Source organism: Capra hircus, chromosome 25 (genome assembly GCF_001704415.2).
Source record: "Capra hircus breed San Clemente chromosome 25, ASM170441v1, whole genome shotgun sequence".
NCBI lineage: Eukaryota > Metazoa > Chordata > Mammalia > Artiodactyla > Bovidae > Capra > Capra hircus.
Window position 1 is genome coordinate 9,884,979 of NC_030832.1, and position 120,401 is coordinate 10,005,379.

Below are 120,401 nucleotides of genomic sequence, written 5' to 3' on the forward strand. Positions count from 1 at the left end.
CAGTTCAGTTCAGTCGCTCAGTCATGTCTGACTCTGAGGCGCCATGAATCGCAGCACACCAGGCCTCGTCCATCACGAACTCCCGGAGTTCACTCAAACTCATGTCCATCGAGTCGGTGATGCCATCCAGCCATCTCATCCTCTGTCGTCTCCTTCTCCTCCTGCCCCCAATCCATCCCAGCATCAGAGTCTTTTCCAATGAGTCAGCTGTTCGCATGAGGTGGCCAAAGTACTGGAGTTTCAGCTTTAGCATCAGTCCCTCCAATGAACACCCAGGACTGATCTTTAGAATGGACTGGTTGGATCTCCTTGCAGTCCAAGGGACTCTCAAGAGTCTTCTCCAACACCACAGTTCAAAAGCATCAATTCTTCAGTGCTCAGCCTTCTTCACAGTCCAACTCTCACATCCAAACATGACTACTGGAAAAACCATAGCCTTGACTAGATGGACCTTTGTTGGCAAAGTAATGTCTCTGCTTTTTAATATGCTGTCTAGGTTGGTCATAACTTTCCTTCCAAGGAGTAAGCGTCTTTTAATTTCATGGCTGCAATCACCATCTGTAGTGATTTTGGAGCCCCCCAAAATAAAGTCTGACACTGTTTCCACGGTTTCCCCATCTATTTGCCATGAAGTGATGGGACTGGATGCCATGATCTTTGTTTTCTGAATGTTGAGCTTTAAGCCAACTTTTTCACTCTCCTCTTTCACTTTCATCAACAGGCCTTTTAGTTCTTTTTACTTTCTGCCATAAGGGTGGTGTCATCTGCATATCTGAGGTTATTGATATTTCTCCCGGCAATCTTGATTCCAGCTTGTGCTTCTTCCAGCCCAGTGTTTCTCATGATGTACTCTGCATATAAGTTAGATAAGCAGCCATGTTTAAATAAGGCAAGTTAAATATACAGCCTTGACGTACTCCTTTTCATATTTGGAACCAGACTGTTGTTCCATGTCCAGTTCTAACTGTTGCTTCCTTACCTGCATATAGGTTTCTCAAGAGGCCGGTCAGGTGGTCTGGTATTCCCATCTCTCTCAGAATTTTCCACAGTTTATTGGGATCCACACAGTCAAAGGCTTTGGCATAGTCAATAAAGCAGAAATACATGTTTTTCTGGAACTCTTGCTTTTTCCATGATCCAGCGGATGTTGGCAATTTGATCTCTGGTTCCTCTGCCTTTTCTAAAACCACCTTGAACATCTAGAAGTTCACGGTTCACGTATTGCTGAAGCCTGGCTTGGAGAATTTTGAGCATTGCTTTACTAGCGTGTGAGATGAGTGCAATTGTGTGGTAGTTTGAGCATTCTTTGGCACTGCCTTTCTTTGGGGTTGGAATGAAAACTGACCTTTTCCAGTCATGTGGCCACTGCTGAGTTTTCCAAATAAATTAACAAACAAGTTAATCTCCCCCAAATACAATGGGTGCAACTCAGAGGGGAGGCAGTCTAGCTCTGGGCCTGATCCCAGGGACCAGAGATGTGATATGCAAGAAAGATACAGAATAAAGAAGGAACAATGAGGCTCTAGCACCTGGAAGTAAAATACTAAGCTTCGCCTCCACAAGAAGGGAAGAGGAAAAGGAGTTGCCTCAAACAGGGAGTGCCCTGCCTTGCCCTGGGGTCTTTAGGGCCGACTCTCTCAGAGAGCCGCCCAGCCTGGGCCTCAGCACGGCAGCCTCAGGAGACTGTCTGAAATGGCTGGTGATCAGCCCCAAGGGGCTGCTTTTAACTTCGTTTCCACCCACATCATCATTGTTCATTTATTTACTCAATCGAAGTATAGTTGATTTACATATTGTGTTAATTCCTGCTATCCAGCAAGGTGACTCAGTTATACACAAATACAATCAGGTTTTATCATAGGATATTGAATCTAGTTCCGCGTATACAGTGGGGCCTGGCTGTTGATCCATTCGGCATCTAATAGTTTCCATCTGCTTACCCCCAACTCCCAATCCGTTTGTCCCCAACTCTCCTCTTGGCAACCGCAAGTCTGTTCTCAATGTCTATCGATCTTTTTCGGAGACAGGTTCATATTTTAGATTCCGCATGTAAGTGATGTCATCTGGTATTTTTCTCTCTTTCTGACTTCCTTCACTTAGCATGATCGTCTCTAGGTTTATCCATGTTACTGAAAATGGCATTATTTCATTCCTTTTTATGGCTGAGTAATATGCATATAGATGACTTCCCTGGTGGCTCAGACGGTAAAGCGTCTGCCTACAATGCGGGAGACCTGGGTTCAATCCCTGGGTCGGGAAGATCTCCTGGAGAAGGAAATGGCAACCCACTCAAGTATTCTTGCCTGGAGAATCCCATGGACAGAGGAGCCTGGTAGGCTACAGTCCATGGGGTCGCAAAGAGTTAGACAGAACTGAGTGACTTCACAATATATATACATATATATATGTACATATGATACCTTTTCCCATTCAACTATCAATGGACATTTAAGTTGATTCCATGTCTTGGCTGTTGTAAATATTGCTGCTGTGACTATCGGTCTACCCACATCTTTCATTTGAATCCGCGTGGCCAGGGCTCGGGAAAATAGCTTTAGAAAGTTCTCCAAGTGAGTCTTGTAACCAACCAGGTGCAGCAGCTGCAGATCTCCAGCTTCCGGGCCTGGAGGTACCTGGCGGAAGTCAGAGCTTCCCCGGCACTCGTTGACCCCTGGGCCCTTTGTCTCCTTGGATGGATATCCTGACATCCAGAGGAAGGCCGAGTGAAGAACTCTGAAGCTCACAGGACCAGAGCCAAGGGGGCCACTCACCCTCCTGCTTCCCTGAGGAGGAGGAGAAACAGGATGGAGAAAGCAACAGGGAGGAACCGGGCCGGCCACCTCCCGGTGTTCTTGGAAGTCCTGGGCTGCCACCAACGGAATCTTAGGGTACTGATATCCGGTTTCCTTTTTAAAAAAAAATTTTTTTTTTTTTTTTAATTTTTGGCTGTGCTGGGTCTTCACTGTGGCACAATGCAGGCTCTTCTCTCGTTGCAGCGAGTGGGGGCTTCCCATTGCAGTGGCTTCTCTTGTTGCGGAGCACGGGCTCTAGCATGTAGCTCAGTAGTTGCCACAAGCGAGCTCTGGAGCATGCATCTTTTTTTTAAAGTGAGCTTAATTAAAGGAAAATGTTAAGCGAACGATAGTGGGGGTGGTATGTGAACAGCCTGTGTTTGGACGGCCTGGGTGCTTTGACTCGATGCTCTCTGCTGTGGCAGCCACTAGCCTCCGGTAGCTGTGGAGCACCTGACATGTGCCGGGTGCCACGGATAGGGCTGCCACATTTAATACACGAAAGTGCAGGATGCCTCCCACTCCTCAAGCATGGGCGGTGTGTGGTGACGCCATGGCAAGGGGGAGGGTATAGGAGGTGGAGAAACCTGACAAGCACACCCCGACCCCGGGGGCAAGCTCCGCATCAGCTGTGGTAAGTCACGTTGAAAGCACGCGCTCTTTGGGACTTCCCTGGCGGTCCAGTGGTTAGGATTCCGTGCTTCCATTGCAAGGGGCGTGGGTTCGATCCCTGGTTGGGGAACTAAGATCCCCACACACTGCAAGATGCAGCAAACCCCCCTCCCAAAAGAAAAAACCTCAAGCACGTGCCCTTGCTCTGTGTTGAACTCTGCCCTCAACCTCTGTGACCTTCCTCCCCCAAACCTATAACCCCCAGTATAACTCATGAGAAAAACATCAGACAAATCCCAGTTGAGGGATATTCTGCAAAGCATTTTTCAAAACTGTCCAGGTCATCAAAAAAAAAAGAAAGAAAAAACAAGAGAAGCTTGAGAAATCGTCATGGCCAGGGCAAGCAACACCACGTGTTGCTACTTAAATCTGGGGGGAACCTAAGGAGGCCTGATGACTCAGCGTAACAGGGGGTCATGGGATTGCGGCACAGTGAAAAAAGACGCTTGGAAAAAGCTAAGGTGGTCTGAATAGACTATGCGCTTTAGTTACTAAAAACATTAACAGTGGCGCACTCATTGCAATAAATGTGGCATGTAAATGTAAGAAGTGATAAGGGAGGGAACTGCCTGTGAAGTATGTGGGAGCTCTGCTGCTGTTGTGATTTTTCTGTAGATCTGAAACTTCTGACATAATTAGTTTGAAAAAAAGAAAAGACTGCCAAGTTAAATTTGAATGAGAAACAAAACCTTCTTTTAGTGTAAGTATATCCCATGCACTATTTGGGGCTCAGTTATACTAAAAAATGATCTATTTGTCTGACAATTCAAATTTTACTGGGCAGCCTGTATTTTTATCCAGCAAGCCAACTCACCCAACTGAATTTTTAATTCTACTCAATTTTCATGCATTTGAATTTAAACAGCCGTCTGCCGCTAGTGGCTACAGTTGGTCTTGGGCGGCACAGATGTAGGCTGTCTGTCTTACGCTGAGGTCAGCAGTTAAAGCAGATGAGGCACCCGAGAGGCTCAAGACTTGCACAGCATCTTCTAGTTTCAAGGGCAGTCCTCTTCTCACCCCACTTACCTGGTTCTGGCCAAGAAGAACGGTGCTCTAAGGGCCTGTGGAAGCTGGAAGGGGCAGCTCAGAGGCCCGGAGAGGCACTGAGGATGTGGGGTCTTTGGCGGCTGTGGCAGCTGGGACTGTTATTCAGACCACGTGCAAGGACCACAGTGGCTCCTAAGAGACTCAGCAGCTTGTCTGACTTGGCACGGTTGGTTTTCTGCCCAGGCTGAAGTCAGGGTGTTGGCTGGCTGAGGTCCTTTTTTTTTTTTTTTTTCAATATTTATTTATTTGGCTGTGCTGAGTCTTAGTTGCAGCATGTGGGATCTTGTTGGGCTTCCCAGGTGGCTGAGTGGGTAAAGAATCCTACAATGCAGGAGATGTAAGAGACACAGGTTCAGTCCCTGGGTCGTGAAGGTCCCCTAGAGGAGGGCATGGCAACCCACTCCAGTATTCTTGCCTGGAGAGTCCCCATGGACAGAGGAGCCTGCCGGGCTACAGTCTATAGGGTTGCAAAGAGTCAGGCACCACTGAGGGACTTAGCACAGGATCTGTTTCTCTGACCAGGAATCAAACCAGGGCCCCCTGTGTTGGGAGCACGGAGTCTTTGCCACCAGATCACCTGGCTGAGGTCTTTTCAGAAGGCTGTGGGAAGAAGCCATTTCCAAGCTCACTCAGGTTCTTGGCAGAACCCAGTTCCTTGTGTTTGCAGGATGAGATCCCCATCTCCTTCCTGGCTGTGAGTCAGGGCCTGCTCTTAGCTCCTGAGCCATCCTCATCCGTTGCCGTGCACCCCCCTCCATTCTCCAAGCCCCAAACAGTGTCAGATTCTTCTCATGCATCCAGTCTGATCTCATTTGTCCTCATGGCTCCACTTTAAAGGGTTCGTACAATAAGGTCAGGCCCATCCGTCTCAAGGTCAACTAATTTGAGACTTTCATTACCTCTCCAGATTCCCTTCACAGCCACACCTAGATTAGCATTGGATTGGATGACTGGGAGAAGATATGTGCACACTGAGGGTGGGATTCTTGGGACTGGGCATCTTTAGAATTCTGTCCGTCACAAGGACCCTCCAAATGCAACAGCTTACAAGCTAAATCAGGTTCTAAAGACAGACAACATGGTTTTATGGCAGGAAGGGGGATCCCCTTCCAGGGCCTGAGAGTGGACTCTTGTCTAACACTTGGGAATGAATAGTCCAAGGACACACGTGCGCTGGCAAAGCAAGAGAATTTATTGGGAAGGGGCGCCCCGGGCGGAGAGCAGGAGGGTCAGGGAACCCAGGAGAACTGCTCTGCCACGTGGCTCACAGTCTCGAGCTGTATGGTAATTGGGTTAGTTCCCAGGCTGTCTCTGGCCAATGACTCTGGCTCAGGGTCCTTCCTGGTGGCACGTGCTTCACTCAGCTGAGAAGGATTCCGGGAGGCTGGCAGGACATGGACTTGCATCTGCTCTCTCCTTGTGACCTTCTTTGAATTCTTCTGGTTGGTGGTAGCTTGTTAGTTCTGCATTCCTTACCAGGACCCCCTGTCTAAGATAACTCACGCCCATGGTCAATAGGGGGCCTGGCCAGGGCAGGCAGTTTCAGTCAGTGGTTCCCCCGTATGGTTTCAGAGCCCAGCCCCACCACCACTCAAGGTGTGTGTGGCTGGGACCCTCAACCTCTTCTAGCCTCTGTTTCCTCATCTGCAAAACGGAAGTCAGACTGACCTTGTTAGCTCATATCTGATGGACATGCCCATATCTGACAATGACACTCTGGCCATGATCACACACATTTCCTGCTGTTCTCACTTCTGCTATCAGAGCTGCCCTGCCCATTGCGAGACCCACTTTGTAGGCATGAGAATGGCATTTCCCCTGCTCTCCCCACATTCCCTGCCTTTCCAACAAGGCCCTTTAAGGAGAATGACCTCATGGCTTGGGATCTTGGTCTCCTCTCCTTGGCAGGCTAGACCAGACTTGGCAGGGGGTGAGAAATGTCAGCCAGGGAAATCTTCAAAAACATATGTGTGTAGTAAAATGTATATCCAAATCTAAAACAAAGGTAATTGCACGCACTGAAGGGTGTTACTCGCCCGAGGTGGGGAATGCTTGTAGGTAGAGGTTGATTTCCATCTCTTCCCTCCTTACCCGGCTCAAGGAGGATGAGACTTTGGACCTTGGTATTCTGGTGTAGGCATTTTGCCACGAGCATCCTGTCTATTTCATGGTTATGGGCCTTGAGCACCAAGTCAGCTTAAAAACCTTGTGAACATACTAATGAGAAAGAAAGAAGGATGTATCTTGGATAATGTGGAAGCGAGCAGCCAGGTTTGCAAATGTTCCAACATGGGTGGTTTATAACTAATTGGAAAAACATGCCTCTTCTCTGTTGCCTAAATCCTTTCTGCAGTGCTCAGGCTGTAAGTGTTCCCAGAAGGTTTAAGCAGGGAGTAATTGGCTCCCAGGGTGGTTATCACAGCGGGCAAAGTTCTCATGCTAGCATCTGAGGGTCCTGCGGCTATTGCTGGCTCTGTCTGGGGGACAAGAGAGCCAGTGGGTCACCAGCATTCCAGGCAGGCTCCAAGAGACAGGTGTCAGGCATAGCAGAGAGTAGGTGTTCATTCTGGCTTTAAAGTTAGTCTTTGGGTTTCCCCTGTGGCTCAGTCGGTAAAGGGTCTGCCTGCAATGTGGGAGACCCGGGTTCAATCTCTGGGTTGGGAACAGCCCCTGGAGAAGGACATGGCAACCCACTCCAGTCTTCTTGCCTGGAGAATCCCATGGACAGAGGAGCCTGGTAGGCTACAGTCCATGGGGTCACAAAGAGTCAGACAAGACTGAGTGACTAACACTTTGAAAATTCTGGAGGCAGAGTTTGGGACCCAAACGGGAAAAGGAAACTGCCAACTGTTAAGTCATCTCTGAGCTGAGAAGCGCATGAGGCTTTTTGATTGTAAGCGCAGAGCTTGGCTTTTCAGAGATAGAGAAGGTTATGGATGGTCCCACAGTCACTTCCCCATTGGGTTTCTCTGTAAGAGAATGTTCCCAGGGACTGATGATCTGGCTCAGCCCTGGCCCCACTGGTGTCCTTGAGAGGGGAGCCTCTGCCAGCAGAGTGACCCACAACCCAGATGGGCACCACGGCCCCTCTGGTCCGAGCGCGGCAGAAACAAACGACTGACCCCAGGTCAGAGAGACCCCGCGTGTCCCTGTCATGGCTTCGCCGGCCTCTCAGCACCTGGGCCTCATCTTGCAGAGCCGCTACAGTGTTGCTTATAAAATGGGAGAATGACACCCTCCCCTCCCCAGGGGGTGGTTTCAGGATGAAATGTAGCAGGTGCAGCCCCCCACCCCCCATCCTTTGCAACCTCCCGCCCCAACTGCACCGACGTGTCCCCAGGAGAGGGCCATGGACCAAAACTCGACGCTGCTATTAGAGTTATAAGGGTTTGCGGTTTCCTCTCTCTGTCTTCACTTCCTTCCCGAAACCCCAGAAGAGGCTTCGCAGGAAAGGAAGGGCCTTTCAGATCCCGGTGCACAGCAGGGAATGGATGGAGCCCAGGGTGGTGACTGGGCTGGGTTGTGGGGTTGAGCCACCAAGGCCACTGAGGCACAGCTGGCCAGCTGCCGGGTGCTGCTGGTCACCCTGAGGACACCGCCTCTGCACACCCTGGGAGGTGCCCCGTCACTGCGAAAGGTGTTGGTCGGGTCTTGTTCTGCTCAGGACAGACCCCTCTGAGTAACACAGTAAGGGCAGACTGGGTCCTGTGCGCCCAGGAATTTTTAACAAAGAACACGTGCAACAGGTCCTGGTCCTTTGGCACTGGCCCCTCTTGCTATTTTGTTTTTGGATGTACCACGCGGCCTTGCAAAATCTTAATTCCCAGACCAGGGAGGGAACCCATGCCCCCTGCAGTGGGAGCAGAGAGTCATAACCTCTGGACAGCCAGGGAAGTCCCTTGTTTTTCCCCGCCTCTTGTTACTGTTAATGCCGCAGTTATGTGAAACAGATCTGCTCTTGCAGAAGTGGGCTGTCAATCTCAAAATAGTCTTGGAGGGTCAGTTACCCGGCTATTTAAGTCTCCGGTAGGAAGGGGCTCCGAGTCAGTTGAATCTAGAGTCAGGGATGGGTCTCCTTGCTGGGAGGGGCTCCATGGCTGGCCAGCCCCTTGTTTTGTGTTAACTCTGATCTGCACCAGTCACCCGAGCATCCGCATTAAAGGACTCTCTAGCAGGACCTGCTACATAAAGTGGGGGTCCCAGTATACAATGAAAATGCAGGGCCCCTCATTCAAAAATTAAGATTCAAGACGGGGACTCAGAGCACGCAGGAAAGTGTGGAGAGTGGGCGTCTGAGCACAGGGCCCGGGCTGTATGCTTTGCTTGCTCATGAAGCCTGCCCTGGTCTGGAGAGAGAGAGCATGAGGCAGGCAGCTGGTCCACAGCACATGAATGAATTTGGTCACTCTACTTGGCACTAGGGGGCTTCCCAGGTGGTGCTAGTGGTAAAGAACCCACCTACCAGTGCAGGAGACATAAGAGACACAGGTTCGATCCCTGGGTCGGGAAGATCCCCTGGAGGAGGGCATGGCAACCCACTCCAGTCTTCTTGCCTGGAGAGTCCCCCTGGACAGAGGAGACTGGCGGGCTACCATCCATGGGGTCGCAAAGAGTCAGGCACAACTGGAGCGACTTAGCACGCACTTGGCACTAGTGGTAAATCCGCCTGCTGATGCAGGAGATTCGAGACACAGGTTTGATCCCTGGGTTGGGAGGATCCCTTGGAGTAGGAAATGGCAACCAACTCCAGTATTCTTGACTGGGAAATCCCCTGGACAGAGGAGCCTGGTGGGCTACAAAGGAGTCGGACACAACTTAATGACTGAATCAGAAGCACACACACCCTTTGGGTGAGTGAGCACAGCTCTTCTGTTGGTTGGGGAAACCTGGTGAGATGAGCAGAGCTGAGAGGTAGGCTGTGTGCGCCATGCGGGGGTGGGGTGGGGTGGGGGACAGGGCTCCAGGCAGCGTCTTTCTCTAGAAAGGGAGGTCCCTGGTCTGATCATCTTGTCACGGGGTTCAAAGGAAAATCAGGTAACAATGCATTACAGTTGTCACTCCCCAAGTCAACATTTTCCAAAACCGTTTTTCCCTAATTTGTCCTGTCTGTGATTTTGGATTATGCATTTTGTTTTTTTCTTTTTAATTTTTACTGCTATCAGATGCCAAATTGATGAACTTTGAAAGCAAATCATCACTGTTAGAATTCACAATAGCATGGAAAGATAAACTAAAACATTACTTCTTGTTTTCTTGGCCTTCAGCCCTCAGCCCTGGGCATTCCTGCTGATGCTCTGCCCATTTGTGAAAACCTCAACTTTTCTGTTTTAAGTGAGATTTCGAGATAAACTTAGATTCGCTGGAAAAAGGACAGTCCAACTGGAGAGAATTCGTGTCTGAAGAGAATGGGTCAGAGGTTGCTAAGGAAACCATTGTTTGCAAAGTTGGCTTATATAAATTATTGTCGGAAAAAGAAAAGTGCCATTTTATTTTTTCTCCCAGATGATAAACAGGAAGGAAGGCTGTTACTCGGTTAAGTGAGTCATGGACTGTGGGAGGCTCAGATCCCAGGGGGGCTATGGGACTCCTCTCCTTTTACTTGGGGCCCATTTCTGATTTACCTGCCAGGCTCCAAGGCCCCAAATTAGAAGGCAGACACAGGCCTTTTACTGGGTGGAAACAGACACAAAATTCTCTGGGTGGATGGATGAGGAGACGAAGGAAGTGTGCAGAAACTGAAAGAGATTTCCTTTCTTTTCTTTTAATTCCTTGTTTTATTATGAAACCAAAGTATCGTTTTCAGCACTTTCCTTCTGCTACTAGTCTTTCTACAAGAATTGAGATATAATTCACAGAATATGAAGTTTATGTTTAAAGTGTACAGTCCAGTGGCATTTGCTGTATTCACAAGGTTGTACAACCATCACCATTGATTCCGAACACTTTCATCACCCCTGAAAGAAACTCCATACCCATCGCCGCCCACCCATCCCCTGCCTATCCCGCCATCCTTCTCATGCCTGACAACCACGAGTCTCCTTTCTGTCCCTTTCAATTGATCTATCCTGGACATTTCATGTATGCAGAATTACGTAACATGTGGCACTGTGTCTGGCTTCTGTTGCCCTAAAACAATAAAACAGCCAGTTACTTTTACCAGGAAGATAGGTTTATTTGGGAATAGCAAGGAATGGCAAATCAGGACATGCCATCTATGACAAACCACCGGCAAATATATGGAACAGAAGAGAGGTAGGTTCTTTGATAGAGGAGAAAGGAGAGTTGAGAGAAGGTGTTATAAACAGAGAACCCATCGGAGGAAACCGCAAGTTTGAAGTATAGTGGCTTTTCACTGGCTGAATTGTGACAGTCTCTCATTAGCTGGGCAGTTGCTAGGTGAGGAGAAAATCTTCCTTCCTCCTGCTAGGGTAGTAAAGTAGTACCATGGAGACACAGGTTACATCTCTTCCTATCGTGTCTCAAATTGATTTCTAGTCGTGGGATGTAAGAACTCCCCTTCTGGCTTCCTGACTCCATTTTAAATGAGGTTTCTGTTTTAATTTTTACACTTCTTTCACTTAATGTTTTCATAGCCCATCAATGTTGTAGCATGTTTCACTGTTTCATCCCTTTTTATGATTGAATTATATTCCGTTGCATGGAGAGACCATATTTTGTTTATCTATTCTTCAGTCAATGGGCAGTTTGTTGTTTCTAGTTTTGGGGAAAAGGGACTCCTAACTCTTGAAAGTCCCTTGGACTGCAAGGAGATCCAACCAGTCTATTCTGAAGGAGATCAGCCCTGGGATTTCTTTGGAAGGAACGATGCTAAAGCTGAAACTCCAGTACTTTGGCCACCTCATGCGAAGAGCTGACTCACTGGAAAAGACTCTGATGCTGGGAGGGATTGGGGGCAGGAGAAGGGGACGACAGAGGATGAGATGGCTGGATGGCATCACTGACTCAATGGATGTGAATCTGAGTGAACTCCGGGAGCTGGTGACGGACAGGGAGGCCTGGTGTGCTGCGATTCATGGGGTCGCAAAGAGTCGGACACGACTGAGTGACTGAACTGAATTGAACTGAACTGAAAACCTAATGAAACTGCAAGAATCTCAGAGCTGGGCCTGGCTGCTAGGAAATAGAAACATTCCTGGAAGTTGAGGAAAAGATGGTATAGTATTTGGTATTCCTCATTTTTTAAAAAAGGCCTATTTCCTAGTTTTTAATTATTCCATCCAAAAGTACTGAAAGTGTTACTCACTCAGTCGTGCCTGACTCTTTTCGACCCCATGGACTGTATCCCACCAGGCTCCTCTCTGTTCATAGAATTCTCCAGGCAAGAATACTGGAGCGGGTTGCCGTTCCCTTCTCCAGGGATCTTCCCAACCCAGGGATCTAACCGGGGTCTACTGCACTGCAGGCTGAGTCTCTACCATCTGAGCCGCCAGGGAAGTCCCAAAGGTAGGGAAGGGTAACAGAATATGCCACCCCCAAATAATGTTTCTTCGACACAAGATTATTTTGAGAAAATGGCAGATTCATGAGAAGCTTTAAAAACAGAGCAGAAGTTACCCTTTTGTGAAGGGAATTTACATTTTTAAAGGAAATCTCTATTTGTAAAGGTGTCTCCCTCTCTTCCCCTTGTTAATTACGCTGGTAACCTCCCCACAACTGATTTCATCACATCTTTCTTTTGTCTTTAGTTGAGGATAGTATTTAAGCTGGTGATTCAGGCCACTTTGAGTGTTAACTCATTTTCCCCCTCAATATCTCCCGTTTACATGAGGTGGATATGTTAATAAATGTCTATTCATTTTTCTGTTGTTAATCTGTCTTTTTAAAAAATATTTATTTATTTGGCTGTGTTGGAACTTGTGTTGCGACACGTGGCTTAGTTGCCCTGAGGCACATGGGATCTTAGTGCCCCAACCAGGGATCAAACCTTCATCCCCTGCATTGCAAGACAGATTCTTAACCACTGAACCACCAAGGAAATGCCTCTGCCTTTTATTACAGAGGTCTCAGCCAAGAACTCAGAAGGATGGGGGGGAAATTATAGTTTTCTCCCCTTCAGTTCCTGGTGACTCAGATGGGACCCTCTGGGATGCTCTACTTGCCCTGGAGCCTGAAGATGGGATCCTGAGTGAACTGGCAGAAGCCAGTGGAGGATAAAAATTCTTACCAAAGTCCACTCTTCCAGATCTGTCTGTAGTACCCAGTTGAGAGAAGAGGGTAAAAATTTCTCATCCTTTCCTTTCCCAGTTCAGATGAGTGGGAGAAAAACATTTGTAAAAATTAGTTCTTTGGATTGTTTCTCATTCTGTTCTGTAGATTTGGGCTTCCACATAGGATCATTTTTCTTTAGGCATGAACAACTTTTTCTTTTTTTAGATTTTAAAAAATTTATTTATTTGGCTGTACTAGGTCTCAGTTGCAGCATGAGGGATCTTCACTGTGGCATGCGAACTTCTTAGCTGCAGCATGTGTGATCTGGTTCCCTGACCAGGGATCTAACCTGGGCCCCTGCATTGAGAACATGGAGTCTTAGCCACTGGACCATCAGGGAAGTCCCTGAACAAGTTCTTTTAATATCTCTTGCACCAAGGATGTGGTGGTCACAAATTCTCTCATCTTTGCATGAAGTGTTCTTTATTTTGCCTTCATTTTGACAGATGTTGTTGTTGGATATAAAAGATTCAATTGATAGTGTCATTCCACTTTCTTCTGCCTTTTACTGCTTCTAATGAATTCATCTGTCACTATTGCTGTCATTTCCATGAATGTAATTTATTCATCCTTTAGCTGCCTTTGAGATTTTCTCTTTTTTTTAAATTTCCCATTAGTTTCATGTGCTTAGGTGTGGTCTTCTTTGTATTAATCCTGTTTGGGGTTTGCTAAGCTTCTTGAATCTGTTTTGAGATCTTCAGTCAACTTTAATAAATTACTGTCTGTTGTCTCTTACTGTTTGAGCTACTCGAGAAGCACCAAAATGCTGGATTGAGCAGCCATTCCCTTCTCTAGGGGATCTTCCAGACCCAGGGATAGAACCTGGGTCCCCTGCAGTGCAGGCAAATTTTTACCGTCTGAGCCAACAGGGAAGCCTGGTGGGTGGCATCACTGACTCAATGGACATGAGTCTGAGCAAGCCTCGGGAGATGGTGAAAGGCAGGGAAACCTGGGGTGCTGCAGCCCGTCGGGTGGCAAAGGGTCAGACACGGCTGAGCGACTGCACAACACTCTATCTTAAGATATTCTTCTGCCCTATCTTCTCTCTCTCTTCTCTGTTTCGGACTCCAGTTAACATTTCTTAGAATCCATTCTTTCTTCCTTTCTCTTTTCTCTTGTGATTTTTATTTTTAATTCTTGTTTATTTCTGTGCTTCTGTTGGATAATTACTGCTTACCAGTCCTTAGTCACTGATTTTTTTCTTGGGTTGTGTCCAGTCTGCTATTAAATACATTCAGTGGATTCTTCATTTCCAACCATTTTTATATTTCATTTCTAAAACTTCTGTTTGGTTCTTTGAGTTTCCACTTTCTCTTTTTAAATGTTCACCCATTGTCTTGTTTTACCTCTTGATTCTTTAACACATTTAAAAATCCTATCACACCTATATATATCTGCTAATTCCAACATCTGGGTCATACATGGATCTACTTTTATTAGCAGTGTGCTCCTATTTCACAGGGCTAGTAATTTGAATTGTATGCTGAGCTTTGTGGATAACATGTAAAAATTTCAGATATATTATTTCTCTAAAGAATATTGAGTTTTGTTCTTACAGACAGTTAAATCACTAGCTGGCTGATCACCTTTGACCCTATCAAGGCTTGGTTTTCAGCTTTGTTAGAGTGGGTTTTCCATTACACTTCATAGGGTCTCATTGTGTGCCTGCGCAGTTTAGGATTTAGTCAAGGATCTAAGGATCCTGCTTGGAGATTTCTGTGTGGCTCCTTCCCCTCCTGTGCCTTGTCACACAAGTCCAAAATACCCTCGCATCCTTGAACTCTGATCTCCCTTTCCTCCAGTTAGCCAGACTGCTGCTTTCTATGTAAGCTATACATCCTCACTCAGCAATCTGAAAAGTGCTCCTTTTTCCAAAGAAAGCTGTGGTGAGATTTCATCTCAGGAACTTCCCTTCTCTCAAGGATTGCAGCTCTGTGCTGCACTGCCCAATTTGTGCAAGCAATTGTTTTGTATATTCTGCTTAGTTTTAGAGTTGTTTATGAGAGGGGGAGGGCTTCCCAGGAGGCTGAGTGGGTAAAGAATCCTCCTACAATATAGGAGACATAAGAGACATGGGTTCAATCCCTATGTCGGGACGATCCCCTGGAGGAGGGCATGGCAACCCACTCCAGTACTCTTGCATGGATAATCCCAGGGACAGAGGAGCCTGGAGGGCTACAGTCCACGGGGTCACAAAGAGTCAGACATAACTGAGCACACAGAACGTGACAGGGGGAGGATAATCCTTTGGGGCTGGCCCTGCAGACTTTTAAAACTTTTTATTAGTTTGTGTAAAAATGGGATTTCTGGGTTTTGAGTCATGCTTAGAAAGGACCTTCCTAACAAGAGATGGTTTAAAAAATGTCTTCTAATACTTTTACTATTTAACTTTTTGTGTTTAAATCTTCTATTTAGAATTCATTTCGGTGGAAGGAATAACATAGAGGGTCCTAACAATGTTTTCCCCATATGCTACCCAGTTATTCTAATACAAATAACTAGAGAGTGCCCACCCTACCTCTGGCTTTGAAGTCTTTAGTGGTATAATAAATTCTTGAATGTATTATGTGTATTTGGCATTTTCTTCTGTGCCACTGATTTGTTATACATATGTATAAATATACATCCATGTATATCTGTTAGTATGAAATTGTTTTAATTATTGCAGTATAATCTGATTTACTATCTATTAGGGTTAGTTTTTCTTCATTGTTCTTTTCAGAAAATTTCTGGTTGTTGTTTAAAATTTCATCAACTTTAGAATCAGCTTGTCTAGTTTAAAAAATACGCACAAACATATATATATATATATATATATATATATATATAGACATGTACGTATGTCCCTGTCAGATACTTTTATTGAGATCGTGTTAGTCCCTGTTAAATTTATGAAGTTAATTGTTTCACTTCTTTTTAATGGCTTTTTTATTTTTCACATTTATCTGTTTATTTTTGGCTGTGCTGAATCTTTGCTGCTGCGCACAGGCTTTCTCTAGTTGTGGCGAGGGGGGGGGGGCTATTCTTTACGTGCCAGGGCCTCTCACTGCAGTGGCTTCTTGTTGCAGAGCACAGCCTCTAGGCTCTCGGCTGGGTAGCTGCTGCCCCTGGGCTCACTAGTTGCGGCGGGCAGGCTTCGTTGCTCTAAAGCATGTAGAATCTTCCCTGACCAGGGACTGAACCCATGTCCCTTTCATTGGCAGGCAGATTCTTATCCACTGTACCAACCAGGGAAGTCTCAATGGCTTTATTTTTTTATACAATAAAAATCACTCATTTTAAATGTGCATTACAATGACGTCTAGTGAATTTAGAGTTGTGCCGCCATCTTTACGCATTTGAGAAACTTCTCATCACCCAAGAAGATTTCTCTGTGCCCATCTGCAGCCACTTCTGTTCCTCCCCCTCAGGTCCAGGCAGCAACCAACCGGTGTTCTCTTTCTGTCTATAGTTTCCTTTTCTGGACATTGCATGTGAATGGAATCATACGATATGTGGTCTTTTGCATCTGTCTTTCCCTTAGCATAGTGCTTTCGAGATTCATCTCTGTTCCTTTTATGTGCATCGGCTCAGATGGTAAAGAATCCACCTGCAATGCAGGAAACTTGGGTTCTATCCCTGGGTTGGGAAGATCCCTTGGAGAAGGAAATGGCAACCCACTCCAGTATTCTTGCTTGGGGCACCCCTTGACAAAGGAGCTTGGTGGGAGTCCGTGGGGTCGCAAAGAGTTGGACATGACTGAGTGACAAAGCACACCCCGTACCATGGACATACCACAGTTTGTTCGTCCATCGAACAGCTGATGGGGCTGTGTGCACTGTCTTTGTCTAAGTGTATGTTTTCATTTCTCTGGGGTAAGATACCTAGGAGTGGAACTGTTGAGCCATATGGTAAATATATTTTTAACTTTTTAAGAAATTGTTAGTTTCTTAGGGTGGCCACACCATCTTACATTCCCTCCAGCATGTGTGAGGGTTCCAATCCCACCACTCCCTAACACTTGGTATTGCTAGTTCTGTCTCTTTAGTGTTGAACCTTTCTAAATTGGAACATAGGCAGCACAGCCTTCTTTGCATTTGAAGTGTTTCAGCTCCCTCCCAGCTTTTATAGAGTTCTTCACATAGGTTGTGCACATCTTTGTGCACTTATTGCTTGGGAGATTTATTGGGGGGTTATTCTTGTAAGAGAAGCAGAAGATATTAAGAGGTGGCAAGAATATACAGAAGAACTGTACAAAAAAGATCTTCACAACCCAGATAGTCACGATGGTGTGATCACTCACCTAGAGCCAGACATCCTGGAATGTGAAGTCAAGTGGGCCTTAGGAAGCATCACTACGAACAAAGCTAGTGGAGGTGATGGAATTCCAGTTGAGCTGTTTCAAATCCTGAAAGATGATGCTGTGAAAGTGCTACACTCAATATGCCAGCAAATGTGGAAAACTCAGCAGTGGCCACAGGACTGGAAAAGGTCAGTTTTCATTCCAATCCCAAAGAAAGGCAATGCCAGAGAATGCTCAAACTACTGCACAATTGCACTCATCTCACACACTAGTAAAGTAATGCTCAAAATTCTCCAAGCCAGGCTTCAGCAATACATGAACCATGAATTTCCAGATGATCAAGCTGGTTTTAGAAAAGGCAGAGGAACCAGAGATCAAATTGCCAACATTCGCTGGCTCATTGAAAAAGCAAGAGAGTTCCAGAAAAACATGTATTTCTGCTTTATTGACTATGCCAAAGCCTTTAACTGTGTGGATCCCAATAAACTGTGGAAAATTCTGAGAGAGATGGGAATACCAGACCACCTGACTTGCCTCTTGAGAAACCTATATGCAGGTAAGGAAGCAACAGTTAGAACTGGACATGGAACAGACTGGTTTGAAATAGGAAAAGGAGTACATCAAGCCTGTATATTGTCACCCTGCTTATTTAACTTCTATGCAGAGTACCTCATGAGAAACGCTGGGCTGGAAGAAGCACAAGCTGGAATCAAGATTGCCGGGAGAAATATCAATAACCTCAGATATGCAGATGACATCACCCTTATCGCAGAAAGTGAAGAGGAACTAAAAAGCCTCTTGATGAAAGTGAAAGAGGAGAGTGAAAAAGTTGGCTTACAGCTCAATATTCAGAAAACTAAGATCATGGCATCTGGTCCCATCAGTTCATGGGAAATAGATGGGGAAACAGTAGAAACAGTGTCAGACTTTATTTTTTTGGGCTCCAAAATCACTGCAGATGGTGATTGCAGCCATGAAATTAAAAGATGCTTACTCCTTGGAAGGAAAGTTATGACCAACTTAGATAGCATATTCAAAAGCAGAGACATTACTTTGCCAACAAAGGTCCGTCTAGTCAAGGTTATGGTTTTCCCAGTGGTCATGTATGGATGTGAGAGTTGGACTGTGAAGAAGGCTGAGTGCCGAAGAATTGATGCTTTTGAACTGTGGTGTTGGAGAAGACTCTTGAGAGTCCTTTGGACTGCAAGGAGATCCAACCAGTCCGTCCTAAAGGAGATCAGTCCTGGATGTTCTTTGGAAGGAATGATGCTAAAGCTAAAACTCCAGTACTTTGGCCACCTCATGTGAAGAGTTGACTCATTGGAAAAGACTCTGATGCTGGGAGGGGCTGGGGGCAGGAGGAGAAGGGGACGACAGAGGATGAGATGGCTGGATGGCATCACTGACTCGATGGATGTGAGTCTGAGTGAACTCCAGGAGTTGGTGATGGACAGGGAGGCCTGGAGTGCTGCAATTCATGGGGCCTCAAAAGAGTCAGACACGACTGAGCAAGTGAACTGAACTGATTCTTGTAAGTGAAATATTTTCTTCTAACTTTTCCATGTGCTTGCTGTTTATGCATAGGAAGGCTAAGTGTTTTGGTAGGTTACTTCTGTGTCTGACCCCCTAGAGAAATCCCTCACTGCCTGCCACCTTTTCTGGTTGCCTCCCTTGAATTTTTGCAGAGTAAACATAATTATTTGACCTCTTCCTTTCTTCTTAAAGGGCTCCTTTTTTTTTTTTTTCTCTTGCCTACTTTCATCAGCTAGAAATCTCATACAAAGCAGTGGTGCAGGGCATTGTTTTGTGCCAGAGTCTCATGGAACCTTCTGTTTCTTCCAGTCATTACAGATGAGTCTGATTTGGGGGCTCAGTGCATGTGTCTGTGTGTCTGTGTGTATAATTTTATCATGCTAATGATATGTTAATTAGGTACCTCAAATTAGAAGTATTCCTTTTCTAATCTGATAAAAGATTTTGTTAGTAAATGATAAATGCTGTCAAATGCCTTTTAAGATCTATTACAGATCATGATTTTTCTTCTTTAATATATTAATGTAAAGTGAGTTAAAATATGTCCTAATATCAAGACTTTCTTGTTATATATACAAGTCTCACTTATTTCTGGTGACTTTTTCCCTTTCAATGATCCTGTGGATTTTATTTGCTAATATTTTATTTTGGAATTTTGCATTGATTTCTTTTTTTTTACAAAAATGAGGTTGGGCTGTGGTTTTCCTTTGTTGTGCCTATAGTGGTTGGTTTTTGGCCTCCACAGATTCCTGATACAGAATTTGGAAGTATTTCTTCCTGCTCTAGGCACAGGAGCAGTTCACAGAGCGTAGAAGTTAGCGTTTAAGCTGGCTGATCTCACCTGGGAAGCCATCCCTGCCTGAGGCCGGGGTCCCTTCTCCCCACTCCCACCACGGGGGCTTCGGGGATGCTGGTGAAGTTTTTAACAGCTTTCCCAGTTTCTCCTGGTCTAGTTAGATATTTTCTCCCTTGGTGCTTGTTGGCACCTTGGGCTTCCCAGGTGGTGCCAGTGGTAAATAACCCACCTGCCAATGCAGGAGACACAAGAGATGAGGGTTCGACCCCTGGGTCAGGAAGATACCCCAGAGAAGGAAATGGTACCCTGCTCCAGTATTCTTGTCTGGAAAATTCCATAGACAGAGGGGCCTGACAGACTTCTGTCCATGGGGTTGCAAAGAGCTGAACATGACTGAACATGCACACACTCCTTTTTTTTTCCCCTAGATAATATCCATCTCCTCTTGAGTTTTCAGATTTGTTTACACAGTCAGCCTTGACAGTCCCCTTTTCATCTTGATCAACTCAACCCCTCTCCCCACGTCTCCATGGACTGACTTAAGGTTGTCCTTTTTCTGTTAGTTTATCAGTTTGTGAGAACTTTGACATTCGGAGAATGCATACATGCTTCCAGGGAGAAATAAAGTAAGACACACATCACATCCCAGATGCCCTGAGTCAGCGGGAACTCACTGGAAAGCATCCTTTATTGGACAGCCAGGGACCTTGCTCCTCTCTGGGAAGCTGAATTCCAAGTTTACAGGCCAGAGTGCTTCAGCATGACCTCATGTCCACCCACTCCTTCCCCATCTTTAAAATAATTGAGAAGTGAGATTAGGTAAGGAAAGCTGACTCAGTTTTTCCTAAGATGTGGGTTGAGTGGGTCAGCTCTCCTCCTCAGTTTGACAAGGGTCCACCTGAACTGCTTTCTCTCTTCCACTTCTGTTATAAACTCAGACTCACCCTTAAACAATGGCCATCCTTTGATGTGGTCATAACCCCAACAGATGGCAAGAAGGGGACTGAGCGGTGAAGGGGAGCAAATGTGCCCCCCCAAATGTGCCACTTAAGTATAATTGTTGTTTCAAGCTGAAGGCAGTTGTGTTAGTTTCGGTGTGCAGCAAAATGATTCAGTTTTACATGTACGTATATCTATTCTTTTCTTAGATTCTTTTCCCTTCTGGATTATTACAGTGTTGAGTAGAGTTCCCTGTGATACACAGTAGGTCTTGTTGATTACCTATTTTATATATAGTAGTGAATATATGGGCTTCCCAGGTGGCTCAGAGGTAAAGAATCCACCTGTCAATGCAGGAGATGCTGGTTTGATCCCTCAGTCAGGAAGATCCCCTGGAGGAGGAAATGGTAACCTACTCCAGCATTCTTGCCTGGAGAATCACATGGATGGAGGAGCCTTGCAGGTTACAGGGTCGCAAAGGGTCAGATATACCTGAGCACGTGTGTGCGCACACACACATACACACACAGTGCATATATGTTAATTCCAGCCTCCTAATTTATCCCTGCCCCACCAACTTTACCTTTTGGTAACCAAAAGTTTGTTTTCCAAATCTGTGAGTCTGTTTTGTAAATAAGCACATTTGTATCCTTTTTAGATTCCGCATATAAGCGATATCAGATGGTACTTGTGTTTCTCTTTCTGACTCCACTTAGTGTGATCATCTCTAGGTCCATCCATGTTGCTGCAAATGGCATTATTATTTTTTTTATGCCTGAGTAATATTCAGTAACATACCACATCTTTATCCATTCATCTGCTGATGGACATTTAGGTTGCTTCCATATCTTGGCTGTTGTAAATAAGTGCTTCATTGAACATTGGAGTGCACGTATCTTGGTTTTCTCCAGATATATGCCCAGGAGTGGGATTTCAGGATCATATGATAGCTCTGGTTTTAGTTTTTAAGGAACCTCTACACTGTTCTCCATAGTGAGTGCACCAGTTTACATTCCCACCAACAGTGTAGGAGGATTCCCTTTTCTCCATATCCTTTCCAGTGTTTATTTTTGGTAGACTTTTTGATGGTGGTCATCCTGACCAGTCCCTGAGGTGGTACTTCATTGTAGTTTTGATTTGCATTTCTCTAATAATTAGCAGCAGTGTTGAATGTCTTTTCGTGTGCTTTTTGGTATTTCTTGCTATCCGTATGTCTTCTTTGGAGCAATGTCTATTTAGATCTTCTGCCTATGTTTTTGATTGTTTTTTTTTTTTTTAATATATTGAGCTGCATGAGCTGTTTGTATATTTTGGAGATTTAACCCCTTGTTGGTCACTTCATTTGCAAATATTTTCTCCCATTCTGTAAGTTGTCTTTTTGTTTTGTTTATGGTTTCCTTTGCTGTGCTAAAGCTTTTAAGTTTAATCAAGTCCCATTTGTTTATATTTTTTGTTTTTTCTTTACTCTAGGAGGTGGATCAAAAAAGATCTGTGATTTGTGTCAAGGAGTGTTCTGCCTATGTTTTCCTCTAAGAGTTTTATAATGTCCAGCTTTACATGTAGATCTTTAATCCATTTTGAGTTTATCTTTGTGTATGATGCTAAGGAGTGTTCTAATTTCATGTAGCTGTCCAGTTTTCCCAGAACCACTTATTGCAGAAACTGTTTTCTCTCCGTTGTATATTCTTTCCTCCTTTGTTATAGATTAGGTGGCCATAGGAGCGTGGGCTTGCCTCTGGGCTTCTGTCCTGTTCCATTCATCTATATTTCTGTTTTTGTGCCAGTACCATACTGTTTTGATTGCTGTATTTTTGTAGTATAGTCTGAAGTGAGAGAGCCTGATTTTTCTAGCTCTGTTTGTTGTTGTTGTCATTTGTTTTTGGCTGTGACACACAGGACCTTAGTTCCCAAACCAGGGATCAAACCCATGCCCCTGCAGTGCAAGTATGGAGTCTTAACCACTGGGCCGCAGGAAAGTCCCTGTTTTTCTTTCTCAAGATTACTTGGGCTATTCAGGGTCTTTTGTGTTTCCACACAAATTGTAAAAATTTTTTGTTCTAATTCTGTGACAAATTCTGTTGGTAATTTGATAGTGATTGCATTCAATCTGTAGATTGCTTTGGGTAGTGTAATCATTTTCACAATATTGATTATTACAATCCAAGAATATGGTATATCTCTTTGTCTGTCTGTGTTGTCTGTGACTTTTTTCATGAGTATCTTTACTGTGTTACAAGTACAGGTCTTTTGCCTCCTTAGGTAGGTTTATTCCTAAGTATTTTATTCTTTCCATTGCAGTGATAAATGCAATTGTTTCCTGAATTACTGATCTTTCATATTGTAAGTGTATAGAAATGCAAGAGATTTCTGTGTGTTAACTTTATACCTTGCGACTTTATCAAGTTCATTGAGCTCTAGTGGTTTTCTGGTGGCATCTTTAGGATTCTTTGTGTATAGCATCATGTCATCTGCAGACAGTGACAGTTTTACTTCTTTTCCTGTTTGGATAAATGTTGTTTCTTTTTCTTCTCTGATTGCTGTGGCTGGGACTTCCAAAACTATGTTGAATAAAAGTGGTGAGAATGAATATCCTTTGTCTTGTTCCTGATCTTAGAGGAGATGCTTTCAGTTTTTCACTATGATATTATGAGTATGATATTAGCTGTGAGTTTGTCATATATGACCTTTATTATGTTGGGATGGGTTTCCTTTATGCCCACTTTCTGGAGAGTTTGTTTTTTTTTTTTAATAATAAGTGGGTGTTGAATTTTGTCAAAAGCATCTACTGAGACGATCATATGGTTTTTATTTTTCAATTTGTTAATGTGTTGAATCACACTAATTGATTTGCAGATATTGAAAAATCCTTGCGTGTTGATCCCAAATTTCCTAACCATCCCTTCTCTTATCCTTTCTCCTGGTAACCATAAGTTCATTCTCTATGTCTGTGAGTCTGTTTCTGTTTTATAAATAAGTTCATTGGTATGGTTTCTTTGTAGATTCTGCATATAAGGGAACTCTGCTCAATATTATGTGGCAGCCTGAATGGGGGGGAGTTTGGGGGAGAATGGATACATGTATATGTATGGCTGAGTCCCTCTCCTGTCCACTGGAAACTATCACAACAGTATTAATCATCTGTACTCCAGTATAAAATAAAAAAAGAAAAATCCTTGCATCCCTGGATAAATCCCATTTGATCATGGTGTATGATCCTTTTAATGTGTTGTTGGATTCAGTTTGCTATATTTTGTTGAGGATTGTGGCGACTATGTTCATCAGTGATGTTGGCATGTAATTTTCTGTGTGATATCTTTGTTTGGTTTTGGTATCAGGGCCTTGTAGAATGAGTTTGGGGGTGTTCCTTCATCTGCAGTTTTTGGAAATAGTTTCAGAAAGATACGTGTGTCAGAAGAATCTCCTCTCTAAATATTTGCTAGGATTCGCCTGTGAAGCCATCTGGTCCTAGACTTTTGTTTGTTGGGAATTTTTTTAATCACAGTTTCAATTTCAGTGCTTGTGATTGTGTGTTAGTCACTCAGCTGTGTCTGACTCTTTGCGACCCTGTGGACTTTAGCCCGCCAGGCTTCCTTGGTCCATGGAATTCTCCAGGCAAGAATACTGGAGTGGGTTGCCATTCCCTTCTGCAAAGGATCTTCCCAACCCAGGGATCAAACCTAGGTCTCCTGCATTGCAGGCAGATTCTTTACCATCTGAGCCACCAGCAACCCTTTTACTTGTGATTGGTGTGTTCATATTTTCTATTTATTCCTGGTTCATTTTGGAAGATTGTATGCACCTTCCTAAGAATTTGTCCCAAATTCTCTAAGTTGTCCTTTTAATTTTCCTCTCATGATCTTTTGTATTTCTGTGGTGTCTGTTGTAACTTCTCCTTTTTCATTTCTAATTTTATTAATTTGAGCTCTGTCCTTTTTTCTTCTTGATGAGTCTGGCTAAAGGTTTATCGATTTTGTTTATCTTTTCAAAGAACCAGCATTTAGTTTCATTGATCTTTTCTATTGCTTTCTTCATCTCTATTTCATTTATTTCTGCTCTGATCTTTATGATTTCTTTTGTTCTGCTAACTTTGAGTTTTGTTTGTTCTTCTTCGTCTAGTTGCTTTTGGTGTTGTAAGGGTAGGTTGTTTATTTGGGATATTCTAGTTTCCTGAGGTAAGATTATACTGTTATAAACTTCCCTCTTAGAACTGCTTTTGCTATGTCCCACAGATTTTGAATCATCATATATTCATTTGTCTCTAAGTATTTTTTGATCTTCTCTTTGATATCTTTAGTGATCCATTGGTAGTTTCATAGCATATTGTTTAGCCTCCATGTGTTTGTTTTTTGTGTTTTTTTTTTTTTTTTTTTTTTTGTAGTTGGTTTCTAATCTTGTTAAGGAGAGACCACTTTTAAAATCTGTTTATTCATTGATGGACACTTGGGTTGCTTTCTGTCTTCTTTCTTCCTTCCTTTTTAACCTTTAAAAACTCTTAGGGACAAAAAGCATCATAATAATTATAAAGATAATTTTAAAATAAAAATAATCAAATTAACTTAAAAAAAAAAACAGCTATGTGTCATGCCCTTCCTATATGGAGTTTCCATTTTCTTCTATTCCTTACCAGCTTTTGTCCATATGCAGTCATTATTATTACAGATTTTTATGCACTCTTCCGCTTTACTTGGAAGCTAATTCTTTTTTATGTTAAGACATTGCCTGATGCTGAACTTTTTGACAAATGAGTTCAAGATAGTGTTTGCAATACAAGTTAAAAATTTTTTCCCTGTTGGCTGTCTTTAATTTTTATTATCTTGAGTAATAAAATTATTTTGAAATCTTTTGGAATCATTTGTCTCCTTTCACTCCCTCATTTTGGATAAAGGCCCGGGAATGGGCTTATTAGGTCAAAGGAAAGAATGGTTTTAAGACTTTCAAAACCTGCTACTGAGGTTGTTCGTAACTGAAACTGCCCTTTACAGAATTTGAGAGGAGGGGTTTTGCTGACAGCCTCAACAGTTCTGGGTATTATTAATCATGTATCTGTTTTATAGTGTAATAAATTGGGTTATGATTATTGTTCTCATTCACATTTGATTTCTAGTCTTGTTAAATGTTCTGCCTAATGTTTACTCGTCAGCTGTATTTTTCTACTTTTGAATTGCCTTCTCTGACCCTTTACCAGATTATCTCATGGAGAGTCAATTTCAGAGGAATTTACCTGGACCTGCTCTTAGCTGGCTGTAGGTATAAACATTTATAGGTATTAAAAAAATTCTTTTTTTGGCTGTGCTAGGCTTTCGTTGCTGCATGGGTTTTTTGTTTTTCCTCTAGCCGTGGTGCGCAGGCTCCTCATTGCCGTGGCTTCCCTTGCTGTGAGCACAGGCTCTAGTGTGCACGGGCTTCAGTAGTTGTGGCTTCCAGGCTTTAGAGCACAGGCTCCATAGTTGTGGCTCACGGGCTATTTATAGGTAATTTTTAATGGAATCCTTCCCTGTTTTTCTAAATGCCACACATGTGCATGCACACCCACACACACTACAGATCACCAAGTATTGCTGTTGAATCAGCCTGGAGAAGGAGGATCTGTGTTCCGTCCTGGGGGCCCCCGTGCCCCCAGCCCACTGCTAGGTTCCTGGTCAGTGTATGCGGGACAGGGCGGGGAGGCAGGCTGGCAAGTCTTTCTGCAGTTTCCTTTCTGGGCCGGAAATCCCTGAGCCATTGCACAGGTTTAGAAACCTACAGGTGGTTGTAAAGTGTGAGCGTAGCCATCTCCAGCCTCCTTAGGCCCCTGCATTCCAGAGGTTTGCCTTCCATCACCCCCTTCCCTCCTCCTCCAGGGCCAAGTTCCAAGGCCCAACATAGCACCTCAGTGGGTGCATTTCTGCTCAGGCATGAGACGGCTTTTGGGTCATTTTGATGCCTATTTTTTTCCTTGTATTTATAATTTTAAAAAATCTTTTTTATTTGGCTGCACCGGGTCTTAGTTGGGGCACACAGGATCTTCAATCTTCATTGCAGCATGTGAGATCTTTAGCATGCGTGCGGACTCTTAGTTGTGGCACATGGGACCTAGTTCCCTGACCAGGGGGACTGAACCCAGGTCCCTGCATTGGGAGCATGGAGTCTTAGCCACTGGACCACTGGGGAAGTCCCTGTTTTGATGCCTATTAGGAAAAAATGAACAAGCATTCCACATTATGGTTTGGGATACAGCTGAAGTTCATTTAACTCTTTTGTAAAGATTAGACTACAGGCACACCTCGGTGATGTCTGGGTTCAGTTCCAGACCACTGACATAAAGTGAGTCACAGGAACATTTTGGCTTTCCACTGCTTATAATAGTTATGTTTATACTGTAGTCTATTGAGTGTGCAATACCATTGTTTCTAAAAAAAAAAAAAGAAGCAGTGTGCATATCTTAATCATTGCTAAAAAATGCTAGTTGTAGTAGTAACATCACAGATTACCATAACACATACAATAATCATGAAAAAGTCTGAAATATTGTGAGAATTACCAAAATGTGACACAGAGACACCAAATGAGCAATGCTCTGAGGAAAATGGCACTGACAGATTTCCTCAACACGGGGCTGCTGCAAACCTTCCATTCGTAAAATGTAAACAACCCCTCCAAGCCCCCAAAATGCAGTGTCTGCAAAGTGCAAAGAAATGAGGTATGCCTATAGACTGTCCAAGGCCACTGTGAAGTGGAAGGCAGATGGTTGTGGTGGGGCAGACGGGCCCAGATCAGCGCCAGCCTGGCCACCTGCTAGTCGTGTGACCTTGGGCACGTGCCCTGGGCTCTCTGAGCCTGCTGCCGCTGCTGCTTCTGGTACTCAGGGATCGTCCACACCTCACTGGGTTATTATAAAGTCAGAGGGAAGAGCAAATGTGTTTTGAAGAGCAGAGCTTGGACTCTGGAGTCTTCTGGTTGTAATAACCACGGCAACACAGCACTGCCCCCCCCCCCCGCCCCCCCCGAGTGTGGGAATGAGCAGGACCACATCCCCCATTTGCATTCACTGCTGGAAAGTCTAAAACCCTCTCGGGTTCCTCTTTCTAAACTTCACTGAGCACCTGCTGTATGCCAAGGATTACATGTGGGGAGGCCAAGGACAGCTGAGAACTGGCATCTGGCTTTCTGGTAGCCCCGAACCTTATGGCTGACAGCTCACCCACTGCTCTGGACTCTTGATTCGGTGTGGAGGGTGTCTTGGGGGCCCCCTACTGGTGAGCGGGTTTCACAGCCACCCACGCCTCCCCCCTCCACCCCATCCCTCCAGTGGAACAGCCGACTCCACCAATCTAACACATGTGTGCTTGGATTCTGCCAGCTTTAATTTTTCAAGGGCAACGCCTTCCCCCAAAGGAAGTGAACAACTCTGCAGGCTGTACCCTTGGGGGCTGAATGCCCAGAGCACAGGTCCGTGGAAACCGGTCCCCCGGAACATTCAGCCTTAGAAACAGGATCTATGCCAAGAGGGAAGCACCCAGCCAGGCTTTGATTAAGGGATTTGGGACCATCCGTTCCCCTCAAGGAACCTCAGGCCTCAGGGGAAGCCAATCCCAAGCTAGGAAGACCTGGGGCAGCCTGACTCATACAGCAGAGGCTTCAGAAATAGCCAGGCGAGTGAAGAAATATCGCAGGCGAGAACAGTTCCGAAGTGGCATTCCCTCTCCAGAGCGGGAACCAGCGGGCCAGGCTGTCTCCTGGATCACAGGGCAGGTGCTGAGGGAGACGGAGAAGTATCCAGACCAGTGAGGGCTCCATCGCCCCCAGAGGTATTTCAAAATCACTAACAGCCCTTCTTTCCTGGATCCATCTCAGTCCTGATCTTCTCTGACTTACTGGTATTTTGTGCTCATCATTCTACCCCAGACAAGAACCTTGACCTTGCTGGATGAGATGAGATTGTAGCTGGATGAGATGGGATTGTGGCAGGAGAGGAAGTCTCAGATCTTTGGCAAGCCTGGTGCTGGCTCAGGCAGAATCTCAAACTGCAGAGAAAAGAGGAGAGAAGTATAATGCTTTGTAGACCCAGAGGACAGGGAACTCCCTGTTTCCTGGAATCAAGCTGGGGGCTCTTGTTACAGCCCCTGGCACACTACAGGCCCAGCAGGGTCAGGCCTCAAGTGGCCCCCATTAAAAGGGTATCTCCCCCTTTTAATGAGGAGATGGTTCCCAGCCTGGGAGAGGACTGGACCCCAACACCTGATACTTTGGGAGTACAGATGATGTACCCAAAGTTGGTGGGTAAGTGGGTAAAAGAATCTGCCTGCAATGCAGGAGATGCAGGTTTGATCCCTGGGTCACGAAGATCTCCTGGAGAAGGGAACCCACTTCAGTATTCTTGCCTGAAGAATCCCATGGACAGGGGAGCCTGGTGGGCTACAGTTCAGGGGGTCGCAGAGTCAGACATGACTAAGCTATCTAGTCAGTTGGTGAAGGGGGAGTTCAGGAGCTGAATCCTGATGGAGAGAGGGTATCCAGGTCATGAAAGCAGTAGGGATATTCAGATGTTTCTGGAACTCAGTGACCTCTGGATGACTTCTCTGCACTTTTAGAAAGAGCCACAGCCTTACCCCTTGGATCTCCAGTTCACTCTGAAGCAAGGACCTCTTCAATTTAGGGGTCACAGACCCAGGCAGATCTCTGCACCTCTCTGAGCAAGACGCCATCAGCAGGTGAGTTTGTAAATATTTTTAAAAATATTTATTAATTTTGACTGTGCCGGGTCTTAGCTGCAGCACACTGGATCTGTGATCTTGGTTGTGGCACACGGGATCTTTAGTTGCAGCATGCAGGATCTAGCTTCCTGGCCAGGGATTGAGTCCGGGCCCCTCTGCAGTGGGAATGCAGAGTCTTAGCCTCTGGACCACTGGGGAAGTTCTAGCAGGTGAGTTTTAATCTCTGTTTCTTTCTTTTTCTGGTCTCTGTGTGATGGGCTCATCAATATAATATGAAATAAAAGCAGAGACAAGAGTGCCTGTCTCCTTGCCAACCTGCTTCTGATGTTTGTCCATCAGCTATGATGTTAAAGGCTGGGTACCAAATACCTCAAGTTACCAGGTTAAGGAAGGTCCCTCTCAACCCTCATTTGCTAAGAGAATGTTTAAAGGAAAGTGTGAGCATCAGAGAAGCTTACTGAACGCTGTTCTGTCATCTGTCGATATTCTATCTTTGGTTCTTTTTCAGACGTGATATTATCCCTTTAATAGTTTCTAGTTCCCTGCCAGAATGTACAGTGTGTGTTGGAAAAACCCACTTCTGGATTCCTGTTTGTGTCTATTGTCTGGTCTGTACTGGTTCTTGCTCTAAGAATTTTGTCTCCTTAAGTGTATTTATTTTTTCTTAATAATTACAGCGGTTGTAAGTACAGTGTTTAGAGTTGTATCACCATGCCTAGCATATGAAACAGGTGCTCAGTAAAAGTTTCTCATTCAGAAGTTTTTAGTTGTGGCAAAATATGCTTAACAAAAAAGCTGACCATCTTAACAGGTCAGTAGTGGTAAGTTACTTTCACTTTGTTGTGCAAACAACTCCCATCTCAGGAACCCTTTTCATCTTGCAAAATTGAAACCCTGTCCCCATTAAACAACTCCCATTATCCCCTTAGACCAGCTCATGGCAACCACCATCCTCTATGACTCTGACAACTGTAGGTGCCTCGTATAAGGGGACTCAGAGAGCATTGGTCTCTTCGTAACTGGCCTATTTCACTTAGCATCATGGCCTCGAAGTTCAGCCAGGCTGTGCTGTGTCATAATTGCCTTCCTTTTTAAGACTGAATAATATTCCATTGTACACACACACACATATTTTGCTTACCCATTCAGTTGTTGATGGACACTCGGGTTCTTGAAAGTCACGGCTATTGTGAAGAATGATGTTCTGACAGTCGTACAAACATCTCTTTGAGACCCTGCTTTCACTTCTTTTGTGACATCATACCCAGAAGTGGAATGACTGGGTCATATGGTAATTTAATTTTTAATTTTTGGGGGCACTGCCATGCTGGTTTCCATATTGGTTGCACCATTTTACATTGCTGCCAACAGTGCACAATGGTTCCAATTTCTTCACATCCTTGCTGACACTGTTCTCTAAGTTTTGGACAGTAGCCACCCTAATGGGTGTGAATTTGTATCTCATTGTGATTTCGATTCACATTTCCCTAATGATGAGTGATATTGAGCATCTTCTCACGTACTTATTGGTCATTTGTATATCGTGTTTGGAGGAACGTCTAGTCAAGTCCTTTGACCAATGTTTAAACAGGTTTTGTTGTTGAGTTGTAGGTATTCTTTGTCTATTTGGAATATTAACCCCCTATCAGATAATGATTTGCAAGTATTTCCTCCCATTCCACAACTTGCCTTTCTACTCAGTTGATCGTGTCATTTCACACACAGAAGTTTTTAATTTTGGTGATGTCCGGTTGGTCTATTTACTCTCGTTTTAAAGATTCATGTCTACTTTTGGCTGTGTTGGGTCTCCGTTGCTGCACGAGAGCTTTCTCTAGTTGCGCGCACGGACTTCTCACTGCGGGGGCTCCTCTTGCTGCCGAGCAGCGCCGGGCACCCAGGCTTAGCTGCACACACCACGTGGGCTCTTCTCGGAGCAGGGATCGAGCCCGTGTCCCCTGCAGTGGCAGGCAGATTCTCAACCGCTGGACCCCCAGGGGAGACCCCCCTTATGTTTCCTTGTAAGAGTTTTACAGTTTTAGTTCTAATATTTATGTATTTTATCTCTTTTGAGTTAATGCTTTAATATAACACTAGAGATGATCGTGTGTTTTCCCCCCGTCATTCTGTTAATATGGTGCATTGCATTGATTTTCTGTGTTGAACCACCGTTGCATTTCAGGAATAAACCCACCTGGTTATGATGAATAATCCTTTTAATGTGCTCTTGAATTCTGTTCGCCAGTACAGTTGTCCCTCAGTATCCAGTTGGCCTCAGGACCTCCCATGGATACCAAGATCTGTGGATGCTCAATTCCCCTATATAAAATGATGTAATATTTGCATACAGCCCATGTACATCCTCCTTTATCGTTTAAATAATCTCTAGGTTACTTAGAATACTTAAATACAATGTAAATGCTATGTAAATAGTTGCCAGCATGCAACAACTTCAAGATTTGCTTTTTGGAACTTTTCCGGATTTTTTTTTTTATCAAATATTTTCAATCTATAGTTGATTGAATCTGTGGATGTGGAACTCATAGGTATAGAGGGCCAACCGTATTTTTTTTTTTTTTTGAGGATTTTTGCATCAGTATTCATCAGGGATATTGTTCTGTAGTTTTCTTAAAGTATCCTTGTCTGGCTTTGGTAACAAGATAATTCTGGCCTCATAAAATGGATTTAAAGATGTGCCCTCTGCTTCAACTTTTTGTAAGAGCTTGAGAAAGCTTGATTTCAATTCCCTAAATCCTCAGTAGAATTCACTAGAGAGGCCATCTGGTCCTGGGCTTTCCTTTGTTGGGAGGTTTTTGATTACTGATTCAACTTGCTTGCTAGTTATAGATTTCTTGAAGATTCAGTTTTGGCAGGTAATATGTTTCTAGGAATTTATCCATTTCATCTTGATTGTCCAACTCATCATACAAGTGTTCATAGTACTCTCTCATAATCCTTTTTAGTCCTATAAAAATCAATTGTAATGTTCCTGATTTCACTTTGGATTTTTACTTACTTGGGTCTTCTCTCTTTTTAAATTAGTCAGTCTAGCTAAAGATTTGTCAATTTTGTTGATCTTAAAAAAAACACAACTTTTGGTTTCATTGATTTTCATTTTTCTACTTTCTACTTCATTTATCTCTGAACTAATCTTCATGATTTCCTTCTTTCTGCAAGCTTTGATTTCCTCTTTTCAAGAATCCTTAGGAAGTTTGGTTGTTGATTTGAGCTCCTTTTTTAATGTAAGGATTTACAGCTATACATTTCCTTCTTAGCACTGCTGCTGCTGCTGCTGCTGCTAAGTCGCTTCAGTCGTGTCCGACTCTGTGCAGCCCCACAGACGGCAGCCCACCAGGCTCCCCCGTCCCTGGGATTCTCCAGGCGAGAATACTGGAGTGGTGTTTTCCCTCAATTCCATAGTTTTCATTTGTCTCAAGATATTTTCTAATTTAGCCTGTATTTACCATTGGGTGTTTGAGCATGTTAATTTTGTATAATTTATGATTTGTCCAGTTTTTCCTTCTGCTGTTTCTGGTTTCTTTGTGACTGAAAAAGAGTTTGTATGACTTGAAATTTTAGAGGTTTATTAAGACTTGTTCTAACCTGGACACTGAACATTGAAAACAATGCTGAGAATACTTGAGAACAATGCTGCTATTGGGTGAAGTGTTCCATGTATATATATATGTATATGTCAGGTCTGGCTGATCTGCAGTGTTATTCAAATTCTCTGTTTCCTTATTAATCTTCTTTTTGGTGGTTCTATCCATTATTGAAGTGTACCCTCTTTCAGTTACTATTTGTATGCAATACCTTCTTCCCCATCCTTTCCCTTTCAACATGTGTGTGTCCTTAGATCTAAAGTGAGTCTCTTGAAGACAGCTCAAATTATTCAATTTTTCAGCTCTTGAACTTGTTTATTATTATAATTTCTACTTCTTTGTTGAGAGTCTCATTTTTCTCATACATTATTTTCCTAATTTCACTTAGTTGGCTCCCATCTTTCTTCTCCTTCAGCTTGTTGAGCATATTTGAGAAGTTGTTTTGAAACCTATCAGTAAGTAACAGGCCTTTGTTTCTTGAGAGTTTCTGGAGATCTACTGTTTCTCTGAACGGGCCCAGTCTCCCTGCTTCTTTGCATGTCTTGCCATCTTTTGTTGGAACAGGGCATTTGAAAAAACACCCACCTCTCCCATTCTTTGCAGACTGCCCCTGTTCAGGGGAAGGCCTTCACTAATCAGCCTGGTATGAAAGTTCAGGGTTCTTTCAAATACTTTCTAGAGGGTTTATCTTCCCTGGGCCGGTCTGTGTATGCTTTAACTCCAGATTCCCAGCAGACTAGCTGTCTCACCCCCACTTCTCAGGGATTTAGATACAGTGTTGTATCCGTCTGTCCATAATCTTGCCCCCAGTCACCTGCAGGCCTGCAGACTCTTGGCAGCTGTCTCTGGCAGCAGCACCTACCCCTGCTTTCAGCAACCACCCACATGATATCCAAACCACGCCAGCCTTCTCATCACCACTGAGGCAGAGACAGGAACCTGTGCCCTGGCAGATCCCAGACAAGTCAGCACATTGCAAGCCAGTTCCATTCGTTTCCTTCTACCCCAAAGCAGGAGCCAGGAACCAACTGCCTTCTCTGAGAGTGTACGGGGAAGGCAAGCAAAAAAACATGCCATGAAATTTCCTACTGTTTGGAGTGAGACGTTTTCTCAGTCAGGCACTCACTTGGTTGTTGCTGCTGCTTAACTGGTTTCTAGGGTTCTCACAAAGCTACTCTGGTCCGTTTATTGTTCCATAGTCAGTGTTTCCACAGAGGAATAAGGATTTGTAGATTTCTAGCCCGCCGCCTTGCTGATGTCACTCTCTGATCTTCCCCCTGGATTTTGATCAAGATATTTCCAAAGCACCATTTTTTGCTGTCTTGTCCAACATTATTAGATATCCTACCAGAAGGATTGTCCTGAATAGTCTAAACTGCCTACTTTAGTACACTGTTCTTAAATACCATCCTTGAGTTCCAGAGATTACTTCCAGTTGGTCATGATGTTCTCTTAGCTTATGTCTCAACACATTTTTGAATTTCACTCACTAACATATTACTAACATCTACATTCAAGTTTGCAGTTGGGCTTCTAACTTTCCTCTCTTGCCCTTGAGTTGTCGTCTTCCATCAGATAATACTAATTTCATTAAAATGAGTTGGGAAGAGGAGGGTTTCATTTTTATATTCTGGAACAGTTGTGGTACATTATTACAACTTGCCTATAAAACTATCTGGGCCTGCTGTTTTATATTTAATTTTAAAATCTATTTTAAAATAATTATAGATTGGGAGGAAGTTCAAAGATAGTATTGGCTTTCCGGGTGGCGCTAGTGGTAAAGAACTTACCTGCCAATGCTGGAGGTGCAGATTTGATCCCTGGGTTGGAAAGATTCCCCTGGAGAAGGGCATGGCAGCCCTCTCCAATATTCTTGCCTGGAGAATCCCATGGACAGAGGAGCCTGGCAGGCTGTAGTCCATAGGGTTGCAAAGAGTTGGACAGGACTGAAGCGACTTAGCACACACCACAAAGATAGTAGAGATGTCCTGTGTATCTTTTATCCCACTCACCCCAGTGTTTAAATCTTCCACAATTATAGTACAATAACGAAACCCAGACACTGACATTGTGTATAGTTCTGTGACATTTTGCCACAGTTGTGGATTCATGTAACCACCACCATCAAACTACAGAACTGTTACATCACCACAAACATCTCCCTTTTTCTACCCTATTGGAGTCACGCCCACTCCTCCTCCCAGTGGCTACTAATTTGTTCATTTTTATAATTTGTAGTTTTGAGAATGTTACAGAATCATACAGCGCATGATCCTTGAATTTGTCTTTTTCCATTCATGCTTTGGAGATCCGTCCAAGTTGTTATCTGTATCAATAGTTTGTTCCCTTCTATTGCTGAGTGGTATTCCAGAGTATGGATGTACCAGAATTTGTTTAACTACGTACTGACCGTAGGCTATTTTGGTGGTTACAAGTTACAAGTTGCTCAAGATTCTCCAAACCAGGCTTCAATAGTACATGAACCATGAACTTCCTACCAAGTTGGATTTCGAAAAGACAGAAGGACCAGAGATCAAATTGCCAACATTCATTGGATCATTGAAAAAGTGAGAGAATACCAGAAAAACATCTACTTCTGCCTCATTATGCCAAAGCCTTTGACTGTGTTCAGTTCAGTCGTGTCTGACTCTTTGCAACCCCATGGACTGCAGCATGCCAGGCCTCCCTGTCCATCACCAACTCCCGGAGTCTACTCAAACCTATGTCCATTGAGTCGGTGATGCCATCCAACCATCTGATCCTCTGTCATCCCCTTCTCCTGCCCTCAATCTTTCCCAGCATCAGGGTCTTTTCAAATGAGTCAGCTCTTTGCATCAGGTGGCCAAAGTATTGGAGTTTCAGCTTCAACATCAGTCCTTCCAATGAACACCCAGGACTGATCTCCTTTAGGATGGACTGGTTGGATCTCCTTGCAGTCCAAGGGCCTCTCAAGAGTCTTTTCCAACACCACAGTTCTAAAGCATCAATTCTTCGGTGCTCAGGTTTCTTTATAGTCCAACTCTCACATCCACACATGACCACTGGAAAAACCATAGCCTTGACTATATGGACCTTTGTTGGCAAAGTAATGTCTCTGCTTTTTAATATACTGTCTAGATTGGTCATAACTTTCCTTCCAAGGAGTAAGTGTCTTTTAATTTCATGGCTGCAATCACCATCTGCAGTGATTTTGGAGCCCCAAAAAATATAGCCACTATTTCCTCATCTATTTGCCATGGAATGATGGGACCGGATGCCATGATCTTTGTTTTCTGAGTGTTGAGCTTTAAGCCAGCTTTTTCACTCTCCTCTTTCACTTTCATCTAGAGGCTCCTTTAGTTCCTTTTCATTTTCTGCCATAAGGGTGGTGTCATCTGCATATCTGAGGTTATTGATATTTCTCCTGGCAATCTTGATTCTAGCTTGTACTTCCTCCAGCCCAGCATTTTTCATGATGTACTCTGCATATAAGGTAAATAAGCAGGGTGACAATATACAGCCTTGATGTACTCCTTTTCCTATTTGGAACCAGTCTCTTGTTCCATGTCCAGTTCTAACTGTTGCTTCCTTACCTGCATATAGGTTTCTCAAGAGGCAGGTCAGGTGGTCTGGTATGCCAATCTCTTTCAGAATTTTCCAGTTTATTGTGATCCACACAGTCAAAGGCTTTGGCATAGTCAATAAAGCAGAAATAGATGTTTTTCTGGAACTCTCTTCCTTTTTCAATAATCCATTGGATGTTGGCAATTTGCTCTCTGGTTCCTCTGCCTTTTCTAAAACCAGCTTGATCATCTGGAAGTTCACAGTTCACGTATTGCTGAAGCCTGGCTTGCAGAATTTTAAGCATCACTTTACTAGCGTGTGAGTTGAGTGCAATTGTGCGGTAGTTTGAGCATTCTTTGGCATTGCCTTTCTTTGGGATTGGAATGAAAACTGACCTTTTCCAGTCCTGTGGCCACTGCTGAGTTTTCCACATTTGCTGGCATATTGAGTGTAGCACTTTCACAGCATCATCTTTCAGGATTTGAAACAGCTCCACTGGAATGCCATCACCTCCACTAGCTTTGTTCATAGTGATGCTTCCTAAGGCCCACTTGACTTCACATTCCAGGATGTCTGGCTCTAGGTGAGTGATCACACCATCGTGACTATCTGGGTTGTGAAGATCTTTTTTGTACAGTTCTTCTGTGTATTCTTGCCACCTCTTCTTAATGTCTTCTGCTTCTGTTAGGTCCATACCATTTCTGTCCTTTATTGTGCCCATCTGTGCATGAAATGTTCCCTTGGTATCTCTAATTTTCTTGAAGAGATCTCTAGTCTTTCCCATTCTATTGTTTTCCTCTTTTCTTTGCATTGATCGCTGAAGAAGGCTTTCTTATCTCTCCTTGCTATTCTTTGGAACTCTGCATTCAAATGGGTATAACTTTCCTTTTCTCCTTTGCTTTTCACTTCCCTTGTTTTCACAGCTATTTGTAAGGCCTCCTCAGACAGCCATTTTGCTTTTTTGCATTTCTTTTTCTTGGGGATGGTCTTGATCCCTGTCTCCTGTACAATGTCACGAACCGCCATCCATAGTTCATCAGGCACTCTATCAGACCTAGTCCCTTAAATCTATTTCTCACTTCCACTGTATGGTCATAAGGGATTTGATTTAGGTCATACCTGAATGGTCTAGTGGTTTTCTCCACTTTCTTCAGTTTCAGTCTGAATTTGGCAATAAAGAGTTCATGATCTGAGCCACAGTCAGCTCCCGGTCTTGTTTTTGCTGACTGTATAGAGCTTCTCCATCTTTGGCTGTGTAGATCACAACAAACTGTGGAAAATTCTTCAAGAGATAGGAATACCAGACCACCTTACCTGCCTCTTGGGAAATCTGTATGCAGGTCAAGAAGCAACAGTTAGAACTGGACATGGAACAACAGACTGGTTCCAAATTGGGAAAGGAGTACGTCAAGCCTTTATATTGTCACCCTGCTTATTTAACTTATATGCAGAGTACATCATGTGAAATGCCAGGCTTGATGAAGCACAAGCTGGAATCAAGATTGCTGGGAGAAATATCAATAACCTCAGATATGCAGATGACACCACCCTTATGGCAGAAGGGAAAGAAGAACTAAAGAGCCTCTTGATGAAAGTGAAAGAGGAGAGTGAGAAAGCTGGCTTGAAACTCAGTATTCAAAAAATGAAGATCATGGCATCTGGTCCATGATTATGGCATCACTCCGTGGCAAATAGATGGGGAAGCAATGGAAAGTGACACACTTTATCTCCTCGGGTTCCCACATCACTGCAGATGGTGACTGCAGCCATGAAATTAAGACACTTGCTCCTTGGAAGACAAGCTGTGACCAACCTAGACAGCATATTGAAAAGCAGAGCCATTATTTTGCCAACAAAGGTCCATCTAGTCAAAGCTATGGTTTTTCTAGTAGTCATGTATGGATGTGAGAGTGGGCTATAAAAAAAGCTGAGCACCAAAGAATTGATGCTTTAGAACTGTGGTGTTGGAAAAGACTCTTGAGAATCCTTCCTTGCAAGGAAATCAAACCAGTCCATCCTAATGGAGATCAGTCCTGAATATTCATTGGAAGGACTGATGGCTGAAGCTGAAACTCCAATACTTTGGCCACCTGATGTGAAGAACTGACTCACTGGAAAAGACCCTGATGCTGGGAAAGATTGAAGGTGGGAGGAGAAGGTGACGACAGAGAATGAGATGGTTGGATGACATCACTGACTTGATGGACATGAGTTTGAGCAAGCTCCAGGAGTTGGTGATGGACAGGGAGGCCTGGCGTGCTGCAGTTCTTGGGGTTGCAAAGAGACACAACTGAGCGACTGAACTGAACTGAATAATAGTGCTATGAATCATACACAGGTTTCTTTGTGAACACTTGTTTTCATTTCTCTGGGATAATATCCACGAATGCATTTGCTGGATCACATAGTAAGTGTATGCTTAGCTTTCTTCCCAGTGACTGTAGCATTTTACCTGCCCACAGCAATATGTGAGAACAAGTTTCTCCACACTCTTGCCCGCATTTGGTACTGCCCCTGTTTTTCATTTTAACTGTTGTAATAAGTGTATAAAGTGTTATCTCATTCTCCTACTGGCTGGTACTGCTGAATATCTTTTCAGGTGCTTATTTGCCATCGTGGGTGAAATGTTTCCACGTGTCTTGTCCATTTTCTATGTAGATTTTTTTTTAACTTAAATTTATTTTTAGTTTTTTTTTTTTTTTAAGAAAAGAAACATGGTTATCAAAGGGGAAAGTGATAAATTAGAGGAGTTTGGGATTAGTATATCCACACTACTATATGTAAATATAACGGATAACAAGGGCCTGCTGTATAGCACAGGGAACTAAATTCAATATCGTGTCATAAACTATAATGGAAAAGAACCTAAAAAGTGATATATAAATATACACACACATATAAACTGAACCACTTTGCTGTACACCTGAAACCAACACAACATTGTAAATCAACTATATTTCAATAGAAACTTTTCAATGGGAGGATAATTGCTTTACAGTGCTGGGTGGGTTTCTGCCATACAGCGTAAATCGGCCGTGAGCACACACATGTCGCCTCCCTCTTGAGCCCCCTCCACGCGCCCATCCCTCCCCACCTCCAGGCCGTGGCAGAGCTCTGAGCTGAGCGCCCTGTGCTTGCAGCAGCTCCCCGCCATGTCCCCTCCCTCTTGAGCCCCCTCCACGCGCCCATCCCTCCCCACCCCCAGGCCGTGGCAGAGCTCTGAGCTGAGCGCCCTGTGCTGTGCAGCAGCCGCTCCTAGCCAGCCATTTACATATGGTGGTGCATACCTATCGGCGCCACACTCAACTGGCCCTTCTCTGCTGCGCCCACAAGTCTGCTCTCTGTGTCTCTGTTCCTGCCCTACAAATAGGTTCATCAGTACCTTTCTCCCAGCCCTCATATGTATGCATTAAAATCTGAAATTGTTTTTCTCTTTCTGACTTACTTCACTCTGCATAACAGGCTCTAGGTTCATCCACAGTTAAATTTTGAGACTTGTTCCTGTATTCTAGATATGGGTCCTTTGTCAGGTATCTGGTTTGCAAGTATCTTCTCCCAGGATTTTGTTCTCCCATTCTTCTGACAGGCAACAGCAGACAATTTTGAAGTCCGATTTACTGATTATTTTTTTCTCTTTTGTGAATCAGGCTTTGGGTGTCATGTCTAACAACTCTTCACTAAACCGTACCTCTTGTCTTTCAGAGGTGCATTTCAGCCTACAGATGCAGTGAATTTAACAGCTATGAGATGCTTTCAGATTTTTAATATTCCTACTCCAATCAGTTTGGGCAGATTGTATTTTTCTGGGCAATACTTTGTTTTGAAAGATATCAGCAAAGTTGAGCCCCCTTCTGAAGCCTGTCGTTTTGGCTCCTTGTTCCTAGCACTATTTCTTTGTGCGTCTCTTTTTTTCCTCTCTTGAACCATCCTATTGTTCATTTCTTCCTAATTCATTAATTTCCTTCTGCTTTCCTTGGTCTACACCAGGGATCAGCCAACGTTTTCTGTCAAGAGCCAGATAGTAAATATTTTAGGCTTGGTGGCTGGAGAGTCTTGGTCACAAATACTCCGCATCACAGCACAAAAGCAGCCACAAACAGCAAGTGAGTGACTGTGCACGGCCGTGTCCCTCAGCACTAATGGACAACTCACCAGTGACATTTTCAGGCAGTTCAGTGCTGGAAGTGTCCCATCTTAAATATCACCTGAACTGGGCATAGAATATAAGTTGACAATTATTTTCTCTTAATGCTATAAAGACTTATTCCACCATCTTCTGTCATTGCTGGTAAGAGAATGGTTCCTTGAAAAATCACCTCTTTTCCATTCGTTTTGGTGGCTTTGAGGACCTCTGCTTGGGTTTTCCGCAGTTCCATGCGTCATGGCAGAGGTTTATTTACAGTGTTTGGGAAACACTGTGCTTTTTTGTAGGGGCTGGGCGTGCCACACAGCATGTGGGATCTTAGTCCCCTGACCAGGGATCAAATCCACGTGCCCTGCATTGGAAGCTCGGTGTCTTAACCACTGGACTGCCCGGGGAGTCTCACTGTGCTTCCTGGATCTGAGAACTTTCTCATTCTAAAATTCTCACTTCATCTTCCTCTTCTCATATTTTCCAGTTAATTTTCTCTTTTGCTATTAGCAATTTACTGACCAGAGACGAATTAATATGCTTTTGTTACCTAAATGTTATAAAATGTTATAGAATATTGACACCTATCAATATTTACTTACATAACAAATTGCCAGCCCCAGGCATTGGTTTCTGGAAAAATCGCCTGGTTCAATAATGTGTTGTCTTAAATTTCTGTGAATATTTTTTCATTTCTAGAAATCAGTTCTGGAATTGTGCTTATCTTTGATAATCTTTTATTCTAGCATCCAAAAGTCTTGGAGAAAGACTTTCTCCTTGACCAGACTCTACTCAGGCTCCTTTAGAACTCTTCTCAACTAGGTCCTGACTTTTGGGCTTCATGTCTTCGTTGTCCAGTTTCAGCAGGTCAGTCCCTTTATCAGGATCTTCCAGAGCTGATCACCTTAACCTCTGCAACTGGGTGATGTCTGATCTCCCTAGCCTGCCTTCAGCAACATTTCTGTTAGGTCAGTTTAGCCAGAATCTCCCCGACCCCTGATCTTTCCTTTTAGTAATCTTCCATCCACTGACCCCCTCTCCCCCCTGCTCCTGGACTCTAAATGCCCACTTCTCCTTGTTAAGAGATGAGCCCAGTCTTTCTGCCCCTACTGCAGTGGTCCCTGCATCTCCAGGCCCCCAGTAAAGCCTGCCTAACTGTCCTCTTACAGGCGTCACGAACACTTGCTCCAGTATCAGGGACCCACGGCCACTGTTGCTGCAGCCTGGGTAGTGGGACACGAGCCATGGGAATTGCACACGACTTGGTTGCAGGTGTGCGCGAGGGTTTCCAGACCTTGTAGGGTGTGTACATTCACATCTAAGGGAAGGCCTGTGGCTGTGATTTTCAGCAACTGCCTTTGCAGCTGCCTGACCTCCCCAAGCTCTCATCTCCTGCACCAGAGGTCACCAGGCTCACTAGACCGAGTTTGGGGCCTCTTTTTGTCTTTCTTAGTAACTTTCTTAATAACTCCTGGGACTTCCCTGGTTAGGGAGCTGGAGCCCATGTGCCACAACGAAGACCTGGCCCAGCCAAATAAAAGTTAAATTTTTTTTAAAAAGTGCTCCTTTGCACATAACTTTGCTTTGCCTCTTAGCTCACTGTACAACAACTGAGTGTGTGTCCTCGGGGCAGAAGCAAAGAGAGAGGAATAGGTTTTCCCCCTGGGATGGAAGCAGGGGATCAGAGTGCTTGCTGGCACGGCCACTCACCACATTGTGGAGGCAGGTCCATGGGCACGAAGCCCCTGGCACACAGGTGGATGTAGGCGGCGGCCAGGGTGCAAGCAGGCTGGTGCTCCTGGGTGCCACAGGTGTCCCGGGCGCACAGGCTGAGGAAGGGTGTTGGGTCCACCTGAAATCCGGCACCCAGAGTCAGTGTCCCTGCCCACCACACCCCGGAGAGTAGCACAGAGGAGGGGCATAGGCTATATCGGGGCGAGGGTCTCCTCCGCCCTGCGGTCCACCTGCTGCATGGCCTCCGCGGCCGCACACTCACCACTCCGAAGCAGCTCGCCAGGCTGGAGTGGGGGTCGTGGAAGAAGGCCTGGCAGGTGGGGCTCTGTTCCAGGCACGCCAGCTGAGTCTTCTCCACGGCTCTGCAGTCACCAGCCACCTAGGGGCGTGAACCCAAGACTCAGGCCTCCTGCCTGGACCTCTGTCTCCTGGGCGCCTCCACTGAGTGCCCCAGCCGCAGGAGGGGACCACCACCCCCTTGGACTAGGATGGAGAACCTCTGAATCCCCGGAGATGAGGTCCCCACGCTGCTCAGGTGCACGGCCAATCCACATGGATGGTTCCCTCTCCACCCCCAGTATCCTAGTGATGATGCCCAGGCCTGCAGAAGGGCGGGCTGGCCAGCAGCTCACCTGCCAGGCCAGGGTGAACTCCTCCAGGCTGCTGGCCACCGTGCCGTCCGGCAGCATCAGCTCGTTGCCAGCCTCGTTGTCATTGGTGCCCAGGAGGCCGGCAGACAGGCCTGTGGGGCAGGGGAGGCAGGACGGGCTGTGAGAGCCTGCTGGCCAGGGTCATGGGCATGGCCAGACCCTGCGTCCTCCAAGGCTGACTTCCCTAAACACCAGCCCTGGCTCTGAACCTTCTCTCCAGAGGGAGAGGAGAATAAGGATGGTGAGGGAAGCGTCTGTTCCCCTCCCGGGCCCTTCCCTGTCCACTGGCCCTCTCCCGAGTGGCTGGGATGCAAGCTCTTCAGTGTTTCTGGGATGGCCCAACCAGGTCAAGGGGAGAGGGCAGAACGTAGGGTCAGAGCCCTGGGCTCAAAACCTGGCACCATTGCTTGAGGCTGGGGGCATGGGGGTGAGCAGAGTGACATGGGTCACCTGTCCCAGGGGACAACAGTGGGGGCATCAGAGGAGAAGGAGCTGACCATGCCGTGCAGCTCCTAAAACAGGGCAGCTGTCAACCAGCCGGCTGCATCCAGAGTTGTACACCCCTCAGTTCGATCCCTGGGTCAGGAAGATCCCCCCTGGAGGAAGGCATGGCAACCCACTCCAATACTCTTGCCTAGAGAATCTCATGGACAGAGGAGCCTGGCAGGCTATAGTCCATAGGGTCGCAGAGTCAGACACGACTGAAGCGACCTAGCGTGCACGCACTCCCTGAGGTAGGGGCTGTCTCAGCACTGACCGTGATCAAAGCTGGAAGAGATGAGCTTTGCACCTCTTCCAGTTCTGGGCTGTTCTGATATCTGCTCAGGTTGTGAACCTCCAGGACCAGCAGAGGCCCAAGAGCATCCCTGGGCCTCCCACCCTCACCCTCCCAAGGACACGGAGTAACTGCCCGCTGAGATCGGTCAGCCTCAGCCCCGGAAGCTGACTGCACTGACTCAGAGGCTGCCAGCGGGGGCCCAGACCCACCGTGCTGCCAGATGCTCAGAGTCAGGCTGCAGAGGCTGGCGGGAACGTCACAGGTGATGGAGACGCCGTCCTCACTGGTCAGTTCAATCCTGGGGTCGTCCCTCCTGGTCTTGGCGGGAGGCAGGTCCCTGTCCAGACAGCTCTCCCCAGGCAGGGAGTTGCTGTACAGCCTGTAGGTCTGTGGGCCAGACAGGGGCTAGGACAGGCTCCACGGGGCACACATGTGTGGACATGGCAGGAGGCAGGAAAGATGGCCGGTGACCTTCCTACCCCGCTCGCCAGGCTCACCTTCAGGCTGGGGTAGAGGACGAGGATGGTGTGATTCAGCCCCACGGTCAGCGATGTGAGCCCCGAGCCCGCCTGGTTTAGCATCAGCGAGAACGTGTCGTGAGCAAAGTCCTGGGCCAGCAGCAGGCTGCCACAGTGGTCCCCAATGCCCCACACCTGGCCGTCAAAGGTCACCACGTACCTGGCCCCGGCCACCACAGCGTGGTCTGGGGAGAAGAAGCCAGAGGCAGGGTGAGTGGGGCCCACTGCGCTGGCTGTGGGGTGGTGGGGGACCTGGAGCCCACAGGGCAGCCCAGGGTGTCCCTGCTCCTTGGCTGGTGTCCTCAGGGGCAGCCCACCTGGGGAGTGGGGTCTGTCTCCAGGAACCCCAGCTTCTAGACAACTTGAGCTCTAGGGATGCCCTGAGGTGAACAGTCTACAGCAAAGTCGGCAACAAGAAGGAACCAAGGGGTGGTGCACATTTTAGCACTGGGGACCCTTGGAAACTCCGAGTGAGAAGCCTGGGCACATGTTACATGATTCTGTTCATACAGTTTGTAACAGGCAGATCCACAGACGGAAAGTGGACTGGGGATGGGGACAGACAGCTAAGGGATGCAGGGTGTCTTTTGGGGGTGAGGAAGGTTCTGTAGTTGACCTTGTTGATGGATGCACAGCGGCCACTGAATCGGACACTTTAAATGGACGACCTGCAGCCTCCTAAGGCGATAGAAATATGCAGAAACAAATGGGACCTGATCAAACTTACAAGCTTTTACACAGCCAAGGAAATCATGAATGAAATGAAAAGAACCTACAGAATGGGAGAAAATGTTTGCAAACCGATGTGACCGACCACGGCTTAATTTCTAAAATATAAAACAGTTCATACAGCTCAATATATATATAAAAAAAAAAACCAAACCCAATAGAAAAATGTGCAGAAGACCTAAATAAACATGTCACTAAAGAAGAAATAGCCAACAGGCACATGAAAAGATGCTCAACATCATTAATAATTCAAGAAATGCAAGTCAAAACTACAATGAAACACCATCTCACACAGGTCGGAATGGCTATCATGAAAAATTACCATAAATACTGGAGAGGATATGGAGAAAAGGGAACCCTCCTACACTGTTGGTGGGGATGTAAGTTGATGCAGCCACTATGGAAAACAAGTATGGAGGTTCCTCAGAAAAGTAAAAATAGAATTACTACATGATCCAGCGATCCCACTCCTGGGCATATATCCAGACAGAACTCTAATCCGAAAAGATACATGCAGCCCTGTGTTCATAGCAGCACCGTTCACAAGAGCCAAGACATGGAAACAAACATCCATCAACAGATGAACAAATAAAGAAGATGGGGTGTGTGTATACAGTGGATTAGCAGCCATTAAAAAGAATGAAATCATGCCATGTGCAGCAACATGGATGGGCCCAGAGATGGTCATACTGAGTGAAGTCAGACAGAGAAAGACAGACATATCTTATGTGTAGAATCTTAAAAAAAGAAAGTGATACAAATGAACTTATTTACAAAATAGCAGCAGATTCACAGACTTAGACAATGAACTTACAGACACCGGAGGGGACGGGTAGGGGGAGGGACAGTTATGAGAGTTTGGGACTGACATGTACTGGGTTGGCCAAAAGGATCTTTTGGGTTTTTCTGTAAGATGTTACAGAGTGAACTTTTTGGCCAACCCAATACATACCACTATATTTAAAACGGATGACCTACAACAAGGACCTGCTATATAGCACGGGGAGCTCTGCTCAATATTATGTAACAACCTAAATGGGAAAAGAATTTGAAAACGAGTAAGATATATGTATGGGCTTCCCGATAAAGAATCCACCTGGCAGTGCAGGAGATGCAGGGTTGAGCTCCGGGTCAGGAGGAGCTCCTGGAAAAGGAAATGGCAACCCACTCCAGCATTCTTGCTTGGGAAACCCCATGGACAGAGCAGCCCGGCGGGCTGCAGTCTATGGGATTGCAAAAGAGTTGGACATGACTTTAAGACTAAACAACAAGATGTGTGCACATGTGTAACTGAATCACTTTGCTGTCCACCTAAAACAAACACAACATTGTTACTCAACTGTAAACAGTCAGAGACAAATGCCATATGTCACTAGCATGAGGAATCCAAAACATGACGCAAATGAGCCTATCCGCAGAACAGACTCACTGTGGCCAAGCGGGAAGGGGAGGGGTGGGGAAGGACTGGGGTTGGGATCAGCAGACGCAAACTATTCCATGTAGGATAGATCAACAATGCGTGTATGGACAGCGTAGGGAGCTATATTCCATATCAATAACCATAAATGAAAAGGAATATTTTTAAAAAGCATATGTATAACTGAGTCACTTTGCTGTACAGCAGAAATTAACACAATATTGTAAATCAGTAACATCCATACTTCAGAAAACAACAAAAGGATTTACACCAGGTTCCTTGCTGGGAGAAATATCAATAACCTCAGATGTGCAGATGACACCACCCTTATGGCAGAAAGTGAAGAAGAACTAAAGACCCTCTTGATGAAAGTGAAAGAGGAGAGTGACAAAGTTGGCTTAAAGCTCAACATTCAGAAAACGAAGATCATGGCATCCGGTCCCATCACTTCATGGCAAATAGATGGGGAAAGTGGCTGACTTTATTTTTCTGGGCTCCAAAATCACTGCAGATGGTGACTGCAGCCATGAAATTAAAAGACGCTTACTCCTTGGAAGGAAAGTTTTGACCAGCCTAGCTGCTGCTGCTGCTGCTAAGTCGCTTCAGTCCTAGCATATTAAAAAGCAGAGACATTACTTTGCCAACAAAGGTCCGTCTAGTCAAGGCTATGGTTTTTCCAGTGGTCATGTATGGATGTGAGAGTTGGACTATAAAGAAAGCTGAGTGCCGAAGAATTGATGTTTTTGAAGTGTGGTGTTGGAGAAGACTCTTGAGAGTCCCTTGGACTGCAAGGAGATCCAAACAGTCCATCCTAAAGGAGATCAGTCCTGGGTGTTCATTGGAAGGACTGATGTTGAAGCTGACACTGCAATACTTTGGCCACCTGCTGCGAAGAACTGACTCATTTGAAAAGACCCGGATGCTGGGAAAGACTGAAGACAGGAGGAAAAGGGGACGACAGAGGATGAGATTGTTGGATGGCATCACCAACTCAGTGGACATGGGTTTGGGTGAACTCCGGGAGTTGGTGATGGACAGGGAGGCCTGGAGTGCTACAGTTCATGGGGTCGCAAAGAGTTGGACACGACTGAGCAACTAAACTGAACTGAACCACACCTTTGCCTCCAAACTGAACTGACCATGTCATTTTATTTATAAAGATGAATGCAAATAGCATTTTTCCATCTGTCTCTCATTTCTTGTCACCGTTGACAGAAGGTCAGAATTTGTTGAATTGTACCCACAGTTCAAAAAAGACCTGGGTAGCAGGTGGACTGTAACCTCACTGAAGCTACAGAGAAGAGACACATTCACTATTTTAAGAAAAAGTACAAAGGCTCCGTCCCACAGGAGGGAGGTGCCACTTGGGCCAGGCCCTGCCTACTTCACAGTGAGCGGAAAGGGGCTTGAGACAGGGCGGTTCTGACCTACCCGGCCAGCAGAGGAGCAGAGGCTTGGGTAGGGAGCAGATAAGAGAAGCCCCGTCTGTTGAACATACACCCAGGCCAGCCCATGGTAGCCTCACAAGGAGGGTCCCTCTGTCAGGTGTCAGAGCCAAAGGTCATAAGCCGACCCCAGGTCACACATGTGGAACCTGGGGACCACGCTGTTTCCGGTTGCCCCACTGCCTGCCAGACAAGTACCCCTGACTCCGGTGGCTCCCACCTGCCCGCATTCCCACCTATCCTCACCTGTGTGATCACAAGACCCCCCAGGCTACCCACCACTCCTTGCCAAGCCCTGCCCACCGACTTGAGACCCTCCCGGGTGCCAAAGGCATACACCCGTTACCTCCCAAGTGAGCCACGTTCCCCCTCCGGGTGGCAGAGAGGTGGGATGGGTCGCCAGCACACACTCGGAGGAGAGAATGCAAACTCCCAGGCGGTCCCAGCCCCCAGAGCTGTGACTGCTCCTGGCCCTGCCTCTGGCTCGAAGTCTTGACTGACAGTCTGGACTCGATTAGTGGCCTTCTGGCTGCAATTGGAGGTCTGTTTTATGCTTTTCCTGCATAGTCCCCCCCAGAGGGAGCTGGCCTGTTCCTCAGTCACTCGCCATGCTTCCGTGCTGGGCTTCAGGCTCAGGCTGTGACTTTCTGGACAAATGCCTTGGATCTGAAGCCCAGCCTTAGTCCTGTGTGACCCTGGGAAGCCCAGTAGCCTCGGCACTCAGCCTGGGAGCAGATGGGCCCAGCACCGTGATGCTAGGGTGTCCCTGTAGTAGCAGGGGATGGTCCCACTGTCCATCTGTCCCTGCCAGGTCAGGCCGCTGCATCCCAAAGGGCAGAGGGGCTCCCAGAGAGGAGGAGCGCAGGACTTACATCCAGAGGGGGCCCCCAGCAGGCCATGTTTGAGCCGGTGGTACTCGGCCAGCACGCTGGTCCCGTACAGTGCTCGGAGTGGCCGCAGCAGCAGCTCTTCCACCAGGTGGCTGGTCACGTGGGCCACATCCAGGGGCTCGTCCCCTGCCGGCAGCATCGGCAGCGTTACCACCACTGAGCGGTCCCTGGAGGGAGCACAGAGGAGCTGGGAGACCCCAGCATGAAGGCCTCCTGACCCTTCCCAAAGTGCCTGATGGCCCAGGCCTCAGAAAGACAGCTTGCTTCAGTGGGGTGTCCGGAGGGCAACTCAAACTCAACAGGCCAGAAAGGAGCCCCACGCCACCCACTTCCAGCACAGCAGGCCGAACAACAGCCCCAAAGACGCCCAAGCCTCTGAAAGGCTACATCATCTTAGGTGGCCAAAGGGACTATGTAGGTGTGACCACACTAAAGATTCTGAGACGGGTTAAACATGTGCTCACTGGAATCACAGTGGACCTTGTAAGAGGCAGGAGGATCAGAGGAAAGATATAAGGACAAAGGTCAGAGGGGAGAGGCTGCTACACTGCTGGCTTTAAAGATGGAGGAGGGGCCACGAGCCAAGGAAAGGTGGCCAGTAGAAGCTGGAAAAGGGAAGGAAAGAACCTGAAATTCATTTTGAAATTCTGACCCCTGGAACCACACGATAATGCATCTGTGTTGCATTAAGCCACTGAACTTGTGGTAACTTGCTACAGCAGCCATAGGCAACTAAAAATGCTCTAAGCTGATCCCTGTACCCTAGTCACCTCCCTTACTCCACAGATGAACCCTCCACCCTTTCAACATCAAAGCCAAAACCCTTGGAGTCATCCCTGCCTCTTCTCTTTCACCACCTACATCCAATCTGTCGGCCAGTCCTACAGGCTTGTTCAGAGTCTGACTGCCTCACACTCCTCCATGGCTGCCACTGCCCGGTGCAGCCACCCTCCCATCTTGCCTGGATCATTCTAAACTGGGCTCCCCACTTCTGTCCCCCGCTTCCTGCCCCCAGTCTTTATTCTCTACATGGGGGCCAGAGGGATCTTATTAAATGAAAGGCAGAGCATGTCCTCAGCTCAAAACCTCCTGTGCATTCCAGAGGCCCGTTATCTCCCTAACTGCTCCCCTCCACTCCAGCTCCCCCTGGCTTCCTTCCTACTCCTCCAGCAGCAGGTGCATTTGCTCCCCCAGGCCTTTGCACAGGCTTTGCCCTCCTCCTGGAACTCTCTTCCCATGACTCCACCCAGCTCACTTCCTCGCCCTTCAAGGCTCAAATGCTGCCTTCTCACTGAAGCCAACCATGGCCTCACTCTTTAAAATGCCCCCATCGGCGTCTTCCCTTGCAGTCCAGCGGTTAAGACTCTGCACTTCCACTGCAGGGGCGTGGGTTCAGTCACGGGTTCGGGAGCTCAGATCCTGCATGCTGCGCCATATGGCCATACTAATCAATTCATTTAAAGATTAATGTTTAAAAAACGCCCCCATGTCCTTTTTTTTCCCTGTGGCATTTAGATAACGTACTAACTCAGGGGTTTCTCAGGTGGCACGAATGGTAAAGAACCTGCCTGCCAATGCAGGAGACGTAAGAGACATGGGTTTGATCCCTGGGTCAGGAAGATCCCCTGGAGAAGGGAATGGCGACCCACTCCAGTATTCTTGTCTGGAAAATTCCATGGACTGGGGAGCCTGGCGGGTCACAGTCCATGGGGTCACAGAGTCGTACCTGACTAAGGCGACTTGGCACACACACTACCTCAAAGGTGGGTAGACTACGGTCTGTAGCCACATCCAGCCTGTGTCCTGTTTTTGGACAGCCTACAAGCTAAGAATGGCTTTGACATATTCAAAGAATTCTTAACAGAAACAAAAGACCAAGGCTACATGAGGGGCCAGCTAGCTACAAAACCTGTACACATCACTTCTCAGGCCATTTACAGGAAGGCTTGCCGCCCCCGAGGGGCAGATAACCTGGTCACTGTCTCCCCAGGCAGCCAGAGGGAGGGCCAGAACCTGTCCCACTCACCACTGCATCTGCAACGTCTAAAACCCCACCTGCTCAGAGAGAGTGCTTGTAAAATATCTGCAGAATGAAGACCAGACCTCAGTTTTCTGATCTGTAAAATGGGGATGAAAATGCCTCTGGAAGGGGAGCGGATGAGGTAGAAGGTGTGCCTGGCATGGGGCAGGGCCTCGGAGGGGAGGAGTCACCTGGCCGAGAAGCTGTACAGGTCCAACAGGGGTCTGCAGAGCCGCCTCAGTGCCCGTGAGAGCGTGGCGTCGGCCCAAGACAGCATCCGGTGGGCGGCCTGGATGGGGTGGGGGCCACAAGAGCAGTCAGGGCCATCCCCGCCTGAGAGGCCGCCTCCCGCCCCTGTGCCCTGCCTCACCAGCTCCAGGGCGCCCCCTGTGGCCTCCAGCACTGCCCCGAGGGGCCCAGACCCCCAGGTGCCCGGCGTCCCGGACACCCAGGCCTGCAGCTGCCGCAGGGCCTCCTCTGCCCGCTCTCGCCATACACCATCCAGGGGCTGCACCGTCACCTCCAGGTAGGCGTCCTTCAGCGTGGCCAGGGGCCCTGCAAAGGCAGCCACCACCCCCCTGAGGCCTCCCGGGCCTGGCGGCAGGTGCAACGCTGCTGGCTGCCTCCCAGGCCCATGCAGGGAAACCAGCCCGCCTCTCCCAGACGACCCGGGCCCCCAGGAAGAGAGCCTGCAACCTAGAATGAGGTGGCGGCACTAGAGACTGTGGACGTCCACCCAGCAGGCCCAGACTGCCCGTCTGCAAGGCCCGTTCACAGGCAGCCCCTGGCTGGATTCTGGGGGAGTCCTACCATTCCCAGACCTAGTGAGAGGGCCTTCCTGGGCCTGGGGTGCACAGACAACACGCTGAACACCCCCTTTCCTTCTGTGAGTCTGGGACATCGGTCTGTGCCAGGCAGGGGCTCCCACCTGACCACCCCGCAATGAGAAGCCTGGGTGCGGAGCCTCTAGTGAGCTCCCTTGGGCAGTTATGTCTGACACGTGTTGTCACAATCTGAAGCTGGGGGTGCTGAGGGCAATCTGTGCGCCTCCGCTGGGGGACGAGTCTGGGAGCTCATGTCGGGGGGGATCTCCCTGGAGCCTCCTCTACACCTGTCCCTCTGCGGCCTGGCTCTGCTTCTTGGCCCTACAGCTGCAGGTGCAACTCCAAGCTGAGAGCCGAGTCCTAGTGAGTCATCGAGGCCAGGGTGGCCCTGGGATTCTGACTAGACACACAAGCAGGGGTGAGAGGACGCTGAACGGCCAGTCTGGCCCAAGCACCGGCCAGTCTCAGGATGGCCACCCTGGTGCTGGGCAGGGTCCTGGGGTCCCCCACTGGGCCAGCTGTCAGCCCTGGTGCTCCCGGACCCTGGGAGAGGCTGGAGGGTCCCAGTGTTGCCAGGAAGCGCTAGGGACAGCAGCCGTCACAACCGGCGTGGCTTCCCTGGTGCTTATTGCAGAACCAGAAACAGGCCCTGGAATCTACAGCAGTGGGCTTCGCAGAAATAAAGCTGTACGCCCTAAAGAATTCAGGCAGAGGCTGAAGAAACTCGGGCAGAGGTCCCAGAAGAAATAAGGCGGTGAGCACGAGGGATGTGAGCTCGGAGACCTACAAAAACGGACGCGGCTGGCTTCCCCAGCGGCTCAGTGGTTAAGAATTCGCCTGCAGTGCAGGAGAGGCGGGTTTGGTCCTCAGTCGGGGAAGATCCCACATGCCGAGGAGCCCGTGCACCGCAACTATTGAGCCCGGGAGCCGTAACTACTGAGTCCATGTGCCGCAACCACTGAAGACCCCTCAGCTAGAGCCCGCGCTCCGCCACGAGAAGCCTGTGCACCACAGCTAGAGAGTAGCCCCCCTGCCCCGCTCGCTGCAACTAGAGAAAAGCCTGCCCCGCAACAAAGACCCGGCACAGCCCCAAACAGCAATAAATCAGTAGACTCATTCTTTAAAAAATGCACACTGCTCCCCAAGTCTGAAGAGTGTAGGTCCATGAGAAATAAGGCAGAAGACTCTAAAGGAAGTTGGGGTGCAGGCCCGCTGGAAATCCGGTGGCCTTCCTACTGGAACCAGTGCCCCGGGCCAAGTGTGAGGGGCCTGGGTCAGGGGCCCTGGGGTAAGGTGTGGATCAATCGGGGCACGGTCACACCCCTTCGCCCCTGCACTCACGTTCTAGCTCCTTCCGCAGCTGCTCCAGCCCCGCCCGCAGCCTCTCCAGGGAGAGCAGCACGTGCAGGGTGAGTGCCCGCCCAGCGGGGCTCAGGCCCCACAGCGTGGCCACCGCCCGGCCACTGTCCCGCACGGCCCCCAGCCCCGTCTGGCACAGCTGCAGAAGTGGGCCGGCCATGCCATCCAGGGCACCCGCTGGCTGCACCTGGGCAGGGAAAACAGAGGCCGGATCAGCGTGAGGGTCTGGGGCCACCTGCACCCCTTGTGTCCTCAGAGGGGGCCCCAGACAGAGCAGAGCGGCAGCCCCACTCAGCCCCACACTCCCTCCCTTCTCTAGCGACACCCCAAGTGCATTCTACCCACCAGGCGCTGGAACCGTCTCACGTAGGCGTCCAAGCTGTGGATCCTCTCCTCCAGCCCGGCTTGCGCCTGGGACCCGAGAGCAGCCAGCCTGGACTGCAGACACAGAGGGACAGGCTGGCCCCCCGGGAATACAGCGGGCAGAAAGCTCTCGATGCCAGCAGCAGGGCTGCAGACCCGCATGCCACGCTACGGGCTGTCTGCCTCCGCTTTCCTTGGCTCCACTGGACTCCACTTGGGGAGCCTGGGCCTGTGGCCTCAGGGTGGGGCTTGGGTGGGGGTGGTAGGAAGGGCCACCCCTCCCCCACCCCCAGCCATCTTACCTCCACGTGGCCCAGCAGGGTCCCCTGGCAGCCGCGTGCGGCCAAGCGAAGGCTCTGGTTGGCAGCCTCCAGGGTCAAGCGAACCAGCGGCTGGACAGGCTGCCCTTGGTCCTGGAGCAGGGCCTCCACCTCTGCCGCCCGCCTGTGGGCGCAAGCCCGCAGCAGCACGCTCTCCTCTTGGCTCCCTGGGGCCAGGAAGGGACCTGCCACTGAGCCCAGGACTCGTCCATCCGCCTCCCAGCTGCCCACTCCTCTAGCACTCCACAGCCTCCTATAGCTCCCCACTGCCCACAGGCAGAGGCTCAATGGCCCTGGGACTTGAGGGCCTCAAACTGAGCTGCCTATGTCAACCTTCGGACCTCCCACCCCACCCCCAAAGCCTGGTTTCTTCTCCATCCCCACATCCACCTCTGATCCAGACCTTCCGCCAGCCTCTGCTGGCATCACAGTCAATCCAGGTGGCCACTGAGAGCTCCTCTCCTCCTGGCTGTGGGGGTAACCACGAAGCCCTACCAGGGTTGCCTTTGACTTTTGAGCTCGCAGCACCCCAATCTCTGACTTCTCCTGGGCCAAGCTGAGCCCCACCGAGCCACACCCAGAGCCTCCACTCACCTTCCTCATGGGCCACTGAGGCCTGGAGGCAGTTCAGGGCCCGAGACACTGACAGCCTTACTTTCTCATCCCCGTCGTCCACGCTTCCCTCCAGATGGAGCAGGCTTCGAGAAGCCGAGGTGGAGACGCGGCCCAGCAGGCCAAGCCACTGAGCTTTGGGGCCACGGAGCTGGGGGAGGGGGCAGAGGCCTGAGTGGGGCCTGGCCCCTGCCCTCTGCTGCCCCAGACCTGGGGAGAGGTGGCTGGGGAGACAGGTTGAACCTTCCAGGGGAAAGGCGATGCCCACCCCACCCCATACCTTCAGGAGCAAGCGCCGGGTCCCCTCACCCGACGACCCTGCCACAGGCCTCAGCTCATGCTCATGTGCACTCGCTCAGTCATGTCTGACTCTTGCGACCCCATGGACTGTACCCCGCCAGGCTCCTCTGTCCATGGAATTCTCCAGCCAAGGATAGTGGAGTGGGTTGCCATGCCCTTCTCCAGGGGATCGAACCTGGGTCTCCCACATTGCAGGCAGATTCTTAATCGTCTGAGCCACCAGGGAAACACACAGGGCTCAGAATCCCTATCGACTGCATAAATGCTTATTAAAATCCACATCCAGGGACCTAACTGTGCACGGACACGGCATCCAGATGGCTTAAGAATTCCTGATGCTCAGGCCTCACCCTAGAGATTCTGACCTAACTGACTGGGGGAGGGGCAGGGCCCTGGCATTTCAACATCACCAGCACCTGGGTGTGTCCCCCGCCTGGCGAGGTTTTCTGTGTCTGCAGGACAACCACTACAAATGTCTCTGCAAGGTCAAGGAGACATGATGGGTGGCACCTGGCATAAAGGCCGGGCCACTGAGCAGTTCGTCCCAGCCCCTGTAGCCACCAGCCTAGAGGGGAGGGGACACAAGACGGGTGGCTGTTCAATCACCAAGTTGCGTCCCACTCTTAGCAACCCCATGGATGGCCAGTGGAACGACTGGCTGGAACAACTCATGACAGACCAATAAACCAGTACTGACTGTGTGTGCTCAGCCGCATCTGACTCTCTCGCGACCCCACAGACTGTATGCAGCCCTCCAGGCTCCTCCATCCACGGGACTGCCCAGGCAAGAATACTGGAGTGGGCTGCCTTTTCCTTCTCCAGGGGATCTTCCCGACCCAGGGTGGGGCAGAGTCAGGAAAACCCTCAGCGGCCTAAAGGGAAGGAACCCTGAGGGAGACCCGGGGGAGGGGAGGCAGCAGGCTGACTGAGATGCAGTTGTGGGGGAGGCAAGCCCCCTCAGGCCTAAACTCAGCTCCTCTGTATTCTGGTCCAAATACTGCACCTCCCAAGTGGGGCAGCCCAGACTAAGTGTGTTACCCCAGTTTCAAAATCTGTAAGATCAGATGTAGAACAGTGGTTCTCAAAGTTTATCAGGAATCAGAATACGTGTGTGTGTATTTGTGTGAATGTGTGCAGGAGGTGTGTTATGGGTTGAATTGTGTTCCTCAAAAAGATCTGATGGAGCTCTACCCCTGGTACCTGTGAATGTGGGGTTATTTGCATGTCTGTCCTTTGCAGATGAAATACATCTGCAATGAAGTCATATAAGGACACCTAAATCCAGTGACTGGTGTCCTTACAAGAAGGCCAGGTGGGGACTTCCCTGGTGGTCCAGTGGCTAAGACTCTGTGCTCTCAGTGCAGGGGGCCCGGGTTCAATTCCTGGTCAGGGAACTAGACCTCATACCACAACTAAGACCCGGTACAGCCAAATGAATAAAATATTTAAAAAAATACTGGAGTGGATTGCCATTTCCTTCTCCAGGGGTCCCGAGTTCAATCGCTGGTCAGGGAACTAGATCCCACATGCTGCAACTAAGACCCAGCACAGCCAAATAAATAAAAATAAACATTAAAAAAAGAGAAGGCCATGTGCAGACAGAGGCAGAGATTGGGATAATGAAGCAACTCCTGGATTGCTGGCAGCCCCTAGCAGCTGGAAGAGACAAGGAAGGATTCTTTCCTGGAGCTTCTAGAGGGAGCATGGCCCCGCTGACACCTTGATTTTAGCCTTCTAACCTCCAGAACTGTGAAAGAAGAAATCTCTGCCGTGTTAAGGCACTCAGTTGGTGGGTAATTTGTTAGCCATAGGAATCCAATTCAGGGTGCTCGCAAAACATGCCATTTCCTGAGTCTCCTTCCAGCAGATTTCTGAGTGGGTGGGAGGAGTGGTGCCCAGGAATTCCTAGGAGATTTCACAGGCTCGGGCAGTGAGCCTGGTGCGGTGGGAGGGGCGGGGGCGGGGGGGAAGGAGGTCACGCATCTGCAGACCACACCTGGGGTGTTCCTCGTAGAAGGCCTCCTGCATCTGAGCTCCATCCGAGTCACTGAGTGGCTGGGGCCCCAGCAGCTGGGATAAGTGCCTGCCCCCCTGAATTTTGTCCCTCTTCTCCATTTGGTGTGAACACCAAACCAGGCTGGGAAAGCCCTCCCCATGCCACAGACCCCAAAATGGAGCGAGAGGGCCTGGGCAAGGGAGAAGCTGTCAAAGACAGCCACCCACGGGCTCGGGATGGAAGCAGAGGGACCAGCCGCTCCCTGACCACCCACTGCGGGAGACGTGAACCTGGGGGCACTGGGATTACACATGTGGGGGCGGCTGGCGGCCTGGCTGGCCAACGGAGAAGTGAGAGCCAGCCTTGGCAAGCCTCAGGAAGGAAAACGCTTTCGAAACCATCACAGCTCCTGGGCTCGGAAACTGGGGCTGGGTGAGCTCCAGACACAGAACGCCTGGTCCAGCTCTGGACACTGGCAGGAAATGCCCTGCGCATGAGCACTTCTTGCGTGTGCGTGCCGTGCGAGCTCTGTCTCTTTTTTTCCCAACACTTCTGCAGAGGAGGTGGGATTTGTCCCCATTTGACAGAGGGGAATACTGAGGCTAGTAAAGGGAAAGTCACAAGGTCAAGGTCAGGGAGACACAGAGATAGGCATATGGCAGCACTGATGGGGCACCTACTGTATACCCATGCTGTGTGGGTGGAAATGAGGGGTGCCCAGAACCCCCCTGACCACCTTATGAAATATATCTGATCCCCACTTACAGGTAAGGAAATGGGGCTCGGAGAGGTCCCTTTCCAATACCGTTTGGCCAGATGAGGGCAGAGCAGGTATTGAACCCTTTTTACCTCCCTGGGCTGCCAGGAAAGGGAGAGATTAGAAAAGACTGGGCCAATAATAGCCAATAATAATAGCAGCTGGGGTTTCCCAGGTGGTGCAGTGGTAAAGAATCCACCTGCTGATGCAACAGATGCAGGTTTAATCCCTGGGTCAGGAAGATCCCCTGGAGTAGGAAATGGCAACCACTCCAGTATTCTTGTCTGGAAAATTCCATGGACAGAGGAGCCTGGTGAGCTACAGTCCATGAGGTCACAAAGAGTCAGACATGACTGAGTGAGTGAACAGACTTATACAATAAAAGAAGCTAATTCTTAGTGCTGGCTTTGCACCCGGCTCTGTTCTAAGAAATATACACATGGTAACATATTTAATCCCTACAATATTAATCCCATGGGAGGTAGGACAGGTGCAGTGATTACCCCCCACTTTACAGGTGAGGAAACAGGCACAAAGAGCAGAGGTAAATTGCTAGCTAGGAAGAGGTCGGGCTGCGGTTCAAACCCAGGCAGTCCAGCCATTGCCTCTTGGTTATGGGAAGGGCTGGTGTTGGGGCAGCAGAGGAGCTGTTTTGTCTTGGTGGCAGAGGGTTGGGGGTGGGCAGGTTCAGGGGGTCCCACTACGAGTAAGCTCAGGCCCCCTCCGAGTGCCTGTCTGCAGTTCCAATACTGGCCACTAGATGTCAGGGCTGCCCAGTCAGTGGTGGTCCACTGGCCAGACAGGGAAAGATGGCCATCAGGGTATCTTCCTCTGGGGCGCGCAGCCACCTTACCTCCAGTTCCCCGGAGTAGTCATGCGTCCGGGGCCTGCTGTGGTTGCGGAGCATCAGGCTGAGGTGCAGGCCGTGATCTGGGTCTGGGGCGAGGCCTAGCTGGCATCTGGAATGTAGCAGGAGCTCACCACTGCCCAGGGTGTGCTCCCCAGAGACCAAGAGGGCCTGGAACAAGAAAGGGGGATGTTGGCGGTCAGGGAGGCACAGGAGCACAGCTTCCTCTTGCTAGGCCCTGGTCCAGGCGGCAGCCCCTCACGCCAGGACAGTCACAATAGCCTGTCCCAGCCTCCACTCCTGCCCCACCCTAGAGCCCCTCCTCCATTTCACCTTAAAAAAAACATGCAGATCAGACACTGTCCCCATGCTCAAAGCCTCTGTCTTCCCATTGTGCCTGGAGGAGAAGCCGGTCTCCTTGGCAGGTCCTGTGGACGTGCATTATCTTCCTAACCTCACCTCCTTGCTCTCTCTGTAAAAGCCACCCTGTGCTCCTCAAACACCCATCAGCATGCTCCGGCCACAGGGCCTTTGCACTGGCTGGTCTCACCACATTCTGCATTCGTCCCCTCTCCCTGCTTCGTTCTTCCATAGCATTCACTACCCCTGTCTTGTTCATCTTCTACCCACGGGACTCAGCTTCGGGAGGGCGGGCACCTGGTCCGTCCCTTTCACCGTCCTTGTCCCTGCACCTAGAACAGAGCCTGGCACAAGAAAGACCCACAAATGCTCTCTGAATGGATGGACAGATCGGGGGCTGGCAACTTCGGCTCATTGGCCAAATCTGGCTCACCGCCTGTTCTTGTAAATACGTTTTTATTGGGACTGGCCATACCCCTTCATTTACACGTCCTCCACGGTGGCCTTCTCGGCAGAATGGCAGACTTGAGTGGCTGCAACAGAGCCCATATGGTCTGCAAGACCTGAAATGTTTACTGTGACTTCCCTGGTGGCCCAGTGGTTACGAATCTGCCTGCCAACGCAGGGGACACGGGTTCAGTCCCTGGTCCGGGAAGATCTCAGTTGCCACAGAGAAACTAAACCTGGGCCCCGCAACTGCTGAAGCCCTGGTGCCTACAGCCCAACGCTCTGCAACAGAAGCCACCGCAGGGAGAAGCCCGAGCACCGCACCGAGAGCGGCCCCCGCTCGCTGCAACAAGAGGAAGCCCTCACGCAGCGACACAAACAAAGACCAAAGCCCCAACACAAACAAAAGTAAATTGTTTAAGTAAGTAAAATATTCACTACCTGGCCCTTTGGAGGAAAAGTTTGTGACCCCTGGGACTGTTAGAGAGATGAGAGGGTGTGGGGGATGGGAAAGGGGAAGGACGGATGGAAGGGAGGAGGCTGGAGGACTGGGAGGATGAAGGAGTGGATGGATGAACGGGAGGATGGATTGGAGGGTGGGTAAGTGGCTGGCTGGCTGGATGGCTGGCTGGCTGCCTGGATGGCTGGAAAGATGGGTAAAAGGTGGGTGGAGGAAGGCAGAAAAGACCAATCAACTAGCTAACAAACCCAGGGGAATGTTGGGGGATAGGGGTCCCAACTCCTCCCTCTAATAACAATGAAAACAGCAGCTTGGTTTACGTGTCGAGCACTTTCCCGGAGCCTCACCTTAAATCTCCCCATCACCTCACCTGCTGGAACCAACCGTGTCTCCCATCCCTCAGATGAAGCACCAGATGCTCAGAGAGGAGAGAGCCCTGCCCGGGGCTGCCTGCAGGCCTGTGCAGACCCGTGATGACGGGACCCAGCTCCCTCACTCACACCCCTGCCCTGGGTGGGCACCTTCCTCTCTCTTCACCCCTGGGTCCCTGGGCCCTTCCCCAGGGACAGACTCACCCTGGGCAGGTGGCAGAGCCCCAGCTGCAGGGAGTGGCGCAGCCAGTGGGCATGGTCCATCTCCACGTCCCCCTGGAAACTCTGTGTGGAGCAGGGGGCCCCGAGGACATGCTCCAGCACGGTCTCTGCATGGATCCTGTCTGGGAGGGACGGCTGGCGCCTCTGGAAGGAAGAGGGCATCTTGGGATGGGGGCTCATCCCAGAAGAGAAGGAGACCCTCACGAGAGGAGAGGAGGTGCCAGGAACCCCATCAGAGCCCTGGGCAGCCCCACAGAGGGCGTTTACACTCCGGGCAGGACCTCTGTTGGGAGACGGAGGGGCTGTGGGCCTTGGAAACCCGGAAGGGACAAGGGCACTTCCAGGCCAGCTGCCCTCATCTCTCCGTGGCCCAGCCCCTGCCCCAGGCTCTGCAGAGCAGCACTCAGTCCATCAGGAGCCCTGGGCAGATGGTGACGCTGGCAAGACCTTGACCCTGACACCTCTGGGAACCTGAGCTCCCCACCTCCCCCTACCCCTCTCCGGCAGCCCACTGGGCTCACCCACTCCTCTGTCTGCTCCCTGGGAGTGCTTGCCTCATGCTGGGCACCTTGCTTTCCTGACCTCCCAGCGCTTTCACGACATTATAGTCAGGGAAGGATACTTGTACCCATTTCACAGATGAGAAAACCAAGGTTCACAATGGAGAAATGCATTGCCTGGGGCCCCCCAGCACAATGAGCACTTATACCCAGGACCCTATGGCCCCAGAGCCAGGCACTTTCTGCAGCCAGTGGGGCTACCCAGCTCCCCAGGCCTCACCTCGTACGTCAGGTTCTGCCGCACCCGGCGTCCATCCCAGGACAGATCCAGCCACTCGCTGAGCACAGCTGGGGTCTGCGTTAAGGCCCCACAGGCCCTGAGGGCGCCCAGGCCCCAGGTGTCCTGGAGCTGACGGGGAAGAGGATGGTGGATGTGACTGGGGCGCAGGGGGGCAGCACAGGGCCCGGGGTTTGGGGGAGCCTGGTGCCGGGTTGGAAGGGCAGGCAGTGCGTACCTGCCCCGGGGAAGCAGCCACGCAACCATCCCAGGAGGCGCTCTGCGCCGAGGACCTGTCGGCCCAGGTGAGCTGCAAGGCCAGCGGCTGCCCTCCGTTCCAGGCAAGCTGCACCTGCGTGGAGACGCGGCCAGTGGCAGGAGGACGGGAGAAGTGGGGCGGAGGAGAGGCTGAGGTCCCCCCATCTGTGTGTCAGGGTGGGGAGGGAAGAGGGAGGGAGAGGTGCAGAGCCTGGGCGGGGGGAGGTGGAGAAGCTGGTGGTCCCCTTGCCCACCCTCTAGGGGATGGAGGTGGCAAGCGGGAGTTGAGACAGACTTCTCTTCTGGCTCATGCCTGTAAGAGCGCAGAGCCACGCTCAGACTGCAGACCTGAAGTGTTTACTGGGTGGAAAAATCCCCATTCTCAACACATTTCCCAGGACAGGGAAATCTGAGCCCCTCACTGGGGCCTGTGGGTCGAAGCCCTAAGCCGCAATGTGACAACATCAGGAGGTGTTGGGAGGCGATTAGGGTTAGATGGGGTGGGGTTGGGGGGGTCACGATGGGATCCATGCTCTGTAAGAAGGACCCCACAGAGCTCACTCCCTGACATGTGAGGACACAGAGAAAAGGCTTCAGACCAAGAAGAGGGCTCTTACCAGAACCTGACCATGCTGGCCCCTTGATCTTGGACTTCTAGCCTCTAGGCTGTGGTTTAAGCCACCCAACCTGTGATGTTTTGCTATGGCAGCCCCGAGCTAAGACAGCGGGTCTGCCCCCTCACCTGACCTCAGCTCTCCCCCCTCACCAGCCCCCACCCCATCATTTCCTCCGTGCTGGTCTTAACTGCCTCTGGCTCCTCCTGAAGCTCCCAGCCTGTTCCCACCTCAGGGCCTTTGCACTTGCTGCTCCTCCAGCTCGTCCGGGCTCCCCTTCATCCACGGGTCCTCAGCTGACAAGCCACCTCCTCCATGAAGCCCTCTCTGACCACCCCATCTAAAGTCCCCTCCCTACCGGACTCCAGTGACTCTCTCTCTTAGTACCCTCCTTACTTTCTTTATAGAGCTTATCACAACTCTTAATTTTTTATTCACTCATTCTCTTGAGTTTTGGTCTTTTTGCCTGGCACACACTGGCCTACCGTCTCCCATTTCATAGGAAAAAAAAAAAAAAAAACCCTGAGGCTTAGAGAGGTGCTGAAGATTGCCCAAAGCCTCCCAGTCAGATGCAGAGTCCAAGCTGCCCTGTGTGAACCCCTGCAGTGACCAGCTAAACAAACCAGCGCATCAGTGATGAACCAGACATGCTCGTGAACTGCTCCTCCCACTAATATGTGAGCTTTATCCATGCAGGGACTACGCCTGCACCTCAACATGTCCTGGAACACATTAGGTGCTTAACGCAGTCCCAGTGAAGGAATGAGTGCATGAAGGGCCCCCTGGGGTTCCAAGCTTCAGGACACTGTGATCCCAGAGGCGTCCTTGTCTCTGATGAACAAACAAGATCCTCCTCCCCCAAACGTGGTCCCAGATGTCCCACCCGTGGCCTTAGCCATGCGGCTCACCCACCCCCAAGAGCCGTCTACCCAGGGCCCCGCGGCTGCTCCCTGCTCACCTGCCGGCTCTGCCTGCCGCCTCTGCTCTCAGCAAGGCCACTGGCCTCGGCCCGCCACCAGGAGAGGCTGAAGGGGTGAACCAGGGCCAGGCGGGCGGCCAGCTTGCCCTTCTCCCGCCGCAGAGAGGAGGACAGCGCCACCTGGGGAGGGGACAGGCTGAGCGAGAGGCCTCCCCCAGAGAGGCCCTCCCCAACCTCCCAGCGCAGGTCACCTCCTTCATCACGGTCAAGGGAGTGAGGGCTGCTGTCCCACCACTAGGGGAGGTCCTCTGGGAGCTTCAGCCCATTTTTCAGAGGAGTAAGTTGAGGCTTGGAGAGCAGCAGATAGGGACAAGCATATGACGGAGAGCGGACTGGGGGTTAGAGGCATTTCATGGATCTGAATCCCAGCCCTGCCTTTCAGTAGCTCCATTCCCCTCTGAGCTTCAGTTTCATCTATGAAACGGGGCTGGGCTGCTTGGCACACAAGAGGCTGTCGCTATGCGTCAGCCGCTGGTCTTCCTGTTATCATCCAGGTGGTGCTGGGACCCAGGCTCCCTCCTCCCCGCCAGTGCTCTTCCTGTGGTCCTTTGGGGACTGGGGCTAAGCCCGGTTGGCCCCATAATGCTCCTCGGGCAGGGCAGGGCCCCGAGTGTCCCGCTCAGGCCACAAGGTGGGCTTCCCGGTGCCTACCTGGTCCTTGCCGTCCCAGCCCACAACCAGGTCATCCTGGTGATGGCGTGTCGAATGCTCGGAGGTCAGGCGGAAGCTGCAGTGCCGTGGCAAGGGCAGGGGCAGCAGGTGGGTGAGCTCCACTGGGCAGGGAGGGGCGTACAGGGAGGGGTGGGGGCATCAGCTTGAGGCCAAGAGGGGGCCAGGGGCCACTTTGGGGCCACACATGCATGTAATCTGCACAAAACTCAGAAGCTGTCCCCTCTCTTGGTCCCCATGCCACTCAACAGTCCATCAGCATCCTCATGAGAGCCCCATGCCAGGACTTCTGCAAGGAGGCCTTGTATCTCCTCCATCAAGAGGTGGAATTTGTTGCCTTGGCCCTGGAACCTGGGCTGGCCTCGTGACTGGCTTATAGAATTTGGTGAAGTTGACACTGCGAAACCCCAGCTTCGGCCTTAAGGCTTCAGCTCCGTCTGGCTCTCTGGGACCCCTGCCCAGCCATCATGAGATTAAACACAGGCTGGCCTGCCGGACGCTGACGCCACACAGAGGAGAGCCTGGATGTTTCAGCAGAGACTGTCCCAGACCAGGTGACAGCCAACCAGCCCCCAAACAAGTGAGAAAGTGCAGCTGAAATCAGCAGCACCACCTATCCAAGTTAGGGCCTGACCCTGATGCGTGAGCAAGACCAGAGAGCTGCCCACAGGCTCATTAGCAGTGATGAATTCTTACTACTGTAAGCCACTGAGTTTGGGGTCATTTGTTACACAGCAGTAGCTGACAGATATGCCTTCCAATATCACTCTCGGGTCCCTCACACACACGGTTACCCCGGCCACTTTGAATGCTCCACATCCGCCTGGTCACACTCAGCTGCTCCGTGCTCTTGTTCCACCCCGGGGTACGACACGGCCCATTGCTGAGACCTCCTTGCCCTCGATTTTCTTCCTTCATCTCTGAAGCCTGAGTCTAGCTGCCCTGACCTCCAGCGCTGTCTGACTCCAACCTATAAGGCCACCAACAGCTCCGGCCTTCCTAGACCCCCCAGAGCAGGAGTCCACCTGAGACTCCACTGCAGACAAAGACCACCTCTGAACCCTCTGGAAGGGGGCTGTCGCTACATGGACCCTGGGGAGCTGTGCCCAGAGGCAGTGGCTCTAAGCTGGTCACCAGTCCAGGAGTACTGACCACATGCAGAGGCGCTACCCCTCACTCCCCCTGCCCGACCCGCTGCTTCCTGCACCCAGTAATCACACAGCAGGGTCCACAGGCTGCTCAGCCCATCCATGGGCCCCCTGAGCGTGCACATGCTCATGCACACACAGAGGTATGCACAGCAAACACTGCTTGGCGTGCTGAGGATCCTCTTTCTCTTTGCTTTGCAGGGCACACATGTGGCAACCCTGACCCTGGGGAACCCCACTGGGCCACCCACCAAGCCATGCCCGCCCCGGGAGAGGGTCTGCACTGCGTCTCCCGCTTGGCAGGCCAGCAGGTCAGTTTCTGCTCTGTGTACTCAGACTCCTCAAACACAAATTGACAGCCTGTGTGTCTGCAGGGCCCTTGGGGATGGGGCTGTTTCCTGGAGGGCCTCAGGGGGTCACGGGTGCCCTCGCTGGGGCCACACTCACCTCCCCTGCCAACCTGCCGTCTGTCAGCCTCAGCTTGCAACCCCTCGGGGATGCAGGGGTTGACACATCTTCCACATGCTAACCTTGCCCTCCTGTCTTATCACACTCAGGAAAAACCCCAGCTCCTTGTCAGAGGCTGAGACCCTGTGTGTCCTGGCTCCCCTAACCTCTCCCACCTCATCTCCTCCCCTCTGCTCCTCCCATCAGTCCACTCCAGCCACAAAGCCTGTTCCCACCCCAGGGCCTTTGCACCTGCTGTTCCTCCTCTTGCACCCACGATGATCTCCCCAGAGCTTCACCTTCTTGTCACTCGGAGCTCAGCTTGAAAGTCACCTCCTGAGAAAAGCCTTCCCAGACCACCCACCTGGAGGAGCTCCACCCCTCCTCCCCCCAAACCAAACCCTGCTTGTTTTCATAGGCGTTCTCACTCCTGGAGACACTCTGATGTTATCTTGTTCGGTGTGTGTCCCTGCTCACAATCCGCCTCCCTGAGATCTGGGACCTGGGCCATCCTGCTTCCCAGTGGGCCCCCAGGGCCTGGAACAGTGCCTGGGATAAGCAAGCACTCAGTGATGATTCTCTGAGTGAATGGGCGGATGTGTGGCACCTGGGAGACTCACCCTGCAGACCAAGGGTCCCAGCAGGCTTGAGGAAGGACATGGAGAGGCTCCCATTGAGGCTCCCCTTGAGGGCCATGCCCTGCCCGTCCCACAGCACTATATGGTGCAGGACTTGGGTGCCACGGGCTCGCTCGTATGAGGTCTGAAGGATCAGCTCCCCAGGAAGGGCATGGAACTGGGGAAAAAAAAAAAGAGATGGAGCTGGGTCACTGGGGAGCCTAGCCCATGTTCCTGCTGAGGGTAGCAAAGGAGAGAAGCTTTCAGAAAAGGAAAGACTAGAAACAAAGCTCTAATTGTTTACTGGGCTGGTAGATAATGTAACGGAGTGGAGGAAGGGGGCGGAAGGGGTATGACAAACCAGAGACTGATGCCCCCTGAGAAGAGGACAGCCGCCTCTCAGCTCCACTTCCAAGCTGTGTGGCCTTGGGCTAGTTTCCCAACCTCTCTGAACCTCAGGTTCCTCATCTATAAACTGGGGTAAGAATAATAGTGCTGACTTCAGTGAGACAAGGGGAGTGATGTGCTCAACTCAGGGCTGGACGTATGGGCGGTGCCACGAGGGGCTGCTGTGGTCGGCAGAAGGATTTCTCAAACATTTAATGAGCTGGTGTGATGTTCCTGACCCAGGGCTGGGGGACAAAGATAACCAAGACTGACCCTGGCCCTTCAGGGACTCCAGGCTGGTGGGGAGACAGTCACCGAATTAGGAAATGATGGGGTTAGGTGACAAGAGAAGCCATGGAAGATATTCAAGGGGGAAACGGAACACAGAGAAAGAGGCTGCCTGACAAAACAGGGAAGGGCATTCGAGGCAGAAGGAACAGCCTCTGCGAAGGCTCAGCAAGGGGCACTCTCCCTAGCTGTTGGGTGCCACAGGAGGATGGTGGAGGAGACTTTCAGGGGGAGGAAGGGAGTTTACTCTTAAATGTCTCTAAAGCCCATCACCACTGCCCCCATCTTGGTCCAAGACACCATCATTCTTGAGACCCTCAGTTCAGTTCAGTCACTCAGTTGCGTCTGAATCTTTGCAACCCCATGGACTGCAGCACACCAGGCCTCCCTGTCCATCACCAACTCCCAGAGTCTACTTAAACTCATGTTCATTGAGTCGGTGATGCCATCCAACTATCTCATCCTTTGTTGCCCCTTCTCCCACCTTCAATCTTTCCCAGCATTAGGGTCTTTTCCAATGAGTCAGTTCTTCGCATCAGGTGTCCAAAGGACTGGAGTTTCCGCTTCAGCATCAGTCCTTCCAATGAATATTCAGGACTGATTTCCTTTATGATTGACTAGCTTGATTTCCTTGCAGTCCAAGGGACTCTCAAGAGTCTTCTCCAACACCACAGTTCAAAAGCATCAATTCTTCGGCGCTCAGCTTTCTTTATAGTCCAACTCTCACATCCATACATGACTACTGGAAAAAGCATAGCTTTGACTGGACGGACCTTTGTTGGTAATGTCTCTGCTTTTTAATATCCTGTCTAGGTTGGTTACAGCTTTTCTTCCAAGGAGCAAGCACCTTTTAATTTCATGGCTGCAGTCACCATCCACTTGAGACTCTGCTCATGGCTTACTCACTGGTGCCTCTGCTGCCCCCTGTAGGTCACTCGCTGCACAGCAGCCAGAGGAGTCTGAAAGGACCCTTCGGATCAGGGCCTCAAAGGCCTCCAATTTCAGAGAGGATACAATCCCAACTCCTCTCTGTGGCCTGACACACCCTGCGTGATTACATTCCCACTCCTGCCTGCTCTTTCCCCCTCACCCAACCTGCTCCAGCGCAGCGGCCGTTCCTCAAACATGCCAAAGTCATTCCTGCCCCAGGCCCTTTGCACATCTTGTTCCCTCTGCCTGGAAGGCCCTGTCACCAGGCTTCCAAATGGTTAACTCAGGCTAACTCCATTGTCACCTCCTTAGGGGGCCTTTTCTGGCCTCCTAAATAGCTCCCCAGTCATTCCCGCTCATATTACCCCATACTGCAGGCAGGGTCTTTACATTCTGAGCCACAGGGAAGCCCTTTTCTATACCAGATATCATCTGCTATATTTTTCTTATTTGATTTTCTTTATGTTGTTGGTCAGTCTCCCCACTTTTGGTGGTTTCTTAGTCACCAAGTTGTGTCTGACTCCTGCATGACGCCATGGACTGTAGCCCACCAGGCTCCTCTGTCCATGGGATTTTTCAGGCAAGAATAGTGGAGCGGGTTGCCATTTCCTTCTTCAGGGGATCTCCCTGACACGTCTCCTGCCCACGACTCTGATGCTTTGCAGGCTCAGTCTCCCCACTAGACTACATTTGATGACAGGAAGGGCTCATCAGACTGCTCTAAGCAACATCCCCAGCTTCTGGAACAGTGTCTGGCCTGGCACCTAGTACATGCTCAGTAAATAACATGAAAGGGAGGGAGAGAGGGAGGGACAAGGGAAGGGAAGAAGGAACATTGAGACCAGCTGAGAATCCATTCCAGAAAATTTTGCCCACACCACGGCCCTGCCTGTAGTGGATCCTCCCAGAAAACAGGACAATTCCTCTTTTCTTAAAGGGCTGCCCCGGGAACATCCCCCCATCCCCCCGCTGCCAAGCCTGCGCTGGCCTCCTCCACGCACCTGGGGGAAGGTCTGCTCCAGCTTGATGATGTTGGTAAGGCTGTTCTTAGCAGCTGCGAGCCCAGCGCCCATGTGGAAATGATGCTCCTCCATCATCAACACAAATGTGCCCTCGGCTCCACCCTCAGAGTATCGTAGCTGGGTCAGAAGGAAAGCAAGGCAGAATTCCTCAGCCAAGTCTCTGACAGAACATTCAGGAAGGTGCTGGAAGTAGGTTCTGCCTCCCAAAGCCCCCAGACTTAAAGACCCATAGCTGCCTGGATGAGATGCATTGTGATCACGTGAGGTCCAGGGAAGATCCCCTGGAGGAGGGCATGGCAACCCACTCCAGTATTCTTGCCTGGAGAATCCCATGGACAGAGGAGCCTGGTGGGCTGCAATCAATGGGGTCGCAAAGAGTCAGATATGACTGAAGCAGCTTAGCACGCACAAGGGTCCTAAGCTCAGGTTAGACCACCAGGTGTGGCCAGGACAACAACCTCCCGTGCCCTCCATGCTCTAACACTGACTTGCAGGTGGCTACCAGCCTGCAGCAGGCAGGCATTCTAATTATCACTGGAAATGGGAGGGGGCAGTCTGGAGCAGAGGACGGCACACAGACAGTGCATCAAACAGGCCGGGATTCAGCTCTGGCTCTTCCAAGCACGGGGTGAGTGACCTCTAGCTAGTTCCATAACCCCTGAGGACGTCACTCTCTAACCAGATAAACTGGGATGATGAAACGCACTTTATTAATGTGTTGATGTGGAAACTATGTGAAATCATGTGCTAATTTCCAGGCTGGTTGAAGAGCAGAATCACTCAGGGCACATGCTAAAAATATAGACTCTGGGCCCCCACCTAAGACCTGTAAAAAGAGAGCCTCTAGAAACTGGGTCAAGAATTGGTATTTCTAAGAGCTTTCCAGAAACATCATTAATTTAGTGACTCCCCTGTCAAAAACGTCCAGCCTGAATCACACCTCACACAATCAATCTGACAAATTCAAACAGAGGATTTTTGCAAAATGAGTGCCTGGACACTGCGAAATCGTCCACGCGAAAGCTTTCTTTCTTTTTAAAAACTGAACTATAGTTGGTTTACAATAGTGTATTAGTGTCAGGTACACAGCTTCAGATCCTTTTCCATTTCAGGTTATTATAAGATATTGATTACTGTTCCCTGTGCTATACAGTAAATCCTTGCTGTTCAATACAGGAGTTCTTCTTTAAGGTGGTAAATGATTTGAAATGTTTAGGGGGAAGTATATCAGTATCAGGAACTTCCTTTGAAATGCATTAAAAAGGTGGAGAGCTGTGTGATAAAGTAGAGCGAAATATGAATGAAAAAATCGAGGTGACAGGTATGTGAGTATTTGCTAGGAAGCTGTCTGAATCTTTCAGTGTCTGAAAAATATAATAATAAAATGCTAAAGGAAAGAAAGGTAGGTGGTAGGAAGAGAATCGCTAGATCGAGGTCAGTCTTTGCGCCAAATTCGGCCCACTGCCTGCTTTGTAAATAAAGTTTTATTGGAACACAGCCAAGCCCATTTATTTACATATCATCTATGGCTGCCGTTTTGTTATAATGCACAATTGAGTGATGGCAACAGAGAGGGTATTGGGTATAAAGGCTAAAATATTTATTATCTGGCCTTTTACAGTAAAAGCTTGCAGACCTCTGTCCTAGATATTAAGAAACTAAAGAGACGTGACAACTGAATGCCCTGGGTGATCTTGAACTGCATCCCGGATTTAAAACAAACAAAACAGCTCAGAAGGGCCTTATTGAGAAAGAAAAATTACTGCATAACTGGGAAATTTTATGATGAGCTGTATACTCAACAACGATATTATGTCACATGTTAAATTTCCTGAATTTGGTAATTTTACTGTGTTATACAAGAAAATACCCTTGTTATAGGAAACACCAGCTGCAGTATTTAGGAGTAATGAGACGCCTCCAGAAACAGCTCAATATTACTCACAATACAAAAATATGTGTGTGAATATATACAAGTATATAACATATTAAGTATAAACAGAAAGATGCGGCAAGATATTAAGACTTGGTGATATAAGATCAATACCAGGGATGTTCGCACAGTGAGATGGCTACTGTTAACCCTGCTGGATGATATATATCTGAGAGTTGTTACGAATGGTACAAGTGAACCAGTCACAGATGCAAAAAAGAAACTTACAGTTACCAAGGGAACGGAGGGATAAACTGGGAGGTTGGGACAGACATATATGCACTACCAGAGAGAAAACAGGGAACTAGTGAGACCCTTCTGCATGGCACAGCGAACTCTACTCAATACTCTGTAGTGACCTTATAGGGAATAAAATCTAAAAAAGAGTGAATATATGCATCTGTGTAACTGATTCTCTTTGCTGTACAGCAGAAACTAAACGTGTAAATCAACCATATTCCAATAAAATTTTTAAAAAAAAGAGCAAAGAGATCCTAACAGTTGTCATCACAAGATTTTTTTTTCCCTTTTCTTTTTCTCTCTCTGAGATAACAGATTTAACTAACTCATTACAGTCATTTCACAGTAGATGCAAGTCAGATTAATGTGTTGTACACACTAACAGTGCTGTATGTCAATTACATCTCAATAAAACTGGGGGAAAAACCAACTGGTAAATGGTCACTGCCCTATAGTACCTTTTCTATAGGTTGGAAATTATTGAAAAGAAAGATTGGGGGAAAACTAAGAGGTTCCCTGAATGATGGTGAGTGAAGTCTGCAGAGCTCTGAGATTGTGCGTGATGTGCTGGTACACAGCCTGGCACACAGTAGGTGCTCTATAAACAAAGTCAGCCTGGGCCAAGGCCGGTGGGCGGGTGCTTTTTACAAAGCTGGGTGGCTGGTAGGATAAGGAAGCGACCAGCTGGTGTGTGTCCTCATTCATTCACTCGTCCCATCATCCATTCATTCCTTCCCTCGCTGTCTCTCACTAAGCACCTACTATGTGCTGGGCCCTAGGCCAGGTCCTGGGCACACCTTCCAGGATCTCCTGCTTCGGGGAGGAGCAGACAGAAAGAAACAATGGCAGCACCAAGGGAAGGGGAATCGCGGCTCTCACTGGCCCTCCTGTCCACGCCCAGCACCTCCAGACGCTACTCAGGGCAGATGCCTGAGACAGCGATATCCCAGGGTTCCAGGTGAACACGGGACTTGCGGACACAGGGCAGGAAGCCACGCAGAGGCCGTGGGAAAGGCACATGGGGCACCTGGGAGGGGAGGCTGGCTCAGCTCAAAGGCCGCGTCATCTGATCCAGTGCCTGGGAGCGTGCCAGGCTGAGGGCAGGCGGTGCCAGGCACTGGTGGGCAAGACTCCCCTGGCTCCTGGGGGTCTCGTGGGCCCCGCTGGGGGCTGCAGGGCCGGCCCAGGAATGTAAACCCGGGCCTGTTTGGAAAACCTGGAGCCAGGGGTTTCTGAGGGTGGCCCAGCGCGGCCTGCTGCAAGCTGGGGGACACATGTGATGTGTTAACACTCCGCAGCGGTGAGGCCGGCCTGCGCAGCCCCCACTCGCCTCGGGCAGGGCATCTGGAACCAGTTAGGGGCTCAGGGGTGGCCGGGACACAGTTACCTTGGCTGAGGCAGAGGCTCTGCTGGGGCAGTGGCCGAGGAGGACGGGGAGGTGATGCTGGCCGGAGAGCTGCAGCTCTTTGCTGGAAGCAAAGAAGGTGTGAGAAGCCTGGCTTGAGGGCGCTCTGTGCAGGCCGGGTCGGGACCAAGCCAACCACCCCAGCAGAGGGCTGGAGACCCAGAAATATAGCAGCAACCCAATGAAGGAAGGGCTATTAACATGCCCGGAGGCCTGATGGCCATGGGGTGCAACAGTCAGGGCTGCAGTGACGTGCGTTTGCATCCCAGCTTGGCCTCCGCCTGGTCCTGGCACAGTGGGCAAGTGCCTCCATTTCGCCTCCAGCACAGGGGCTGGGTGGTACTCAGCAGCACATCTTCTGTGGGCCCACCCATAGGCCCCCTCACTTTGGACAGCAAGCTTCAAACCCGGCCCCCTCCTGCAGCCCTGGGCTCACAGCACCCCTCCCTCGCCTCCTCAGGCCAGGCACTCATGGCTCCCCACTGCCGCCTGCCCTGGGGGCTGCCCTGTCTGGGGGTGCCCCTACACCACGTGTGCCAACCTCAGCACAGCTGACACCATGGGCCACACCAGTCATCATTGTGGGCTGGCCTGCGCATTACAGGAGGTCTGACAGTAGCTGTGGCCCCCGCCCGCGAGGAGCCGGTAGACCCCCCTTCCTGGCTGTAACAACCGGACCTTTCCCCAGACACTGCCCAACGCCCCCGGGTGAGAACCGCTGGTCTATATCGTTAACAGTGGCTTTTTCATCACCCTCCATCACCTGGAGCCTGGTGACTCACCTGACTTCATCTGAGTGTTAAGACCTCTGACCCCAGAAGGTTCCCAGAGTGAACAGCCATACTAGTATTACTATTCGAGGCCTGGGATGCATTAACTCGTGAGAATAAGAACTTCTCCTTCGTGTCCTGAGCCCCAGAGGTCAGAGATGTTTTATTAGCTGTGTGACCTCGGGCAAGTCACTTGGCCTCTCTGAGCCTCCCTTGCCACCTCTGTGCAGTGGGGCTGTGGGGAGGGTTTGAAGCAGCGCTGTGGGTCGGGTGCTCAGCTGAGGCCTCTCCCTCACCCATTCCTCTCCCCTCGGGGCCCCTAGAGTGTGGCAAAGCCCTCACCTGAGTGCCTGGTTGTGGCCTTGGATGTTGAGGACCAGGCTGGTTTGAGAATCGCACGTCAGCTGCAGGGAAGAATGCATCTCTTCCTTTTCCCAGAGCTCCCGGAACATGAGCTGAAGAGGGAACAGGACAGGGTGAGGGTCGGGGGGGACAGGCTGGGAGGAAGGGGCCTGAGGACCCTCACATCCCTGTCCGCCCACCAGCCTGGCAGGGCAGATGCCCATCAGACTCGGCCCCATCTGCCCACCCTTGGATGGTGAGGACCCCCAGGCAGGCCTGGGCCAGCTCTCTTGCTGCAGCTCAGGTTGCCAGCCATGGGTCCCCAGTGTCCACCTGTACCCCAGATATTGGCAAAGAGCTGGCATCCTACAGACCTCCCCACCACCCGGGCTGAGGGCAGGGAAAGGGGATTCAGATGAAGTGCTGCTCAGCAGTGAGTCACGGTGACTCAGACCCTCTGTGGGAAGAGTGACATCCTGGGCCCCTGGACTCTGGGAAATGCCCCTCTTCCCATGGCAGAGGGGAGTGAGGGGCAGGGAGATTGCCGGATAGCCCAAAGCAGAAGGCTGGAAAAGAGTCTGGGATGTACGTGCTCTGTGGCTTGTGAGGGAGAGGGAGGGCCCCACTAAGCAAGTCGAGTTCACACCAACTGCCAGTGGCCCGCTGCATGGGGACTCAGCACAGTTCCTGTCTTAGAGGGTGTGGGGGCGCATCTCAGGGAAGGACCCGGTACCAAGTCTGAGCCCCTGTTTTGATGCCTACTTGCTACATGACCTTGGGCAGGTCACTGAGAGACGGACCTGTGACCTGAGGATGCTGATGACTACAGCGGCCAGCATCACCAGCACCATCAGAGCAGCAAAGGCCTCTGAAGCCTCAGCTCCAGCCACACACCAACCCAGGGGCATCACTGGTACTGACTCACTCCATCCTCACAACCCTCACATTAACAGTACCGGTATTATCCCCATTTCACAGATGAGGAGACTGAGGGCACAGAGGGGCTAAGGAATCTGCCCAAGGACAGCCAGCCAGCAAATGACAGAGCTGGGACTGGCCTCCAGAGATGGCATGTATAACAACTGTGCTGCTCTGCCTCTTACTGGGGTGTTAGGAGATGAGCCCTACGGGACCCTCAGAACAGTGCCAAGCATGCAGTAGGTGCTAAACACCTGCAAGCTGGAAGGGTGGAAAGGACACAGGGCCAGGAGCTGGAACACAGGTGCAGGGGCCCATCCACACCAGCTCCACGGCAGGGAGCACAGAGGCCGCTGGTGACAGTTATTATCATTATTAATAAAGTCTTTGCAAACTGTAAAGTGCTGGACAGACACAAGGCAAGACCATTCACATCAACTGTGCACACAGCGGTCCTCTGCCCCTGGGAACAGGATGGGAGTTGACAGAATTAGCAGGGGAGTCTGCCCCTGCCTGAGCTGGCCACCCACACCTCACCTGGCTGGCAAAGGGCAGGCCCAGCCTCCGGAGAAGAGGTGCCGTGTGGCTGACATTCACCACCAGCTCCAGGGGGCCATTCACTGGCCGGGCCACCAGGGCTGCCGTGTCCATGCTGATCCCATCGCCCCCGCCTTGGAGGACCACACGGGCCTGTGTCTGGGTCTCTAGAGACAGAGAATGGCAAAGGCTGCTGGGAACTGGGGTTCATTTCCCATTCCACTTTAGGGTCAAACCCTGTGGATACCAGTGAGACTGACCTGGGCGAGCCTTTCACCTCTGAGTCCCTATGAAAGCATCTGTCATGAGGCTTCCCCCAGTCTTGGCCTGGCCAGCTCCTTCTCGCATTGGAGTCACTGCTGCTATGACACCTCCTCCGAGCAGCCTCCTCTGATTGCCCCTCTAAAGTACCTCCCAGCCCATCCTGCTTCCTCCCTTGCCAGAAGGTCAGCTCCATGAGGGCAGGACCTTTAGTCTATTTCCTTCCCTGCTATGACTCCAGCACTTAGTACTGCCCCAGACACATCACAAGCGCCAAGAACCTAATGAGGGAGTGAACAAACCAATGGTGCTTTTCTCCAGGGTTAATATCAAATCAATATCAAATAATATTGACCTGCAGCTTGCCTGGCCCAGGCAGAAGGGTCTGCACCCTCCTCTAGCATGTGCGGGCATTTCTTCCAGTCCCCTGCCTCCGAGCTAGGCCACAACTCAGCTCAGCAGACAGAAGAAACTCCTCCACAAAAGGAGATTCTGGGATCTCGCTCAGCCCCATCACCTGGGAGGCCCTCCTTGGCAGACAAGGACAAGCTGGCAACTCTGAGCCTCAATTTCCTCACCTACAGAGTGGGCATAGGCCACCCACTTCAAGAGACATTGCCAAGGTTAACTAAGATAACACATCTGCGCGCTGGGCACATAGTAGGTCTCATGAAGGGTCTGTCTCCTTCCTTCATCATGCAGTGTTCACCCATGTGCACCTACTATATGTGGGGCGTGAGTGGGGAGTGAACACACGTCCAAGGGGACTCAGTCCCCTTGTGCCTGGGGGGGTTCCTGATTGTGGGGACACCAAGAATATTGACACCAGGCAGAACATGCCCCCTGAGAGAGAGAGCAGTTGGGGGTTGAGAAGCCACAGTGGCTGAAGGCTAGCACCCCAGGCCTCCTGGCCCGGGAACTGGGGCTGTGGGGAATCATTCCTGGGATACTCGTCCCATCACTGACCCACAACATCCCTGACAAACCCTTCCTCAGAGCAGTCTGTGAGACAGTCCCCTGTCTGATCCAGGCACTTGCTCACCCTGCAGGAGGCTGAGAACCAAGGCTGGAAGAGTTCAAGGCCAGAAGAGGACCATCCAGGAGACTCGGGGCTGTGCAGGGATCCTGATCTCTGCCATCTACGCAGGGGCGGGGGTGGATCAGAGGGTGGCTCTGGGGTCATGCTGCCTGGATTCATCATGAGCCAGCTGTATGGCATGGGACAAGTGACTCAACCTCTCTGAGCTTCTGTTCCTCCCCTGCAGAACAGGGATGGTGTTACTCACCACCCCCTCCTATCTGTTCACTCAATAGATGATTAACTGAGCACTTACTATCTGCCACTCTGCAAACAAAGAGTGGAGTGTGGGGTGGATGGAAGGTGGGAAGTGAGAAATAAGGATATTTAAGAAGTGGGTTACACAGCTTGTTAGAACGACAAAGTCTGGGAAAGAGGTGGGGCGAGCTGGAGGGAGGTGGGGATGCAAATAACTAGGGGGAGAGGCAAGGCCTCCACGAGGAGATGGCATTTGAGACGCAGGTGGCGAGGGGCAGTCTCCTTGTTTCTCCCGCAAGGAGTCATGTGGGGAAGAGCGTTCCAGGCAGACGGAACAGCCTGTGCAAAGGCCCTGAGGCAGGAGTAAGCCTCATGTGTTGGAAGAATATCTAGGAGTGGAATGAGCAGGGTCAGGAGAGAAGTCAGAGGGTCTGAGGATCCAGAGGCCCCACTGGGGGCTTCAAGCTTCCCTTGGTGTGAACGGGGTTGTCTAGCAGACTCACTGAGCTATGTACTGAGAGCTTGCCTCAGTGACTACATATGTGGTAATCACTCAATCAACGCGGGCTCTTGGGACTTCCCTGGTGGCCCAGGGGCTAAGACTCCACAGTCCCAGTGCGGGGAGCCTGGGTTTGATCCCTGGTCAGGGAACTAGATCCCACCTGCCGCAACTAAGAACTTGCATGCTGCAACTAAAGATCCCACGTGGCACAGATAAGACCCAGCGCAGCCAAATAAATAAAAATAAAATCCCTCATAAAAAAAAACAAACAATAACAAAAACACTAACTATTACTGTTACCTTCTCTTCCTCCTCCAATATGGGTTAAACTATTTCCCCTTAAAAATTATGTTTGAAGTTCTAACTCCCAGGGCCTGTGAATGTGCCCTTATTTGGAAATAGGATTGGTGGCTCAGCTGGTAAAGAATCCACCTGCAATGCAGGAGACCCGGGTTCAGTCCCTGAGTCGGGAAGATCCCCTGGAGAAGAAAGTGGCAACCCATTCTAGTCATCTTGCCTGGAGAATCCCATGGACAGAGGAGCCTGGTGGGATACAGTCCGTGGGGTTGCAAGAGTTGGACACAACTTAATGAGTAAACCACGAAGCAAGCCAAGGTGAGGTGCTGGGTTGGGCTGGGCCATAACCCAATGGCTAGCATCCTTACAGAAACAAAGGCAGAGACTCGGGGGCAGAGACCAGGGTTACACAGCCATAAGTGCAAGAATGCCTGGGGCTACCAGGAGAGGGCAGAGGCAAGTAAGGGTTGAATCCTAAAGACTCTGGAGGGAGCATGACCCTGACCACACCTCGTTTCTGACTTCCAGCCTTTAGAAGTTGGGAGAATAAATTTCTGTTGTTTTAAGCCACCCGTTTTATGGTACGTTGCCTTGGCCACCCTGGGAAGTGAATACCCGCTCCTTTAAGAGTCAGGTTCCAAGGCCAAGGGCATCCTGGTTAGTCCTGGAACTCAGGGTCACGCCGGGCCTGAGGCTGGTGGGCAGGTGTCGGTGTAGGGGGGCTGACTCCCGATCCCGGGCAGGGTCTGGCCGCCTTACTCTGCATCTGCAGCTCAGCGCCCAGGCGGGCCTCTTCCGGGAACCCCGCCTGCTGCAGGGCCCAGCTGTTGTGCTCGCTCCAACCAGAGAACTCCAGGTGCCCATCGCGGTGACGGCAGCTCACGGAGTAATTCAGAGACGTGGACCCTGATGAGACGCGTCCTGAATTCTCAAAGCCAGCGCCGCTGCTGTCAACGTCCATGGAGACCTGGAACAACACCCAGGAGACGCCGGACCACCCTGAGCACAGAAAGCCAGCCTGGCGCAGCTAGGACCCGCTCGCCCAAACCCTGGGGTCTTATACTGTCCACACCACTGGGGTGGGAAGAACCGGGGCCCTGAGCGAGCAGGATGGAGGAACAGCTGGGTTACACTTGGCAAACGACACACCTGCTGTTTGGCACTAGAGGGCGGGGAGGTGCCTGCTGTGGAGTGAATGCTCATGGGTAACAGGGCTCCCATCTCGGGGGATGAAAATGCTCTGAATTAGACAGTAGCTACACAAATTTATCAGTGCACTAAATACCTGAATTGTACAGTTTAAAATAGCTCAGGGGACTTCCCTCAAAGTCCAGTCGTTAAGAATTCACTTTCCAATGCAAAGGGTGAGGATTCAGTCCCTGGCCAGGGAACTAAGATCCCCATGGGCAAAAAACCCAAAACATAAAACAGAAGCAATATTATAAGAAATCCAATAAAGACTTTAGAAAATGGTCCACAGAAAAATATCTTGAAACAAAACAGTTAAAATGGTAAAGATGTATTTCACCCCAACAAAAGTTAATACATTTTTTTTAATCTTTTTTTTCAAAAAGTTAAAAATATACCCCTTGGAAGACTTTAGACAGGGTGTGAGCTCTCTAGGTCCCCTCACAGCTCACACTGGAGTTCTCCACGGGGCCCCAAAGGCTTTGAGTTTGCAAGCTCCCCTCCAGCGTGCCTGTGAGTTAATCACTGAAACCACAACAGCACATTAGCCATTACGATCGGAACACACAGCGCATGGCAGCAGGTGGCGAGCAGACTCCTGCTTTAAGCCACCCGCTCTATAAAGCGGGGGGTGTCACTCCATCGCTCCACCATGTCGACTGAACACCTACCACTCGCTGGGTCCTGTTACACCTTCCGAGGCTGCCACACGTGAGACAGACAGAAATGCCTGAACTTTTACATCACCACGTGGAACTTAAACACCAGCAGTGGGAGTCAGACCGGGACCACACCGAAGGCATCATGTGACGGATGATGGGAAGTCGATGGAAAAGAAAGCTAGGGAGAGGCGAGGAAGGGCGTGGCACAGTAAAGCTGCAGCTGCGGAGGCCTCTGGCCCCAGTTCCTGCTAACAGTTGGTCTTTGAGCCCAGTTCCTGGCACAGAACTCACAGCTTTGTAGACTGAGTGATGGGAGGGACAGGAGAATGTGACACGGAGCTCACAGGTCCCTTGGAATTTCCTGGGTGATAGGAGAGTCTTTGGTTCTAATGAGGTGACGCTTTAGGGGGTTCCTCGATGAGGGCTTGGCCAATCAAGGTTGATTTCGAGGGTTTGACTACACGGTGGGAAGGATGGACTGGGCATTGCTTGCCAAGATGGAGAGAGACAGGGAGGGGCCGGTCTGGGGGGCTGGTCTGTCTGGTTTTGGAACAGCTAAAGTCGGAGGTGCCTGCCAGGCACCTGAGTGGAGATACAGTGGGCAGGTGGGCCTACTGATCTGGGGTTCAGGGGAGGAAGAGATGGGGGACACGGCAGTGCAGATACACCATTGAAATGAGAGAACGGATAAGACCGTGAAGGGAGTGTGTATGGACAACGTGGAAAAAGAGGGCAGAGGATGAGTTCTGGTCTGCTGGGAGTGGGGGAGGGGGCTCTAGAGGAAGAGAATGTGTAACAGTCCTGGGGGCACGGCTGGATGAAGGAAATGAATACTGAAAGTGAAACGTGAGGGGAAAGTCACTCAGTCGTGTCCTACTCTTTGTGACCCCATGGACTGTAGCCCCCCAGGCTCCTCTGTCCATGGGATTCTCCAGGCAAGAATACTGGCGTGGGTGGGGGTTCCCTTCTCCAGGGAATCGTCCCAACCCAAGGATCGAACCCAGGTCTCCCGCATTGCAGGTGGATTCTTTACCAGCTGAGTCACCAGGGCAAAATGAGTATCAGCAGCCCCAATTTCCAGATGTAAAGACTGAGGCTCAGAGTGAGGTCTGAAGCTTGTTCTACCATCCCCTTGTCTCAGAGGTACTTCCAAAAAGGTTTGTTGAATGAATGAATGAATGAATGATTTCCATTATCACTGCCACTTGCCAAGGCTGACCTGAAGGGCCACCCTGTCCTCCACCCACAGCGTCCGCAGTGCGGGCAGGCTGTGCTGGAGTCTGCAGTCCCGGGAGACGTGCTCTGGCCACCAATGAAGGTCAGCTCCTCGGATACATGTCAGGGTGGAAGACGTGGGACCAGGGCCATCGGGCCAGCTCCCAGCCCCACCAGGCCGCCCCCTCACCCCAGCAGAGCCCCCACCTCTTTGCCATCCACTCCGACCTGCCGGGTGTGTCTGTAGCTGGGCCCGAGCCTCTTGTTGGTCAGGTACAGCAGGATCTGGGCTGGGAGGGCCAAGGGGTTGGGCTGAGGCAGGTTGTGTGTGAGCAGCAAGTTCACCTCCTGCTGGGTCTATAACAGAGCGAGAAAAACCAAGACTCACATGAGAGATCACCAAGAAATATCTGCACACCCGTGTTCATAGCAGCACTCTTCACAACAGCCAAAGGGTGGAAGCAACCCAGTGTCCACTGATGGATAAATGGATTAACAAAATATGGACCATTCATACAATGCAATAGTATTCAGCCCTAAAAAGGAAGGAAATTCAATAGAGCTGGGCGGGGAGGGCAGGAAATGACAAGTTGTTGTATTGTGGGTAGTTTCAGGTTTGCAAGATGAAGAAAGCTCTGGACACCGATGGTGGTGATGGCTGTACAATCATGTGAATGTATTTAATGCCACTGAACTGTGCACTTGAAAGTGGTTAAGATGGTAAATTTTGTCATGTGGATTATATCACAATGACGATATTTTTAAAATAAAAAAATGTACTTACTTAATCAAATATACAATAGAAAACTAGACACTGCCCAAATGCTAATGGATAAGATGAACAGATGAATTGTGATACCAGCACACCATGGAATACTATACAGCAGTGAAAAAGGATACAGACCACGTGAATCCCACAAACATCATGCTGAATAAAAGGAGGCAGATGCAAAAGCGAGCAGGCTGTGCGCTTTCGTGAACATGACATTAAAAGAGTCAGATGAGCGATGGCTCCTGGGGAGTTAGGAAGGGGAAGGGGCAGCTGAGGGACTTCTCCTCGGAAGTCTCATTCCTCTACTCATGGACCGTGAAGCTCTCATCTGCCAGGGTCCTCTCTGGAGCTCAGCTGGTATCCAAATGCTTCTCTCATCAGGAGCACATGGCCCTGGCATCCCAGGCCTGGTCTGCACCCTCACCTCAGTGGTGCTGAGGACAAGCAGCCCCCGTAGTGTGCTGGCATCCATGGTGACCAGCGCCTGAGCATCCATGGCTGTGGAGTTCACTGCAACGTAGCCGGAGCTGTTGACTCGGCCTGGGACCCCCAGGGCCTGGAAGGGTTGAAAGAGATGGAAGTAGGTTGTCTTAACTAGGGTGGGTCTCAAGTGGGCATCAGGGGTCCCATGATCTCCCTTGAACTGAAAACAAAATGGGATGAGGATGTGCCCACATGAGTCTCTACAGGAGAGGGTTTGTGACTTGGGTCAGATTTTAGGAGTGCCAGAGGGCCCCACTTCAGTAGCCCTGCACTGTCAAACGAGCTTCCTCTGGCCCCTTTCCCAATTCCCCAAACCACAAAGATCGCACCTTTATGCCCAAGCATCCCGTGCTTTTCACGCATCCTGTGAAACCAACTGGTCAAGAGCCTTGGAACACTGGCAGCTCTGAAACATGTATTTCCCCTCCTCTCCTCCCCCAACCTCTCCAACTCCCCAGGCTCACAGAACCCAGACCCCTGCTCCTGAGAGGTGATGGGAGCCTGCTCAGGAAGCAGGCTGCAAGGCCGGCCCACATGAGCATCTCCCTAGGCTCCGCCTACCAGCGCATCGCTGAGCACAAGAGGAGGTCACTGTACCCCATCTACGATGATGGCTCTGAAGCCCTGGGAGGAACAGGGATGTGCTCAAGGCCACCAGGGACAAGGGGCAGAACCTAATTCACAGTCTGGGCTTCCTGGCCTCACAGGTGGCCTTCCAGTGCCCAGGACAGCTGCCCGGCTCCACCTGCCTGACGCAGCGTTTGACCCTATTAACCCTTTCCTCCCCAGCCTCGAGACCCCTCCTCCCTCGGGGTTCCTCCTCCTCCTGGCTTGTTCTTGGTACCCTTGGCAGTTTCCTTCTCATCTTCCCCAGCTTTGAAGCCCGAGTGCCTAGTCTCCACCTACCCCACAGCCATCCCAGCCAGTCTGTGCCATTTTGAGAGTTCTTTTCTTTTTGATGTGGACCATTTTAAAAATCTTAATTGAATTTGTTTCAATATTGCTTCTGTTTTACGTTTTGGTTTTGGGGCCCTGAGGCATGTGGGATCTTCACCCCCGACCAGGGATTGAACCTGCACCCCCTGTATTGGAAGGCGAAGTCTTAACCACTGGACCACCAGGGAAGTCCTCAGTCTGTGGCTTTAAATGTGACCACCAAGAGGACACCTCCAGTTCAGACCACAGCTGACCTGACTGCCCCCACTGTCTCCACCTGGGCGTTTAAGAGCCCTGTCAGATTTAGTTCAGTTCAGTTCAGTCGCTCAGTCGAGTCTGACTCTTTGCGACCCCATGAATCGCAGCACGCCAGGCCTCCCTGTCCATCACCAACTCCCGGAGTTCACTCAGACTCGCATTCACCGAGTCAGTGATGCCATCCAGCCATCTCATCCTCGGTCGTCCCCTTCTCCTCCTGCCCCCAATCCCTCCCAGCATCAAAGTCTTTTCCAATGAGTCAACTCTTCGCATGAGGTGGCCAAAGTACTGGAATTTCAGCTTTAGCATCATTCCTTCCAAAGAAATCCCAGGGCTGATCTCCTTCAGAATGGACTGGTTGGATCCAGATTTAACACATCCCAAAAGGGCCTGTGAGTCAGCGACACCCGCTTCCCAACTCTCCTTCTCCACCCACGTCCTTCCTATCACCAGGAACAGCAGCAGCCCCAGTCCTCTTCTCACACAGTCACCATCTGGCTCCCCTATTTCTCACACCCACATCTGACTTCTATCCAATCCTCTCTCTCCACCTCCGTGGTGGATCCTGAATCCGAGGGTGCTCCCACCCCATGGGCTTTTTATAAAACAGAAGTCAGCAAACGCCAGCCCACCAGATGCATCCAGCCCGCTGCCTGCTGTAAATAAAGCTTTATTGGAACACAGTCATGCCCATTCACTGCACACTGCCTATGGCGCATTGCACTACGGCAGCAGCACGGAGTAGTTATAACAGCGGCTGAATGGCCTGCAAGGTCTAAGTTTATTTGCTATCTGGACTTTCAGAGAGATGGTCTGCTGATCCCAGCCCCAGAGAATGCCCTTCCCTCTCCAGCTCTGCCTCGGGGCCTTTACACTGGCCATGCCCAGAAAATCCTTTCCCCTTGGGACTTCTCTGGTAGTCCAGTTACTAAGACTTCACATCCTCAATGCAAGGGTCCTAGGTACGATCCCTGGTCAGGGAACTAGATCCCCAATCCCGCAACTAAGAGTTTGCATGCCACAACAAATGATCCCTCATGCCTCAACTAAGACCCGGTGCAACCAAATAAATAAGCAGAAATAAATATTCTTTAAAAAAAAGAGAAAACGTTCTCCCCAGGTACCCACAATCCTGCTCTCTCCTCTCCTTCAGGTCTGTGCTTAAATGTCATCCTGTTTGGGGGACCAACCTTGACCGACATACAAAACTGCAGTATCTGCCCTGTTTTTCATGACCCCCTTTCCCACTTTCTCTCTCTCCTTAGCCCTCACCCCTGTGTAATAACACTCCACAGTTCGCTGATTTATCCTGGGGGTTGCCTGTCTGCCCCTGGGAGGCACTCATCTGCCGTGTTTACAGCTGTATGTCTAGGGCTTAGAGGAGGTTCTCCAGTCCTCCAGGGTTCACCCCATCTCTCTCACTTTGGCAGTGGTTAAAAAGGAGGGTTCCCGCCTGGAGACCCTGGCGCTCATCCCTCCCACCCACCCCTGGCACACGTACCTGCAGGCCCTCGCAGGAGCTCTCGGCCACCACCTGCCACTGCAGCCGGCGGTCCAGCTGCAGCTCACCACTGCCCTGAAGTTCACAGGCCCCTGTGTGCAGCTCCAGGCGCAGCTGGTACCTGGCCTCCCACCCACACTGGACGGCCAGCGAGGTCTCCGGGGGAAGCGGGTGTGGTGCAGGCAGCGTGGGCCTCAGTTTCGCTCGGAGTGTGGCCTCGGATGGGTGCAGGGTCACCGCCAAGGTCAAGGAAGCAGTCTGGCTGGCCGCCACAAGGACCCCTGATGCTTCTGCTTCCCCACCCAAGGCCTGCAGGGAGTCGCTGAGCTGTGTCCCTGCTGGGAGGCCCAGGCCCTGCTGGACCCCAGAGAGAGGGGTCAGAGGGTGGTCCCACACCAACGAGTGGCCTGATTCTCCATCTTCAACCCTCTTCCTCACCCCCACTCCTCTCCCATTACAGTAACAACAAAACTGCAGCTTCAACCACAACACACAACAGTTGTCCATCAGAGAACACTCAGTACACACAGTCTCATGCTGAGTGCTTCATCAAAATGTTCTCTTTTCACCCTATTCCAACAACTCTGAGATTGATAGTTACTAGTCCCCATTTTACAGATGGGAACACTGAGGCTCAACAAGGCAAAGTCATTGCCCAGAATCACATAGCTAATAAGTAGAGGAGCTAAGGTTTGAACCTGATCTGTCTTCAGTCTGTGAAGGGTTAGGGTTAGGGTTAGGGTGACTAACCACATGGGGCTGGTTCCATCTAAATTAAAATGAAGTCCAAGTAAGAATTCAGTTTCTCTGTAGCATGAGTAAAATCATCTTAAGCCCTCAGTAGCTCCCTGTCTCTAGTGGCTACTGTCCTGGATAGTAAAGAACATTTCCATCATCACAGAAAGTCCTAGTGGGTAGGCCTGCTTCACCCCATGATGCTCTGCTCTCTTGTGGACCAATCCTGTGTTGACCTGATTAATACTGACAGAACATCTGCCCGCGCCCAGCCCTACGCTCAGGGATGCTGAGTGGACCAGACCCTGTCCCTGCGCCCAGGAAGCTCCATCAGAAGACACAGGGCAGGGGCCTGTGCCACTCAGATGAGGGCACCAGCCCTGTCTGCTGACCTAGACTCCAGCTTCCCCCTTTCCTGAGTCACAGGGTCCCCTTCCCCCAAACATCACAGGACAGTGCTCAGACTATCTCTTGGCTCAGATAAAACCCAGCCTGTGGTTTTCAACAGATTATGAAACCCAAGATGCAACAGTTTCCAACTGTCACGAGAAGAGTTCCTCTCATTCCCTTCCTGCTCTTAAAATTTTACTAAAAAGACAGACTGTCATAAATTCTGAGCCTGTGGTCCTCAAGTTCCATGGCACTGCGTGCCTCTAATCTCACCCAGCCTCGATCTCCTCATCTGCCAAATGGGAACACGGGATGAGAGATAAGAGGGGTCAAGTGTCCAGCAGGGCTTTGGGGAAATAGTAGCTGGTCTTGGGAAGTCCCTGGAGGGGGTGTCAGCCAGGCTCAGGCCTTACGCTGACGGGAAGCTCCTCTCCAGGGACCTTGCTGGCCCACTATACGCACCTCCAGCAGCGGGCAACCCGGCTCGGTGGCCAGTATCCACGTGCTCTGGTTCTCCGTGTGCTGCCCCAGGGCACCCTGCAGCCGGCACGGCCCCATCTGGAGGGACAGGGAGCTGTGGGGGGCAGGGCCAGGCTGGACGGTCAGGCTGATGGCACTCTGGGGTGGCAGGCCCAGTCGGCCCAGCAGGGGCAGGGAGTGGGTCAGGTGCCCCAGAACCAAGGTGTGGGGCCCGCAGGTACGGGCCAACTGCAGGTGGGCATCTCCACAGTCACTATGGAAGTCCGTGGTCAGGTCGAACTCGCAGGGGCCCCAGCTTAGGCTGCCCTCAGAGCGCAGGGCCCGCGGGATTCCTGTCGCCTGGAATACGGAGAAAGTGGTTGGATTTCAGGTGAGTGCCAGAAGCCACGTGGTGCCGTGGTAAAGAACCCGCCTGCCAATGCAGGAGACATAGAGATGCGGGTTTGATCCCTAGGTCAGGAAGACACCCTGGAGGAGGGCATGGAAACCCACCGCAGTATCCTTGCCTGGAGAACCCCATGGACAGAGGAGCCTCGTGGGCTACTGCCCATGGGGTCGCAAAACGTCGGACACGACTGAAATGACTCAGCACACACACACACACCAGAAGTCATGGGGAGGGAGCTGCAGATGCGTCTGGGTGGGAAGAGGGCAGCAGTGGCCCCATGGCCTAAACTTTACCAGCACCTCCTTCTGCAAGGTGAGCGATACCAAGGGCACCCCATCGAGAGATGTGGGCTCAAATTCCTGTTCTACCACTAACTCAGTCTCTCCAAACCCACGGATTCAGTTTACCCATCTCTAAAATGGGAGTTGATCATAAGTTGCTGGGAGATGGAAGTAAGTTAATCCTTGTGAATCCAGAGCCAGGCATCCAGAAAGCACTGGCTACAGAAATGAGATCACGAACATCAATGTTCACTTGCTGGAGGGCGAGACCTTAAGCAACTTGCTCCACCAGGGCCTAAGACAACCCAACATGGGGGCACAAACCCAAGATGGGAATGAAAGGGTCCCCCCAGCTCTCTGGGCCCCAGTGTATCATGGGGGACGAGGGGGTACAAGCAGCCCTTGCCCCCAGCGGTGAGGATTCAAGGGGCCTCAGAGAGTACTCAGCATTCATGTTATTACTCTGTACTAGTCTCATTTCTTACTCCTGGATCCTTGACCCCAGGGATGCAGGAAGTGAGATATAAGAACAGAATCAACTTGAACCACGGAAAAGATGTGAACCAGTGTCTCAGGAGGGCCCTTTGCAAAAGAGGAGAAAAATTGAATTCTGGTCCTGTTTTTGGCTCAAAGCTTTACAGTCAATGAGCCCCCAGCTTAAGTGACAACAGCAAAAGAAAAAAATAGCCCAAAGTTTCTCATGCTGAGTGCAGAGCTGGGCATACAGAAGGTGGTTAATAATTAATAAAGGGAGGTGGGAACCCACACTGACATGTGGGGCAGGGGGCTTACCTCCAGCAGAGGGCAGTGATTCACCAGGGCCAGGGTCCAGTTGTGTGTGACGCTGGCCTCTGATCTGAAGTCCCCACGGGCGGTCAGGGTGCACAGGCCCAGGGCCACCTCCAGCTGGGCCCGAGGGGGTTCATCTTCCCACATGGACACTCGGATGTGGTTGTTGGGGGGAACTCCCAGTGCCTGAAGTGGAGGCCACGCGTGCTGGAGGCCAGTGTCCAGGTGAGCACGGTGGCCACAGGCTGAGTGGATGTGGGCTCGGGCGAAGGTGTCCCCAGATGATACCTGAGCCACCAGGCTGGCCCCAAAGGTGTGCACCAGGAAGGAGCCGTTCAGTGTCAGCACAGCTGGATTCTGCTGCCAAGAAAGGCCAGGTGAGGGGGTCCCTACAGAATCCCATGAAGTGTGTCCACTGTCCATTTGTCCACAGGTGGTCAAGAAAGCCCTCATCCTCCAGAGGCATCCACCACCTTTCTTCTCTTTGAAGAGCTGAAAACAGCCTCCCAGGGGGGTCAAGAAATCTAACCATTGAGAGCAATTTGGGGCTCCTCATGCCCTCCTCACCTGGGGCTTCCCTGCTGGCTCAGATAGTAAAGAATCTGCTTGCAAGGCAGGAGGCCTGGGTTCGATCCCTGGCTTGGGAAGATCTCCTGGAAAAGGGCATGGCAACCCACTCCAGTATCCTTGCCTGCAGAATCCCATGGACAGAGGAGACTGGCAGGCTGCAGTCTACGGAGTCGCAAAGAGTCCGACACGACTGAGAGACTAACAGGAACAAAAAATGCCCCCTCCCCCGAGGCCTCCATTTTCTCCTCTCTTTTCCACAATAGAGCGCAGGCCTCTCAACCTCTCTGGTCTGGACACGTCCCTCTTAACGCCCCAGATGGAAGTCACTTGTGCCTCTAAGTGGTACAGTCTTAGGACCTGGGGTTCTTGGGGAGTCTGCATCCCCAGGACAGAACCGGGAGCTGCCCTCAGCCCCTTCCTGTCACCCAGCACTCATCTGTCTGCCTGGGGTGGGGACAGCGCTGCTGGTGATGGGGTGAACGCACGCATCAGCTCCACCGCAGCCAAATGGAGACCTCAAGAGGAGCCACGGAGCTCGGGGTGGCCTCGGGGGGGCCCAGGGCATGGTTCTCCTGCTTGGATGTCTCTGGCCTGCTCCAGGACTGTGGAATGCCCCCTTTCTAGCCCTTTCCTGGAATTCCAGGCCATGACTCTCAGAGGGAAGTTCCATCCATTCACAGCTCCTGTCCTAACCCTCCTGCGCAGTGAGTCCTTGCAGCAATCACCCTGCCCTCCTGCCACCAGCTCTGAGTCTTTCTCACACTTGTAGCTATTCATTTCACATGCCCCCTAGTCTTAAGTTTCCTCTAGGGGGAGGCAGCCCATCTGCCCCTTAAGACCCCTTCAATCCTGACCCTCAATTCCCTAGGTTAACCCTCCTGCCATCTAGGCCACTGTGCAACCCTAGGAAGGTGACTTCACCTTCCTAAGCCTCAGTTTCCACGTCTGTAAAAAGAGATTATGATTCTCTGGTAGCTGAAACCAGGGCAAAAGAGAGGGTACCCAACTGAGATGGCACTTAATGGGCACTGGTCCACTTCCTGCTCGACAGCGTAAGGTAGGGATGTACTGTATACTGCCACCTGAAGTATACAGATGACAATGGTTAAGGCTCAGAGAGGTTAAGGCCTGGCTAAAAGTCACACAGCAGGTGAGTGGCAGGTCTGGGCAGGAAGCTGCGGTAGTTTGATTTTTCTGGTCCTGTGTTGGGTGAAGTCAGTACCACTACCCAAGCTGGAGGCATGAAAGCATCGCCCGCTTTGTGCTCACAGAGAGGACACTGGCAGAAATTGTCCTCCCCAAGGAGGTTCCCTCTACCTGGACAGCCAGGTGGCGAGCCCCCAGCACTGGCTCCCAGTGCCCCAGGTGGGACACCCAGCAGCACCCATTCAGCACCTCCAGATTCATGTCTCCCTGATCCCCGAGCAGGCCGGTTCCTTGGGCTGGCTCCTCCAGGGGAACCAGCAGGCAGCCAGGCCAGGGGAGTGTGAGCCTCCCCAAGGGCCATTCCCAGGGTGATGCTCACTGGCTGGTGCCCCCACAGCCAGCTGGGCTGAAAGCTCTGCTGAGCCAGGCCTAAACCAGCTGTCCGCTCAGCTGCCTACAGGGCAGCCCCGACCGTGTCCACTTCACCCACAGCTCTTGGTCCAGGAGACACCAGGCGCCGCTGGAGATGAGGGAGTCCAAGCCCTGCAGGTGGGCCTCCCCACCAGGCTCTGCCTTTGAAGGAGATAACCTACTGTTCACCTGGGCCCTGGCGCAGAAGAGCTCAGAGCTTCCTGGGCCGGGCTGAGGCCCAGCCTGGGCAGCACGTGTGCCTGTAAGACCCATGCTCTGTCTCCCCCGAAAGGCCCAGATGTGCCTGTCACCAGCCCAGACAACCCCCCCCATTTCCGCCCCCAGGGCAAAGGCTGGCTTCAGACACTTGGATCCTGGGTCCTTGTCACTGTGTTTACAGAAGGAACCACCCATCCACTGTCAGGCTGGGCTGGGCGCCCAGATGCATGCCCCTGGGGATGCGAAGGGCTTGCAGGAGGGGACTGTGCAGGTCAGCCTGGCAGTGGCCACTAGCCTTCCCTAAGCCATCCAGCAGGAAGGCCTTGGTGCTCAGACTGTGCCTGCCCCTCCCCAGCCTTTCCTGGAGGCAGGCTACCATCTATCACTCCTGCCCTGATGGTGACAGAGACCCTGGCACCTCAAGAAGCCACCTGGCAAAGTACCCCCCAGCAAAGCCTGACAGCTGGGCAGGCATGACGTCTCCTCTGCAGTTGACCCAGGATGGCCAGCAGGGTGGGCCGGGGGCATGTGCAGGCATGAGGTGTTTTCCCCAACCTTGACCCTGGACAGAATGTTAAAATCCAATTGACCCCATCTCTCCTACTGAAGGCCTCCCTGGGAAGATAAACCTCAAAGAGAGGTTTGTGCAAACTGAAGTGCTAACCCACAGCATCGTCACAATTGGAAGTAACCAAAGCTCACGTCCTCACAGGGCCTGTGTGCCAGGCTCTCACTGGTTCCTCATCGGATCCTCGAGGTAACTGTGGGAGGCAGGCATTATTAACAGTCCCATTTTGCAGAAGAGAACACTGAGGCACAGAGAGAGTAAACAACTGGCCTGAAGTCATGCAATCGGTAAGCGATGAAGCAGCTTGGCTTCAGGTCGCACACCTTGCTCACTCACCCTGCCTCCCTCACACTCTGGATGGTTTAGCCACACCCGTGAAGGGCACAGAGGTGGTTTCCTGTTTTTCGTTCTTGAGACCAATGTAAAAGACAGCTGGCCAGTGTTCCAGGTTTCCCCAGGGGAGGTACTCAGAACATGAACTGATGGGTGCGAGTCTCAGCAGACCAGATAAACCCAGAGTGTCTCCTCCACTGCGACTTACAGGAGCAGGGGTGGGAGCATTAACAGGACGAGAAGATAAGTGGGCAGAAGAAGAGAAGGCAGGGTGGGGAGGAAGAAAGGACGGGAATGTGGATGAATGGGAGGGGAGGGTGGGAGGAAAAGAGAAAGGATGGATGAGAAGGGAGGATGGGAAATTTGGTGAGAGCCTGGGAGGGAAGGTGGGGCAGGGCGGGGCGGGGGCGGGGCAAGCTGGTGGCAACTGGGTAGGTTACTAGAGATGTTGCAGAGGCAGTGAGCCTGGCTTGGGCCCGACCCACATGAGAACCTAAGGGTCACTTACCTGGAGCCTCACGTGGCTGGGGTACAGCCCCAGGGTCAGCTCCCGGCGGTCACCTGCTCCCTTCTTCTCCAGGCCTCCACCAAGTTCCTCGCCATCCACGCTCACCACCAGCCCTGCCTCCAGACTGGGTCCCAAGCTCTGGGCAGAAGCACAGCTGTGGGTGTCCCTTGGACCCACTGCCCCCACGAGGCCCCTGGCCCAGCCCTCTCACCCACCTGCAAGTGTCCACGGCCATCCAAGGAGAAGGGGAGGCCCCAGCGCCTGAGGCCGGGCACCGTGTGGCTGAGGCTGCTGCGGAGCTGGCTGCCTGGTGCGCTGGTGGCCACGCCCTCCAGGCCAAGGGCCGCATCCAGCTGACCCCCGGAACTTCGCAGCTTCATGCTCACTGAGAAGTTGGAAGCCACGTGGGTGTGTGACAGGAGTATCCCTGCCTCGGAGGAGAGCCCTGGGGGCGAGAGGAACCACAGGGATGGCATGCCCCACGGGAGCCAGAATGGGGTCCCTGGCAGCCCGCCTTCTCTCTTGAGGGTCCCCTGAGCCCTGAGGCGAGCTCGCCTCCCAGCTCCTTCCTAAGACCACAATGGCCACACCTAGCAAGTAATAGGCCCCATGTCCCCTTTGGATTCCTCACTCCCTGAAGGTAGGGATGGGCTCTTAGGAAGCAGGGGTCTGATCCTGTGCTCTCACCTTGCTGCACCTTCAGGCACCCCCAGGCCCATGGAATTGTCCCCAAGAAGCTAGAGCTGGGGGTGTCTGAGCTATTCCTAACTGTGGTGCCAAGAACATTCTGGAAGTCCTGCTAAACCAGGTTTCCAAGCCCAGAAGCTGGACTCGGGGTGGGGAGTCCTGGGAGGAGGGGCGGGTGGCAGGGGCTATCTGCCCTCCAGTTTGGAGGTGTGTCTGTGGTGGTGGTGGTGGTAGCTTAGTTGCTATGTTGTGTCCAACTCTTTGAGACCCCATGGCCTGTAGCCCGCCAGGCTTCTCTGTCCATGGGATTTCCCAGGCAAGAATACTGGAGTGGGTTGCCATTTCCTTCTCCAGGGGATCTTCCTGACCCAGGGATCGAACTTATGTCTCCTGCTTGGCAGACGGATTCGTTACCACTAAGCCACCTGGGGAGCCTGGGTGTGTCTCCACTGGGTTGCAACTGGTGTTCTGGCTGAATAAGAGCCCAGGGAAGATGGAGGCACTGGGAGAAGGTGGTGGGGGAAGGAAATAGAGCTGGGAGGTGGATTTAGGGACTAGGGGCTCTAACTCCCTTGGTTGTAGGCCTTGGGAGTCTTCAGGGAAGGAAGCCACTGGGCTCTCTTAGCCTCTCCTACCTGCCTCACTCAAAGCGCTGATGTTGTGACTCAGGCTACCAGAGAGCTGGCCGTGCCCAGGGCCCCAGGTGCAGGCCCCACCCAGGGCCAGGCTGGCCGTGTCAGCACGGAGACTGGCCTGGCCCCCGAGGCTCCCCGTCTGGGCCTGCAGCCGCCCACTTAGCCGGAGCTCTGCTGGCAAGGCCTGGCTGCTGTTCTGGGCAAGGGTGCAGGTCACACTGTGCATGCTGGTGCTGTTCCCCGCCCTCTCATGCTTGTCCCGCAAGAGGAATCCCAGCACAGCTGAGTCAGCAGTGACCTTGACAGTACCTGCAAAGGATGGGAAATAGTCTGAAAAAAGAAGGGGGTCAGCCCAGGGCACTGGGCTGCTTTGGGAAGGAAGGAATAGAACCCAGGGGCAGGAAGTTCCTAGATCCAAGATGTAACGTTAACTCATGTCACAGAGAGCATATCTGAGAACAAGACCAAATGAAATCAGCTTCCCCTGCCCCCAGGATGCTCTGAGGACTAAACAACCTAATTCACAAATAAAACAGCTTTGGCAAAAAAGCAGTAAGCCTGATAAGGCATGTCTGTTAACACCAGCGCTGCTGAATCCTGCTCAAGAGAGTCACATATCACCATGATGGAATGACCCCATTTTACACACAACAAAACTGAGACCTGGAAATTTTGGAATTTTAGGGAGGAAAAGATTGCTCAGAGGTCTCTTCCACCCACCAAGAGAAAAAGATTTTATGCCCTTGACCCAGGCCATATATAAGTCATGCATTAGGGATATTCTTGCTCTTATCAAAACCATTTAGGTTTCCTGACCCTCACCAGTCTTCACTAGGGCCTTAATGTGGTCCAAGGGCCCAAGTTCCCTCCTGTCATTCAAGGTTTGACTCGGGGTCACTACCTCCAGGAAGCCTTCCTTGACCCTTCTGCAGCCATAGGCCTGGCTAAACACCCTCATTCTATGCTTCCAGACACCGAGCGCATGCTAAACTCTGTTACAGAGTACTTTCCATACAGACAGAACTTTCTCACAGAATCTTGCAATCATCTTTTTTACAGATTCTTTACATTGTAGGACCCTGTGTCTCCATGTCCTCTAGGATGTTAACCTGTGTCCTTATCCGGAAAACATGGATAATCAAGAGTAAAACTTCAATTGATAACTGTGAAGAAAAATGAAATAATGTCAATGGAATAGTATAGAATTCAAGAATAAACCCACCACAAATGCTCAGTTGATTTTTGACAAAAGTGCAAAGTGGAAAAAGGACAGTCTTTTTAAAAAATGTGCTGAATTGATTGGAAGTCCACATGTAAAAAAGCTACCACGAACCTTGCCCAAACCTATACACAAATTAATTAAAAACTGACCACAGAAGAAAAGGGAACCCTCCAACACTGTTAGTAAGAATGCAAACTGGTACAGTCACTAATAGAGAACAGTATGCAGGTCCTTAAAAAAAAAAAGAACTACTATATGATCCAGCAATTCTACTCTTGAGCATATATCTGGAAAAGATGAAAACTCTAATTTAAAGAGATAAATGTACCCCAATGTTCATAGCAGCACTATTTATAATAGCCAAGACCTAAGGATCCATTAACAGATGAATGGATAAAGAAGACATGATACACACACACACACACACACACACACACACATACATATACACACACAATAGAATATTATTCAGCCATAAAAATAAAATATTGTCATTTGCAGAAACATGGATGGACCTAGAGATTAATAATCTTCACTTAGTATGATTACTAAGGGAAGTAGGTCAGACACAGGAAAAACCATAGCCTTGACTAGACGGACCTTAGTCGGCAAAGTAATGTCTCTGCTTTTGAATATACTATCTAGGTTGGTCAGAACTTTCTTCCAAGGAGTAAGCGTCTTTTAATTTCATGGCTGCAGTCACCATCTGCAGTGATTTTGGAGCCCCCAAAAATAAAGTCTGACACTGTTTCTACAGTTTCCCCATCTATTTCCCATGAAGTGATGGGACCAGATGCCATGATCTTCGTTTTCTGAATGTTGAGCTTTAAGCCAACTTTTTCACTCTCCTCTTTCACTTTCATCAAGAGGCTTTTTAGCTCCTCTTCACTTTCTGCCATAAGGGTGGTGTCATCTGCATATCTGAGGTTATTGATATTTCTCCTGGCAATCTTGATTCCAGCTTGTGTTTCTTCCAGTCCAGCGTTTCTCATGATGTACTCTGCATGTAAGTTAAATAAGCAGGGTGACAATATACAGCCTTGATGTACTCCTTTTCCTATTTGGAACCAGTCTGTTGTTCCATGTCCAGTTCTAACTGTTGCTGCCTGACCTGCATACAGATTTCTCAAGAGGCAGGTCAGGTGGTCTGGTATTCCCATCTCTTTCAGAATTTTCCACAGTTTCTTGTGATCCACACAGTCAAAGGCTTTGGCATAGTCAATAAAGCAGAAATAGATGTTTTTCTGGAACTCTCTTGCTTTTTCCATGATCCAGCGGATGTTGGCAATTTGATCTCTGGTTCCTCTGCCTTTTCTAAAACCAGCTTGAACATCAGGGAGTTCACGGTTCACGTATTGCTGAAGCCTGGCTTGGAGAATTTTGAGCATTACTTTACTAGCATGTGAGATGAGTGCAATTGTGCGGTAGTTTGAGCATTCTTTGGCATTGCCTTTCTTTGGGATTGGAATGAAACTTGACCTTTTCCAGTCCTGTGGCCACTGCTGTTTTCCAAACTTGCTGGCATATTGAGTGCAGCACTTTCACAGCATCATCTTTCAGGATTTGAAACAGCTCAACGAGAATTCCATCACCTCCACTAGCTTTGTTTGTAGTGATGTTTTCTAAGGCCCACTTGACTTCACATTCCAAGATGTCTGGCTCTAGATTAGTGATCACATCATCATGATTATCTGGGTCGTGAAGATCTTTTTTGTACAGTTCTTCCGTGTATTCTTGCCACCTCTTCTTAATATCTTCTGCTTCTGTTAGGTCCAGACCATTTCTGTCCTTTATTGAGCCCATCTTTGCATGAAATGTTCCCTTGGTATCTCTAATTTTCTTGAAGAGATCTCTAGTCTTTCCCATTCTGTTCTTTTCCTCTATTTCTTTGCATTGATCGCTGAAGAAGGCTTTATCTCTTCTTGCTATTCTTTGGAACTCTGCATTCAGATGCTTATATCTTTCCTTTTCTCCTTTGCTTTTTGCCTCTCTTCTTTTCACAGCTATTTGTAAAATGGACAGCCATTTTGCTTTTTTGCATTTCTTTTCCATGGGGATGGTCTTGATCCCTGTCTCCTGTATAATGTCATGAACCTCATTCCATAGTTCATCAGGCACTCTATCTATCAGATCTAGACCCTTAAATCTATTACTCACTTCCACTGTATAATCATAAGGGATTTGATTTAGGTCATACCTGAATGGTCTAGCAGTCTTCCCTACTTTCTTCAATTTAAGTCTGAATTTGGCAATAAGCAGTTCGTGATCTGAGCCACAGTCAGCTCCCGGTCTTGTTTTTGTTGACTGTATAGAGCTTCTCCAACTTTGGCTGCAAAGAATATAATCAATCTGATTTCGGTGTTGACCATCTGGTGATGCCCATGTGCAGAGTCTTCTCTTGTGTTGTTGGAAGAGGGTGTTTGCTATGACCAGTGCATTTTCTTGGCAAAACTCTATTAGTCTTTGCCCTGCTTCATTCCACATTCCAAGGCCAAACTTGCCTGTTACTCCAGGTGTTTCTTGACTTCCTACTTTTGCATTCCAGTCCCCTATAATGAAAAGGACATCTTTTTTGGGTGTTAGTTCTAAAAGGTCTTGTAGGTCTTCATAAAACCGTTCAACTTCAGTTTCTTCAGCGTTACTGGTTGGGGCATAGACTTGGATTTCCGTGATACTGAATGGTATGCCTTGGAGACAAACAGAGATCATTCTGTCGTTTTTTTCCTATGGTCATGTAGGGATGTGAGAGTTGGACTGTGAAGAAGGCTGAGCGCTGAAGAATTGATGCTTTTGAACTGTGGGGTTGGAGAAGATTCTTGAGGGTCCCTTGGACTGCAAGGAGATCCAACCAGTCCATTCTGAAGGAGATCAACCCTGGGATTTCTTTGGAAGGAATGATGCTAAAGCTGAAACTCCTGTACTTTGGACACCTCATGCGAGGAGTTGACTCATTGGAAAAGACTCTGATGCTGGGAGGGATTGGGGGCAGGAGGAGAAGGGGACGACCGAGGATGAGATGGCTGGATGGCATCACGGACTCGATGGACGTGAGTCTGAGTGAACTCCAGGAGATGGTGATGAACAGGGAGGCCTGGTGTGCTGCGATTCATGGGGTCACAAAGAGTCGGACACAACTGAGCTACTGAACTGAACTGAACTGAAGTCAGACGCAGAAGACGCAATTAGAAAAAGTCCAACAGCAACAAAGACCCAGCACAGCCAATAAATAAATAAAATCACTTAAAAAAAAAAAAAAGACCAGCCATAGATATTTTCAAAATACATACCTGATAAAGGACTTGTATAAATGATTCCCACATTCAATAAGAACCCAAGCAACTCAATTTTTCAAATGAGCAAAATGTGTGTTTGATTTTTGGCCATGGCACCACGAGGCCTGGGGCTCTTAGCTCCGCAGCTGGGCTTGACCCTGTGCCCACTGCACTGGAAGCTCAGAGTCTTAGCCTCTGGACCACCGGGGATTCCCTAAGGTGGGCACAATGTCTGAACAGACACATCACCAAAGAAGATTTACAAGTGACAGATAAGCCTAGGAACAGATGTTCAACAAAATTAGTCATTTGTGTGCTTAGTTGCTCAGTTGTGTCTGACTCTGAGATCCCACGGACTGTGGCCTCCTGTCTCTGTCCATGGGGATTCTCCAGGCAAGAATACTGGAGTGGGTAGCCTGTCCCTTCCCCAGTGGATCTTCTGGACCCAGGAATTGAACCAGGGTCTCCTACATTGCAGGCAGATTCTTTACCAGCTGAGCTCCCAGGGAAGAGGGAAATCCAAATTAAAACCAAGATGAGACACAATTACAAACCAATGAGAACGATAAAAACGAAACTCAACGCCAAAAACTGACAGTACAAATTGCTAGCAAAGACACAGAGCAACTAGCATCCTCACACACTGCTGCTGGGAGCAGAGGATGGTACAGCAACTCTAGAAATAGTCTGGCAGCGTCCTATAAATATATGCTCACCATACAACACAACAATCCCATTCCTAGGTATTTACCAAAGAGAAGTGAAATCACATGTTCCCATAAAAACCAGTAGACCCAGCATGATTGGAGCTTTATTCATAATTGGATGACTGGGGGCTTCCCTAGTGGCTCAGCTGGTAAAGAATCCACATGCAATGTAGGAGACCCTGGTTCTATTCCTGGGTCCAGAAGATCCGCTGGGGAAGGGACAGGCTACCCACTCCAGTATTCTTGGGCTTCCCTGGTGGCTCAGCTGGTAAAGAATCTGTCTGCAATGTGCAAAACCTGGGTTCAATCCCTGGGTTGGGAAGATTCCCTGGAGAAGGGAATGGCTACACACTCCAGTCTTCTGGCCTGGAGAATCCTATGGACTATATAGTCCACGGGGTCGCAAAGAGTTGGACACGACTGAGTGATTTTCACTTTCATTCATAACTGAAAAATACTAGAAACAAGCCAAATACCTTTGAGCTGTGAATGGATAAACTGTAGCAGTGGGACTTTCTTGGTAGTCCAGCGGTTAAGACTTCTATCCAAGCTCGCTCCCTGGTTGGAGAACTAAGATCCCACATGCCATGGGACAACTAAGCCCATGTGCCCAACGACTGAGCCCGTGTGCCGCAACCGGAGATACCACATGCTGCACCTAAGACCCGATGCAGTCAAATAAATAAGTAAACTATTTTTAAAGCTGCAGCACATCCACACGATGGAATACTGCTCACCAACAAAAGGGGGGAAACTACTGATACGTACAACTTGGCTGAGTATCAGCCACATTATGTAGGGCAGAAGATGTCACACTCAAAGTTGCCGTACAATACGATTCCATTCACGTGACATCTTGGAATAGCCCAAGCTACAGGGACAGACAACTGGGTAGCTGCCAGGGACAGGGGGTGGGGCAAAAGCTAATGACAGTGAGCAGCAGAAAGGAGCTTCTGGCGGGGGGGGGGGGGGGGGGGGCGGGACAGAATTGTTCTGCATCTGGTACGTTGGCGGGTGCACAGCCAGCTTATCAGAACGGAAACGGTTCTTCCCTGTATGTAAATTGTGCCCTGAGAAAGTACACCTCCATAATTGCCTTCTTTGGAAGGCAGAAATAGAGACACAGACGTAGAGAACAAGGTATGGATGCCAAGGGGGGAAATGAGAGGCTGGGATGAACTAGGAGGCTGGGATTGGCATATATACACGACCATGCATAGAACAGGAAACTGATGAGAACCTCCTGGGTAGCACAGGGACCCCTACGCAATGCTCCGTGGCCACCTAGATGGGAAGGAAAGCCAAGGAAAGGGGATATATGTATAGGTATAGCTGAGTCACACACAGCAGCAAATAACACAACGTTGTAAAGTTGGTGTGTTTTTTTTTAAATAAAGCAATATGTGTTAAGATCAGCACGTGAGTCTGTTATCAGCTGCAAATGACAAACTTCAAAGAGGAAGGGGAGACCACCAGAGTAAATCAAAGTAAACTTGAGAACAGTGCCCTGATGTCACTTTCTTATTTGATTAAGTTTTTTCAAACCTATGTCATACAGTCTTAGACAGGTATTTTATTATGCAATTTGCTTTCTTTTTTTAAAAAAATGTGGACCGTTTTAAAAGTTATTACTGAATTTGTTATAATATTGCTTCTGTATTATGCTTAGCTTTTTTGGCCACGATGCAAATGGGATCTTAGCTCTCTGACCAGGCATTGAACCTGCACCTGCCTGTGTTGGAAGGCAAAGTCTTTACCACTAGACTGCCAGGGAAGTCCCTGCCATTTGGTTTTACCACAATTTAACCAATTAGGAATTAGGAGGGTTCGTGTTAATATTACTCCAAGATGAGAGAATGATTCTATTTCCCTGAGGTTGGTAGAAAAGCAGAGTCTTTAGTTTCTGAAAAACTGGGCCCTGGACAGATGTTCAGCCAGGGCATGACAGTCAAGGATATTTGGGCAAAAAAATCCCTTTTTGTGAAATCCCGACTTTTGGAACCTTGTAGTTTCACATAATCAAAAAATAAATACACAAAATTGATAGATTGGAAACTTGAAAATGGAACATAAACAGAAACCAGTGAACCAATCGTATTTCAAATGATTAACAGCATCACACATGATGGGTGGGAGATTAACCACAACTAATGTTTAAACACCATGTTTGTATTTATTTTTTTGTGTTCAGTCATGTCCAACTCTTTGTGGCCTCATGAACTATATACCCCACCAGGCTCCTCTGTCCATGGAAGTTTCCAGGCAAGAATACTGGAGCGGGTTGCCATTTCCTACTCCAGGAGATCTTCCCGACCCAGGGATCGAACCCATGTCTAGCACCTCTCCTGCATGGGCAGGCAGATACTTGACCACTAGCGCCACCTGAGAAGCCCTGTTTGGATTTATACCCTCAGTCTAAAGACAAGAAGAAGTCTAAACAAATACCAAATTCTAGTTAAAAGGCTTTGTTTTCTCAAAGACATAGGTTAGTAATTCTGACTACTTTCTATGTATTTTAGGGCTGAACAAATAAGTAAATATATTGTGGATAAGGAGAGCCAGGTTTCTTGCTGTTGAAGAAAGGAAAAGAAATATGAAAGGGGGGAAGAAACAGAATGAACTTTTTCATGATGGACTGGAATTAAGAGCATCAGTATGAACTAGTAATTGTAAACATATACCCATAGACAGAAAAGATATGTGTGTATGTATATACACATCCATCTATTTTCTTGGTCTGTTCGTTGAGAAGGCCTAGAAAGACTGATAAACACATCTAGATCCCAGATCTTAGTTTTTAAATACTATTTCGCACAAAAGGAGTCAGGAATCCTTGGAGAAATGTCTTGTTCCGTATCAGGGAAAGTATAACGTGAGACTGAGACATTTTTTTGGCCATAAAGGAAGAAGTGGCCAAGGTATGATAGGGATATATCAAGAAGACACAGGAGATTTAGCTCCATTAATGGTGGGATGGTGGGGACACTTCAATTGAGTAACCCTCTCAAGGTAACAATTGCATGTTCTGGACAAAATATATGAAACTGTTACCTGAAGTGACTGCCGAGTGACAATGGAGGGGAGTTAACACTTGGAGGAAAGGATCAGCAATAGTTGAGCTGCATGTTTTTACTCTTCTTGGTGCTGAGAAGGATGAGCAAAATTCAGACAGAAATCCATGGTCTTACCAATTATAGAATCAGAGAGCAGAGTTCAGGGTGATGATAGCGAATGGAAAGTGAAGTGAGAAATTCCAGAGAGAGCCACAGGAGAGAATCCCAAATTCTACCTATGAAGTCTATCCAGAGCTAATCCTTGAACAGGGTGGGACAGACTTCTAAGCAGACCTGCTAAGATAAAAGAGTTGAAAATTATTTCCACTGCAGCCCACCAGAAGAAAGATAGAGTCTAGATTTTGAGACCAGCCAAGTTTACTGCATGCTAAAAAATGTTTTTAAAATAATAATACTCTTCAGAGAAATAGAAAATAATCAGAGTCTTAACATCACTTAAAACATCTACAATACAATCTCAAATTACTCAATGTACAAAGAAATAGTAAATGTAAATCACATTTAAGAGAAAGGGCAACCAATAATCAAGGGAGATCAACCTCAAGATGACCTAGACACTGGAATTAGCAGACAAAGATTTTAAAACAGCTCTTATAACCATGTTTGAAAATATAAGGAAAATATTCTTGTATTGAATGAAAACCAGAAACAAAAATAACCTAGTGGTGATTCTAGAACTAACAAATATTAAATCTGTGATTGAAAAAAATCATTGGACGATCTAAAATTTTTTTATTGGGGGGTGTTTGGAGAAGAAAGAGCTAGTGAACTTGAAGATAGATTGATAGATATTTAAAGCAAAGAAAAAAAGGGCTAAAAAGATCAACAGAGCCTCAGAGATCTGTGGAACAATATAGAAACTTCTAAAACATGCGCAATTGGAAACCACAGAAGAGGACAACGAGAACTGGTCAGAAAGAAATCTTTGAAGAAGCAAATATGAAAGTTTTCCAAATGTGTCAAGAAATATACAATTTAAAAATATCCTTTAAGAATTAAGGCAAAATAGGACCTTTTCAAATAAATAAAAATTTAGGAGATTTATTGTCAGTAAGCCAGTCTTCCAAGAAATGCTAAAGGTGATTCTTTATACTGAAGAGAAATAATACCAGAAACTCTTAGGTAGCATGTGAAATAATATACAAAGGCATAGTTGAAAGAGGAATAGATAAGCTAAAACTGAGTTCTAAAAATTCTTAAAATCATCAGAAAGAAGGCAAAAGAAAATAATGACAGAGGAAGAAAAAGCATATGATAAAGTAGAAAACAAAACAGCAAAATAGTTGACATGAGTCTAATCATATCAATAATCATGATAAACATAAATCGACTAAATACTACAGTTAGAAAGCAGAGACTGCCAGACATAAAGGTACATAAAGCAAAATCCAACTGTATGTGGGCTATAAGAAATGTACCTTAAATATACGGAAGTAAATATGTGGGAAGAAAACGGGTGGAAATATATATATATATATAGTGCAAATGCTAATAAAAAGCAAGAGTGGCAACATTAATATCAGACAAAATAGACTTCAAGACAAAGACCTGTGGGAGAGACAGCAGTCCATTTCATAAGGATAAACCTGGTCACTCACTAAGAATAATAATCATATATGCTTATACACCTAATACCACTATGCAATGCACATACATGAAGCAAAAACCAAATGAACAAACAGGAGAAATCCATACAGTCGGCAAGTTTACCACCTTTCTCTGCTTGATACAACAACCAGGCAAAAAAATTCGGTAATAGTATATATCAGAACAATACAGCCAAGCATCTTGACCTAACTAACATTTATAGCACATTATAGCCAACAACACTACAGAATACAAATTCTTTTTATTGCGTAAGATGTGTTCACAAGATAGACATAGATTGGCCTATAAAACAAGTCACAATGAATATTAAAGGACTGATCCTACAGAAGAAATCCTCTGGCCATAACGAAGATAAATATTACAAAGCTACCTAGAAAAATCTCAAATATTTGGAAATTAAGCAACATACTTCAAATACATGGCTGAAAGAAGCAATCATAAGAGAAATCCAAAAGTATTTTAAAATAAATCATAATAAAAATAGACAACATCAAATTTTGTGGCATGCAGCTAAAGGAACATGTGTGGTTTTACATGCTTATATTAGAAAAGGAAAAAGGTCTAAAAGTCAATGGCTTGAGGATCTGCCATAAATACATCATAAATGCACAGCAAAGTAAACCCAAATTAAGTGTAGGAAAGGAAATAATAGCAATAATGTCTGAAGTCAGTGGAATTGAAAAGAGACAACAAGAAAAAAATAACAGAACATTAAAAAAAATAACATTTGGTTCTTTGAACAGATTAAAACAATTGACAAAATCCTAGTTAGACTAATAAGGAAGAGAGAGATGGAACATAATAATGACTGTCAAGAACAAAAGCGAAGGTATCATTACAGATACCTTAAAAAGATTTTAATACATATAATAAACAACTACCAATATAGCTGACATCTTAGTTGAGATGGACAAACTCCCTGAAAAACAGAAATTACACAAAATGATAAGGATGAAATAGAAAATATAAATAGATTTATAAATCTATTCATTTTCTAAAAAAAAAAGAAACTCCACAAAGAAAATTCCAGATGGCTTCTCTGGTAGCGTCCATCAGACAATTACAGGAGTGTTCACACCCATCTTGCACAAGCTCTTTCAGAAAACAGAAGGGAGTAAAGTACTTCTCACTTGTTTTATGAAGTTAGCATACAAAGGAAAAAGATGCTTAACAGTGAAGAAACTTAGCAGACACCACTTTAACCAAGTGATCAAGACTGATGTCACCAAGAGTATAGGGACAAACTGACACCAGGTGGCACTCTGCCAACAAGGCTTTTTTGAAAGCATGTAAGGAAGCATCCAACAAAGCCCACGTGAGGGATATTCTACAAACTGACTGCCCTGTACCCTTTGAAATGTGATCATGAAAGAGAAAGAAATACAGAAGAATGATCCAGAATAAGAGACCAAAGAAACAATACGACTAACTGCAATGCACAATTCAGGATTTTCTTTTACTATAAGGGACATGATGGGACATCCAGTGAAATCTCAATAAAGCCTGTAGCTGACAGCAATATATAAATGTTAATTTTCTGAGTTAAGAACTGTATTGTAGAATGTAGGAGAATGTCTTTATTTTTTTGGAAATAAAAACACAACTATTTAGGGGTGAAGAACTATTATGTCTGTAGCTTATTAAAGCACAGTTCAAGAATTTAAAAATTTTAGGGACTTCCTTGGCAGTCCAGTGGTTAAAAACTCCATGCTTCCTTTGCAGGGGGTGTGGGTTTGATCCCTGGTTGGGGAACTAAGATCCCACATGATGTGCAATGTGGCCCCAAATAAAAAATTTTGTATGCAAATAATAATGTTCTATACACACATATACACAGAGGGAGACAGAAAAAGAGAATAAAAATGATAAAGCAATTGTGATAAATGTCAATAATTGGTGAAGCCAGGTAAAGAGCCTCTGGGATTCTTTGCAATCACTTTTCTGTATGTCTGAAATCATGTCAAAATAAAAAGTATTCGATGTAGCCACTTTGAAAAATAGTATAGAGATTCCTCAAAAAGTTAAAAGTTGAACTACCATGTGATCCAGCAAATTCACTTCTGGGTATTTATCTGAAGAAAATGAAAGCATTAATTAGAACAGATATATGCACCCTTACCTTCATTGCTAAATGAAATCATTCATTTCATTTTTAAATGAAATTTAGAATATATCCTTCATTACTAAAGTCCTGAATTTTCATTGGAAGGACTGATGCTGAAGCTGAAACTCCAATATTTTGGCCACCTGATGTGAAGAACTGACTCCTTGGAAAAGACCCTGATGCTGGGAGGGATTGGGGGCAGGAAGAGAAGGGGACGACTGAGGATGAGATGGCTGGATGGCATCACCAACTCAATGGACATAAGTTTGAGCAAGCTCTGGGAGTTGGTGATGGACAGGGAAGCCTGGCATGCTGCAGTTCACGGGGTCACAAAGAGTTGGACACGACTGAGCGACTGAACTGAACTGAACTTTCATTGCAGCATTATTTACAATAGCCAAGACATGGAAGCAACCTAAGTGTCCACTGATAGACGAATGGCTAAGAAGATACAGTATATATACACATAATGGGATACCACTCAATCATGAGAAGAATGAGATCTTGCCACTTTCAACAACATAAGGGCATTATGAGGGACAAATACTATATGATTTCACCTATATAAAGAATCTTAAATAAGTGAACAAACATAAAACGGAGAAGATGCAGAGAACAAGCAGGCAGTTGCCAGGGGGGAGGTGGGCCAGGGTGAGGGGAGACAGAAATAGGTAAGGGAGATTAAGAGCTACAAGTTTCCAAATGAGTCATGGGTATAAAATGTACAGAACGGGAAAGTAGTCAATAACTATGTGATATCTTTGTATAGTAACATATCGTAACTAGACTCATCCTGGTGATCAGTTTGAAACATACAGAAGTATCCAGTCACTATTTTGTGTAACAGGAACCAACAGTGTTGTAGGTCAATTACATTTCAAAAACAAACTCATAAAAAATGAGATTATTCAATAAGTGATTCTGGGAAACTTGGACAGCTACATGTAAAAGAATGAAAGTAGAACATTCTCTAACACCACATACAAAAATAAACTCAGCGTGGACTGAAGACCTAAATATAAGACCAGAAATCATAAAACTCCTAGAGGGAAACATAGGCAGAACACTCTGGCATAAATCGTAGCAATATTTTTTTGAGTCTGTCTCCTAAAGCAAAGGAAATAAAAACAAAAATAAACAAATGGACTCTAATTAAACTTGAAAGCTTTTGCACAGCAAATGAGACCATCAGCAAAACAAAAAGACAACCTACTGAATGGGAGATAATGTTTGTAAATGATATGACCGATGAAAGGTTAATATCCAAAACACAAACAGCTCACGCAATTCAACATCAAGACAAGACCACACAATCTGAGTCAAAAATGGACAGATGACCGGAATAGACATTTTTCCAAAGAGGACATGCAGGTGGCCAATAGGCACATGAAAAGATGCTCGACTTCATTAACCATCAGAAAAATGCAAATTAAAACCACAGTGGATATCATCTCACATCTGGCAGAATGGCTATCATCAAAAAAATAATAATAATAACAAATGTTGGCAAGCATGTGGAGAAAAAGGAAAACCCTCGTGCACTGCTGAGGGAAATGTAAATTGGTGCAGCCGCTATGGCAATCAGTATGAAGGTTTCTCAAAAATTAAAAATAGAACAACCATATGAACCAGGAATTCCACTCCTGGGTATATATCCAAAAAGAAAATATTAATTCAAAAAGATATATGTATCCCAATGCTCATAGCAGCGTTATTTACAATGGCCAAGATATGGAAGCAATTCATCCATCAACAGACAAATGCATTAAGAAGATATAATACATACACACACACACACACACACGAATACTACTCAGCCATAAAAAGGAATGAAATTTTGCCATTTCCAACAATATGGATGGACTTGGAGGGTATTATGCCAAGTGAAATAAGTCAGCCAGAGAAAGACAACACTGTATATCACCTATATGTAGAATCTAAAAAATAAAACAAAGTAGTGAATATAATGGGAAAGAAACAGACATACAGATACAGAGAACAAACTGGTGGTTACCGGGGGGAGAGGGAAGCGGGATGGAGGATTAAGAGGTAAAAACCATTACGTACAAAGTAAAAGAGCTACAAGGATATATCATACAGCATGGGGAACGTAGTCAATATTTTATAATAACTTCAAATGGAGTATAACCCTTAAATGGTGAGTCACTATGCTGTTCAACAGGTAACTTATACAATATACATCAACTATGCTTCAATTTTATGGTTATCAGAGGTGGGCGATGGGTGAAGGCAATCAAAATGTACACGCTTCTCGGAGGGAATACAAGTTGGTGCAGCCACTGTGCAGTTTTGAGCCAGGACGGGGGTTCTTCAAAAAACTAAAAACAGTATTACCATATGATCCAGCAATCCCACTCCTGGGCATATATCTGGACAAAACTATAATTCAAAAAGACACACGCACACCTAAGCTCACAGCAGCACTGTTCACAAGAGCCAAGACAGGAAACAGCCTACATGTCCACTGACGGATGGAGGGATAACGAAGACGTGGCGCACGTGCAACGGAATCCTACTCAGCCATAAAAAGAACAAAATAATGCCGTCTGCAGCAACTCGGATGCACCCAGAGACCCCCGTACTAAGTGAAGTCAGTCAGAAAGGGAGGGACAAATACCAGATGCTATCACGTATGTGTTGTATCTAAAATATGACACAAATGAGCCTATCCATGAAACAGACATGACTTAGCAACCGAACAACAAGCACAGCAAAAGAGAAACGGAATCACGGACACAGAGTAAGAATAGATCTGTGCTTGTCCAGGGGAGGGGGTTGGAAGAGGGATGGAGTGGGACCTTGGGGTTAGCAGATTATGTTATGTGACTAGTGATAACAACATGTCAATATGTTATATATTCACTATCCTATGATAAGCCATAAAGGGAAAGGACATAAGAAAAAGAACGTATATATAACTGAATCACTTTGCTGTACCGCAGTAATTAACAACATTGTGAATCAACTATACTTCAGTAAAACATTTTTTAAAAGGTTCGAACTTCCAGTTATAAGATAAAGAAGTACTAGGAAAGCAATATGCATGCTCAGTCACTGAGTCCTGTCTGTCTCTTTGAGACCCCATGGACTGCAGCCTGCCAGGCTCACTGCCCATGGGATTTCCCAGGCAAGAATACTGGAGTGGGTTGCCATTTCCTCCCACAGAAGAACATCATATACAACATGATAAATATAAGTAACATTGCTCTATGTCATATATGAAAATTAAGAGTATAAAATCCTAAGAGTTCCCACCATAAGAAATTTTCTATTTCTTTAATTTTGTGTCTAAATGAGATGATGGATGTTCACTAAACCTACTGTGATTATCATTTCCTAATGTATGTAAGTCAAATCACAATGCTGTACACAAACTAATATCGTGCTACAGGACAATTATATTTCAATAAAACCTGAAGAAAAACAAATTGTTAGAGGGACTTCCCTGGGGGTCCAGGGTTAAGAAACTGCCTTCCAGGGGACGTGGGTTTGACCCCTGGCTGGTGAATATTCACTGGAAGGACTGATGCTGAAGCTGAAGCTCCAATACTTTGGCCACATGATTCGAAGAGCTGACTCATTGGAAAAGACCCTGATGCTGGGAAGGATTGAAGGCAGGAGGAGAAGGGGGCGACAGAGGACGAGATGGTTGGATGGCATCACCAACTCGATGGAAATGGGTGTGAGCAAGCTCCAGGAGTTGGTGATGGACAGGGAAGCCTGACTGCAGTCCATGGGATCGCAAAGAACTGGACACGACTGAGTGACTGAACTGAACTGGTGAACTAAGATCCCACATGCTGAGGGGCAACTAAGCCCACGTCCCACAACTAGAAAGCCCACATGGCATAAATGAAGAGCCGACATGCCACAACAAAGACCTAGCACAGCCAAAAAATAAAACAAGTGTTAGAAGGGAACATTGCACTCAGCCCCCTTCCTGGATATTTCCAACATCCATTAGCATGTTAAGGCTCTGACAAGTCCTGTACAAGCTAGCCTGTTTAGTTTGGTTTTCAATTTTTAAAATGTGTTGCATAATAATAAAAAAAAAAGAGTAAGATGTACAAAGAAATCATGGAATATTCATACAACAGACTACAATGGAGAAATGACATTTGCTACTTGTGACAACATGGATTAATCTCAAAACACAACAAAACCAGTTTGTACTCCACCCTCCAAAAAGAAAATTACTCAGTCCCATGTGTCTCATCCAGTCACTCCCTCTGTTTAGTATTTACACAGCAGAAGACTCATTTTGAAAGTGTTACTCGCTCAGTCGTGTCCAACGCTTTGGTGACCCCATGGACTACAGTCTGCTAGTATCTCTGTCCGTGGAGTTCTCCAGGCAAGAATACTGGAGTGGGCTGCTATTCCCTTCTCTGGTGGTTCTTCCCAACACAGGGATCGAACTCCAGCCTCCTGCATTGCAGGCAAATTCTTTACCCTCTGAGCCACCAGGGAAGCCCGAAGAATACTGGAGTGGGTTGTCATTTCCTCCTCCAGGGCATCTTCCTGACCCAGGGTTCGAACCTGTGTTTCTGGAGTCTCCTGCACTGGGAGGCAGATCCTGTACCAGCTGAGCCCCTAGCGAAGTCTGAGGTACTAACCGTTGACCAAAGGGCATCACGAGTGTGTGTGACGCTGGAACAGAGCATCTGTGGACCTGAATATGTGCAGGGTTTCATCTATGTGGAGGACCCACAGAGAGTGCTCGCCCATGATCCCACAGTGCCCCCCGGGCTCTCACCCTCTCGGAGCACCTCCTTCTGCTTCAGCACCCCCACGACGGTCAGAAGACGGGGCAGGGCTGCCCAGGCGGCCACTGTGTGCTGGGCTTGGCTCCGCAGGGTCAGGACCCGGCTTCCTCTCCGCTCCTCAGAGGCCTTGAGGAAAAGCTGCACTGTGTTCTGGTCCAGCAGGGCTTTGGAAAACAGCCAGATCCTAGGAAGGAAAGTGATGGAAGCGTGGAAAACATGTTTTTCCCTTTCAAGTAAGCCAGTCTGGCCCTATGAAGTGTGTTCCTAAACCCCACATTCAGACCCATCATGGGATCACCTTACTGGGCCCTCAGCCTGCAGGGATGCAGTGTAACAGCGGGCTCAGATCACAGGCTTTGAGGTCAGCCAAATGGGAGGTTGAATCCCAGTGCTGCTGCCCACTCACCGTGGGGCCTTGCACAAGGACTCAACTCCCTGAACCTCAGTCTCTTCTTCTGTAAAGTGGAAGAAAGCGTGGAACTACTGATGCTGAACTGATATTGCTAATGAGTCATCAGTCTATGTTATTACGGTGAGGGACGAGGGACAAAACAGTCCCAGGAAGCCTGCTGTTACAATTCCTGGAGAATCGGGGCAGGTGACAGGGTGCCAGTCACCCACATGTTTTTTTGTTTGTTTGAGTTTTTTTCTTTTCTTGACTCAAGTCACGTAAGGCTTCCCAGGTGGCGCTAGTGGTAAAGAACCCGACCGCCAACGCAGGAGCTGCAGGAGACACGAGTTTGATCCCTCAATAGGGAAGGTCCCCTGGAGGAGGGCATGGCCACGCACTCCAGTATTCTTGCCTGGAGAATCCCATGGACAGAGGAGCCTGGCGGGCTATAATCCATGGGGTCGCAAAGGGTCGGACATGACTAAAGTGACTTAGCACACACGAAGCATGCAAAAACTTACTTTCCTGACCAGGGATCGAACCCATGCCCCCACGTTGGAAGTGCAGAGTCTTAACCACTGGACCACCAGGGAAGTCCCACATGGTATGTTCTATATATGACACTGTGGGAGATGCTTTCCATGGGAATACCAAGACCAGGGACAAGATCAGCCATGCTTTCCTTGGTGCACACTCACACAGGTGTGAGAGTGTGTATGTGTGTATGTGAGTGTGTGTCTGTGTGTGTGTGTGTGTTTCCCTAAGGAAAGGCACTATTTACAAATAATGCCATTGTTTGGTTTCTTACTTTACAATGGCTGCTAGGGAGCTCAGAGTCAAATCATCAGCTCCACTCTAGAAAAAGGCACACATTTTGTTTACTGATGCCACTTTGATCATCTTCCCATTTTTCCTTCCCTTCACCCTAATTTCCTCATGTATTTTTTTTTTTTGAAACCCAGAATAAGAATTGGTAAGCTGTGGGCCAAAACCAGCCCACCTGTATAGTAAATAAAGTTTTATCCGAACTTGGCCACTTGCGTTGATTTACATGTTGCCTACGATGCTTTTGTGCCACAATAGCAGAGTACCTGCCACAGAGAGCATGTGGCCTGCAGATCCAAAAATATTTACCATCCTGTCCTTTCCTGAAAGTTTTCCAGTTCTTGACCTAGAACAACGTACATTTTCATAATCTACCTCAAACACTTTGAAGTTTGGGAATAAGGTTTCCCAGGAGGCTAGGCGGTAAAGAACCTGCCTGCCAATGCAGGAGACAGGGGTTCAATCTCCGGCCCCGAAGATCCCCTGGAGGAGGAAATGGCAACCCATTCCAATATTCTTGCCTGGGCAATCCCATGGACAGAGGAGCCTGGCAGGCTATAGTTCACTGGGTCATAAAAGAATCAGACATAACTTAGCAACTTGACAACAACTGTGAATGCTGTTATAACTAAAAAAGAAAGGAAAATAGATCAAAGTGGAAAATTGAATGTCTCCTCCCTCCTCCCTTCTACCCCCTCAAGCCTTTAAATCAAGAATGGCATGGATGGTCCCATCCCATTCAGCGATGGTCTCAGGGGGCACGTCTGGGTGATGATTTCCCATCTCCCAGGACTTCAGCCCTTCAACCTCAGAGGCCCCCTCCCTCCTTGAAGCCACCTGGGGATGGTCACCTGGCTGGGGCGACCTTGCTGGAGAGCTGCAGCTGAACAGCCCTGGGGGCTCTGAGGACCTCCTGGTGTAGGAGGACGCTCATACCCCAGCCCCGGGTGTTCCTCCGGCTGTCCTGGCTCGCACTGGCCTCCAGCAGAACCAGCTCCTCGCCAGACACGTGCACAGACAGGGAGCCGCTGACGCCGCGCTCTCTGTGGCGCCTGGCAGCCGCCTGCACCTGCAGGGAGAGAGGACAGAGCTTAGAAGCAGGGGTGTTGGGGGTTCTTCCCTGATGCTCCAGTAGTTAAGAATCCACCTTGCCATGCAGGGGACAAACTAAGGTCCCACATGCCACAGAGCAACTTAGTGTGCGAGCCACAACTGCTGAGCCCTTGCGGCTCAAGTAGAGGATCCGTGTGTTGCAACGAAAGATCTCCCATGACACAAGGAAGACACCATGTGCCACAACTGAGACCCAGCACAGCCACGTGATAAATAAACACATACTTTTATAAAACAGTAAAAGTGAAAGCATTAGTCACTCAGTCATGTCCGACTCCTTGCGACCCTACAGACTGTAGTCTGCCAGGTTCCTCTGTCCATGGGATTCTCCAGGCAAGAATACTGGAGTGGGAAGCTATTCCCTTCTCCAGAAGATCTTCTCAACCCAGGGATCAAACCTGGCTCGGTCTGCATTACAGGCAGATGCTTTATCATCTGAGCCACCAGGGGAACCCCTCTTTTTTAAAAGATATTATAAAAAAAAAAAAGCAGAGGAAGGACAGGAAGGGTCTGTGGGATCTGGGTATGTAGGAGGGCCTCTTCTTCCAGGAAGTCATCCCGAGTCACTCTAGCACTGAGCATCACCAAACACAGTGAACAGCAAACACTCAGGAAGAGAAATAAGACAGAGGGAAGAACAGGGGGAAGCCTTCCCTGACCCCAGGTCCTTGCCTAGGAACAGGATCACCTTGTCCTTCCCACTGCCTATGAGGTGGGATTTCTATCTTACAAATGGAGAAACTGAGGCTCAGAGACACATATTCAACCTGGGCCTGCCTGGCTCTAGAACTCATGCTTGTGCCTGAAATAGGGCTGCTGGAGGGAGCAGAAGACCCCTGGGCAATTCAGTTACAGAAAAGGATGCTCCACAGTGCCCCTTGGGGCCCAGAGAAGCCCTAGAAGCTCTGGAGGTCAAAGGGGACAGTGTCTGGTGCATAAGGAGGGGCCACACTTGGGGTGAGTTCCCTGGTGGCTCAGAGGGTAAAGCGTCTGCCTGAAAGGCAAGAGAGCTGGGTTCCATCCCTGGGTTGGGAAGATCCCCCGGAGAAGGAAATCGCAACCCACTCCAGTATTCTTGCCTGAAAAATCCCATGAACAGAGGAGCCTGGTGCAGGCTACAATCCACGGGGTCACAAAGAGTCGAACATAACTGAGCGACTTCACTTTCACACCTGGGGTGAGGTTGGAGCAAAGGCCTGGCCCGGCTCCCCAGGGTGACGGGGGGAGGAGTAGGGTGTGAGCAGCGAGGCCCACTCTTCCACCAGCTCTGTAGGATCTGAAGCCCACTTCCTGATCTGGGCCTCGGTTCCCCCACTACAGGGTAGAAACTGGCCCAGCCCAGTCTTCACATTACAATCGCATGGGGAGCTTTTACAAGCATGCCTGGCCCCTCGCTACTTGCATTGATAGACAGTAGTGTTTCCCATGCAAGGCAACAGCACTGAGCGATAAAAGGAAATGAGCTATTAAGCCGTGAAAAGACACAAAGGAGTTGTAACAGCACATTCTAAATGAAACAAACCAATCTTTCACTTCAAGGCTACAAACTGAATGATTCCAACTGTGTGATGTTCCCGGGGAAAAGGGAAAACTAAATATACAGAAACTGGTAACTGGTGGCCAGAGGGTGAGAGAGAGGGAAGGAGGAACAGAGGAATCGCAGAGGATCTTTAGGGCAGTGAAACTACTGTGTATGATACAGCAAAAGCTGATTTATGACATTATGCACTTGGCAAAACCCACAGAATGTATGGCACAAAGAGAGAACCTTAAAGTAAATGACGCACTTTAGTTCGTAATGAATTAATATCGGTCCCTCCATTTTAGCAAATGTACCACACTAAGGCAAGATGTTTGGCTTATTTCTTAAACATTCTCCTTTTATCTATTTATTTTTTTATTTTGGCCAAGCCGTGCAGCATGCAGGATCTCAGTCCCCGGCCAGGGATCGAACCGGCACCCCACAGCAGTGGAAGCACAGTCTACCAATGGACCACCAGGCAAGTCCCACAAGATGTTGATAAGTGGGAAAACCATGTGGAGGACAGGCGTCTGTGAGAACCCTCCGTACTTTCTGCTCAATTTTCCTGTAAACCTAAAACTGCTGTAAAAACTGAGATTTATTAATTTTTTAAAAGAGTGCCTGGGACACCCTAACCAATCAACTCAGCAACTCCAGGCTGCAGTCCAGGTACGTTCTGTTAATAAAACTGCCCCCACCTGCTTCTAACATGCAGCTGAGGCTGGGAACTTCCAGGGGACACCATGTCTTCTCTGATTGACTCTGTGGGCCCGAGAGGTCTTGTGGAGCATGCATTTTCAACAGAGGCAATATCACTTTAAATGCATAAGTGGTTCTGGTGAGGGGGCTTTGGTTAAAAAAAAAATAAATTCTTATACAAGGCACAGATATGCATCCACACATAACAGAAATACAGGATATGTGTGGACTTATATTTTCATAGAGGGGACAATTAGGGAAAAAGTGTCTAACAAGCCTCCTTGGTTGGGGATGCAGTAATGAAAATTAGGTTGAGAAACATCAGTGAAGAGATACCTGATGTTTTGCTGGGGATGGGTTTGAGAAGGCTGGGTTCCTGCCACCCAGGTCCAGCCCTCATTCAAACACAGAGATAATGTGAGCAAAGGCTCCTGTTGTTTTAAAAAGTAATAATATACTCAATACTTTTAATGGCCTATATGGGAAAAGAACATTAAAAAAGAGTGGAGATATATATACATATATGAAGTGAAAGTCGCTCATTTGTGTCCAACTCTTTGCGACCCCATGGACTATACAGTCCACGGAATTCTCCAGGCCAGAATACTGGACTGGGTAGCTGTTCCCTTCTCCAAGGGATCTTCCCAACCCATATGTATAACTAAATCACTTCGCTGTACATCTGAAACTAACACAACATTGTAAATCAACTATACTCTAATTTTTAAAAAAGTAATAATAAAGCCTGAATCCATTAGGTGACCCAGCACCCAAGGTTCCAACAGGACTCCTCTCTCTCCATGAGTGCTGGGGCCACGCTGGGCTCCACATCCAGACTGCCTGGTGCCCATCCAAGACCCTCCACTTATGCACTCCATGACCTTGTACAGGGCACATCACCTCTCTGTGCCTCAGAGTCTCATCTGCCAAATGCCGAGACAGCAGCACCACGAGGCATCCACGAGAAGGTCCACGTCAAGGGCTGAGACCAGAGCCTGGCACACGATAAACAGTCAAGGGCCATCAGCTCCCGTTATAACTGACTTCGGCGATGGCACATTTTCCAGTCTGACAGGTGCCATGATTTTATACATCTCAAAAGTGAAAAGGCTGCTGATGAGACAATGAACCAGTGTGGGTCTGAAGACACATCCTGATTTCAGAGATACCAACACATGTGAAAACACACCTCCAAAAGCGACCAGCTTCCATTCTTCAGAGCCCTTCTCGGGCTCCCCTCGAGTTGTCAAAACCCACAGGCACAGAACTGAGGCTACAGCAGGCGTTTGAAAATTGCTATTGAATTCTGGTCCTCATCGCAGTGGGGGCTACCCACCTATACCTCCATGTCCCCAGCCCGCAGCCTAATTCCTGTGTACACAGCATACTCTCAAAGCAACCACGGTGGGGGGCTTTCTACAGAGCCGGCCCTGGAGGAGCAGAGCACCGCCCTCCCACCTGCACGCCTCTCCCTGCCTCTTCCTTTCTCTGGAGAATGAAACACTATGTGTTTCTACCCCACACTGGGCAAAATACTCTGGGATCTAAAAAGCCATTCTGAAGGCTCATATAGTTTCTTCCAGACCCAACCACAAGTCAGGGTTTTGAGGACAATTCTGCCTCTCTCCATTTTCAAGGGTGAAATGTGATCCTTTCACCCTCCAGGGAGCTGGAAACCCTTCTTGCCTGGACAATCACTTCCAAATGACGGATTTGGAAATCTCCTTCCCATCTGTTCTTGATTCTGGAGGGGCTATCTGGCTAAGCTTAGCATCGTGGTGTGGCCCTCCCCCTGCTCCCTCCCCTCCATCCTCCCTTCCTTCCGCTCCATCTCCCAGCAAGCTGGCTGCTCCAAGACAACACTTGGCAGGTAACTGAGGTCATCCTGAAGGGACCACCATCTGTACCTGTAAGTCTGGAGGAAACGTGGGTCCACGGGGACGTCTGAGCTGCAAGGAAACCACCGAGTGGGAGTCAGATCCATTCAGCTGGACCGAGACCTGTTGGGAGGGGGAAGTGGAGAAAGGGTGAGGGGGTCAGAGGGAGCAAGGAGTGAGATGCAGAACCCAAGAAGGTGGCTGGCTGGGCACTGAGGAGGGACAGGTTTGGGACAGGCCCCACAGCAGATGCCTGAAGCCACCATCCTTCCAGGATGGTTCTCAGCCTAAATCTTACAGAGACTGCCTTACCTGGAAGCTTGAGAAGTGAGGCCCCAGACACAGGGCTGAGAGGACAGCTCTTGGACTACAGACCGCATCCTCCCCCTGCCACGGTGTCTGCTCATGCCTCCCGTGTTCACGGCTGCCATTTATTTGACCCTGACTATGAACCAGGCACTGGGAAGCTGGTTTTACAATCATCATCTTATTCAATCATCACCCCTGCTCTCACAGGCTGGTATTACTATCCTTCTTCACAGGAGGAAAAACTAATGCTCAGCGAGGTTGAATAATTTACCCAAGGTCACACAGCAAGTCAACAGTGGAGCTAGGATTTGAACCTGAAAGCTCCCTGGAGATGGGAACAGAAACACAGGCATCCGTGCAGTCTCAGTACGTCGCACAGAGCCTGGCATGCAGCAGAGACACTATCTATATATGGTGAATTAATGAATATACCCACAGTGGCTGCTATATATTCACCAAAATGCACTTCCTTTCCCTCTAGGACATATGGCTAAAACTACATTTCCCAGCCTCCCTTGCAGCTGGGTGGGGGTCAAGTGATGAGTTCCCACCAGTGGAATTACTTACGCGCCTGAGAACAAAAACCTCTGCAAAATTCTCACCCTCTTTCTCCTCATCTAGCCTGCTGGGGCAGAGCCACAGGGTGGTGGGAGCCTGGGTCCCCGAGTGACTGTGTGGAGTAGACCCACAATAGACTGCGACATGACTGCAGAATAAACTTTCACAGTAAAGCAAACTTTTGTCACAGAGGTGCACGCTGATTCATCATAGGCATGCTGCCAAAATAAAGCCTGTGCTATCAGCTTGCCAGGGCTGATAGCCCTGCCACCTCCCATACAGGACACCCGCATGCTAACATTAAATCCCCTCCTCCCCCAGCTAAGAGGCAAAACTCAGTCTTCTGACCTGGGACGTGATGTTGCGGTTGATGGTAGCTCGTGCATCCACGCCACAGTCAAATGCTCCCTCGTGACTCTGTCTGAAGACAATGTCCCCGTCCACATTCAGGGCTTGGGGAAACCTCAGCTAGGAAAGAACAGACCGTACCTTTTACTCTCGCCAACAGTCGAGCTCTGCTTGGAGGTCACCAACCAGCATTTGCCCAGCCCAGGGATGGGTACCTGGAAGGAGTGAGCCACGTCCAGGGCCAGGTTATGCCAGACTTCACCACGCTGTGATCTGTCATGGTGAAGAGCCTTCATGTGCAGCAGGACTTTCTGGTTGACTTTCAGAGTGGCCTCAACACCTCTGTTCTTAGCCTGTACAAGAACCAACGGCCCTGAGAGAGGGGACTTCCCATCTCTGAGTGCCTGCAGAGGCCACCCTCGGAACCCAGCAATCAAAGTGGCCCTAAGATTGATGGGTGAAAGCAGTCTACACTGTGCCACTCACAGGAAAGAAAGTGGGGCAGGTGCCCAGGAGGGCCTTTGATATGTATGGTAAGCTCCAGCGCCCACAGGTAGGGCGGGCAGGGTAGGCTTGAGGGCCTGTGTCTCATTCACAAGGGTGATTGTTCTAGTCACTGCTGCAGTTGTAACACTCAGCATGGCACCAGGTGCACAGTAGGTGCTCAACAAATATCTAGACGAATGCAGAATCGCTAGTTGTAGTTATAGCCTGAAATCCCAAAGGCAATGCCATGCTAAGTGGAAGAATGTTTAATTTCTGGCAGGCAGAAAAATACCCACCTTCCCCAAAATGTCCATGTCCTCAACCTTGAACTCTGGGAATCTGTTACTTTACAGGGCAAAAGAGATTTTACAGTTAAGGATCTTGAGATGGGCAGATTATCCTGGATTATCCAATGAGCTGATCACAAGGCTTTTTTGGTTTGTGTTGGATTTTTCTTTTTAGTCAAACAGCACGTGAGCTCTTAGTTCCCTGACCAGGTGTTGAACCTGCGCCCTCTGCAGTGAAAACATAGAGTCCTAACCATTGGACTTCCTGGGAAGCTTTAAGGATTCATATAAGAGGGAGGCAAGACAGTCACAGTCAGAGAGAGGAAGATGCTACTCTGTTACCTTTGAAAACAGAGAAAGGGACCATAAATCAAGACACATGGGTGGCTTTTAGAAGTTAGAAAAGGCAAAAAAAAAAAAAATAAAAAGGATTCTCCCCTGGAACTTCTGGAAAGAATGCAATCCTGGAAACACCTTGATTTCAGCCAAGTGAAACCCATTTTTTATTTCAGATCTCAAGAAATGTAAGATAAATTTGTGTTGTGTTAAGCCGCTAAGTTTGTGGCAATTTATTATAGCAGCACCAGGAAATACACACACAGTTAATCACTTATTCACTCAACAACTATTTCGCTTCTGCCACATGCTAAGTACAAGCAACAGGCTGCCATCTTTTCCCACCTGTGCTGACTGAGAAGTTAAAAAATGTCTTGCCACTAGAATTTTATCATTGGTGAACGTCTCTAAAAGAATACACAGCTTTATTTTAGAGCCAGGATGGAGGAGGAAGAAACAAAGGTCCAAGAGAAGCAAAAAATGTGTGTCATTAAACAAAGATACGGTTTTAAAACCCTGGAGAAGGAAACGGCAACCCACTCCAGTATTCTTGCCTAGACAATCCCATGGACAGAGGAGCCTGGCGGGCTACAGCTCATGGGGTCACAAAGAGATGGACATGACTGAGTACACGGCGTTTTAGAAAGAACAGTCAAATTAAATTAAATTAAAGGATCCCCACCTACTTGGTTCTAGCCTGTTGGTGTCAGGTGGGGTTTCAGGCCCAGTGGGTCAGATCTCCCAATTTTTTATAATTAGAAGCAGAGATCTGCGTTTTATTCCAAATCTTCTGATTTAAATGTTGACACTTTTTCCCCTTTAATTTAAATGCTAAGCAGGCCAAACAAAACACATCTGCAGGCTGGATTTGGCCCATTCGCCATTTTGCAATCTCCGGTTTAGAAAACAGGACACACCACTGGGAAACATTTGCGCAGGTGTTCTGGGTCGTCATCTTGCCCATGGTTTCCCCTCAGGACCTCCAACTCCCAGACCTGGGGCCTGCTCACAGCTTCAGTTTGACAGGCGGGGAAGTGAGGCCCCAGAAACACAGGTGTCTCTCCATGTAGCAGCTGGCCCGGCTCCAGCCCGAGACCTGTGGATATCCCCAAGACAGAAACCACCACTGTCTTCCTTCTCCAGGGCCCGGCACACAGCAGGTGCTCAATACATGCTTGCTGGAGAATGGGATCATCTCTTGGAGCGTCTTTTCCTAGAGGGGTCAGGAAGGAGACTTGGATGAGGGCCTATAGCCATGTTGTAAGTACTCAAGATTGCACCCAAGTACAATCTTGGAAGGACTGATCCTCCAGCTGAAACTCCAATACTTTGGCCACCTGATGCAAAAAGCTGACTCACTTAAAAAGACGCTGATGCTGGGAAATACTGAAGTCAAACCAAGAAGGGGGTGATAGAGGATGAAATGATTGGATGGCATCACTGACTCAGTGGACATGAGTTTCAGCAAACTCCAGGAGACAGTGAAGGACAGAGGAGCCTGGCGTGCTGCCGTCCATTGTGTCATGAAGAGTCAACCCTGACGTAGCAACTGCACAAGTACTCGAGAAAGATCCGTGTAATCCATTTCAATCCTCGTAACACTGCGCAAGAGATGAAGATTGCTGTCTCCTCTGCACAGAAGAGGAAACTGAGATCCAGAGACGATGAGATGAAACTGAGATGATTTGCTAAGGGCACAGAGGCAAAAATGAGTTTCACTCCTAGAAGACAAATGCCAAGACCCTCTACTGCTGCTGCTAAGTCGCTTCAGTCCTGTCCGACTCTGTGCGACCCCACAGACAGCAGCCCACCGGGCTCCCCCCATCCCTGGGATTCTCCAGGCAAGAACACTGGAGTGGGTTGCCATTTCCTTCTCCAATGCATGAAAGTGAAAAGTGAAAGTGAAGTCGCTCAGTTGTGTCCGACTCTTCGCGACCCCATGGACTGCAGCCCACCAGGCTCTTCCATCCATGGGATTTTCCAGGCAAGAGTACTGGAGTGGGGTGCCATCGCCTTCTCCGAAGACCCTCCAAGTCAGGGGTTAAAAACTACAGACTGAGAGCGGGGGAAACTGGCCAGCCTGTTTTTGCAAATCAAGTTGTTTAAGCTGCTATAACAGAAATACCACAGACTGCATGACTCAAACACCAGAAATTTTACATCTCACAGTTCTGGAGGCTGGGAGTCTAAAACCAAGGTGCCAGGCATGGACGGGTTCTGGTGAGAAACCTCTTGCTGGTTTGCAGATGGCTTTTCTCATAGTGTCCTCAGATGGTGGAGAGAAAGCTCAGCTCTGATCCTCTTTTTGGAAGGACACTAATCTTACCATTAAGATTAATCACTTCATGGCAAATAGATGGGGAAAAAATGGAAACAGTGACAGACTTTATTTTCTTAGGCTCCAAAATCACTGCACACAGCGACTATAGCCATAAAATTAAAAGAGGCTAGCTCCTTGGAAGAAAGCTGTATGACAAACCTAGACAGTGTATTAAAAAGCAGAGACATCACTTTGCTGACAAAGGTCCGTATAGTTAAAGGTATGGTTTTTCCAGTAGTCATGTACAGATGTGAGATTCAGACCATAAAGAAGGCTGAGAACAGAATTGATGCTTTCGAACTGTGGTGCTAGAGAAGACTCTTGAGGGTCTCTTGGACTGCAAGTGGATCAAACCAGTCCATCTTAGAAATCAAACCTGAATATTCATTGGAAGGACTGATGCTGAAGCTCCAATACTTTGGCCACCTGATGCAAAGAGCCGACTCATTGGAAAAACCCTGATGCTGGGAAAGATTGAAGGCAGGAGGAGAAGGAGGGCAACAGAGGATGAGACAGCTGGATGGCATCACCAACTCAATGCACATGAGATTGAGCAAACTCTGGGAGATAGCAAAGGAAGGGAAACTTGGTGGGCTGCAGTCCATGGGATGGCAAAGAGTCGGACATGACTGAGCACTGAGCAGCTGAACAACAATCTTATCATAAAGGCTCCACCCTCATGACCTTGATTACCCAAAGCCCGCACTTCCAAATGCCATCACATTAGAGCTTCACCATACGAATCTGGGGAGGGGGGTGGGTACACAAACATCCAGCCCACAGCAAAAGTTTTATCAGAACACAGCTGTGCCCATTCATTTGTGTCTTCCCTACAATGTTTGTGAGCTACAAAGGCAGAGATGAGTAGTTGCAACACTGGCTATATGACCTGCCAAGGCTACAGTAGTTACCATCTGGTCCTTCAGAGAAAAACTTGATCAACCTCTGCTCTAAATTAGGTATGTAATGCATTTTTTGTTTCTATTTTTAAAATTGTGGTCGCGTGGAACTTCCCCAACCAGGAATTGAACCTGTGCCCCCTGCCCTGGAAGCACAGAGTCTTAAGCACTGGACTGCCAGGGGAGTCCTAGAATGGGCTCGCAACAGCACC

The 120,401-nt window shown here is 48.9% G+C and overlaps 1 protein-coding gene across 1 annotated transcript; it reads right to left on the reverse strand.

The window, feature by feature from the left end:
- On the reverse strand, nt 27,558–115,659 carry LOC102173909. The gene is made up of 37 exons (XM_018039861.1): nt 115,645–115,659; nt 114,677–114,769; nt 110,287–110,504; nt 108,210–108,403; nt 91,449–91,757; nt 90,342–90,571; nt 90,127–90,264; nt 86,375–86,728; nt 84,896–85,252; nt 83,309–83,785; nt 80,555–80,686; nt 79,566–79,715; nt 77,053–77,260; nt 73,958–74,124; nt 72,503–72,615; nt 71,373–71,454; nt 67,792–67,929; nt 65,189–65,363; nt 62,956–63,077; nt 62,284–62,424; nt 60,692–60,805; nt 60,457–60,585; nt 59,659–59,820; nt 57,823–57,987; nt 53,899–54,067; nt 53,287–53,471; nt 52,967–53,152; nt 52,604–52,808; nt 50,809–50,993; nt 50,630–50,727; nt 48,401–48,585; nt 43,917–44,122; nt 43,629–43,806; nt 42,624–42,733; nt 42,254–42,370; nt 41,968–42,109; nt 27,558–28,293 (listed from the first exon to the last, which is right to left on the reverse strand). Exons 1-37 carry the CDS (start codon nt 115,657–115,659, stop codon nt 28,289–28,291), a joined length of 6,354 nt encoding a protein of 2,117 aa, XP_017895350.1. The 3' UTR covers nt 27,558–28,288.

Excerpts from the sequence above, each read along its gene's own strand:
- LOC102173909 (XM_018039861.1), bottom strand. Across the intron at positions 60,806-62,283 it reads GCGGCAGGCAGAGCCGGCAG|GTGCAGCTTGCCTGGAACGG; the intron begins GTGAGCAGGGAG and ends GTCTCCACGCAG. Across the intron at positions 42,734-43,628 it reads TCTGAGCATCTGGCAGCACG|GCCTGTCTGCCGGCCTCCTG; the intron begins GTGGGTCTGGGC and ends CCTGCCCCACAG.